The sequence below is a fragment of the Sus scrofa genome, chromosome 6, assembly GCF_054392235.1.
Source record: "Sus scrofa isolate SSC_HxYL_T2T_F1_AM1 chromosome 6, Sscrofa_HxYL_maternal_Yorkshire_Landrace_v2.0, whole genome shotgun sequence".
Classification (NCBI taxonomy): Eukaryota; Metazoa; Chordata; class Mammalia; order Artiodactyla; family Suidae; genus Sus; species Sus scrofa.
The window spans coordinates 59,029,910-59,151,805 of NC_139388.1; the positions used below are offsets into that span (position 1 = coordinate 59,029,910).

At 49.6% G+C, this 121,896-nt stretch overlaps 4 protein-coding genes and 1 non-coding gene across 56 annotated transcripts; 2 read left to right on the forward strand and 3 right to left on the reverse strand.

The window, feature by feature from the left end:
* Nucleotides 1-3,191: 3,191 nt before the first annotated feature.
* On the reverse strand, nucleotides 3,192-83,158 carry VRK3 (VRK serine/threonine kinase 3). Of its 45 annotated transcripts, XM_084961673.1 has the most exons (20): nucleotides 79,704-79,812; nucleotides 77,047-77,147; nucleotides 74,862-74,988; nucleotides 70,974-71,075; nucleotides 64,550-66,186; nucleotides 39,742-40,584; nucleotides 38,378-38,438; nucleotides 35,923-36,059; nucleotides 30,166-30,315; nucleotides 28,186-28,422; nucleotides 22,015-22,079; nucleotides 20,472-20,538; nucleotides 19,251-19,335; nucleotides 18,871-18,976; nucleotides 17,736-17,828; nucleotides 15,254-15,386; nucleotides 14,121-14,241; nucleotides 7,015-7,073; nucleotides 4,694-4,842; nucleotides 3,192-3,551 (listed from the first exon to the last, which is right to left on the reverse strand). In XM_084961673.1, the coding sequence occupies exons 8-20, from the start codon at nucleotides 36,056-36,058 to the stop codon at nucleotides 3,531-3,533; spliced, it is 1,422 nt and encodes a 473-aa protein (XP_084817799.1). In that variant the 5' UTR covers nucleotide 36,059; nucleotides 38,378-38,438; nucleotides 39,742-40,584; nucleotides 64,550-66,186; nucleotides 70,974-71,075; nucleotides 74,862-74,988; nucleotides 77,047-77,147; nucleotides 79,704-79,812; the 3' UTR covers nucleotides 3,192-3,530. The 45 variants fall into 45 exon arrangements, 40 of the variants coding, with proteins under 40 accessions (XP_084817799.1, XP_084817808.1, XP_084817800.1 ...); XM_084961682.1 differs by lacking the exons at nucleotides 64,550-66,186; nucleotides 74,862-74,988 and having other exon boundaries at nucleotides 39,742-40,195; nucleotides 40,473-40,584; XM_084961674.1 differs by lacking the exon at nucleotides 64,550-66,186.
* ZNF473 (zinc finger protein 473) lies at nucleotides 40,061-52,574 on the forward strand. Of its 4 annotated transcripts, none has more exons than XM_021094774.2 (5): nucleotides 40,061-40,134; nucleotides 44,042-44,203; nucleotides 47,380-47,506; nucleotides 47,691-47,780; nucleotides 48,889-52,574. In XM_021094774.2, exons 2-5 carry the CDS (start codon nucleotides 44,162-44,164, stop codon nucleotides 51,348-51,350), a joined length of 2,721 nt encoding a protein of 906 aa, XP_020950433.1. In that variant the 5' UTR covers nucleotides 40,061-40,134; nucleotides 44,042-44,161; the 3' UTR covers nucleotides 51,351-52,574. The 4 variants fall into 4 exon arrangements, with proteins under 4 accessions (XP_020950433.1, XP_084817514.1, XP_013854136.1 ...); XM_084961388.1 differs by having other exon boundaries at nucleotides 49,126-52,574; XM_013998682.3 differs by lacking the exon at nucleotides 44,042-44,203.
* On the reverse strand, nucleotides 64,132-79,812 carry LOC100524378 (uncharacterized). The gene is given in 8 exon segments (XM_084961756.1): nucleotides 64,132-64,600; nucleotides 64,603-64,899; nucleotides 64,902-65,382; nucleotides 65,384-66,186; nucleotides 69,807-69,928; nucleotides 70,974-71,075; nucleotides 77,047-77,147; nucleotides 79,704-79,812. Coding segments are annotated over 4 exon segments (1,296 nt in total). The 5' UTR covers nucleotides 65,663-66,186; nucleotides 69,807-69,928; nucleotides 70,974-71,075; nucleotides 77,047-77,147; nucleotides 79,704-79,812; the 3' UTR covers nucleotides 64,132-64,361.
* Nucleotides 78,479-78,585, forward strand: LOC146402415 (U6 spliceosomal RNA). The gene has a single exon (XR_014808778.1). It is a non-coding gene; the product is annotated as a U6 spliceosomal RNA (small nuclear RNA).
* A 1,887-nt stretch (nucleotides 83,159-85,045) lies between the features above and the next one.
* IZUMO2 (IZUMO family member 2) lies at nucleotides 85,046-98,902 on the reverse strand. Of its 5 annotated transcripts, XM_021094780.2 has the most exons (7): nucleotides 98,668-98,902; nucleotides 98,398-98,472; nucleotides 94,104-94,190; nucleotides 93,569-93,589; nucleotides 91,786-91,866; nucleotides 89,279-89,405; nucleotides 85,046-85,152 (listed from the first exon to the last, which is right to left on the reverse strand). In XM_021094780.2, the coding sequence occupies exons 1-7, from the start codon at nucleotides 98,897-98,899 to the stop codon at nucleotides 85,110-85,112; spliced, it is 666 nt and encodes a 221-aa protein (XP_020950439.2). In that variant the 5' UTR covers nucleotides 98,900-98,902; the 3' UTR covers nucleotides 85,046-85,109. The 5 variants fall into 5 exon arrangements, with proteins under 5 accessions (XP_020950439.2, XP_084814985.1, XP_084814986.1 ...); XM_084958859.1 differs by lacking the exon at nucleotides 93,569-93,589; XM_084958860.1 differs by lacking the exons at nucleotides 85,046-85,152; nucleotides 93,569-93,589 and having other exon boundaries at nucleotides 88,349-92,120.
* Between the last annotated feature and the right edge of the window lie 22,994 nt (nucleotides 98,903-121,896).

Genomic DNA, 121,896 nt, shown 5'->3' on the forward strand with positions numbered 1-121,896 from the left:
AACGCGGGATCTGAGCCGCGTCTGCGACCTACACCACAGCTCATGGCAACACCGGATCCTTAACCCACCGAGTGAGGCCAGGAATCGAACCCACAACCTCATGGTTCCTAGTCGGATTCGTTAACCACTGGGCCACGACGGGAACTCCTATACTCAATATCTTGAAATAACCTATAATGGAAGAAAATCTGAAAAAGAATATATATATCGGAGTCACTTTGCTCTACACCTGAAACTAACACAACATTGTAAATCAACTAAACTAAATTAAAAAAAAAAAAAAAAGTTCTCTTATGGTGCAGAGGGTTAAGAATCTGGTGTTTTCACTTCAGGCTTGGGTCGCCGCTGTGGCTCAGGTCCAATCCCTGGCCTGGGGAACTTTCAAATGCCTCGGGTGAAGCCAGAAAAAAAAGAAAATAATTTCTTTTCCTTTTTTTTTTTTTTTTTTGTCTTTTTGCCCTTTCTAGGGCCACTCCTGCAGCATACGGAGGTTCCCAGGCTAAGGGTCTAATCAAAGCAGTAGCCACCAGCCTACACCACAGCCACAGCAATGCGGGATCCGAGCTGCATCTGCAACTTACACCATAGCTCACGGCAACGCCGGATCCTTAACCCACTGAGCAAGGGCAGGGATCGAATCCGCAACCTCATGGTTCCTAGTCGGATTCGTTTACCACTGAGCCAGGATGGGAACTCCAAGAATTTCTTTTCCTGTTCTAAGTCATATCTCTTTTAAGAATAGGGTTGACACTTCGAGAAAATTTCCATCAATGCTTTAGCACATTCAAGAAGTTCTCATAAACAACAGAGCACTTAACAGTTTTCTGTTCTTTCAACTTGCATAATCATATCCCAAAACAGATGCTGGACATTATAAGCAAGCAATAAAATAGGCTTCACCCTATGGATTATTATAACATTATTTGGGGGAGGAATTCCCGTTGTGGCTCAGCGGTAACGAACCCAAGTAGGAACCATGAGGATGCAGGTTTGATCCCTGGCCTAGCTCAGTGGGTTAGGTATCTGGGGTTGCTGTGGCTGTGGTGTAGGCTGGTGGCTACTGCTTTGACTAGAACCCTAGCCTGGGAACCTCCATATGCCACGGGTGTGGCCCTCAAAAGACAAAAAAAAAAAAAAAAAAAGTCCTTCTGGGAAAAGCTAGACTCACTTCCTTTCAGCCAGGAAATGGTCATTAGTCATCAGCTAATCTCCTTCCCTCTCCTGAGTGGGGAAAGAATCAGGGTGTCTCAGAGCAGTTTCTTCCCCCACTTGGCCTCTGACTCTCCCCATCCCAAAGCAGGGTGGATGATTTAAGACGTACAGAGCCAGATGGTGCAGGGGAAATGAATCCGACAAGAAACATGAGGTTGCAGGTCCGATCCTTGGCCTCTGTGAGCTGTGGTGTAGGTCACAGAGGCGGCTCGGACCCTGCGTTGCTGTGGCTGTGGTGTAGGCTGGCAGCACCAGCCTACACCACAGCTACAGCAACCCCAGATACCTAACCCACTGAGCTAGGCCAGGGATCAAACCTGCATCCTCATGGTTCCTAGTTGGGTTCATTACCGCTGAGTCACAACGGGAATTCCTCCCCCAAATAATGTTATAATAATCCATAGGGTGAAGCCTATTTTATTGCTTGCTTATAATGTCCAGCATCTGTTTCGGGATAGGATCCCTGGCCTGGGAACCTCCACATGCTGCGGGTGTGGCTTTAAAAAGCAAAAAAAAAAAAAGTTTTCCAAGGCCAGGAGTTCCAGCTGTGGTCAATGGGATCAGCGGCATCTCTGCAGCATCAGGACGCAGGTTCGATCCCTGGTCTGGCACAGTGGGTAAGGGCCTGGCCTTGCTGCAACTGTGGCTCAGACCTCACCCCTAGCCAGAGAACATCATATGAGACAAGATGGCCAAAAAAGAAAAATAAAATCAAAAAAAGATATCCAAAGTCACATTCCGAGGTGTGTTTCTCTTCTCCTTAATCCTTCCCCGTGGAATTACTGGCGGTGGCTGCTGGCCGGTCTGCCTTTGCAAGCCTCCCTTGCTCCCCTACCATCCTACGACCTCCTCCCCTCCCCAGGCTCTCCTTCGGCACCCTCCCTCTCCATGACAGCCTGAGCTTCGTCTTCAGAGTACTGGTCACAGCCCGAAGTCGTCTCCTTTAATACCGTCTCCTTCCACTTGACCGTGGGCTCCGTCTGACCAAGGACGTTGGTATGTCTGTCTGGTTCATCAGGATCCTCTGTGCAGCATGATGGGTGTCATAGGGCACACGCTCAAGAAATGCTTGGTGGGTATTTGTGGAATAAAAGGAAGAATGGGTCCTTGGAAGAGAGGAAGCGTAGGTGGATGGGAGAATGGTTAAGTGAATGGGAAGGCTAAAAAGGTGAACGGATGCAGGGATGGATGGACAAGGGATGGGTAGAGGGATGGATGGATGAGTGGAGGGACGGATGAGAGGGCAGAGGGACAAGTATACGGAGGGAGGGATGAAGGGATGCACAGATGGATGGATGGATGGATGGGTGGATGGATGGGTGGATGGATGGATGGATGGATGGATGGAAGAATGGATGGGTAGATGGATGGATGGATGGATGGATGGATGGATGGGTGGATGGATGGATGGATGGATGGATAGAAGAATGGATGGGTGGATGGTTGGATGGATGGATGGAAGAATGGATGGATGGAAGAATGGATGGATGGATGGATGGATGGATGGGTGGATGGATGGATGGATGGATGGAAGAATGGATGGATGGGTGGATGGATGGATGGATGGATGGATGGGTGGATGGATGGATGGATGGACGAATGGATGGATGGATGGATGGAAGAATGGATGGATGGATGGATGGATGGAAGAATGAATGGGTGGATGGGTGGATGGATGGAAGAATGAATGGGTGGATGGGTGGATGGATGGATGGATGGATGGAAGAATGGATGGGTGGGTAGGGGGATGGATGAGAGGGCAGATGGATGGACAAGTACATGGCCAGATGGAGGGAGGGATGGATGGACAAGTGAAAGAATGGATGGGGGTCTGCCTGGAAGTGTGGCCAGATGAATGAAAGAGGGGACAACTGGATGAAAGGTTGGAGGGAGGGAGGGAGGGATGGATGGATGGATGGATGGGGAAAAGACTGAGCTAAATTTTCCCAAAAGGAACTTCATTTGCAGACACCCGACTCTCCAAGCTTCAACAAAACAATTTATGGTCAGAGTGTAGTGGTGTCAGTGGCAGCATCCCCGTGCAGGAGGCCAGCCCACCCCCTGGCTGTGAACGGGGGTCTTCTCCATCCAAACGCCGTGGCTGGCAGGGGCCGACGGCTGTAGGAAGGGAGCGTTGAGAGTTCACATTATGTGGAGCCCAACTACCAGGTTCCCTGAGGATAATTGAGATGGATGAGTCATATCACCTAAAGCAGAGGCAGGAATGCACATTCCAGGGATCTTTCTAGAAGCTCATCTGTGATTCTACAATAGCAGGCCTTGAGAAACGTTTCCTTTTTTTTGTCCTTCCCTCTATTTCAAAGTGCAGACTGCAGCTTCTGGAAGACAACAAAAATGGTTGTTAAGTGTCATTCACTCCAGGGGCACCCTTTAGGTCCCACTGTGGGATGGGGGCTTTCTACTTTCTAGGAACCAGAGACGCCGCCGTGGATGAGAGGGACAGGAAAGCTTTGCTGGGCTCATGACCTGGAGGAGAGGAATGGAGACATGACAGATGCGTCACAAGCTTCTCTCCACAAGGGGTCAAGGCTGTGCTGCAAACAGACGTGCTAAGAGAGGGCTGGGGTGGGGCCTCGCTGGGGCGATGAGGGGAGGCCTTGGGATCTCAGAAGGCGGTGATGAGAAGGAGCTGGTCGTGCAAAAACAAAGGGGAAAATCGTCCCAGGCTGCAGGAATGGCCCTGAGGTAAGATGGAGGTGGGCCCGGCTGAGAACCTGAGGGGGGTCAGGCCATCAGGCTGAGGCAAGGCGCTGCCACAGGCAGAGGCGAGGGGATCCTCCAGGTGCTCCAACATCCCCGGGCTCCTTAAGTAGCACCTCCTTGGTACGTGTCCCCAGCGGGCACAGACTGCAAAGGGCACACACTGCAAACTATTGTTTTCCTGAGAGGGGCTGCGGGGTTTCGAGGTTTTCAGTTTCCATGGCCGTGGGTGGACGGGGAGGTAGGACAGGCCAGCCAGCGGCAGTGGAAAAACTGCGCTCACACACACACACACACACACACACACACACACACACACACACACAGAGCGAGGTGAAGCAGGGCACGGGCCAAGCGGGTTTTTGTGGGGGAGGCATGGCGGGGGGGGGCAGGGTGCCAGCCCAAAGGAAAGCAGAGACTTTCCTGGATGGGTAGAGGGATGGAGGGATGAAGAAAGGGACAGAAAAAAATGGAGAAAGACTGACAACTGCCAGGCCCTGAATCCAATTGAGCCTACAGCTTCCTCCCTTGGAATTTTCTAGCAACCGGAGCCCATCAAGCGCCCTCTGCCTTAAAGCCAATTTGAGTTCCAGCTACTTGCGACGCCTGGGGGCTGGAAGGTTCAAGAACCCTGTGGAAACAGCCAGAGCCTCCCTGAGAAGTTGGCCCATGGGGTATAAGCATCCAAAGGCATCGTGGAAGCTGTGCTGGGAGCCAGGGAGCGGGTGAAGACTTACAAACTCCTCCCATGGGAACCCACCTGGGGGGCCAGCTGGAGGTCCAGGGGGTCGTAGGCTGCCACCCGCAGATCCTGCAGCAGGGCTTCCAGACTGTTCCTCAGTGCTGTGTAGGGCGGCTTCTCCTCATACTTGAGGGTCATCACCGCCTTCAGGTACCCCTGCAGGGTCTCTGTGGTCGAGACACGGGAGATGCCTGAGAGGGGCCCCCAACCCAGAACCCGGGGGGCTGTGTCCAGAAGGCCTTAACCCTGGTGCCTGTTTGCTCAGGGAGTCCTCTGTGCCTGGCACTGCCATAGCCATTTAGATCTTAAAAAGTCTTTTTTGGGAGTTCCCATCGTGGCTCAGTGGTTAACAAATCCCACTAGGAACCATGAGGTTGTGGGTTCGATCCCTGGCCTCGCTCAGTGGGTTAATGCCGTGAGCTGTGGTGTAGGTTGCAGACATGGCTCGGATCCCAAGTTGCTGTGGCTCTGGTGTAGGCTTGGCAGCTACAGCTCCAATTCGACCCCTAGCCTGGGAACCTCCATATGCCGCAGGTGCGGCCCTAAAAAGACAAAAAAATAAAAATAAAAAAAATAAAAGTCTTTTTTCCCCAAAAAAACATCAAACATATGCCACGAGTGAGCGGAGCCAGAGTCTATCCAACCCCCAGTCTCAGAGCTGTCAAGTCATGCCAATCTTGCTTCATCAAAACCCCTTCACTCCCCACTCCTGTATTTTTTTTGTCTTTTTAGGGCCGCACTCATAGCACATGGAGGTTCCCAGGCCAGAGCTGTAGCTGCTGACCTATACCACAGCCACAGCAATGCCAGACCCTTAACCCACTGAGCAAGGCCAGGGATCGAACCTGCGTCCTCATGGATACTAGTCAGATTTGTTGCCACTGAGCCACGGTGGGAACTCCTCCTGTATTTCTTTTTTTTAAACACAAATCCCAGCTGATTATATCCTCTTAACTACAACCATTTGCTGTGCATCTTGAAGATGGGGGCCAGCAGGCTTTTACTGTAAAGTGCCAGAGATCTGGGGCTTTGTCCATGGGGAATCTGTGTGGCTGGTGAGGCCTCAGCTCAGCTGTTTCTCCACCAAAGCCCCGCGGGGGGCGGGCAGGAAGAGAGCGGGGCACGGCTATGGCCAAGGCAGCTTTACGTATGGACTGCCTGGACTGCTGCTTGCTTGAATTTCAGACTAAGCTTCATGTGTCAAATGCTCTTCTGATTTCTACTCGTACCCCTGGCCATTTCAGAATGTAATGCAATTCGTAGTTCATGAGCTTACAAAAACAGGCTAACCTTTTTTTAACAGCCTTAACCCACTGAGCAAGGCCAGGGATCGAACCCAAGTCCTCATGGATACTCGTTGGGTCGAAGTCATTACCACTGAGCCACAGTGGGAACTCCAGATAGTCGCCACTTTAATAAAAGATAAAGCATTTTAGCTTTTTTGGCCTCACCTATGACACGTGTGAGTTCCTGGGCCAGGAATCAAACCCATGCCACAGCAGTGACCCAAGCCATAGAGGTGACAACGCCAGGTCTTTAACCTAAGCCATAAGGGGACGCCTTACATTTTTTAAAGTGCCCATTATGAAACCAATAATCATAATAAGTCCCAATGAGGAATGTTGATCTCAGGCCCGACTTTGAGCTAAAGAGCACATTTAATTAGGGTTGCAGGGGAAGCTGAGGGCATGCCCCTGGGCCCAGCTCTGTGCAGAGGGTTCTACATTGAATTCTCCAGGCAACCTTGAGGGTGGGGGCTGTTACTGGGGAAGCCAAGGACCAGAGTCTCGTAAACCTGAGGCCGAGCTTCCTCTCCACCAGCCCCACCCATGCCACCTCCCGCTGACAGGCTTAGAATCACAGATTTGCAATAAGCTAATGATGGGGCCCATTCTTACAGAGCCAGAGCCCATGGCTGGAAAAGAGAGCGACTTGAGCAGCAGAGACATAATCTGAATCCAGGGGTTTCAGGCAATTAAAAATGGAGCCTTGGGAGTTTCCTGGTGGCCGAGTGGCTAAGGATTTAGTGTTGTCTCTGCTGTGGCTTGGGTGCAGTCCGTGGACCGGGAACTTCCGAAAGCTGATGGTGTGGACAAACCCCCCCGAAGCCAAAAAAATAACCCCAAACCCTCCAAACCAGCCTCCTATGTTGTGTGTCTGTAGTTGCATGTGTGTGTTGTTACTGCCCAGAGACACTCCTGAATTTGGGGGGAAGGTTTCTGTTTTCTCCAAGGGGCTCATATACATGTGAAATTTGGAAAATGCAAAAGAAAACAGAGGGGTGCAAAGAAAGGCATCCTGAAGACGGTCCCTGCCTGCTCCCACCCCCGGCGACATACCTGAGGGGCTGATCCAGCGAGAGCACTGTCCCACGAGGCTCTCCGGGTTGTCAAGAAACCTGGCAGGACAGAGGTACATGCGAAAGGTCTTTGGAAACAGGACGTCGGGTGGAGGTGTCCTAGTTTTCACTACTCATGGTACTTCTCTAGTGTGGCCTCGAGCACGGAATGAGCAAATTCTGAACCATGAGTTTAGCAGAAACACAGCCTTCGGCACCTGCAAGCTTCCAGTGGCAACCTTTCCCCCAGCTGATTGATCGATCGATCACCTGGTTTTATACGTACGTAAGGCAACTTACTTAATATAGTATTGATTCATTCATGTGGATCTCGGGGTCAACAGGGGTGTAACTCACGCCCAAAGGATGCTCATCTCACACACGAATTTTCTCTATAAGACGCATTCCAGCCTTCTTGTGCTCAGGGACGTTAGACAGCTCTACGCCAGGGGCCATTTTTTTGGTCTTTTTAGGGCCGCACTCACAGCATGTGGAGGTTCCCAGGCTAGGGGTCGAATTGGAGCTGCAGCTGCCGGCCTCCGCCACAGCCACGGCCACACGGGATCCTTAACCCACTGAGCGAGGCTGGGGATGGAACCTGCATCCTCACAGACACCATGTCAGGTTTTTAATCCACTGAGCCACAACGGGAACTCTGCTTGGGGGCATTTTAAGCGGCATATACTCAACAAAAAGCACAAAAGTGCGGAAAACGTGGCGCTAAACAGAACGCATAAAGGGCACTTGTTCACAGTGTGAGCTGAAACAAGAAGGCAGAAGGTTGCTTTGTTTGAACTCGGCTGGAATCACATGCATTGGGCGACTCAAAATTTTCTCTAACCGGAGTTCCCGTCGTGGCTCAGTGGTTAACGAATCCGACTAGGAACCATGAGGTTGCGGTTCGATTCCTGGCCTCGCTAGGTGGGTTAAGGATCCACTGTTGCTTTGAGCTGAGGTGTAGGTCACAGACGGGTCTTGGATCTTGCATGGCTGTGACTGTGGTGTAGGCCGGCAGCTGTAGCTCCGATTCGACCCCTAGCGTGGGAACCTCCATATGCCGTGGGTGCAGCCCTAAAAAGACAAAAAAAAAAAAAAAAAAATTTTTTTTTTCTCCACTCTGCATAACTCAAGACTGACCTTGAAAGCACTGCGAGTAATGATCTAGGGTTACATATACATTTTAGTGAAAAGGCCAGTTCACAAAAAAATGATTCTGAATAATGTGGATCAGCTATCTATCTGTGGACCCCATGCCGGCATATCTGGTACATATACATGGATAACCCGCCACCCGTGGACCACGCAGGAAAAATGAAAGTGGGTGGGGGAGGGATCAACTAGGAAGTTGGGCTTAACATACACATACTTGCACATATGAAATAGATAACTGGAGTTCCTGTCTTGATGCAGCGGAAACGAATCTGACTAGTATTCGTGAGGATGTGGGTTTGATCCCTGGCTTCGATCAGTGGGTTGGGGATCCAGCACTGCCATGAGCTGTGGTGTAGGTTGTAGCTATGGCTTAGTGTAGGCCGGCAGCTGTAGCTCTGATTCAGACCCCTAGCCCGGGAACTTCCATATGCCATGGGTATGGCCCTAAAAAAGCAAAATAAATACATAAAATAAAATAGATAATCAACAAGGACCTACTGTACAGCATGGGGAAGTCTACTCAATATCTTGTAATAATCTACAATGGAGAAGAATCTGAAAAGCAATACATATATATATACACACACACACACATAATATGAATCACTGCTGTACACGTGAAACTAACATGATGCTGTTAAGTCAACTATACTTCAATTAAAAAAAAAGGAAAAAAAAAAAGAAAAAAGAAAGTTCATCCACTTCCTTTGCTCCATCCTCAGAGTCCCAGACACCGGTATCTTTCCCTGGACTGGACCACTGGGCTGGCTTCTCACTGTCCACTGGGTCACACGTGCTATGCTCCCCTTCCCCTCCCCCACAGCCCAGAGGTCCCCAAGCTCCACCCTCCTGCTCCCCAATCTTTTCTGCCCCATCTCCCTGCTCTGTCCAGGACTCTGAGCCCAGCTCAGGCCTCACCCTTTCTCTCTGGACCCCAGGCTCCCCTGCCCCCAGCTTCCCGTGCATCCCCCATATGGCCCCAGAGTCTTTCTGAGTCCAGAGTGGGACACATATGGCCCTCCCGAGTGCCCTGGGGGAAACCTCTGGCACCAAAGCCACAGGCCCTTACGGCCTTGTCTCCCTGACTCCCCCCTCTCACCTCCTGGCCTTTGCACCTACTCTTCCTTCTGCCCTTCATGGCATTTTCCCACCCTGACCCCCCAGTAAGTGGCTCCTTTCCCTTCTGGACTTGGCTCAGGATCTGGTCTCCCTGGCGACCCCCTGAGCCCTCCGGGCAGAGGAAATGGATCCGAGTGTCTGAGCACCTGCACCCAGGTCCACGGGTGCCCCACAGCAACCATCGTACCCGTACAGGAAGGGGGCTTGGTCTGACCCTCGTCTCCCCTGGCAGATTCCCAAAGGGCTGGGCTAGTCTCAGGACGCTGTAAACTGCGTGAGCAATTCTGTCACAGGCTGTGGCTGTCAGAGCCCTGCCGCAGCCTCAAGTGTGGGGACCAGCTCCCATTGGAGTTTGTGTTTTCCCAGCTGGGGGCCTGGCGTGCCAGAAAACCTTCGGAAATCAAACTGCCTCACCTCTTTCTCTTATTCACTCATTCCATCGTGTACAAACAATGAACACACTTTTGCTGAATAAATGCAAAGTGTCACACACAAGGGAAGACAGGACAGGGTAGAGCGCCACGAAACGTGCACGTGGCGACACTGCCCCCTTGTGGACCCTTTGGTTACCGCCTCAAATCGACCGACGGAGGCTGGGCTGGGGGATCTCAAAGGAAGGGACCACCACCACCACCTCCCTGGAGAACGTCTTCAGGTGCCCAGCCCTCCCCCTGTGACTGAGGTTGGGACCTGGGGCTCTGGAATGAACTGTTATTCATTCTGAAATTATCGATATGCAAGTGATTACTAGGACTGATTTAATTTACTCCGTACCCGCTTGGCAAGGGCAGAGCCTCTTTGGATGCACGTCAAGGTCAAATTAGATTAACTCCTATGAAGGGGAAGGTGGGAGACAGGTGAAAAGGGAGATAGAACTTTTTTTTTCTTTTTTTGCTTTTTAGGGCTGCACCCACAGCATATGGAGGTTCCCAGGCTAGGGGTCGAATGAGAGCTACAGTTGCTGGCCTACACCACAGCCACAGCGATGCCAGATCCAAGCCATGTCTGCAATTTTCACCACAGCTCGAGGCAATGCCAGATCCTTAACCCACTAAGCAGGGCCAGGGATTGAACCCGCATCATCACGAATACTAGTTGGGTTCATTTCTGCTGTGCCACAACAGGAGTTACAGGAAGTAGGAGGAGGGAGAATTCAACCCAGCAGAGCTTCAGGAAACAGGTCCTAAATGAATGAATGAATAAATGAACAAAAGGGGGGTTCATCTATGTGCTGCTCTATCTGCCTAGAAATCCTGTCTTCCCCTTGCCTGCCTCGGAAACTCCTCCGCTCTCTGTAGAGCGGGTCAGGCATCTCTTAGGTAAGGGCTTCCAGCGGCCGAGGCCAGGTCAGCTGCCTTCCTTCTGCCCCCACAATGCCCCTGGGGGGCTGCCTCCACCTCACAGGCAGAACCTGCTGCCTGCCCGTGGGTGGGTCTCCAGGCTGGGGCTGCATCTGCCGACTTGTGAGCCCACCCAGAAGCCCAGGCCTGTGGATGAAGGTTCACGCCTCTTTCCTTAGTTGCTTGTCCCCCAACTAGCTCAGGAGCACGCACGATGCACCTACCACGTGCCGTACTGCAAACGCAGTGATGAAGAGAGTGGACGTGGTCCCTGCTCACACAGAGACTCGACTAAAGGTGGCACTCTGATGGAGTCTGTTACCTGCCACCGAGTGTCACTTCTCCCTTTTAATGGCAGAGGCCCAACTGTCAGCAGCCACAGCCTGGAGACATTTCCCGGCCCTCACTGCAGCTTGGGGTAGCCATGTGACTGGAGACATGTCACTTCTAGTTTTGTCCCTTAGATCAGGGACAATAGAGCTTGTCAAAGGGCCCCCTTATCCTGGGTCCCCTACCTTGGGATTGTGAATGAGAAGGAAGCAAACATCTACCTCGTTTGAGCCACAGCGTTTTGGGGGTCTCGTCACAAAAGCTCAGCAGAGCGCATCAAGGAGCAGTTCACAAACTTCAGTCACACTCATTGCTTCAGGGATTGGGCTGTATGCTCTGACCACCTGTGTTACTAATTCTGTGACTCATTTTCACCTGGTTTCGTTGCAAAAATGGAAAACCACCAGAAAACTAGAAAATAAGTTCAAAAAGAAATTCCAGGAGTTCCCATTGTGGCTCAGCGGGTTAGGAACCCAACGAGTACCCGTGAGGATGTAGATTCATTCCCTCGCCCTGCTCAGTGGGTTAAGGATCTGGCGTTACTCTGGCTGTGGCATAGACTAGAAGCTGCAGCTCCGATTCAATCCCTAGTCTGGGAAATTCTATACGCCACAGATGTGGCCCTTAAAAAAAAAAAAAAAAAAGGCTCACTTCTGACACAGAGGTTGCCTGTGGAAGCCAGGGAGCCAAGGGCTTGCCTCTCTGTCTCTCTCTCCTACAGAAATATTCAGACATTAGGGCCAAAGTGGGACCTCTTTCTTGCCTCACCACCCTTCTGGGGGCAATTCATCTGCCCCTATTGCCATCAGACCTGCCCTGGCCTTTAAAAGAGTGAGCATGCCCATACCTTGATGGGTACCCGGGGTTCTGACCTGGTGGTGCCGTCTGACCTCTGACATGCTGTGTGTCTGTCTCTTTACTGTCTATCTACCCCGTCAGAGTGTGAGTTCCCTGGGTGGCGTGGATGTTTGTCTTAGTTATTATTCCTGTATCTCCAGGCCTAGGACAGAGCCTGGTGTACGGGAGGTGCTTGACAGGCATCTGTTGAGTGGAGGACGGCTGCATCCCAAAGCCACCAACCCACCTGCGATAAGCCTCCCATACTTGGGAGACAGTAACGTTACGCTGAAAGGGCCTCCCCTGGAGTCGAATGGTCTTGGAGCACCTCTGACCAGCTGTGTGACCTGGGCTGATGACTTAAGCTCTCTGTGCCTCAGCTCAGGAGAGCACTTAGCTCAGAGTTGTTCTGAGGATGAAAAAGGGGAGCACTGGGTGTTCTGCCCGGTGCAGAAAAGCATACGGTAAATATTAGCCTTGAACAGGTCACTACAGGCAGGCCACTGTGACAGGAGTCCCTTCCTCTGAGCGTGAACAAGCAGGAAACCCGATGCAGTGGGGTGAGGGTGGGCTACCTGGGGAGCCTTCAGCTGGAGGAGGATGAGATTTGGGGCATGGCACCATTTATGACAATCACACACGGACATATGGGGTCAAAAATGGCATTGAATGAAAGAAAACGAGATTTAGAACACAACACTATTTATGCCAATCAAATACACCCATCATGTATATTATTTAAGGACAGAGACGGGTCTATACAAATTTATTTAAATGCAAGAATCAGCACCAGTAAACTCAGGAGTTCCCACTGTGGCTCAGTAGTAATGAATCTGACTAGTGTCCACGAGGATGCAGGTTTGATCCCTGGCCTCGCTCAGTGGGTTAAGGATCCGGTGTTGCTGTGAGCTGTGGTGTGGGTTGCAGGTGTGGCTCAGAACCTGCATTGCTGTGGCATAGGCTGGCAGCTATAGCTCTAACTGGACTCCTAGCCTGGGAACTTCCATATGCCATGGGTACGGCCCTAAAAACATAAAAGAAAAAAAAGGCAGCAGTAAACTCAATGCACATATAATCATGGGGTTAAACTTGAAGTGTTGAGTGAAAAAAGCCAGAAACAGGTGAGATTTTAGCAGAATACTATTTATGCAAGTTAGACACAAACAATGCCACCACCATCATGCAAGCAGAAAGATACAAATACATTCAAGCAAGCACAACAGTAGAACATACATTCAGGATGTTAAAGTAGGTATCCACAGTGGAGAGAAGAAAGATCGGGGAGGTAAAAGGGGCAAAATAAGATAAGAAAACCAGGGACACAGCATGTTGAGAATTGAGAAGCACAATGGACTCAATGTTGATCAGCGGAGGGTTTTCCCTTTTCCTGCTGTGCCTACTCTCCCTGGATAACCTCATTCTCTCCCAGGACTTCTGCTGACAACTCCTAAAACACTACTGAGATCTGAGGCTCCGTGAAGACTTCATTCCTGCCCTTCAGTCATGGAGAGCCAACCATCTCCTGGATGACTCCTCTTGGAGCTTCTCTCATGCCCCAAGCCTAGACCAGATCTTGAATCCCAACCTCTTGGACCTGAAGGGCTTCCCTGTGCCCATCCGTCCGCTGTCCTTGGTGCCTCTGCTTACCTCCCTCTGGGCCTAGCTGCCCTTTGTCCTTGGTGTTGAATCCCACGCTGAGCAGCACGCCCTCAGCAGCCCACCCCGGCTCTGTCCTTGGTGCTGAATCTCACCCCCAGGAGCTCCATTTTTGTCCACACTCTGCTGTCCTGTTGCTGAAAGTGCAAACCAGAACCAGCAGGATCTGGTGGTTTAACATGCAGAGGGAGAGGACATGTGGACACTGGAAGCCAGTGTTGCCAGATGCTGAGGCAGGGTCAGGCCCAACTGCTTAGATTGCCTGTGTGTCCACATAGGAATGAATGAATCATGGTGTCTTGCACACAGTGAGCATTTTCTACAGGCCAGGCTCTGTGCTGAGTGCTGTGCATCTGACTTCCTTGAATTCTTTGGGTGCTAACAGGATTCCATCTCATGGAGGACACTGAGGCCTGTGGAGGTTAAGCTGCCCACCCAACACCCTGCCGTGATGGGGCCAGAGTCTGATCCCAGGCAGTGTGGATCCAGGGCCCATACTCTTGCCTGCTGCATTCCAGAATGGACAGTAGAGCACACATCTGAGAACTGCAGAGGCCTTGGCTTTGCCAGATGCTGCCTCCCCATCCTTTCTGTTCCCTGTTGGATTCTGAGCTTCTGTCCCACCCGCAGGGGTGCCAGGCCAGTGCTGGGCTCTGCTGACCCCCAGACTCACTTCTGCTTCAGCTTCATGATATCCTCGGTGTTGGGAAGACAGTGTGTCCATGGCAGGGTCCCATAAAGCCACTTCAGCAAACAGTAGCCCAGGGTCTGGAGGTCACTGCGGCGGGAGGGGCCTGGGGAGGGAAGGAAGGCGGTGGTGGCTCTGTCCAGATGCTCTGCTTGCTGACACACCCACCCCTTCCTTCCCTCCTCTCTCTGCCCCCTCCCTTCCCCCCCACTTTCCTGAGAGAGGAAGGAGAGGGGAGAGAGACGGGAAGGAAGGGGAAGAGGGAGGAAGGGGTGGGGAGCTGGGAAGGACACTGAACTCAGCCTGGTTCAGCAGCAAAGAACAAAGGAGACAGCGCTTCTCTCCTTACACTTTCTAAATCACGTGATTCAGACAACACTTCATACAGGCATTCAACAGAGTTTTCTGTGTCGGACCTTCTGGCCACCAGCTGCTGGAGGCACTATCCCTTTCCTGGGAGAGTGTGGAGTGGGGAGGACACAGGCAGGCACACAGACGGCCATGAAACCAAGGGGGTTGGGGAGTTCTGCTATGGCACAGTGGACTAAGGATCTGGCATTGCTGCAGCTGTGGTGTAGGTTGCAGCTGAAGCTTGGACTCAATCCCTGGCCTGGGAATGTCCATATGCTGTGGGTGTGGCCAAAAAAGAGGGGGTGGTTTGGGAAAGAGAGGTAGAGACCGCCTCAAGGAATCTTTTCCTCTAAGTGCTCTCTCTCCCCACACACGTTCCTTAGATAGTCTCATCACTGTCCCTGGGCTTCAGATGACAACACCTGATATACTGCTGACATCTGAGTCTCTGTCCAAACCTCACTTGTGTGCTGCAGACAGCAACTCCTGGGTGACTCTTGGGCAACTCTCACGCTCCAAGTCTATACGGATGCTGACACAAACCTCTGGACCTGCAGGGGTTCTCTGTAGCCAACTGCTCACTGTCCTTGATGCTAAATAGCCGATGTGTACGGACGATACCCACGGTTCTGAATCCCTACCACAGCTCCCCGCTTAGGGTGACTGCTGGGTCTGGCCCTCTGCGGACTGTGGCTATGAAAACCTAGAGCTGCCCTTGTAGAGAAGAATGCTTCCATGGTACTGAACCCCGTTCTCTGGCCTCTTACCGCATCCCTTGTGCAGGTCCATGCTAATGAACTCAAGGTCCCCCTCATGTGGGCTCCTGCTGCCTTCGGTGTAGGCCACGTGCTTGCCGCCTGGAGAATAGCGGAAGGTGAAGCCGTAGCCTGCCAAGGTCACCTGCGTGGATGTGGGGAGAAGCCACAGAGCTTGAAGGTTAGCAACTCAGATTTTGGAACCAGAGATTTCAATCCTGGTTTGGATGTAGTCTGAAACACCCAAATGCCAAACGGTACAGGGGGGTGTGAAAACAACCCAAACCAACTGTCCCCATCACTGCTCAGACCCGTAAACCTACTGCCCAGAAGTAACCACTATCAGTAGTTTCTATTTTGCTTGTCTTTTTTTTTTTTCCTTCTTTTTAGGGCCGCACCTGCAGCATATGGAGGTTCCCAGGCTAGGGGTTGAATCAGAGCTGTAGCCGCTGGCCTACACCACAGCCACAGCAACGCCATCCGAGCAAGGTCTGCAGCCTACACCACAGCTCATGGCAACACCGGATCCTTAACCCACTGAGCGAGGCCAGGGACTGAACCCACAACCTCATGGTTCCTAGTCAGATTCCTTAACCACTGAGCCAGGACGGGAACTCCGTCACATCATTTTCTTCAAATAATCAGCAAATATTTGTGGACCAGGAGGAGGCTCTAGTTTTCCACAGAGGTATCATACCATACCTCCTGCTGGGCACACAGTTTTCTGCACTTTTACAGTGTTTCAAGGCATTAATTCTGGGTCAGAGAGACCGGGTTCCAATGCCAGTTTGGCCCTTCAGTGGCGGTATAACCTTGGGCAAATTATGAAACTTGTCCGGGCTTTGTTTTCTCCATTTGTAAAACGAAGATAAGGACAGTCCCCACATTTTAGGATTGTTAGAAGGCTTAACTGAGTTTAAAACAAAAAGTAAAGTGCTCATCCGCCAGATACACAAGGTTAGCTCACACAGACTTTTTGTTGGCTTTTTGGGCCGCATCCATGGCATGTAGAAGTTTCCAGGCCAGGGCATGTTGGCTTTTTATTTTATTTTACTTACTTATTTAGGTCTTTTTGCCTTTTCCAGGGCCACTTCCGTGGCATATGGAGGTTCCCAGGCTAGGGGTCTAATCAGAGCTGTAGCCACCGGCCTACACCAAAGCCACAGCAATGCAGGATCCATGTCTGCAACCTACACCACAGCTCATGGCAACACTGGATCCTTAACCCACTGAGCAAGGGCAGGGATCGAACCCGCAACCTCATGGTTCCTAGTCGGATTTGTTAACCACTGTACCACGACAGGAACTCCTATTTTATTTTATTTATTTATTGTTTGCTTTTTAGGGCCACCCTTGCAGCATATGGAGGTTCCCAGGCTAGGGGTCCAATCATCGGAGCTACAGCCGCTGGCCTATGCCACAGCCACAGCAACGCAGGATCTGAGCCACATCTGTGACTTACCCCACAGCTCATGGCAATGCTGGATCCTTAACCCACTGAGCAAGGGCAGGGATTTGAACCTACCCCCTAATGGTTCCTAGTTGGATTCGCTTCCGCTGCGTCACGATGGTGCCTTTTTCTTAAGGCACCTTAAATTGGGTTTCTGTCATTTGCAACTGAAAGAGTAACTAGGTTTACTACAAAACAGTGTTCAATCAGCACTCTCCTGGGAGCATATATTTAATGTATAATACATACTTTATACACATACCTGTGAATACATGCAATGGACACATCCCTAAAAGAGGAACTAGTACATCAAAAACTACACACAGTTAACATTTTGGCTCATACCTTCAAATTACCTTCCAAAGAGGTTGCCAAAAGTATATACAGAGCTCCTATTTCCTTATATCCTTATCAGCAATAGAGATTATTTTTCTAATTTTGTTTACCCAAGGGGTAAAAATGGTGCATTTTGTTGTGAGCCACACAGGAAGTCCTGAATAGCACATTTAAAATTTTTCTATGATCATTAGGGAGGTTGAGCATCTTTTCATACAATTTTTTTTTTTTTTTGCTTTTTAGGGCCGCACCTGCAGCATATGGAGGTTCCCAGGCTAGGGGTCTGATCGGAGCTGTAGCCGCCAGCCTATATCACAGCCACAGCAACTTGGGATCAGAGGCGCATCTGCAACCTACACCACACACAGCTCACGGCAACGCCAGATCCTTAACCTACTGAGCGAGGCCAAGGATTGACCCTGCATCCTCATGGATCCTAGTTGGGTTCGTTACAGCTGAGCCACAGCGGGAACTCCTTCATGTATTTAGCTAACCGGAGGATTTCCCTTTCTAAGCATTGCTTTTTCTATCCTTTGCCCATTTTTCGACTACGTTGCTTATTTCTTCTTATTTCCTCAAAGGAGCTCTTTATGCATGATGGACAGTGATTCTTTGTGGGCAATAAGCACTGTAAAATAAACGGTGGCTTTGAGACAGGGGCGCTCCGAGCTCCCAGAGCCCCTGGGTGGGGGAGGGCCTGGCTGTTACCTGGCGCAGGTCCTCTGGGTTCACAAAGATATTCTCAGCTGTCACATTTCCATGTGTATACTCATTTTCGTGGAGGAACTCCAGGGCATCCAGCTGGGGGAGGCAAGAAAGCATCTCCATGAGCAGCATGTCCAACACAAAGAGGCTCTGATGTAGAGCCCGGCGAAGGAAGCCCAGTGTTGGCCCTGGGATCATGTGGTGCTGCTTGTGATGGAGGCGGGTGAGGGTTCAACCCTAATTCTGAGTGAAGCATTTGGAAGCTCACTGGAAGCATCCCTAAGCATGTCTCCTAATTCGACTTAACTTCAGCATTAAAGCTGGCATTTGGTTTTTCTTTTTTTTTTTTTTTTTTTGCTATTTTAGGGCCACACATGTGGCACATGCCCAGGCTAGGGGTCGAATCAGAGCTATAGCTGCTGGTCTACACCACAGCCACAGCAACACGGGATCTGAGCTGCGACTGTGACCTACATCACAGCTCACGGCAGTGCCAGATCTTTAACCCACTGAGAGAGGCCAGGGATCAAACCCGCATCTGTAGGGATTCTAGTCGGGCTCATTACCACTGAGCCACAACGGGAACTCTGCAACTGTGATTTAATATCATCCTTTTCCCCTAGACAGAGAAACCATGTCTGTGCTGCCCCTCACTGTACTCCCAGGGACAGTGAGACACGCAGCAGGGACCTGGAAAATGTTTAATGAAAGGCTGAAGGAAGGAGGGGAGGAATGTCTCGTGCTCGCTCCCATACAGGCCTTTGCTCAAGCTGCATTCTGGGCCTGGAACGTGCTCCTCATGCACCTCCACTCTCATTCTACCCAATACCTTGCTCCTTCCCACTCAGCATAGAAATGACCCCCCCTCCCCCAGGATGCCACTGAACCCCTCAGGTTAGGCCGGGCCCCTTCCCCCAGCTGCCACAGTGTCCTGAACATGCTCCCTCTTGGCAATCTCATCACTCTGGCTCCAATGGCCCCAAGATGAGCTGCGTCAGTCAGTGTGCCTGGGCCCAGGACCCCGCGGAGGAAGGTGCAGGCGGAACGTGTCCATCAAGAAACAGACTGGGAATCGAGGACCTGGAGCCCCCCACCCCCACCCCCCCGGGATGGGAGCGCGCACGGCTCAGGTACCTACCAGGCGGCAGGCCATCTGGAACACAGCCCTCACGGGCATGACGGGCTTCGGGCAGTCATCCAGAATCGACTGCAGGCTCCTCCCCAGGATGGGGAACACCAGGAACCTGGAAGACAGGAGCGTCCCAGGAGGTGGGAGAGGTGACCGGGGAGGGCACGGAACACAGGCCACCAAGGAGGGACGGCGGCTGGGGGCTACGCGGTCACGGGGCCCGATGAGATGAAGGGTTCTGACGGGCGGAGGATCAGCCTGGCTCAAAGCTGGGGAAGGAAGGATGCCACTCACTGGCCACTGGCTCCAGGGGCCCTGCCACGCCTGGTCCCATGACAGGGAAAGAAAGGAAGGGGCCGGCGAGGTGGGCAGCGAGCGAGGCGACTCACCTGTACCTGTTCTGGTGAACACCAAAACCGACGCAGGAGGGGATGGCCAGCTGGGGGGTCGAGCGTAGCTTCTTCCACTTGTTCACTGTGGGAGGTGGAGGCCTGAGAGGTTAGAGCCCACCTGGCCCCACATCCACAATGGACAGCAGCCCGTTCTCAGACCACAAGCAGAGGGTACCCAAGCCCAGGCCAGACCCTGAGTCTTGTGATCAGAAACATCACCTCTGTGGGCGAAGGTGATGACTGGGGTGTGAACAAGGAAGAAAAACTGGAGTAAACGCAAGGGGTAAGCAAGGGGTAAGAAAGACTCGGGACTTCTGAATTCCCGCACATAGCTAACGAGCTCAGGAAGTGTCTGCACTGGTCGCGGTGTCACCAGCCGTCATCCACCCACCCTCCGGGGTCTCAGCTAGATGGTACCCGCCCAGCAGTGTGCTGATAAAAGCGGAATAACTGGCTGTCTGTGGAAAAATAGCCCTGATCTGTAGTGTTTGCCAGTTTCTGTGGTGTAAATCCTTCCCATGGCCAACTTCAAGCTGCCAGCATGGTGTCGTGTTGGGAAGAGATGCGAGAGCATGCTGGCAGATGGTATTTTCACCACACAAATACAATGAAAATAATCTCAAGAGCACAGAAAATGCAGACAGATAATTAGAAGTGACGAGCTTTGAGTATTTATTACTCTTTCCTTAATATAATTTATTTGATTGCTAAGTTGATGTAATCCCCCCCGCATTTCTTTAGGGCCACGCCTATGGCATATGGAAGTTCCCAGGCTAGGGTGAAATCCAAGCTGCAGCTGCCGGCCACAGCCACAGCCACGGTTGGATCCGACCTACACCGCAGCATTTGGCAACACCAGATCCTTAACCCACTGAGTGGGTCCAGGGATCGAACCTGCATCCTCACAGGTACTATGCTGGGTTCTTAACCCCCTGAGCCACAACGGGAACTGCAATTCATACTTAATAATGGCTATGTTTACCAACTGGCTTGTGGTTATTTCTGAAAACTTAATATAACACTCAGCTCTCAAGAGCTGGTACATGCCAGCCTCAGCCCAACATCACTGTCTGTTCTCTGCGGCCTGAGGGGTGAGGGGAGCAAATCTGAGTCTTTAACTGAATCCCCACTCTTTCTTCCTCTTCAGGGAGAGACCAGTTGTTTCGACTAAGCGGGTGGCCCCAACTCTCCCTCACTCGTGGCTTCCCTGAAGGGTACCTTGCAAAGGCTTGGCAGCCCGCTGGAAGAAGTGCTGCTCGTTGAACAAGCGCCCATCCTTGGCATCCTAAATGGGGGAGAGGGGAGGAAAAGGCTGTCACACGGGAACCTCTTAGGCAAGGCCTCCTAGTCATCACTGGCCATGGATCACCCCAGGGTGATGCCAGCGACAACCCAGGTTCCTCAGCAAGTCCCACATCAGAGCCAAACTCCCTAGTGTTCTGCACATGAACACATATCAATCAGAGCCTTTTGAGTTACTCCCAGGTCCCTTCTCTTCCTCTTAGGGTAGGATCCACAAGTTTTCCCTAGATATGTGGCCTTCGGCTAAAAACTACATTTCCCAGTCTCCTGTGCAGTGAGGAATGACCACATGACCAAGTTCTGGCCAATGGAGATGTGAACAGAAGAGATATGGGCAATCTCCAGCTTATGCTCTTGAAGGGCTGGGGCAGCTCTCCCCTCCCTCTTCTGTTCCAGCTGGATGGAATGCAGATGAGATGGTAGGAGCTGGAGCAGCCATCTCAGCCCATGAAATGGAGGTTATAGGTTGAAGACCTGGGAGCATCAAGAAGAAAGAAAGTGAGCCCCATTTATGGAACCACCACATCCACCCTGGATCACTGCCCCAGGTTTTTAAGTAAAAGAGCAATAAAATACTATTTTGCTTAAAACTTTTTTTTTTTCGGTCTATTAGGGCCGCACCTGTGTGGTATATGGAGATTCCCAGGCTAGGAGTTGAATTGGCCTACACCACAGTCACAGCATCCCCAGACCTGAGCTGCATCTGCGACCTACACCACAGGTCACAGCAATACCAGATCCTTAACCCACTGAGCGAAGCCAGGGAGTGAACCTGCATCCTCATGGATACTAGTCAGATTTGTTTCCGCTGAGCCACGATGGGAACTCCTAAACCACTGTTAATATTGGGCCATTCTTTCCTAGCAGACAGACAAAATATTTTAGTTAAACACAACTAGTACAACTGGATTCTTAAGGGCACAGAGTCAAAGACAGCTGGGTTCAAATCCCAGCTCTGCCATTCATTCACTCGTTCTTTCTAAGAGGCACCGATGATGCGCCTAGTATTGCTCTGGGCATTGGAGACAGAGCAGTGAACAAAGCAGCTTGCACGCCGGGTGCCCCTGGGCAAGTGACTCCTCATATCTTCATCTGTTAAATGCGGAGCACAGTAACCTCCCCGCAGGTCAGAGTTTCTTAGCCCAGGGCTGGGCACGGACCAGGCGCTCAGCAAGCAGGTGCTGTGGCTCATCTGCGAGGCTGGCTCCAGAGCACTGGTTCTGATCCACCTCACAGCCTCCATCTAGGGCCGAGTGGGTGGGTGCTCAACTCAGCTGTCCTGGTGTTCGGACACCTGCCCAGATCACAGGGCTCAGGGGTGGACCTGACTGCAGCTCGACGGGCCCATGCAGAAGAACCCGAGGCCCAGGGGGAGACGTGTCCTGTCCAAGGTCTCACCACTCCTTGCAGGCCATAAGTCCCGGGTCCTCCCCTTAGCGCTGCCCCCGGGGCCACTCACTAGTTTAAGCGAAAATCTTTGTTTCTGGGGACTTGACACGCAGGCAACGGTGGAGTCGGGCTCGGCTGTGGGTGGACAAAATGAGCGAGGTTATAACCTGGGCAAGGGGAGCGTCCTTGTCCTCAGGGTAATGAACCGCACGTGTGGTTTAGCTGATTTCCGCAGGGTCAGGTACATGCTCGGCTTTCAAGACCCGCTCCTTTCTATTTTCCCACAGCTGCTTGTTTCCTCTTTCTCCTGCTCTTACTATCCAGCTATGCAGAGGGTAATTACTAACGTGGCAGGCCTGAGACTGCTCTCCTTGGAAAGGCCTGCTCGCCAGGCTGAACCTTGCCTCGTGCCTGCAGATCAGCTGGGAAAGGTCTAGCATCAAGAAAAGGGGCTCCCCTGTGCCCAAACTATCATGCTGAACACCTGCTTTCCTTCTGAGACTAGATTTTTTTTTTTGGCCGCACCCACAGCATGTGAAAGTTCCCTGGCCAGGGATGGAACTCCGGCCACAGCAGGCGGTGACGAAGCTGGATCCTTAGCCTGCTGGGCCACAAGGGAACTCCCAGGACTCCAGAATTTTGGTGGGTCCCAGGCAGAAAGTGCCCATGTGACCAGCCCCCAGTAAAAACCCTGGGTGCTGAGTCTCTTATGAACGTCCCTGGTAGACATTTCACATGTGCTGTCACACCTCCTTACGTGTGCTATGCGACTCCATGGGGAGAGGACTCTTGGAAGCTGGGGCTGGGCCCCCCACCCCTGGACCAACTGTGCTGAGTCCTTCTGCTGTTAATGAATCACGGCATGAGGAGGACTATATGCTGAGGCCTGGGGGTGTCCTGGGGCCCCTGACACAGCAGCTGTGCGTGTTCGTCTGCATATCTGGGTGGTGGCTGAACCACACTGGCTCCATCTTGGGAGTCCCGTCTCAGAGGCACTGCTCTTCCCTTTCTGAGCTTTAGCCTACTTGTGAGGAATGCGCCCAAGCCAGCTAAGTTCCCTCTCGGCTTTCCCCCCTGCCTCCATCTGGTGTGAAAACTGGAAGACGACCTTTTGCTGATGCCAAGTGGCTAACGGCGCAGGAGGAATAACGGTCACCGGCCTCCCCAGGGGGAGGAAAACGCCCTGGTTCCTGCTGGCGCAGCCATGCTTCTCTCCCAGGGGCGTTTCGCTCTAGCTCTGGCCCATTTTCACTCCGCTGCACCTGCTCTGGCAGCTCAGACCGCGGCTGCAAGTGCTTCCAATCGCTGCCCACCCGTCCTGCCCAAATCCAAGTTACCCACAATAAACGCTGCCATTGGCGGAGCTGCCTGCTTGGTTTTCTGGCCTCAAAGTTCCTTCTTGGTTCCTTTGATATTACTCAGCACCCACGTCTCTGAACAACGAACGTGCATGCCCCATGCGAGGGCTGCAGATCCCCCCCCTCCAGGAGGACCTGTTGCTGCAGCCCCACCCCGCCTGCGGAGGGGCCCCCGCAGCAGCCCTCAGCCCCGCAGGGAGCCGCTCAGCTTTACGTCCCAGAGTGGCCCACATCCAAAGGCTGATGGAAGGGTTTACAGAGGCCGGGCAGGGAGGCCTAACCTAAGCAATACGCGTGGACCACTTCTGCCCCCTGAGCCGCATGGAGCCAGCTGGGGCTCTTCCTGGGCAGCACCCCCACTCTCTTTCTTTCTCTGCCGCAGCCACTTCCTTTCCTTCCGGCCTGTTATTGCTGTGGCTGGTGTTAGCTCCAGGTGACATGGGAGGCTTTGTGCCAGGGAGATCCGGGTTCAAGCCCAGGCCATTCGTCAAGTCTGTGTGACATGGTAGGAGGTGCTAACCCTCTCTGGGCCTCCTCTGCTCCATGTCAGTCGAGTGGGAGCAGAAGCTCCCCCGAGCGCATGCAGGGATTCAAGGGGCCTGGGAGGAATAACAATGGTACCCACCGAGCACAGATTATAACCAGCTTCATCTTCCACAGGAGCACCGCACCGGGCGCTCGGGAGCCCCCAAAGTGTGGCAGCTTGTCAAACACCATGACTAGCTGAAGGCCCACGGCTGGTAGGTGGCAGAGAGGCCCTGGCCAGGTCCATCCCATTCCAGAGCTCGGGAGCTCAAGCACCGTTATCCGTCCCAGCAGGTGCTCTGCAGCCTCCCCCTCCTCTCCTTTCCCACCCTCCTCCCTTATCCTCCAGGTTATGCTGTCCAAGACACGAGGTAAGGGGCAGGGGGGTGACAAAGTTACCTAGAGCCATCTTTTTTTTTTTTTTTTTTTTTTTGTCTTTTTGCCATTTCTTGGGCCGCTCCCTCGGCATGTGGAGGTTCCTAGGCTATGGGTCTAATGGGAGCTGTAGCCGGCAGCCTACACCACAGCCACAGCAACTCGGGATCCGAGCCTCATCTGTGACCTACACCACAGCTCACGGCAACGCCGGATCCTTAACCCACTGAGCAAGGCCAGGGATCGAACCCGCAACCTCATGGATTCGTTAACCATTGGGCCACGATGGGAACTCCCCTAGAGCCACCCTTGCCTTCGAAAACTCCAGCTGGGGCAGGGCGGAACCAAGGCTGACAGATTGAAGCCTGGGAGTGACCTGAGCCCAGCCTGGAGGAGGGAAACTTGAGGCCAGGGTCTCAGGAGAAAGAGGGCTCCTTCCCATCTGTGGGGAGGGGGCCGGGGGGGTGGTGACCCTTGAGGGGTGCCCAGGAAATGGCCGTGGCCCGCTTCAGGCCCAAAAGGACCTGTCTCAGAGTCACCTGGAGGTCTGAGGACAAGCAGCCCCTCAACGGGTCACTCAGTGGTCACATCATCGGAGGGTAACGCCTGCACGTTTGACACTCAGCTGGCAGTTTAAACATGCTTTTCCTGCCCTGCTCGGCAGAGTATGAAGGGCTTTTTCTCCTAGATCCCAGGCCAGGCATTGAACCTGTGCCAGAGCAGCGGCCTGAGCTGCCTCAGTGACAACACCAGATGCTTTTTTTTTTTTTTGGTCTTTTCTCGGGCAGCACCCACAGCACATGGAGATTCCCAGGGGTCTAATCGGATCTGCTGCCACCAGCCTAAGCCACAGCCACAGCCACACCAGATCTGATCCGTGTCCACGAGCCACACCACAGCTCGTAGCAACACGGGATCCTCAACACAGTGAGTGAGACCAGGGATCAAACCTGCAACCTCGTGGTTCCCAGTCGGATTTGTTTCCACTGTGCCACGACGGGAACTGCCCTTTGGTTTTTAGGGCAACACTTGGAACATATGGAGGTTCCCAGGCTAGGGGTCAAATCGAGCTGTAGCTAATGGCCTATAGCACAGCCACAACAATGTCAGATCCGAGCCGCATCTGCGACCTACACCACAGCTCATGGCAACACCGTATCCTTAACCCACTGAACAACGCCATGGATCGAACCCAAGTCCTGGGGGATACTAATGGGGTTTGCTCCCACTGAGCCACAAAGGGAACGCTGACAACACCAGATCCTTCACCGGCTGCGCCATGAGAGAGCTCCTCTCCATGCCTCTAACTGGCCCTCCTGCCACCAGCCAGCCAGGGAGCCGGCTGGGCAGTTCCCATTACAGAGAGGGGCCAACGCGGGCCCACGAAGGCAGTGGGCTTGGCCACTCCCAGAGTCCCTTGCAGAGCTGGGCTGCAATCCTAGGGCTCCAGACCCTGCCACCTGGGAGATCCCTGCTTGTACGTAGGAAGTCCCTACACGCGCCACATGCAGACAAGGGAGTAGTGGGCAGGCGGGTGGCAGCCTCCGATCAGCAAGTCAGGTGACACCGAACAGCGAGAATGCGGCTCGGGGGTCCATCATAACCAGAGTAACAACAGAAGCATCTACACAGCGCCTGCTGGCTTCCTGTGTGCTGTATCATTCACTCTCCCACCATAGCCCTGCGAGGTCGCTATCATTACACTTGCCTTTGCAGGAAACTGCGGCTCAAGGGCATGACCTCTCTTGCCGGCAGAGGCAGGGGACCAGCCCACTCGGTCTAGCTGTGGGTTCCCACCTCCCAAAGCCTGGCTGGGGACTCCAGGCACCCCATGCTCGGTTTACCACCAGCAACGCCTGGATCCTGCCACTTCCTGCGCGGGTTTCCGGCCTCCGGCGTCTCTAGCCCAACCTCTTATTGCGGGCACAGCTGAACGGCACTTAATAAAAGACCACTGATTCCACCTGACAGTTACCAGCCAACAGGGTCAGTCCATCCCTGGGGGGCGTTTTATGGGCGGGCCGAAACCAGTGGCTCAACCCTGGACATCTGGCAATGTCTGGAAACAGTTTTTTTCCTTCCCTTTTTAGGGCTGCATCTGCGACCGATATCATGGCTCACGGCAATGCCGAATCCTTAAAACCCACTGAGCAAGGCCAGGGATCGAACCCGTTTCCTCATGGATACTAGTCGGGTTCTCAACCTACTGAGCCATGACAGGAACTCCTGGAGACACTTCTGATCGGAAGAGGAGAAGGGTGCTCCTGGCATCTAGTGGGTAAATGTCGGGGATGCGGCTAAACAACCCTATGGTGCCCAGGCGGCCGCCGCGATGAAGGCCAGTGGTGCCGAGGCTGAGAAACCCGGGCCTGGTGTGTAAGAGGGTAAATGGCATGCTTAAAAACGAGCTCTAGGAAGTGCCTCTGCGGTGCAGCAGGTTAAGGATCTGGCATTGCCACAGCTGTGGCACAGGTCACAACTGTGGTGCAGGTTCAGTCTCTGGCATGGGAACTTCTTCATGTTGTGTGTGTGGTAAAAACAAAAAAAGAAGAGCTCTAGGGTCCCTTGGGAGGCCCCTCAAAAAGAGAGGTGACCATTCTCCCAGAGGAGCTGAAACGGAGGACCAGGGGGAGGCCCAGGGCTGCCGATGGGAGAGGCACGCCGGGTGATGCTAAGGCTGCAGGTGGAGAGAACCAGTGGCAGGTCTCCCTGAAGGTTCGACTAAATAAAGGGTCCTGAGATGTGGGGACTGTCCTGGATGAGTCAGGGGGCCCTGGTGTAATCGCAAGGGCTTATAAAGAGAGGCAGGGGGACATCTGGCCACAGAAGAGGAGAGGTGATGTGATGACGAAAGCAGCCCGGGGTCATGTGGGTTGAGGATGGAGACGGGGGCCCTGAGCCAAGGAAAGCAGGCGGCCTCCAGGAGCTGAACAGCAAAGAGAAAGATTCTCCTGTGGAGCCGCCGGAAGGACCAGCTCTGCTGGCACCTTAGCGTCAGCCCCATGAGACTAACGTCCGACTTGTGACCTCCACAACTCACAGAGAACGAACGTGTACTGTCTTTCTTTCTTAGGGCCGCACCCACGGCACATGGAAGTTCCCAGGCCTGGAACTGAATCGAAGCTGCAGCTACGACACACACCAGAGCTGTGGCAATGCCAGATGCTTAACCCTCTGTGCCGGGCCGGGGACGGAACCTGCATCCTCAAGCTCCCCTTCTCTCCTTGTTCCTTCTCCCCTTCCTTCTCCTTCCCCGCCTCCCTCCCTCGCTTGTGGAAACAGATTCATGGACACAGAGAACAGACTTGTGGGTGCCAAGGCGGGGAGGGGGTTGGGGGAGAGGTGGAGTGGGGGCAGGTAGCAGATGTGAGCCGTCAGAGAGAGAGAATGGATAAACAGCAAGGTCCCCCCGCAGAGACAGGGCACTAGATTCAATATCCTACGGCAAACCACAACGGACAGGAATTTTCTTTTGTTTTTTGTTTTGTCTTTTTGCCTTTTCTAGGGCCGCTCCCTTGGCATATGGAGGTTCCCAGGCTAGGGGTCGAATCGGAGCTGTAGGCACCGGCCTACACCAGAGCCACAGCAACGCGGGATCCGAGCCACGTCTGCGACCTACACCACAGCTCACAGCAACGCGGGATCCTTAACCCACTGAGCATGGCCAGGGATCGAACCCGCAACCTCATGGTTCCTGGTTGAATTCGTTAACCACTGAGCCACGATGGGAATTCTATTTTTTTTTTTTTCTGTCTTGAACAAGAATATTAAAAGAAGATATGCACGTGCATAACTGAAACACCTTGCTGCATAGCAGAAATTAACCCAACCTTGCAAATCAATGCTACTTCATTCAAAAATTAAAATAAGCGAAAAAACACATGAAAAAACCAAAATCAGAAAGGGGGGGGGTCCCTCCCGCTGCCCTGGTTCTAAGACAGCCTGGCCCAGCCCAGCGCCACCCTGCTATGGACAGAGCGTACCTTCATAGAGGATGCCCTGGCTGCTCCTGGTCTGCAGGCACCGCAGCTGCCAGTTCTGCCCATTCTTGTCTGTCAGCACCGTCCCCACGGGCAACGCCTTGAGCGAGGTGGTCACCTGGCTCCGCTTCAGGGAATGAGGGCTCTGCCTGGTCGCCTGAGGGCTCTGCCTGGTCGCCTGGGGGCCCTCCCTGGTCGTCTGAGGGCTGCCATGGGGGGTTGGGGGTTTGCTCCAGGAACCTGCAGCAGGGTGGTCAGAATAAAGAAAAGGCGGCATCCAGGAGATGGAACTTGGACGGGTACCCGGGGACCGCTCATCATGCTGTTCAACCACTCATCTGTTCATTCAGCAAATGCTCCCCGGGACCGTTCATGGAGGCAGGTCCTGTTGTCACAGCTGGGGACCCAGACACAAGTCGGACCTGGACCCTTCCCTTTCATTTGGTGGGGAAATCTGATGTGGACACAGCCGGTCAGAACGGAGTCTGAGACAGGGAGGCACGGAGGGATATGAGAAATAGACTGACTGTGCCTGCAGAAGACAGGGGAGGCTTTGTGAAGGAGGGGACATTTGAGCTGGGTCTTGGTGGATGTGTAGAAGTTTGCCAGGGAGGAAAAAGAAGACATTCCCGACATTCAATCCAAAACATCCTAAAAGAGGACCTGGCCTTGTGCTGAGTATGAAGAGGGACTGGACAAATGTTAGACTGAGGTCCTGTCCTCGAGGGGCTCCTTAACGAGCAAGAGAATTGGGATGAGGAAATAGGGAAAAAACACCACCGGCTCCATTGCTCGCACCCACTGTCTGCCACCCCAGGCACAGAACGGCAAGAGGTAGTGGGGCTCGGAGGATAACAAGGGACAAAGAGGGGACCTCGAGGGCTGGGACTTCAGATCCAAGACCCCAATGGGAAAGAGACGGGCACATGATCCTCACACCTGCCCTGCTCACTGGCTGGCATGGGGCATACACAGCTAAGTCTATCTCGTCCTAGTCCACGAGGGACTCTCGGTCCAGGAGGTGAGACAGAAAGGGACACGGAGCCTAGAGGAGATAGGTGCTCAAACAAGGGCAGCACTGGCCCTGCAGGCACCCAAAGAGGACAAAGAGAGGCTCTGGAGGGAGAAGAGGTGGCCTTAACTTCAGCCATGGTGCTCAGGAAAGGCTTCCCTGAGACCTGACCCTGCGTGTTGGGAAGACAGGAGGTCAGTCTCTGGGCTGAGGGAACAGACAGCCAAGACCAGAAACTGCACACCCTGAAAAGTATTTCCAAAGTACTTCTGGGAGTCCCTTGTGGTGCAACGAGTTGAGCATCTGGCACTGTCACTGCAGCAGCCTGGATCGCTGCTGTGGCACGGATTCAATCCCTGGCCCAGGAACTTCTGCATGCTGTGGGTGTGGCCAAAAATAAAAAAGTGAATTTTTTTTCTTTTCTTTTTCAGGGCCGCACCTGCCGGATACACAAGTTCCCAGGCTAGGGGTCCAATCGGAGCTGCAGCAGCCAGCCTACACCACAGCCACAGCAATGCCAGATCAGAGCCGCATCTGCGACCTACACCACAGCTCACAGCAACGCTGGATCCTTGACCCGCTGAGCGAGGCCAGAGATCAAACCCGCAACCTCGTGGTGCCTGGTCAGATTCGTTTCTGCTGTCCCACGATGGGAACTCCCAAAAGTGAATTTTCTGTGTGCAGGGCTATGGTGAGAGCCAAAGGAGGAACTGGACCGTGCAGAGTCTCAGAGGTCAGGCTGAAGAGCCTGGACAGTGGGGTGACGGGGCTAGTAGGACAGTAGGGAGCTCTGGTCAGGGAGGGGTGCAGTCAGCTCTGGCCATGTAGAGATGGAGAGGTGGCAGAGGATGCTGGGAGGAGGGACCAGGCAGGGGTAGGTGATGCCTGAGCAGGGGAATGGTGTCTCCACACTGTCAGATGACCCTCCTTCCCCCAGTCTAGAGTCAGGCCAGACTGTGCATAACTCTCACCTCGGGGTTTCCCACAGGTACTCAAGGTATCTTCAGATCCAGAACTGTCACCATCCAAGGGGAGGGAGGATGTGGGAGAGGGACCACAGCTGGACCATTTCACTTTCTTGGAAGAGATTTCAGAACTGCTGCTCCTCTTTCTCCTTGAGCCTAGAGAAAGGAAGAGAAATGGAGTTATGGGAGTTCTCATTTGTGGATCGGAGGGTAACAAACCCGACTAGCATCCATGAGAATGTAGGTTCAATCCCTGGCCTCACTCAGTGGGTTGAGGATCTGGTGCTGCCGTGAGCTGTGGTGCAGGTCGCAGATGCAGTGCAGATCCTGTGTTGCTGTGGCTGTGGTATAGGCTGGAGGCTACAGCTCCAATTTGACCCCTAGCCTGGGAACCTCCATATGCCGTGGGTGTGGCCCTAGAAAGACCAACAAAAAAAAAAGACAAAATGGAGTTATGCAAAAAGAGAATGCAAAAACGTCCTTTCCAGGAAAGGTTCAACCCAAAGCCCTGAGGTCATATTCAACCACTCTCTACCCTTTGAGCCTCACAGCCAAGTTGCGCTTCTTCTATCACCTAAATATCTAGGCAAACTATTTGTTAGTCTTTCCTTCATGTGTCTTAGCCTTTCTTTTATATCCTCTAGCACTTTGTGTGCTCTCCTCCAGGTGATTTCTTCGTATCTATCTTCCAGTTCACTATTCTCCCTTTAGCTATGTCTAGTCTGCAGTTTAAACCATCTGAGTTTCTGATTGTCATGACACGTTTTTTTTTAATCATCGTATATTTATTTGCTTGCTTTTAAAATCTGGCTCATCAATTCTAACTTTTTTCCTTCAATATATTTAAATTCATCTCTATGTACATATTCCCAAGTGTTAATTCCAAAATCTCCTGTCATTATAGGTCTGATCCTACAGTTTGTTGTTTCTCTTGACAGTGGCCTGTTTCTTGGTGTCTTTGTTAATTGGCTGGGAGCTCATGTGCTTGTTGGAATTCTTAGGTCTTTTTAGGGCCGTACCCATGGCACACATGGAAGTTCCTAGGCTAGGGGTCGAATCAGAGCTGCAGCTGCTGGCCTATGCCACAGCGATAGCAACACAGAATCTGAGCTGCACCTGTGACCTACACTGCAGCTCGCTGTAACTCCAGGTCCTTAAAACACTGAATGGGGCCAGGGATTGAACCTGAATCCTCATGGATACTAGTTAATTTGTTACCACTGAGCCACAACGGGAACTCCTTCTTAGATCTGTCTTTAAGGGATGCCCCCCATGAAGAGATCTCTCTCTTGGGCAGGGGCACCAGCACCTCATCACTTTACGCTAACTTTTATGTTTGGGTTTTTTTTTAGGGCCACACAGATCAGTATGAATCCTAGCCCCAAACTGGTGAGGATGTGAATTCATGGTTAGGAATTCTCACATAAGCTATTCTTCCTTTTTTCACCCACAATCGAGGTTGAGACAGACAAATGTCTCTACCCATTTTCTCTGTGCAGCAATTTTTGTTTGTTTTAGTTTATCCACTGAAGAAGTCCAGCTTGTATTTAATTAATTTACTTTTTTTGGCTGTGCCACACAGAAGCTTCTGGGCTAGATATCAAACCTGTGCCACAACAGCAACCCCAGCTGCAGCTGTGACAATGCCAGATTCTTACCTCGCTGAGCCACCAGGGAACTCCAGATTTTATTTTATTTTTTTGTCTTTTGTCTTTCTAGGGCTGCACCTGCGGCACATGGAGGTTCCCAGACTAGGGGTCTAATCGGAGCTGTAGCTGCCGGTCTATGCCACAGCCACGGCAACTCAGCATCTGAGCCGCATTGGTGACCTACACCACAGCTCACAGCAACATTTGGTCCCTAACCCACTGAGTGAGGCCTGGGATGGAACCCGAAACTTCATGGTTCCTAGTCAGATTCATTATCCACTGAGCCACAATGGGAACTCTGGAACTTCAGATTTTAGAGAAGGTTTCCAATCTCACCTCCTGCACTGCTCAGGCCCTAAGCTTTGTCTCCTATACCCCGTTAAAACCGAGGTTCAAGGCCACCAATGACCAGCACACAGTCCAGGACGAACACCACATATAGCGTTTGCTCAGTCTGGTGGGTCTGTGTTTTCTTATTGTTTCTCACATCCATGGAATTGCCTTACCTTCCTACACTCAGCCCTATGATTTTAAAAACGATATTCTTTATGTTTTATCCAGCATTTGTGGTGTGCTGAACCACAGGGGCTTCCCCCCCAACATCTAGTCTTCCACATTACTAAAAACAGACGTCTTCTTTCAGCAAAGTAGCAGGACATGAGATTAACATTCAGAAATCGGCTGCATTTCGGTATACTGACAATGAAATATTAGAAAAGGAAAACAGGAATTCCTGTTGTGGCGCAGAGGAAATGAATCTGACTAGGAACCATGAGGTCGTGGGTTCGATCCCTGGCTTCGCTCAGTGGGTTAAGGATCCAGCATTGCTGTGAGCTGTGGTGTCAGCTGCAGGCGAGGCTTGCGTGGCTGTGGCTGTGGTGTAGGCTGGCAGCTGTAGCTCCAATGTGACCCCTAGCCTGGGAACCTCTACATGCCGTGGGTATGGCCCTAAAAAAAAGCGGGGGGGGGGGGGAACCGAAGTCTTCTTATAGTTGAGAGTACCACAGCCAGCATGTTTGGCCCCTGATTCCTAGAATGGCCTAACTGGTTTCCATGCCTCCATGTTTCCATTACTAAGGTCCTCACCACAGTCTACAAGGCCCCACCTGTCTGGCCCCAGGACAGCTGTCCTTTATTTCTCCAACGTGTATGGCTCCTCCCGCCTCTCGGCCTTCCTCCAAACTACACGCTGATGCCTGGAATTCCCGTTCTGAGCCCCTCACCTTGCTCCCACTTTTATCTAATTCTGAGCATCCTTAGGTCTTGGCTCAAATGTTAGCCTCCTAGGAAGGCCTTCCCTGGTCCTCCCAGAAACACACCTCCCTTATGTGTGTGCTGTGGTCTTGACTAATCATTCCTTATTCAATGTCTGTTTGGCTCACCAGCCTCCAAATCTGAGGGACCAGAAACCAGGCTCATCTCACCTGCTACTACATCCCTGGGGATAAATACAGCACCTAAGTACACAAAAGGCAGTCTCCATTGCCTGATGACTAGGTGAATGAATACTGAAGGCCCTGGACTGGCATCAGGGAAAGCTGGGGTTAAGCACTCAGGCTCTGAGGGGTTCCCATTGTGGCTCAGTGGTTGTGAATCCAACCAGTACCCATGAGGATGCGGGCTGGATCCCTGGCCTTGCTCAGTGGGTTAAGGAGCCGGGGTGGCTGTGAGCTGTCGGTGTAGGCAGCAGCGGCAGCTCTGATTGGACCCCTAGCCTGGGTACTTTCATATGCTGCAGGTGTAGCCCTAGAAAGAAAGAGAGAGAAAAAAGAAAAAACTCAGGTTCTGAAATCACACTAAGGCAAACACTGTAAGCACTACCTGGAATGCAGATGCGATGCTGGCGATGGAGAAGCCATCTTGAGGCAACAAACATGGGAACAAAAACCACATACTAACTGTGGGAATGGCCCAAGAAATGGCAAAAAGACAAAAAAAAAAAACAAAAAAAAACAAAAAACAAACAAACCCTATATATTAAGGATGAGGAGAAAGACAGGAGGAAATTGGGTCCTTTGTGGCATCATGGGGATACCATCCCTACAGTAGACTGTTCCCTCCAGACTTTCTGTTGATAAAAATAAACTCATTCATTTGTTTAAACTCTTGAAGTAGTATTTTCTCTTTCCTGCAGCCAAACACAATCCCAATGATAAAATCAGTATTTCCGGACTTCCTACCATGTAAGCCAATTACCTTCTGTGGCTTTCAGACAAGTAAATCCACTAGGATTCAGCAGTGTAAAACCCATGCTCACGCTTGCCACTGGTGAGGACCTACTGCTGCCATTTCATTCATTCGGTCAACGGATCAGTGAGGTTTCTCAGCACCCAATTCGGTTCTGGGTGCTGTGGCAACAGCAGGTTACAAACCACAATCGACACAGCTTACGATGAATTTATGATAAATCCCTATCCTTAGGGAGCTTAAAGAGAAGCGGCAACATACACGAGTAAAACACCGTGCTTAATACAGTTAATACAAATACCAAAAGGTAGGACAAAGGAGGGACAGGGGACAGGGAGTGTCACACAGAGGACGTAGTTTAATTAGAGGTGGCAGGGAAGCCTCTCTGGGCAGGCAGCAACTGAATAAAGACCCGACGGAAGTGAGCGAGGGGGTCATGCCCCTGACGAGGCAGGAACCACCCAGCCCGAGTGCACCTCTTGGCTCCGGGTTAGGAGATGAGCTCTGACAGGAAACAGGGACCTGATCACATCAGGCCTCACTTGGGGGGGTGGTGAGCAGGTGCATGACAGGGTCTGACTGTTTTTTTTTGGCCATGTCCTTGGCTTGCAGACGTTCCCAGGCCAGGGATCTAACCCGAGCCATAGCAGTGACCCAAGCTGCTGCAGTGACAATGCCAGATCCTTAACGTGCTATGCCACAGGAGAACTCCTAAAGGATCTGACTTTGTTTTATCGGGGTCTGAAGGGCTGCTACTTGAAGAGAACCCTAGGGGAGAGAGAAAACGTGGGGAGACCAGGGCACGATGGCTTCTACCACAATATTGCTGAGAGGTGAAGGTGGGATGGATCAGGGTGGTGGCAGGAAGTGGTTTGATTTGGCACTGATTGTTTTTTTTGGCCACGTCGGTGGTGTGCGAGGTTCCTGGGCGAGAGGTCAAACCCAGGCCACCACGGTGACCCGAGCTATAGCACTGACAACTGCTGCATTCTTATCCACTAGGCCACCAGGAAACACCTTGGCATTGACTTTTTAATTTTTTTGTCTTTTCTGGGGCCCCATCTGCGGCATATGGAGGTTCCCAGGCTAGGGGTCTAATTGGAGCTGTAGACGCTAGCCTACGCCAGAACCAAAGCAACACAGGATCCAAGCTGTGTCTGCAACCTACACCCCAGCTCATGGCAATGCCGGATCCTTAACCCACTGAGCGAGGCCAGGGACCGAACCTGCAACCTCACGGTTCCTATTCGGATTCCTTAACCACTGAGACACGACGGGAACTCCGGCATTGATTTTTAAAGGGAGAGCTGACAAGATCTGCTGGAGGGTGAAGATGCGGGGTGGGAGAGAAGAGGCCTTGAGGATGACTGCACGGTCTGGTCTGAGAAACCAGACAGTGAGCTGCTGTTTAGCACGACAGAGAGGTCCCCGGAAGGGGCAGGTGGTGGGAGGGCCGGGAGTAGTCATCACCAGGAGGTCGGTCCTGGGCACGGGGAGACACACACAAGACATCCATCCAACAGACATCAAGCAGGCGGTCTGACACGTAGGAACGGAGACCTCAGGGGAGGAGTGGTGTAGGTCACAGATGCAGCTTGGATCCCTTGTTGCTGTGGCTGTGGTGTAGACTGGCGGCTATAGCTCCGATTCGACCTCTAGCCTGGGGACCTCCAGATGCCACGGGTGCGGCCCTGGAAAAGACAAAAAGACAAAAGAAAAAAGTAAGAAGAAATGTATGAGATGTCACCGCTGGGGCCATGTGTCCGGGAAGATGCCAAGAAACAGTACAGAGTGAGCCTGAGCGCTGAGCTTCTCAATGTATACACAAGGTCAAGCAGGCCGCCAGGGTGTCTGTCCCCCTGACCCCCACCCCAACACACACACATCACCCCTCCTTTGGGGAGACACTCAAAGCCGCGGGTTTTACCTCGGAAGGATGACAGGAACGGTCTGACAAAGGTCTGGGGGTCCGCATGCTCCAGCGTAGGCAAAGGTTTGCCGCAGTAGGGGCAGAATTTGAATGCCGCCTCAATGCCTTTGCCACAGTCTGGACAGAAGATCATGCTGGAAAAAAGAAGCAGGGGAGGGGGGAGGGAAAGGGAAGCTGAGAGCAAATCTCAACCCGCTGCCGATGAGTCATCATCTGAGCTTCCTGTGGTGACAAGACTGCAAAAGGAAAAACAGTTCTCATTCTGGAATGTGCACACTCGCAGAAAGGGGCCGCTTCCGAGTTGCCACCTGCTGTGGCCAGCCTCGAGCCACCGGTCTCTCCCTAAAGGCCCAGGGCAGGTCGAGGCCGAGCAAACATGGAGGGAAACTGCAGACCTCACACAAGATGCAGGAATGCTGTGAGGCGGACAGAACGTCCGCAGGAGAACTGCTCCCATGACGGAAGCATCGAGGGTCTGAGACTGGAAATGTGATGCTCGCTTCTTCTTTTTTTTTAATCTTTTTAGGGCCACATCCGCAGCATATGGAGTTCCCAGGCTAGGGGTCAAATTGGAGCTGTACCTGCCGGCCTACACCACAGCCATAGCAACACCAGATTGAGCCATGTCTGCCACCTACACCACAGCTCGTGGCAATGCTGGATCCTTAACCCACTGAGCAAGGCCAGGAATCGAACCTGTGTCCTCATGGGTATCGGTCAGGTTCTTTCCATTGAGCCATGATGGGAACTCCGAAATGGAATACATTTCTATCAGCTGCTAAGAACAGGGCCTGGTCCATAGGAAGCCTTTTCTTTTTTTCTTCTTCCCTTTTGGGCTGTGCCCACAGTATATGGAAGTTCCCGGGCCAGGGACTGAACCTGCCCCACAGCAGTGACAACGTTGGGTCCTTAACCGCTCAACCACCAGAGAACTCCAGAAAGTCTTTTCTGTTGGTGGTTGTTATTTCTCTATGATACCCTGTATTCCACCTATCATCTTCCATTTGTTAATATTTCTATTCATCTTCTCTCTCTTTCCAAAATCCTAAATTCTGAGCTTCTTAGGGCTCTCTATTTCCTCTTGGTGCTGACTAGTGGAATTCCACTGCTTGCCCTTGAAACACAAAGGCTGTCCAAATTTCTTTGTGAAAGAAATCTCAACCAGAGGAGAAAAAGCTTCCTCTTCCCCTTGGCCTGCAGAAGAGCAGAAACCACACTGAGGCATAAAACTGCACCTCTGTCATGCTACACAAGTTGGGTAAGACATCTAATTACACAACTATGCCAAGTATCTTTTAGTCTCTAAGAGGTTGAGATTCTGATTGGTCGTGTAACTTAACAATTTTTTCTCCTGCTAATAACACTTAAATGCCCACCTCCAGTTTTTCAAAGGGCCGCACTTGTGGCATATGTGAGTTCCCAGGTTAGGGGTCACGTCAGAGTTAAAGGTGCCAGCCTACACCACAGCCACAGCAACACCAGATCCGAGTTGAGTCTGCAACCTATACCATAGCTCACAGCAATACCGAATCCTTAACCCACTGCTGGAGGCCAGGGATTAAACCTGTGTCCTCATGGATACTAGTCAAATTCATTTCCACTGAGCCATGACGGGAAATCCTGGTGAACATTTTTAAGCTAGAAGAGTCACCACTGCCACAATAATCCTGAAGCCCATGTTGATGCTGGAGCCACGAGATCAAAATTGTCTAGAGGATAGCTACCCTGGAGAGTTGTTCCAAACTTTGTATTAATCCTTGTGTTTGGGTTAAGCTACTGAGATTTGGGGGTCCTTGTTACTGGAGCATGGTCTACATTTAAAAGACTTTGCTAGGTACTTGGGTAAATAAAATCTGAAAATTTGTGGCTTTTTTGTTTGCTTGTTTTGGCCACATCTGCAGTCTATGGAAGCTCCTGGGCTAGGGATCAAATCTGAGCTGCAACCTACGCCCCAGCTGTAGCAATGCCAGATTCTTAACCCATTGTGTCATAGTGGGAACTTCTGTGGTGGTTTTTGGTTTTTTGTTTTAAATCTCTTTAGGGTTCACCCACGGCATATGGAGGGTTCCAGGTTAGGGGCTGAATTGGAGCTGTAGCCCCTGGCCTACACCACAGCTCAGGGCAATGCCAGATCCTTAACCCACTGAGCGAGGCCAGGGATCAAACCTGCATCCTCATGAATGCTAGTCAGATTTGTTTCTGCTGAGCCATGACAGGAACTCCCAGTGGTGGTATTAAGTGTCTTTGCTTTCAGTGGAATTTCCCCAGCTACCGAGTGCCGCTGGATAAAGATGGCCTCCAGGGATGAGCAAGTGCCTGGACCACTGCCATGTCCATGATAACCTTCCTCTTGGGAGTGAAGTCTGAGAGAAGCAACATACAGGAGATGGAGGAGGAGCAGGCTATTGGAGGGGAACTGGCTTTAAGGGGCATGTGCCTGAGGGGATGGTACCTTTATGGGTCACAGATGGCCCTCAGATTCACTGGGCTGAAAACTCCATCTAAACAGTGTCCTGTAAGTGAAAAAAGGTACAGAGGCTGACTCAGGGTCACTGCACATGTAGATAAAAGATACTAGTTAACATTCACTGAGCTTTGGCTATGTAGCCAGTCTGTGCTAAGGTCATTCATTCATTCAATAAGTACTCACTGGACTCCTAAGATGTGCCAACTTGCTGCGGATACAGTAGCAAAGGAAACAAGGCTCCTGACCTGACATAGCTCACATTCCAGTGGGGGAAGACAAGTTTACTAAACAAATAAGTAAGTGTTTAATAAGTCAGATGGAAAAAAAAAAGTAAATCGGATGGAGATAAACTCTCAAAAAATATAGATAGAAGAAAGAAGGGAATCTCAGAGTCTTGAAGTCAGCAGACCAAGGTCATGCTGTTAGTTCAGGACTTAAAACCAAGGCTCCAACATTCAGGTCAACCTTTAGCATTTATTCATCCATTTACTTTATTTATTCTGCAAATATTTACTGAACATCTGCTATGTGTTAAGTACTTTGTCTCTCCTGGAAACTTCTGAGACCAAAAACAGAAGAGGAGCTTAAGGTAAGACTCCACCTTCCGTCAGGAGAGCTAATACGTCTCGACCCCGCCCCCTACAGAACCCAGGGATGACGTAGTACTAAGGCGGGGCGTCTGACAAACTCTCCACTAGCCACGCCCACCACCAAGAACCCAACTAAGCTTGAGACAGCAGAAACCAGCCGGTGATCCCGACGCCCAGAAGTCTCTTTCACCCCGAACCCCGACCCCCAGCTCCTGCGGGCTCGGCCTCCCAGAAAGGGTCGTGCTGACGACCGAATTGTGGCTAGGGTGTCTGGAGACCTGCCCCTGGTTCGCCTCGCTTTCCCCTCACCTCTGGATTTGGTGAGCCTGGGAGCGGGGGCGGGGGGGGGGCAGATATTTGCAGCCTGACCCTCGAATCTTCCAGGGGAACCAGGACCGACCTTCTCAGTTGCCCCGGAGAAACTTCCGCCCAGGCAGAAGGTGCTGCGCGCGCATCCTCTCGCCAGAGGGAGGACTGCGCCCGCGCAGTCCAACCTGGCCTCCGGACTGCCCGCGGGCTATGACTACCTGGTTACTTCATTTCCCAGGCACCTTCGCGGCAGGTCAGCCCTCTGACTCAAAAGTGGGGGAGGGATTATTCCCTCATCGCCCAACCCCGTCTCACCTTCCGTGGAATGCGTCGTGATTCTACAACGCATGTGCCCTGTGGAGCCAATCGTAAGGAGGGATGGAATACGAGGCATATCTCCACCAATCAGAGGTCAAAGTCTCATTTCTTCCGCCTCAACCCCACCCTTACCTTCTCGCGTGTTCCCTCAGGAATTCAGGTTCTTCCTCAACGTGTTTCCACGGCAACCCTCTAGTTGTCGCCTTCAGAAATGGAAAAACCTCCCGGTCTTCTCCAAAAGGCAGGATAACATGATTAGAATGTCCTTCGAAAGCTGGACTACAATGCCCAGATGACACTTGGTGCCAATTCTTTCTATTTATTTCCCAGCGTGCTCAGCGGGCCCTCCAACGACGAAGACGCTAGGGCAGATGAGAAGATAAGAGAAGTTCGCACAGCCCTCTGGGAAACGGAGTCTTGGCGTTGGCTCGCGGAGGCTCCCGGCTGGAGTAGTTCTGATATTCTCTCCGCAACGGAAGTGGCTGCAAGAAGGCGCGTGTGCCAACTCTGCGGACCAGTCTCGAGGTGAGGAGACGCCGGGGCTGGGATCGCTGAGGACTCTGGAGGCTTGTGGGCTCGGTCCTTCCTAAGGGGTAACGGAATGATCTTGGGGCGTGATCGGCACTGGGCGCGTCGCCTTGGGGGGTGGGTATCTAGGTGGAGTCTTGTTCAGAGCTTGTAATGGGCCAGGCTCTTGCTAAAGTAATTTCTGGTCCTCACCCGCAGCCTTGAGAGGAGCGATGCTATTTTATATTTTGGTTGAGGCTGAAGGAGGAACTGAGTTGCCTGAAGTCCTTGGCAGAGCTGGGCAGGATCTTGAGGGATGAATGAATGGGAGTTCTTTAGGGTGTCAGGGTGTTTACCATTTATTTGAGCGCTTTCTGTACGCCAGGCACCACGCCGTTCTCGCATTTTATTCTGTAACCTCCGCAGGGGCTCCCCGGTCTTATTGGATTCTCTTGGCGTTAGGATCATCTGGGGAATCAGAATTTTTTAGACTTTATAAAGTCAATAGGATGCATATTTCATAATTCAGCTACATAATTACACCCGCAGCGAGATCTGGGGCAGTTCTTGAAAATCGTACACTTCTGCCGGAAAAGGCGTGAAGATTCTCAGTGAAGGGGATTAAAGACTACACATAGCCTGTAGCAATTTGAGCTCGGTTTTGCTGTCAATTTATGAATAAAGTTCCGGTTTTCTGAGCCTTTTGTTTTTAGAATTGCAGATAAAGCGAATGTGGATTTGTTGTTATCTGCCTTATTTTGTACCTATAGAAACTGAAGCCCAATGATCTGGCCATAGTCCCACATAAAGAAGAGGCAAGATTCCTTGACTCCAGGGCTTAAGGCTTTCCAGTTCCCCACTTATTTGGCTCAAGTTACTACCACAGGCTGGTTGACCTTGAGCTTCACAACAGCTCCAGTTTCTTCCCTCCCAGGGCTGAGAGTGTGGACAGAACGTGCTTTGGAAACTATGTACAGTGCTCAAACTCAGATGTCTCTGAGGGTCAGGCAGATAAGATAAAGGAGAGAAGAGGACTGGGTGAGGGCAGTGGGGAGCCTTCGGGGCTCACCCCTGACAAGGGGGGTAGCTCTAAATGGCCTCCAACAAACTAGCTTGGTGGGAATGCAGACCCAGTGTGGCCAAGTCTTAGGACTTTTCAGAAGACGGAAATGGAATTTTTAGGTGAAATTTCCCAGCTTTCAAGTTTGGGATGAAAAGGATTTTCTGTCAAAACATTCCCTGCCAGCTCAGGGTCAGAAAAAACATCTGTGGATCAGACATAGAGAACAGGCTTGTGGTTGCCAAGGGGGCCGGAGGTGGGGGGGGAGGGGTAGATTGAGAGTTTAGGGTTAGCCTTTTACTAAATATAAAATGGATAAACAACAAGGTCCAGGAGTTCCCGTCGTGGCGCAGTGGTTAACAAATCCGACTAGGAACCATGAGGTTGCGGGTTCGGTCCCTGCCCTTGCTCAGTGGGTTAACGATCCGGCGTTGCCGTGAGCTGTGGTGTAGGTTGCAGATGCGGCTCGGATCCCACTTTGCTGTGGCTCTGGCGTAGGCTGGCGGCCACAGCTCCGATTAGACCCCTAGCCTGGGAACCTCCATATGCCGCAGGAGCAGCCCAAGAAATAGCAAAAAGACACACACACACAAAAAAAAAAAAAAGGTCCTACTCTATAGCCCAGAGAACTACATTATATTAAGATATTATATTTAATATCTTAAGATAAACCATAATAAGAATATGAAAAAGAATGTATGTATAACTGAATCACTGCTGTACAGGAGAAATTAACACGATATTGTAAATCAACTATACTTTAATAAAATAATTTTTTTCAGAAAAACTTCTTTAAGAATCATTGGAGTTCCCGTCGTGGCTCAGTGGTTAACAAATCCGACTAGGAACCATGAGGTTGCAGGTTCAATCTCTGGCCTTGCTCAGTGGGTTGGGGATCCAGCGTTGCCGTGAGCTGTGGTGTAGGTTGCAGACGTGGCTCGGATCCTGCGTTGCTGTGGCTGTGGTGTAGGCCGGCAGCTACAGCTCCAATTCGACCCCTAGCCTGGGAACCTCCATATGCCTCGGGAGCGGCTCAAGAAAAGGCAAAAAAAAAAAAAAAAAAAAATTATACTCTCAAGTGAAGGCTTAACCTCTGTTGTGAAGAAAATCTTTGTTGTTGTTGTTTTGGCCACCCAGAGGCATGTGGAATTCCCCGGCCAGGGATCAGATCCGAGTTGCAGTTTCAAGCTAAGCTGCAGCTGCGGCAGCAGTGGATCCTTAAGCCACTGTGCTGGGCCCCGGATCAAACCTATGTCCCAATGCTCCAGGTATGCTGTCACAGCAGGAACTCACATTTTTTCCCCATAACTTTGGTGCCCCACCCTGACCAGAAGTGCTATGATTTATTACTTTTAATTATTCTGGGTAGAGTGAATATTTATACCTTCACTCTAGAAATACTGAAGTGTTCAATTTTGAAATGCTTTCCCTGCCCTACTGCACTGGCATTTTAATGGAAATACACCTTATATATAATATAATGGATCACCTTTTAATTAATTAATTTATCTTTTTATAGCCACACCTGCAGTATATGGAAGTTCCCAAGCTAGGGGTTCAAATCGGAGCTGCAGCTGCTGGCCTATGCCACAGCCACAGCAACACCAGATCCTTAACCTACTGAGCGAGGCCAGGGATCCAGCCCGCATCCTCAATGCCACTTAACCCACCGACCTGCGACTGGAACTCTGGATCACCTTTTTAAAATCTGAAGATTTGTGAATTCAAAGCATATCTGACCCCAGAGGCTAAAGAATTACGGACCTGTGTCATTGCTGCTTGGTGATTTAGAATGTTCCCACACTCCGTGGATATATGCCACTTAGGAAATACACAGAAGCCACACCATTGGTATGGTATTTTGTATATTATGGGTCATGAAAATAATTCAGTGGTCAGTGACCATGATTTTTTTTTTAGTGAAGTAAAATAGGAGCTCCTGTTATGGCCCATTAGGTTAAGAACCCAGCTAGTCTCCATTGAGGATGTAGGTTTGATCCCTGGCCTCACTCAGTGGGTTATGGATCTGGAATTAGCTATGGCATAGGCAGCACAGCTCCGATTAGACCCCTAGCCTGGGAACTTCCCTATGCCGCAGGTGCGGCCCTAAAAAGACACACACACACACACAAAAACTCATTAAAATTTTTTTTTAAATTTAAAAAAGGCTGATGAAATCATGCTGTTGCAGAAATAGCAAGAGTTTTGGAGGCTCCCCTGGACTCAGGTCTTAGAGATGATCACCAGAAATCCCAGAAGCAACGTCCCAAGTGTTCAGTTAGAGACACTTGTATTGTCAACACATACTTTAAAAGAACCTACTGTGTGCCAGACACTGTGCTGTGCTGAGACATGGCAGTGAGCAAGACAGAAGGTTCCATCAAGGTGATCGATCCCCCCCCCCCCCTTTTTTGCCTTTTGCCTTTTCTGGGGCTGCTCCCACGGCATATGGAGGTTCCCAGGCTAGGGGTCTAATCAGAGCTGTAGCTGCCGGCCTACACCAGAGCCACGACAACTCGGGATCCGAGCTGCATCTGCGACCTACACCACAGCTCACGGCAATGCTGGATCCTTAACCCACTGAGCAAGGTCAGGGATCGAACCTGCAACCTCATGATTCCCAGTGGGATTCGTTAACCACTGAGCCACGACAGGAACTCCAAGGTGATCGATCTTAATCTCCACATCTCCCAGGCATGTACTTCCTGACTGTGATAAGTGCTAAGATCAGGTGTGAAGTTGCTTTCTAGGCTCTGAAGCACAGTAGCAATGAGCTGGGCTGGCGGAGTTTCAATAAATTTGTTGTTGTGATTTCTACAGGGAGATTCGTGTTCTAACTCATCCTCCCACTTCTGGACATTTTAGGGCTCATCCAGCATGGCCAGAGAGTCAGCCCTAGGAGGAAGGGGCCCTTTCTCCCAGCTCCTGCGTTCTTTCCGCAGCCCTGCCAACCAGGATTGCGATGGGGAAGGAGGAGGAGCTTAAATGAGGACTCTGGCTGCAAGGCCTCAGTCAGCTATGACTGAGGTGAGTTGAGGGTCCTTCCTGTCCTAATGGGTCATCCCCAGAGGCTGCGCAGCTGGCCTGCCTTCATTCCGGTTCACTGTCTTATGATAACTCCCATCCATCTTCCTAAAGCTCTCCTGCTCGGTACCCTTCCAGGAATCCTCACTGCTTACAGGATGCAATCCAGGTTTCTCAGCGCACCCCTGCATGATCTGGGTCCTGCCTCCCTTCACTGTATCCTCCCTACACAACCAACACTCCTTTCTAGGCCTGTGACCTGTGCTTTCCCGCTTCCTGCCTTTGCTCAGGCTCCTCCCTCTGCTAGAAGGCTCTGCCCATCATCTCTGACCCCTCTGTCTTACACAGCCTTCCAGACCCAGCTCACCCCCTGACCTTTCCTGGCAGTATCAGCTCTTCCCCGTTCTGGTCTTGCCCATCACCTCTGCCACCGCCCCTGTAGCACAGACCCACCCTGCCCATATCTGTGCACCCCTCCAGACTAGGTACTCCTTGGGGATGGGTACTGATTGGCATTCATCTCTGGGTCCCCAGGGACCAGCATAGGCCTGGCACACAGGAAGCCTCAAGGTGTTTGTTAAATGAATGAATGAAAACTTTCCTCTGTGTGCCAGATATTTGCTTATTCATACTAACCCAATTTGAATATCCTCCACTCCAGGAAGCTTTCCTGGACTCCACTGCAACATCCTCACTCCCTCCCCTGGCCACACAGCTCTGGATACCTCCCTAGTCACAGCCCTGTCTCCTCATACTCACTGTGGGCCTCCCTGGTGTCTGTCCATCAGACCATAAGCTTCCCCCCAGGTGAAGGACCAGATGCCAAGCCTCCAGCATCCTTAAAGGGGTCTGGCACACAGGAGAAGTGATTGTTGAATAAATGAATGCTCTGACCTTCTTGCTCTCCTTTATAAAATTCTCTGGGGCTCCCCAGTGCCCCACAGATCAAGGCCATACCCTCCACCACTATTTCCAGGGGTCCTGTCCAGCAGAGTTGAGGAGTCAAGGAAAGGAAGCTCTCTGGTGTCCTCTGATCTGGCTCCTGCTAAAAAAGCCTCTTTGGCTCATCCCTTTCAGCAGGATATAGACAGCAACTGTTTCAACCACAAATGACAGAAAACTGGTTTAAGGTCAAGAGACCGTATAGAGCACAGAACCAAAGAGGCCAGAGGTGGGGCTGGCTGGATCTTCTGGGTCAACCCGTATGGTCAGGACCCAGCTTCAGCCCCACTTCATATTGGCTCCCATTCTCTTTTTTTTTTTTTTTTTTTGACACCCTCTGGAGGGCTTTTGCCCCCCTCCAAGTTTGTGCTGAATCTAATAAGACCACTGTTCACTGACCAGTTCCCCAGAAATGCAGGAGGCAGAGGAGCAGCCAAGTGGCATGGGGAGGAAACGGTTTGCCACAAGTGGAACGTGGGCCCTTAAATCTGGAGCGCAGAAGAATAAAGAGGGCAGAGGGGTGCGGCAGCTCTGGATTCAAAACCTTCACAGCCATGGCAGCCCAGTGCAGGGCGTGGGCCTCTTTGGATGAGGATTCACATAGATCAACTGCGAAAATGTATCAGTGAACCTGGAAGAGTCAGAATCATAGGGCCAAGACAAAAAAAAAAAAAAAAAAAAAAAAAAAAGGAGTTCCCGTTGTGGCGCAGTGGTTAACGAATCCGACTAGGAACCATGAGGTTGCAGGTTCGGTCCCTGCCCTTGCTCAGTGGGTTAACGATCCGGCGTTGCCGTGAGCTGTGGTGTAGGTTGCAGACGCGGCTCGGATCCCGTGTTGCTGTGGCTCTGGTGTAGGCCGGTGGCTACAGCTCCGATTCGACCCCTAGCCTGGGAACCTCCATATGCTGCAGGAGTGGCCCAAGAAATAGCAACAACAACAACAACAACAACAAAAAAGACAAAAGACAAAAAAAAAAAAAGAAGAATCATAGGGCCAGAAAGCAGAGGGTGGATGCCAGGGACTGGGGGGGGGGGGGGGAGTACGGAATTAGCCTTTAGTGGGGACAGAGTTTCAGTTGTGCAAGATGACAAGAGTTCTAGAGATGGCCAGTGCTGATGGCTACACCACTGAGCCGTACACTTCAGAACAGTTACCACGGGAAATTTTATGTTATGTATATTTTCCTACAATTAAAAAAAAAAGATGGAGTTCCCTGGTGGCTCAGCAGGTTAAGGATCTGGCATCACTGCTTTGGCCTGGGATTGATCCCTGGCCCAGGGACTAATGCATGCCATGGGCAGGGCCAAAAAAGGGGTGGTGGAGAAAAAAAATCCACCACTGAGGTGTCAGACAAATCTGAATCCAGACTTTGAATATGGTCCATGTAGTCGGTGATAGGAAGGAGTTATACTGGTTCTTTTTTTTGGCTTTTGGCTTTTGTCTTTTTAGGGCCACACCCGTGGCATATGGAGATTCTTAGGCTAGGGGTCTAATCGGAGCTGTAGCTGCCAGCCTGCACCACAGCCACAGTGATGCAGGATCCGAGCCATGTCTGCAACCTACACCACAGCTCATGGCAACACCAGATTCTTAACCCACTGAGTGAGGCCATGGATCTAACCCGCAACCTCATGGCTCCTAGTCAGATTCGTTTCTGCTGTGCTATGACGGGAACTCCTATGCTGGTTTTTGTTTTTTGTTTTTGAGGGTTTTTTTGCCAAGGCATGCAGTGGCTTGAAGTAGGATCTTAGATTCCAGACTAGACACTGAACCCAGGCCACAGTGGTACAAGTGCCGAGTCCCAACTACCAGACCACCGGGGAACTCCTAGAACTTATATTGCGGATGCTAAAATGTTCACAGTAAAATCAGATGCTTGCTGGGAATAACTTTGAAATGTCTCAGCAAAAAAAAAAAAAAAAAAAAGAGGCTTAATGAACAAAGGAGATTCCGTAATACAAACAAAATCATCAACAAACACTGAAAAAGCAAAAGCCAAGGTAAGTGGGTGTTCAGATCGGGCAGACCTGCCTGCGTGACCTTGAAGGGACATCACGTCTCACCTTCAAGACTCCTTGTCCTTGCCTGGAAAATAGGGGAGGCCCAGCTTCTCACATCTGAAGTTTCTCACAAGGCATTTTTTTTTGCCAAAGTCTGGCACGTGGTGGGTAAGGGTGCCGAGCGAGCCCCTCCCTGACCCCAGCCCCACAGTCACTGACAGTATGTTGCATTCTAGGAGTTTGTGACCCTCCAGGACGTAGCCATGGACTTCACCTTGGAGGACTGGGAGCAGCTGAGGCTGGACCAGAGCAACCTGTTCTGGGACACAGCGCTGGACAACTACCAGAGCCTCTTCCTGCTCAGTGAGTGTCCACCCGGGCCCTGCAGGGTCCCTGGAGTCACCAAGCCCAGCAGCCGGCCCTTGGGAGCTGTGTGCTGGATGAAGTGCTGACTAGTCAGGGAAGCCAGAAGTTCCCTGCTAAGCAGCTGGATGCCCTGCCTCACTGATGTTATCTAGTTGGTGACAGTGCTCTTCTTTCCCTGCAGACCCCCCCAGACCCAACGTGACTTCCCGTCCAGATGGTGGGAAAGAGCTGGAGGCCCTGGCAAAAGGGAGCCCAGAGTCAACAGCCCCTGGTGAGTGGGTAGCGAGGACCCACCAGCACCCAGTGGGAGGGTGGAAGGTCATGGGGTGTGGTCCTTTTGTGGGCCCTCCGTCTGGGGGACCTCCATCCAGCCCCGTCATCTCGGCCCCCCTGGGCTTCACTTGCCATGTGCTGGCTTCAAGTCCGGAACCCTCATCCTGCATCTCCCTCTGTGTTAGCAGTCCTGGTGCCCTTTCTCTGTCTCCTCTGTGTTCTTCCAGGCTTAGCAGAGGTTGGCCTTCCATTTCCTGCATTGGTCTTGCCACCTTCCTGTCTTGTGCCCTCAGCACCATGGACCCCTTGGTCTGTTTCACCCCACTTCCTGCAGGCCCAGCCCTGCTTCCTGGTCCACAGGGCCCAGCAGATGCCCCACCCATTAGTAACTCAAGCCCAGGCTTCAAAGCTTCCAAGAGCATCCAGTCTGCTCTCTCCCAGGCCACAGTTTCTTCTAGGACATAAGGTTAGGCAGTGTGGATTCCCAAGGTGTTAATGCTGGTCGAGACAACTGCAGGAGGAGAAAGCAGGGGCAGGGCCCTGGCCCAAGGGATCAGAGAAGGCCTTTTCTTTCCGTGGCATATGGAAGTTCCCAAGTTAGGGGTCAAATCGAGCTACAGCTGCCAGCCTACACCACAGCTCACAGCAATGCCCACTGAGCAGGGTCAGGCATCAAACCCAAATCTTCATGGATACTGGTCAGATTTGTTTCTGCCGTGCCACAGTGGGAACTCCCGAGATAGCCTTTTCTCATTGATAGACCATTAATGTGAAGAAAAGGGCCCCCAAACCAGGGGCCATGGAGTGGTAGCTGCATGGCTCAGTCTCAGCCTGTTACACTCCTGCCACCCCCCACCCCCTGACAGCATGCAGCTCTGTTCTTGGCTCATGTCTCATGAGCTCCTAAACCTGGGCCTTCTGTAGCCTCCCGTTGAGCACATAACCACCCTGGCCCTGTCTCCTCCATCTCCTTGCCAGACAGGCCTGACTCAGGACCCATCATCTGTTCTCCCTCTTTCCTGTTCTCAGCCTGCCTATCCTCTCTCCCTCCTCCCCCCACCAGGGGTGGGGGCACAGGAGACATTTGCACTTGCCCTCTCTTTCAGACACAGCTGAGACCAAGACCTCTCCTCTGCCCCAGGACCTCTTGGCAGAAGGACTCTCCCAGGAGATTTTAGAGACATTTTCCAAGGATGGCCTCTGGAACTCCCATTTGGGAGAAGCCTGCATAGGCCAGAGCTGGTTAGATAGTTTGCTGGGAGATCCAGAAAGTCTTCTGAGTTCTGATATTGTTACCAGCAAGGAAAGCCCCAAACTTGGTCCCAAGTCCCTCCTTTTTCTAGGGGCGGATTCTGTGACTTGTGATCTTCCTGAAAAGAGCCTAACACCAGCAAACTCTCAGGAATGTGGGAATGACTTTGGCTGCTTCTCAGAACAGAGCCAACAGGATACCATCCAGGGAGGGGAGAAACCATATAAATGTAGTGAGTGTGGGAAGAGCTTCAGCCGGAGTTACCATCTGATCCAGCACTGGGTTATTCACACTAGGGAGGAACCCACTGTGCACCAAGAGTATGAGAATGATTTCAGCCAGAGCACTTGTCTTTTTGTGCAACCAGTGACTCACACAGACTACAAATCCTGTGTTGTGTGTAACAAGTGCGGGGAAACTTTCAGTCAGAATACACAACTCCTGTGGCATCAGAAAATTCACACCAAAGAAAAACCATGTAAGAGTCAAGACAGTGACCATCCATCAGGTCACAACTCACAGCCTGTTGAGCATCAGAAAACCCACCCAGGTGGCAAATCCTACAAATGTAAAGAATGTGGCAAGGGTTTCAGTCAAACATTTCACTTCACCCGGCATCAGAAGACCCACACTCGGAAACGCTATGAATGTGCCAAATGCAAGGCGACCTTCAACTTTAATAAATATCTCCTCCAACATCAGAAAATCCATGCTCCAAAAAGGATATTTGAATGTCAGGAGTGCGGGAAGGCCTTCAGGCAAAACTCCTTGCTCCTCAAACACCAGTCTGTTCACACCAGAGAAAAGCCTTATAAGTGTGACGAGTGTGGGAAACCCTTCAGCCATATCCTGACCCTAAAGATCCACCAGAGTGTTCACAGTGGAGAGAAGCCTTATAAATGCAATGACTGTGGGAAAGCCTTTTACCGAAACACTCACCTTAATGAACACCGGAGGATTCACACAGGCTACAAGCCCCACAAATGTCACAAATGTGTCAAGAGTTTCAGCCGGCTCTCCCACCTGATTCGACACCTGTCCATTCATACCACAGAAAAACCCTACACCTGTGCCGACTGCAAGGAGACCTTCAGCCATAATGAATACCTTATCCAGCACCAGAAAATCCACATGGTGGAAGCCCCCTATGAATGTCAGGAGTGTGGTGAGCGCTTCATTTGCCACTCAACCCTAACTTGCCACCAGAGTGTACACATCAGAGAAAAACAAGGACTTGATAAAAGTAGGAAGATCTTGGATGAGAACCCAGAGCAGACAGAGCATCCAAAGGTCAGCAAGAAGTGCTTTAAGTGTGACGAGTGTGAGAAAACCTTCAGCTGCAGCAAATACCTGACTCAGCACAAGAGGATTCACACCAGGGTGAAGCCCTTTGAGTGTGACCAGTGTGGGAAAGCCTTTGGCCAAAGTAACCAGCTCATTCACCACCAGAGGATCCACACTGGGGTGAAGCCATATGAGTGTGGGGACTGCAGGAAGGCCTTCATTCACAGCACCTCCCTCACCAAACATCAGTCCACCCACAAGAGTGAGCAACTCTTTAAATTTAACGAATGTAGTAAGACCTTACACCAAAGTGCATACCTCTTAGAACATCAGTTAACCCACCCTGCAGAGAAGCCCTTTAAACATTACATGTGTGATGAAGTCTCTGCCCACAGTAACTACCTTATTCAGCATCAGGGAACTCAGGCTGGAAAGGAGTCCTTTGAGCATCACGAATGTGGGGAAATGGTCCAGCAGAGCTCGTGCCTTTCCCAGCATCAGAGAGTTCGCACAATTGAGAAACCCTACAAATGTGGTGATTGTGGGAAAACCTTCAGCCTGGGTGCTCAGCTTGTCCAACACCAGAGAGTGCACACAGGAGAAAAGCCTTACATTTGTCAGGAATGCGGGAAAGCCTTCAGCCAGAGCTCATGCCTTTCTAAGCATCAGAGAGTTCACACAGGTGAGAAGCCCTATGAATGTGGCTACTGTGGGAAAACCTTCAGCCGGGGTGCACCACTCGTCCGACACCAAAGAATTCATACCGGAGAAAAGCCTTACGTTTGTCAGGAATGTGGGAAAGCCTTCCGCCAGAGCTCATGCCTCTCTAAACATCAGAGGATCCACACTGGGGAGAAGCCCTATGTGTGTACCGAATGTGGGAAAGCTTTTGCCCAGAAAGCAAATCTGACACAACATGAGAGAACTCACACGGGGGAGAAGCCTTATGTTTGTGATGTGTGTGGGAAAGCCTTTGGCCTTAGCAGTCATCTCAGTCAGCACCAGAGAATTCACATGCAGGAGAAAGCCTAACATTGTCCACACTGTCAGAAAGCCTTTTGCTGCTGCTCATGCCTCAACCAACATCAGTGAGTTCACACACTCAAAAGTAGCAAGTAGCAAGCCTCCCATGGCTTCTGGGTGGCAGCAGCATCCCAGATAACTGAGAATGTTACTCTGAAGCCTTAAGTTGAAACCATCCCAGTGTAAGCATACCCCTCCATAAGTAGTCAAAATCTTTATTAATAAAGATTGGAACATTTGATGACTTTGATTAAAACAAGGAAAACACAAACATTGAGAAGCTGTGGAGCATCAGAATTCAAAGGTAGACTGGAGCCAGTCTGCTGAGTTAAATCCCGGCTCTGTTATTTGCCCCTTCAGTGACCTGGGAGAGTCATGGACCCTGTCAGGGTCTCAGTGTCCTCATCTGTAAGATGGGCACCTTAACAGTTACCTACCTCAAAAGGCTGTTGTGAGGATAAGGAGATGCAAAGCACTTAGAACTATATGCCCAGCACATACTAAGTACTTGCCATGTGTGAGCTACTAATATACATCAGATATAACAAATACACTCTTTTACATTAAAATGAAGAGACAATTAAGCATCCCCCTCTATATAATTGCAGTTAATGTTATTACTAGTATTATGTGTGGCTTTAACTTTTAAAGGTTCCCTTCCAAATAACCTTGGTTCCTTTTGTGTCCTATCCACTATGTGACCCAGTCACATGTTTGTTGAGGTAAAACTGTACAAAGAGATTAGACTCTGACACTTAATATCTTTCATATTTTTGGTGCTAAAGTTTAGGTGTATGTGTTTTGTGCTCTTGGGATCTTCAAACGTTGCACCTGGAGTTGTGCGTTTTGGTTCTGTTGTTGAAGTGGGAACTTAGTGGCTGACCATTCACACCACAGTGAGGAATGTATTGACTTTCAAGTGGCTTCCTGCCCTTAGGATCTCCATCTAGGCAACAGCACTGATATATATTGAGGGGGTGGGAACTCAAATTGATAAGTGTGTCCAAGAGTTTTGACACCATAGAGGTCAGAGGCCCTGTGGAAGGTTGGCAGCCACTGTGTGTGTGTGTGTGTGTGTGTGTGTGTGTGTACGTGTGCACGCACAATCTGTGTAACTAATGACCTTGTCATTTTGTATTTTTTTAAAACTAATGACCTTGTTCTGTGGACCAGTGTAGAAATGCCTTTCATGTCTGTGCATTGGTTCTCTGATTAAAGTGCATTTGAGTCTTTTGTGGGTTGCTTTTCTTAGCTCAGTGCTATGCATCTGGCCAGAGGCTGGGCATGTGCAGTCACTACCTGCCAAGTGCTCAAAGTCTGGGAGGGAGGTGAGGGCTGTTAATGGTGAAAACCATCTCATGTGGACCACCAGTGGTGACTCAGTTTCAGCTAGCTCTCAGTACATTATCAAACAGCACTTTTCCATTCTTGTGCAATCCTACTTAATTAGGGAGGAAGCATGGACAGTGTGTTCATTCCTCTTCAGTTACAAAGCCACAGTAGGCTTCAGGCCCAGGCAAGAGTTGTAGCCAGAATTTAATATTGTTTTGCTCTCCTGGCATTTTACTTCCCCTCTCCCCCTTTTTCCTTTTACTGACAAGAGATAACAGTTTCTTACCCATGATAGTGGTAGCAAGTCCTCTTTAAAAATAAATTTAAGTTTAAAAAAAAAAAAAAAACCGATTGAAAGGAAAATGAGTGGCACACATCTATAGACCAAAAAAAAAAAAAAAAAAAAAAAATTGATGGTGGTATATCAATTTGAGATTGAGGTTGAGGAACACTCAGCTAAGGCCTTACATCCTGCCAGTGGACTCTTCAGGTCTCATGACCTTTCTGGTCAGCCTAATAGAAAGTGGCTTTAACACTTTCCGTCTCCCAAGGACTCCAAACCCTGCACTTTGGATGGGCAATGCTATCTGTTAAAAATGTGCAAAGGGTAGTTTTCAGTGCATCTACTCTTAGAGCAAACTTCCATTTAAGGCAAGTGATTTTGGTAATTCAGTCACAGTCACTGAAAGTTTTAAAGGGTGTGGATGGAAAGAAATAGGTTAGGAGAATGTTGGTACAGGAAGTGGCATCTTAGGAAGATGGAAGGTGGCCCCTCTGCAAAAACCAAGGAAGTGGCATGAGGATACCTAAGAGAGATACAATTCTGATAAAATTGTACCAGAGTGCCTGCAAAAGTGTGGGCTCAATCCCCAGCCCCACAATGGATTAAAGTATCTGGTGTTGCTGCAGCTGTGGAAATAATCAGTTAAGGATTGAGGTGAGGTCATATTGGGAGTAGGGTAGCGCTCTGAATCTAACTACTGATGTTCTTATAAGAAGAGGAAAGGACATAGAGAGACACAGAGAAAAAGGCCATGTGAAGATGGAGGCAGAGATTTGACTAATGCAGCCACAAGCTGACAAAAAACATCAGGAGCCACCAGAAGCTGGAATATGCAAGGACAGATACCCCTAGAGCCTCTGGAGGGAGCATGGCCCTGCTGACACCTTGATTTTGAACTACTGTCTTCCCAGAACTGTGAGAGTCAATTTCTGTTGTTTTAAGCCACCAAGTTTGTGGTACTCTATTACAGCAGCTCTAAGCAGCTAATATAGGGAGTCAGCCTTAGATGAATCAACATTTTAGGAGGCAAAGTGAGCAGATAGGACAAAACTAGGTCACTGGTGACACTGTTGAGCTCCTAGATCAAACCTTAACTGAACACCTTTTTGACTTTGGACTTTGTGGTTTCCCAAGCCAGTAACTCTCTTGTGTTGTTTAAGCCAAGTGGAGGCAGGCTTCCTATTCATCACAGCCAAAGAATTCCTGGCTGATAAACTGCTTTAATTCATTGCTTCATCCCTCAGTTGGAAAAGCATGTTATAAACTAAGTGAGGGAGACATTGAGGTTTTCAGACCAATTCCTTATAAGCTTTGGTGTCATTATCAGAACTACACAATTGAGACCTCATGGCTAGTGGCTGGAAGGCATTACAGTTGAGGTCACTGATCTCACTCTAGACCCAAGTGGTTAACAGAGTGCCCCCCACAGGTGGAGCCCCCTAAGTGAAAACTATCCGAACATTGTGACAGTCACACTCTGAAAGCTCATGGGAGAGATGAAGCACTTTCTTGGAGCATCCTCATGTCCAGAGGAGATACTGTGATCCCAAGTGGAGGGCTGAGGAATTCTAAGGCTCAGAGAGGCACAGGGTCTTAACTTCCAAACACCAAACAAAAGGCTGGGATTCAAAATTCCAGTCCCACACTTCCCACCATGCTACCATTTCTGGCTCTGCCATGGGTGGCTTGGTGAGCAAGGTGATGTCGAAGCTTTGTGGAGGGCAGAAGCCACAAGTTTCACCTCAGTCAGATAAATCATTAAGAAGTCACTTATGATGTCACTGGGGCAACTGGGATGGACAGAAATTCATATTCATATGTAGGTTTTCTGAATTTCTCTCCCTAATGGTTCAATACAGCAATATTATCAGCCCTTCCTAGGGGATCAAGGGTTGGGACCTGAATTGAAGCCTCAGAGCAAGGATCGCGCTCAGCCATCCCTCCATCTACCCTTCCAATCTGCCACTTCCATCTAAAGGTAGAAGAAAAAAATATAAAAGGAATGAAGTACTGAACAGTCTTGCAATTCCACAAAAATTTAAAGAATTACCATCTGAATCAGCAATTCCACTCCTAGGTGTCTACCCAAGAGAAATGACTACACACATGTCCACACAAAAAGGCATATATGGGAGTTCCCGTCTTGGCACAGGGGAAATGAATCCGACTAGGAACCATGAGGTTGCAGGTTTGATCCTTGGCCTTGCTCAGTGGGTTAAGGATCCGGTGTTGCCGTGAGCTGTGGTGTAGGTTGCAGACAAGGCTTGGATCTGGCATTGCTGTGGCTGTGGTGTAGCCCGGCAGCAACAGCTCCAATTAGACCCCTAGCATGGGAACCTCCATATGCCGTGGGTGTGGCCCTAAAAAGACAAAAAAAAAAAAAAAAAAAAAAAAAGCATATACAAATGTTCACTACAGCATGATTATTAATAATCAAAAAGGGGAAATACTCCAAGTGTCCATCAACAGATGAAGAGATGAATAAAATGTAGTCTATCCATCCAATGGAATATTATTCAGCCTTGAAAAGGAAGTTCTGACACATACTACAACATGGATGAACCTTAAAAACATTAATACTAATTGAAATAAGCCAGTTAGTGGAGTTCCTATCATGGCTCAGCAGAAACAATCTAACTAATATCCATGAGAACACAGGTTCAACCCCTGGTCTTGCTCAGTGGGTTAAGGATCTGACATTGCCATGACCTGTGGTGTAGATTGCAGATATGGCTTGGATCTGGCATTGCTGTGGCTGTGGCAGAGGCCAGTGGCTACAGCTCCAATTCAACCCCTAGCCTGGGAACCTCCGTATGCCGTGGGTTGGGCCCTATAAAGACAAAAAAAATTTAAAAAAGAAAGAAGCCAATTAGAAAAGGACAAATGCAGTATGATTTCACTTATATGAAGTCCCTAGAGTAGTCAAATTCATAGAGACAGAAAGCAGAACAGTGGTTGCCAGAAGCTGGGGAAAAGGGGCGTGAGGAATTAGTTTATTAGTATAGAGTTTCAGTTTTACAAAATGAAAAGAGCTACATGTGGATGTTTGGTGGTGATGGCCACACAACACTATGAATTTTTTTTTTTAATTAATAGGGCCACCCCCAAGGTATATGGAAGTTCCTGGGATAGGGATCAAATCAGAGCTGTAGCTGGCCTACACCATAGCCACAGCAATGCCCAATCTGAGCTGCATCTGCGACCTGCATCACAGCTCACTGCAATGCTGGATCCTTAACCCACTGAGCAAAGCCAGGGATCAAACCCTCGTCCTCATAGATAGTAGTTGGGTTTATAATCTGATGGGCCACAATGGGAACTTCTTTTGAATCACTGAACTGTACACTTAAAAAACAGGATGGTAAATTTTATATTCTGTGTATTTTATCATAATAGAAAAGCTGAAAAAATGGATCGAATATATATCTAAATATAAGAGCTAAAACTATAAAACTCTTAGAAGGAAATGTAGATATACCTATTTTGTCCCCCCAGTGGCATACAGAGTTCCTGGGCCAGGAATCAGATATGAGCTGCAGTTGCAACCTAGGCTACAGCTGCAGTATTGCTGGATCCTGATCCCACTGTGTTGGGCCAGGGAATGACCCTGGGTCCCAGTGCTGCAGAGATACAGCTGACCCCGTTGTTCCATAGTGGGAACTCCAGGAAAGACATGTCCCTGGGTGGGCCTGAACCACTAACATTTCAGTTAACAACCAAATGTGCTAACCAGCTGTGCCACAGAGATACCTACATTTTTATAACCTTAAAATTAAGTATTCTTAGATATAATACCAAAGCACTAGAAAAAAATAGTTATTCATTGAAATTAAAAACCTCTGTGCTTCAAAGGACACCATGGAGAAAGTGAAAAGACAACACAAAGAATGAGAAAAAAATGCTGCAAATCATATACCTGATAGAGCCCCTGTAGCTGGCCTATGCCAAAAACGCTTACAGCTCAATAAAAAACAAGGCAGATGACCCACTTAACAACATGCAAAGGATCTGACTACAACTTCTTTGAAAAAGACATACAAATGGCCAACAAGCCCATGAAAAGATGTTCAACATCATGAGTCATGAGGGAAATGTCAATTCTAACCAGTGAGATGGTACCCACTGGGATGGTTATAATCACCAAGACAAATGTTGGTTAAAATGTAGAGAAACTGGAATTCATGCCCTGCTGGTGGATTTGTAACATGGTGCAGCTACTCTGGAAAAGTTTGGCAGTTCCTCAAAAGGTTAAAGCTAGAGTCACCCTATGAGCCAGAGATTACACCCCCAGGTATTTCCCAAGAGAAATGAAGGCCCACGTCCACATCAAAACGTGTCCGTGACTGTTCATATCACTATCATTTATAATAGCCCCCAAGGGGAAACAGCGAATGTCTATCAACAATAAATAAACAAAATATAGAACCCATACAATGGAGTACTACTTTACAATAAAAAAAGAATCCAGTACTGATAGATGCTACAATATGAAAGAACCTTGAAAACATTATGCTAAGCAAAAAGATCAGACATAAAAGGCCACCTATTGCATGGTTCCATTTAAATGTAGGTGGCTTCCTACAACCATCAGGAAGACTGGTGGTTGCCAGGGGATGGGGGAGGGGAGGATTGAAGGGTGCTGGCTAAGGGGTTTCTTTTTAGGGTGATGAAAATGTTCTAATGGGGAGTTCCTGTCATGGCGCAGTGGAAATGAATCCGACTAGGAACCATGAGGTTGTGGGTTCGATCCCTGGCCTCGCTCAGTGGGTTAAGGATCTGGCATTGTTGTGAGCTGTGGTGTAGGTTGCAGGTGCAGCTCGGATCTGGTGTTGCTGTGGCTGTGGTGTAGGCTAGCAGCTGTGGCTCCAATTAGACCCCTAGCCTGGGAACCTTCATATACCACAGGTGTGGCCCTAAAAGGACAAAAGACAAAAAAAAAAAAAAAGGAGAAAATGTTCTAACTACTCGGCCTTGCTTCTACAGTGGCTGTGGCTTGACCCCTGCCTTGGGAACTTCCATAGGCCGTGGGTGTGGCCACTTAAAAAAAAAAAAATTGTGACTGATGTCGCCACACACACAAACCAGAAGGTATGAATCAACTTACTACTCACACAATGAGGCCTTCTTCAGGGAGCAGAGAGGCTTCCCTGGCTGGTTCAAAAATGGCTTGAGGTTGGTATAGTGGTTAAAGGGTGGGGCCACCATGACCTTTCCTGTACTTGGTTTGAACTTCCTACTGGCACCAAAGGATGGTGCAGCCAGGCCTTCCTTGCTTCCCCAGATGTGGGACTTGGGAAAAAGAAGGGAGGATGCAAGGCCTAATGCTGTCAGCAAACTTTGAAAAAAATTGTCACCTGTGTTTTTTGTTTGTTTTGTTTTGTTTTTTGGCCATGTGTAAATTCCTGGGTCAGGAATCAAACCCAAGCCACAGCAGTGACAAGGCCAAATCCTTAACCACTAGATGACCAGGGAACCTCTGGAGTGACTTTTTTTTTGCTTTTTAGGGCCATACCCGTGGCACATGGAAGTTCCCAGTTTAGGGCTGAACTGGAGCTACCACTGCCGGCCTGTGCCACAGCCACAGCAATGCAGGATCCAACAGTGTCTGAGAACTACACCACAGCTCAAGGCAATGCTGGACCCCTGACCCACTGAGCGAGGCTAGGGATGGAATTCTCAACCTCATGGATACTAGTCAGATTTGTTTCCACTGTGCCACAGTGGAACTCCCTGGACTCTCTCTCTCTTTTTTTTGGACTCACTTGCAGCTTATGGAAGTTCCCAGGCCAGGGGTTGAATCCGAGTTGCAGTTACGACCTAATGCCACAGGTGCACCAGATCCTTAACCCACTGCAGTGGCCGGGGGATCAAACACGCGCTGCTGCAGAAACAATGCTGGATTTTTAACCCTGCTGCACCACAGTGGCAACTCCCCGCAGTTCTTTTTTTTTTTTTTTTTTTTTCATCAGGACTTTTTTTTTTTCTTCTTTTTTGTCCGAATAGAATTTAATTGCTTGGCTTTGAAAATTATAAGTAGCTCTACCCTATCGGCTGGTGAAAGAAATCCCAACAAAATAAGAGAAGATCCCTTAGTACCAGAAGCTGCCTAAAAGCAGATGCTACACTAAATCAGAAAACTTCCTTGCTTGGTTTAAAAAAAAAAAGGAGTTCCCATCGTGGCGCAGTGGTTAATGAATCCGACTAGGAACCATGAGGTTGCGGGTTCGGTCCCTGCCCTTGCTCAGTCAGTTAAGGATCCGTCGTCGTGAGCTGTAGTGTAGGTTGCAGACGCGGCTCGGATCCCGCGTTGCTGTGGCTCTGGCGTAGGCCAGCGGCTACAGCTCCGATTCGACCCCTAGCCTGGGAACCTCCATATGCTGCGGGAGCGGCCCAAAGAAATAGCAAAAAAAAAAAAAAAAAAAAAAGGTCAGCTAGTACAGACGGACAGAAAGACCTGAAAAACTCGCCAGGATAATATGGCGTCACAAGGCTTGGACCCGTCCATTCCTGAGAGATTATTTACACCAGTTACTACTACAAGGTGTGAGAGCCAAGAAGTGACGCATGCTTCAGTCCTGTATTACTCATGAAACAGTAACAGCGATAGACTTCTTATAACTAAACATTTACTTTCCTTAGATAGTGGGCTTAAACACTTAAACTGAGAAACTGAGCTGATTCCACACCATATAATTCAACCAATAAGTCCCTTAAACCAAGAACAAAAGGTCAGTGAACAATCCTGGACGAACCTCTACTCCCTCCTCTCTGTGCCTGTTTCCCTACTGGACTCAAGAAGGATGTTGGGTGTAACTCAGCGCATTCAGCTGCTCCGTTTCATTGGTTCAGTACCACCTGAGGTCCCGTCTCTTTCCTCGGTCACCCGCCTTTCGCGCCCATTCCAGCCAATCCCCGCACCAGCCCTGCTCGTAGCCGCGCCGCACAAACCCGCCCCCACCCTAGCCTCAGGCCTCTTGCCACCCACGCTGCAGTCGCCCCCACCTCTCACAAGCCCCACTCCTCCTACAAGGCTTAAGACCCCCGGGCAGCTCCAAGACTCTGTTCTGGCCAAAGACCGAGAGGACACTATGAGCGTCATTAATATTCGGACCCCGAAGTACCTGGCAATTGGGTCTTGGACTTAAAGTCGGCACCTCACGCCCTGTTCCTGGAAGGGCGGCGCGGCTGAGTGCGCAGCCCCTGTACCGGGCTTGCCTCTGCGCCTGCGTAGACTTCTTAACTACATTTCCCAGATCCCCGCGGAATTCCGGCTGTTCGGAGGGACGGTCCGCTGACGGTAAAGGCAGACGGAACCATAGAGTCCTGGGAGGCCTTCGCTGAGGATACACAGATGTCAAAGGCGTCTTCTATCTTCCATAGTGGAGTGGAGAAGGTGGAGTGGAGTGGAGAAGGTGGTTACGCAGTTCTTTCTTCTCCACCCACCAATCACAGGCTACGTTCTGAAAGCTAATCCTCACCACCGTCCGTTTCCAGGGCAATCGTCAACGCCCCGGAAGAGACAGCAAGCCTGTCTCCACCGCAACTAAGTACTGACGCTTGGCGAGGGCCCCTTAAAAGAGGCGTTTTTTTTTTTTGTTTGTTTGTTTTTTTTTTTTTTTTTTTTGTCTTTTTGCTATTTCTTTGGGCCGCTCCCGCGGCATATGGAGGTTCCCAGGCTAGGGGTCGAATCGGAGCTGGAGCCACTGGCCTACGCCAGAGCCACAGCAACGCGGGATCCGAGCCGCGTCTGCAACCTACACCACAGCTCACGGCAACACCGGATCGTTAATCCACTGTGCAAGGGCAGGGACCGAACCCGCAACCTCATGGTTCCTAGTCGGATTCATTAACCACTGCGCCACGACGGGAACTCCAAAAGAGGCGCTTTTAAATAATAGGGATGCTTAATAAAAGAGGGTGCTCTGTTCATAGAACTTAATGGAGGAGTTCCCGTTGTGGCGCAGTGGTTAACGAATCCGACGAGGAACCATGAGGTTGCGGGTTTGATCCCTGGCCTTGCTCAGTGGGTTAAGGATCCCGCGTTGCCCGTGAGCTGTGGTGTAGGTTGCAGACGCCGCTCGGATTCCTCCTTGCTGTGGCTCTGGCGTAGGCCAGTGGCTACTGCTCCGATTAGACCCCTAGCCTGGGAATCTCCATATGCCGTGGGAACGGCCCTAGAAAAGACAAAAAGACAAAAAAAAAAAAAAAAAAAAAAAAAAAAAAACTTAATGGAAAACACATGTTAGAGAACAAAGACAGGAGGAAAACTGAGTAGGGCAGGACTGAAAGTTGATGGAAGGAAGGTTTCTCAGCAGAGGGGTCTTGAATGAGGTTTTGAGGAGAGAGTAAGAGATGGCCAGGAAGAGAAGAAAAGAAGAAAAAAAAGTTCCTGCTGTGGCGCAACGGGATTGGGGGCATCTCTGCAGCGCCAAGATGCAGGCTCCCCAGCTCCGCACAGTGGGTTGAAAGAGGAGGCGTTGCCATAGATGCAGCAATAGGTCGCAACTGGCTAGAACCTGATCCCTACTGGGAACATGTGCCACAGGGCGACAAAAAAAAAAAAAAAAAAAAAAAGGAAGAAGAAAAAAATGCCATCTTTACTTACATAACTGGCTAAAATTCAAAGCTGTATGGCATACAATCTTGAGGGTGTGGGAAACTACCATTTTCTTACCATGCAAGTGGGGATGGGAGTGGCTTGCTTCAGTATTGAAGTAAATCAATCGGTGAGTATTTTCCAAGAACCTGCTATGTTCCAGACAGTTCTTTAGGTGCTGGGATATAGTGGTGAAAGACACAAAAAGACCTACCTTCAGGGAGTCAGAACAAGCAGTAAATAGGAGACCTATTATGATAGGAAATTATGATAAGTACTATGAAGTAAACAGGCAAGGGGCTGAGATAGGAATGAAACAGTGATCAGAAAAAAATTATTTGACAACATAACTGTGAAATAAAAACCTTACAAATCTCAAGTGAATTGCAGAGAAATATGAATGTATAGTAGCTGAAGCTTATCTTATGTACAGATTTCTTCTTCCCATGACAATTTGAGTTGGGGTTTTCTTTTTTTTTTTTAGGGCCACACCTGTGGCATATGGAGGTTCCCAGGTTAGGGGTCGAATCAGAACTGTAGTCAGGGCCCACGCCACAGCCACAGCAAAACTGGATCCGAGCTGCATCGGCGACCGACACCACAGCTCATGGCAATGCCAGATCCTTAACCCACTGAGTGAGGCCAGGGATTGAACCTGAAACCTCATGGTTCCTAGTGGGATTTGTTTCCACTGTGACAGGACAGGAACTCCAGGGTTTTCTTTTACTTGCCACTGAAGGCATCCTGAAGTGTTAGGATAAACAAGATTAACGCTTTGTTTTAGAACTTTAGGCTACTCAACTACTAAACCATCTTTCTTGATTGAGCTCATTTAAGTTGTTTCTTGTAATTTGAAACCCAAACCATTTTTTTGGAGGGGAGGGGCCACACCCATGGCCTTTGGAAGTTCCTGAGCCAAGGGTTATAACTGAAGGCAATACCAGATCCTTTAACCCACTGCGCCTGGCAGGAGATTGAACTTGCACCCCAGCAGCAACCTGAACCTCTGCAGCTGGATTCTTAACCCACTGTGCCACAGTGGGAACTCCCCAAACCATCTTTTGTGTTATAGATTATTCTTGTTTAAAAGATAAACTGGGGAATTCCCTGGTGCTTAGTGGTTAAGCAACACAATGGCAAAGGCAAGCAAGATTAACCTCTCTTAGACTAAAAATCCAATTATCCTACAGCAGTATGTTGGTAAAGAAGGGAGTCTTCAGAAGGGAGGAAACCAAATGTGCTGAGAAAATTACATACATGGTGGACTATATTAGGATGAGGGATTTAAAGATGCTATGCTTATGCTGTTGGCTTTGAAGATATAGGGGCTACAAACCAAGGAATTCAGACAGCCTCTAAAAACTAAAAATTTATACCATAAGCCATAAAAAATTTAGAAGGAATAAAAATTTAATTCTTAAAATCGTAAAGGTGCTAAGAGTTCTTGTTTAAAAGATAAACTGGGGCATTCCCTGGTGTTTAGTGGTTAAGGATCCTGTGTTGTCACTGCTGTGGCTCAGGTCACTGCTGTGAAGATAATTTGCACAACTGTTAAATAATATATGTCCAATGATGGAAAAGAAAATTTAAAAAAAAACAAACCAAATGCAGCTCTAACTTGCATGAAATGATCCCTGGGCTGGGAACTCCCATATGTCATAAGTGTGGCCTTAAAAAGACAAAAAAAAAAAAAAAAAAAAAAAAACCATAAAGGTGCTAGAATAAAATTTATGAGAACTTTTTTCATAATTTTGGGAAAGAGGAAGGCCTTTCTTACTATGGTAGTAGGTCTAAGATCTATAAGGGAAAATACAGATAGAGCTGAATATCTAAAAATTAAAATTTTCTGTATAGCAAAACACACCATAAACAAGATTGAAAGAGAAATAACTAGGAGGAATACTAATAATGTATATACTGAAGAGTTAATGTGTGCTACATAAAGATTTGCTCCTATAAATCAATACAAAAAGGCAGCCTAATTAAAAAGGGCAAAATACACAAACAAGCAATTCAAAGAAAACAAACATCAACAAATGCATAAAAGGATTAATCTCACTATCCACAGGACACTTTTCCTTATTAGATTAGAAATATTAAAAACAAAAAAAAAAGATTGGGAGTTCCCTTCATGGCTCAGTGGTTAACAAACCGACTAGGTTCCATGAGGATACAGGTTTGATCCCTGGCCTCGCACAGTGGGTTAAGGATCTGGTGTTGCTGTGGCTGTGGCTTAGGATGGCAGCTGTAGCTCTGATTCGACTTCTAGCCTAAGAATTTTCATATGCCATGAGTGTAGCCCTAAAAAGCAAAAAGAAATAAAGAAAGAATTTAAGAAAAATAAATTAAAAATTAAAAATGATTAATACTGAGTATTTGCGAACGAAGTGGAGGAAGAGAGAAACAGGCAGCCATATATACTTTTGGGAGTTATGTAAATTGAGTCATCCTTTTCTGGAGGATTATTTAGCAGTAACTAACAAAATTTTAAACATGGACTTTCTATGATCCCACAAGCTAACTTCTAGGAATTCATCTTATGGAGTAATTTGCACAAGTGTTAAATAACATATGCCCAATGATGGGAAAGAAAATTTTAAAAAACTCCCAAATGTCCATTAATAGAGTTTGGTTAAGTAAATTCTAGAAACAATAGCCTGAAATATTATACACCTGTTAAAAATGACAAATGAGGAGTTCCTGTTGCAGCTCAGCAAGCTCGACTGAATCTAACAGCAGGATCACCTCTATTTCATTTTCAGGCTCTCTACTCAGCATGAGTTCTCTGATGATCAGTGAGCTGTGTGCCCTAAGCAAAGGCTTTCTCAAAATTGTGCACAGTATGAAGTCTCTGATGTTCAGCCAGGTGTGAACCCCAGCTGAAATCCTCTCCACATGCTTTATACATATAGGTCTTGTGACCTATGTGACCCATGTGAACTTTCTGGTGTTGAATGAGGTGTGAAATCTGAGTACAGGTTTTCCCACAGGTCTTACATTTGTAGGGCTTCTCTCCAGTATGAATCCTCTGATGCTGAATAAGGTGAATGCTTTGTTGAAGGCTTTCCCGCACTGCTTACAGGCATAGGGTTTCTCACCGGTGTGAATCCTCTGATGTTGAATGAGGGATGAGTTATGACTGAATGTTTTCCCACATTCCTTATATTTATAGGGCTTCTCGCCTGTGTGGATCTTCTGATGCTTGATGAAATAGGTGCTCCGGCTGAAGGCTTTCCCACACCCGCTGCACTCATAAGGTTTCTCTCTGGTGTGAGTTCTCTGGTGTTGGATGAGGTGGGAAATCTGGGTGTAGGCCTTCTTGCAAATTTTGCATTCATAGGGCTTCCCCCGGTGTGAATCCTCTGGTGGCGCGTAAGTGAAGAGTTCTGGCTGAAGGTTTTCCCACATTCGTTACACTTGCAGGGCTTCTCACCAGTGTGGATCATCTGGTGTTGAGTAAAGGAGGAGGTGTGACTAAAGGCCTTTCCACACTCATTACATATATAGGGTTTCTCCCCCATGTGAATGCTCTGGTGCCTCATGAGGTGGGCAATCTGTGTGTAAGCCTTCCCGCACTCAGGACACTCATAGGGCTTCTCCCCAGTATGAATCCTCTGATGCTGGGTCAGGGATGAACTGTGGCTGAAGGCTTTGCCACACTTGGGGCACTCATAGGGTTTCTCTCCAGTGTGAACTCACTGGTGCTGAGTCAGGGACGAGCTGTGGCTGAAGGTTTTCCCGCACTCATTACACTTGTAGGGCTTCTCTCCAGTGTGGATTGTCTGGTGCTGAGTCAGGGAGGAAGTGTGACAGAAAGCCTTGCCACACTCGTTTGCATTGGTACAGCTTCTCCCCCGTGTGGATTTTCTGGTGACGGGTGAGATGGGACATCTGTGAGTAGAACTTCCCACATTGGCTGCATTTATAGGGTTTCTCTCCGGTGTGGCATCATTGGTGTTTGATGAGCGAGGAACTCTGGGTGAAGGCCTTCCCACATTCCTTGCATTTGTAGGGTTTCTCTCCTGTGTGGATCCTCTGGTGCTCAGTGAGTGAGGAGCTCTGGGTAAAGGTTTTGCCGCAGTCGTTGCAGGTGTAGGGCTTCTCTCCCATGTGGGTGATGTGCTGGATGAAATATGAACTGTTGCTGAACGCCTTCCCACAATTGTTACACTTGTAGGGCTTCTCTCCAGTGTGAATTCTCTGGTGTAGAACATAGTTGGAATGCTAGATGAAGGCTTTTCCACATGTTGTGCAGTTAAATGGTTTCTTTTCTACAAAGGTCCTTTGGTGTTTCAGGCTCTTTCTCGGCCCATTCCATTTCTTGGGCCTCTCTCCTCCAGGCAGCCTTTGCTTCCTGATGAAGGCTGAGGTCTGCTTGAAGCTTCTCCCAAGCTCGTTACAGCCCCTCTCCCCACAGGTGTTTTCCTTGGGAGGAGCAAACAACCTCCCCAAATGCCTCTTCTGATTTCCCTGGTCTTCTCGTTGACAGCCTCATGTCCAGGAGCCCCTGAGCTTGGTGTCTCCAAGCACTGCCCTTAAAATACCCTCCATCTTTCCCTTTGGGGAAGCTGCCTCTTCAGAAACATTCTTTATGGGAAGTGTCTCCTGAGTAGTTGCAGAGCTTGTCTCCAAGTCTGAAAGAAGGGAAAATATGAATTTCGTCTATCCCAGAACAAAAGAAGCTGACTATATAGATCATTGTAATTGTAAAAAGAAAGGTTTCAAGGAGTTCTCACTGTGGTGCAGTGGGTTAAAAATCTCCACTTGTGGCTCAGCAGTAATTAACCCAACTAGTATCCAAGAGGACATGGGTTCAATCCCTGGTCTTGCTCAGTGGGTTAAGGATCCAGCACTGCTATGAGCTGTGGTGTAGGTCACAAATATGGCTTGGATCCCGCATTGTTGTGGCTGTGGCATAGGCCAGCAGCTACAGCTCCAATTCGACCCCTAGCCTGGGAACTTTCATATGCTGAGGGTGCAACTCTAAAGAGCAAAACAAAACAAAACAAAACAAAACAAAAACAAAAACAAAAATCCAAGTACAGTGGCTTGGGCCACTGCAGAGGTGTGGGTTCAATCCCTGGCCTGACAGTGGGTTAAAGGGATAATTGCTATGTGCCAAACACAATGCTGGGGGTGGATGACTCTGTGCTGCATAAGACATCTCACCCTTGTCCTCAGAGATGGGGAAGAAAGAGGATTGTACTCAGATATTTTGGACATATCATTACCTCCTCAACATCCCTGCATTTGAAGAACCACAATTTCCATGTAGTCTTGGTGGGGCTCTTAATCCTTGTCTCTACCATCTCCCACCTCAGGAGTGAGTGTAGCCAGTCAGAATATTTTGTCCCCAAACAGAGCCAATAAGAATCTTCCTTTAGATTTAGATATGGTGTTGCTAGGCAGAATATGTTTGAGAAAGCTCCCACCATGGCACAGAGGAAATGAATCTGACTAGTACCCATAAGGATGTAGGTTCAAACCCTGGCCTCACTCAGTGAGTTAAGGATCTGGCATTTCCATGAGCTGCAGTGTACGTCACAGAGGCAGCTTGGATCTGGTGTAGCTGTGGCTGCGGTGTAGTGTCAGGAGACATGTTTCTACAATCTTTTCCCAGCCTCTTGCCTTCTATTTTCTATGCTGAAAACTCCATCTTGTCCTGCTTTACCTTTACCCTATATTGCTGCTTGAAAAACAGTCACGGTGCTGGCAAGTAAGTTAAACTTAAGAACAAAGACCAAGAAGTTCCCGTCGTGGCACAGTGGTTAACGAATCCGACTAGGAACCACGAGGTTGTGGATTCAATCCCTGGCCTTGCTCAGTGGGTTAAGGATCCGGCGTTGCCATGAGCTGGGGTGTAGGTTGCAGACGTGGCTTGGATCCAGCGTTGCTGTGGCTCTGGCGTAGGCCGGCGGCTAGAGCTCCAATTCGACCCCTAGCCTGGGAACCTCCATATGCCATAAGAGCGGCCCAAGAAATGGCAAAAAGACAAAAAAAAAAAGAACAAAGAGCAAAAGGCGTAAGTTATTCATGTGGTCAGCTGAATGAGGACATAACGCGTTGGTCTAGGCGTGCTGGACCTGTGCGGATAGGCATGCCATTTGCACAGCCTGGTACGTCCTGTTAAGAGGAAGATGAGCCTCATGAGCCCAAGGGGTTTATGAGGGGTCATTAACAGGATATGCATCAGCAGAGAGAATGAGGTGCAGACCTAGGCACACCGGGTTGCGGCAGATAGGCACCCCGTCTGCTGACGCACAATGGTGGTTCTCTAGATGCTGTGCATAGAGAGAACACCTGACAACAAATTTGGTTGTTAAATGTCTAAAGGTCAGAGTAAAGGTTTAACCAGCTACGTGACTTCTAAAAAAATTTAAAAAACCATATTCTGCACCTGCAGCCCCCTCCCCACTTGACGTCATTCTCAAGAGCACAATAAAAGCAGTGTGGTTTCTTGAGGTGGCGCTCTTGGTCCGTGAGATCTTGAGTCCCCTGGTTCCCACCTTCGATTAAGATAAAAGTCTCTGTGTCTTGTCTTATGTTAACCTTTTCTTTTTCATTTTTCTTTTTCTTTTTTTTTTTTTTTTTGCTATTTCTTTGGGCCGCTCCCACGGCATATGGAGGTTCCCAGGCTAGGGGTTGAATCGGAGCTATAGCCACCGGCCTATGCCAGAGCCACAGCAACGCCAGATGCGAGCCGCGTCTGCAACCTACACCACAGCTCATGGCATCAACGGATCCTTAACCCACTGAGCGAGGCCAGGGACTGAACCCGGAACCTCATGGTTCCTAGTCGGATTCGTTAACCACTGTGCCATGACGGGAACTCCTTGTTTTTCTTTTTTTTCTTTTTAGGGCCGCACTTGCAGCATATGGTGGTTCCCAGGCTAGGGGTTGAATCAGAGCTACAGCTGCCGGCCGACACCACAGCCATAGCAATGCCAGATCTGAGCCGCGTCTGTAACCTACACCACAGCTCATGGCAACGCCGGATCCTTAACCCATGGAGCAAGGCCAGGGATTGAACCCGCAACCTCATGGTTCCTAGTTGGATTTGTTTCCACTGCGCCACAACGGGAACTCCAATGTTAACCTTTTCTTAAGTTTCACAGTGCCCGTTCTTCAGCCCTCAGCCATGTAGGCCGGCAGCTGCAGCTCCGACTGGACCCCTAGTCTGAGAACCTCCATATGCCACAAGTGCAGCTGTAAAAAGAAAAAAAAAAAGAATATGTTTGAGATTATGGGCAGCCACGTCATTGACTGCCACTTGGAAAGGCCTGAAGATGGACTGAAGCTAGAAATAGACAGAATCAACACTTTGGGGGGAGGAAGAGAAGGGGGGAGAGAAAAAGAGAGAGAGAGAGAGGGCACACCCTGACGATACCATTCAAGACCTTAGATCCATCTATGCCTGAAATCTTGTACAGCAATACTTCCCACTTACATGGGTCAAAAAAAAAATGTCTAATTTTGCTTAAGTCAATTTGATTCTTTTTTTGGTTGCTTGTTTTGTTTTTGTCTTTTTAGGGCTGCACCCTCGGAATATGGAGTTTCTCAGGCTAGGGGTCCAATCAGAGCTGTAACTGCTGGCCTACATCACAGCCACAGCAACCACGGGATCCAAGCTGCATCTGAGACCTAAACCACAGATCATGGCAACGCCAGATCCTTAACCTACTGAGCAAGGCCAGGGATCACACCTGCGTCCTCATGGATGCTAGTTAGATTCGCTTCCACTAAGCCACGATGGGAACTACTGATACTTTTTTTTTTTAACAGCTGCACCTGCAGCATATGGCACTTCCTGGGCTAGGGGTCCAATCTGAGCTGAAGGTGCTGCCTACACCACAGCCATGGCAACACTGGATCCGAGCCGCATCTGCAAACTATGCCTCATCTTGCAGCAACATCAGATCCTTAATCTATTGAGCAAGGCCAAGGATGAAATCCACATCCTTGGAGAGACAACATCAGATCCTTAACCCACTGGGCCACAACGGGAACTTCTCAGGTTGATTCTTTACATGCAAAAACTGTGCTGACTAATATACACCAGGTGATTACAATAACTAGTAGAATAATAATTATTATTATTGCAATAGGTAACAGGTACTAAATGTTTACTATGTGCCAGGCTGTTCCAAGCCTTTTCTAGCTGTGAACTAATTTAGTCTCCAAAAGAAATTCAGTGAAGCAGGTACTACTTGTGTCCTCACTTTACAGATAAGCACCAAGAGCTTAAGTCACTTACCCCTAGTCACACAGCCTGTGTGTGGCAGAGCTGGGATTTGAACTCAGACAGTCTGGCTCCAGAGTCTACACTCTTAAAACTGCCACATGAACAAGGGAAGTCATAGCAGCTGAAGCAAGCAGCTGTGAAAGCACCAAGAAGGGGCAGGTCACTCAGCCTGGAAGTCAAGGAGGACCTCCTGGAGGAGGTGACCTGTAGCCTTCATCTTGAGAAACGTGAAGGTGTTTGCCAGGCAGACACAGCAGGGAAGGGTGTTCTGGGCAGAGGGAACAGCATGTGCAAAAGCCCAAAGATAGGAACACACACTCAAGTTCAGGTAGGGACAGGGGCTTCAGTGAGTAAGGTCAGGTTGTGGGGTACCACTCTCCACCAAGTGGATGGTGATGAGAGATGGGGCCAAATACAGAGCAGGCTGGATCAGGCAGGCCCTTGAATGCCAGGTTTGGGGCTAGGACTTTGTCTCGGGGCACTGGGGAGCCACAGAAGGGCTATGAGCAGGCAAAGGGTGGGATCAGCTCTCAATGTAGGAAGACCCCACGGGGGCTGTGTGTGAGATGAGCTGGGGTGAGGGTCCAGGGCAGGGAAGCTGAGGCCTGAGCCAGGGCTGTGGGGAAGAAAGGAGGGGACTGGGCAGAGATAGCAGGAGGGCCAGGACTGGGGGCTGATGGGGCTGCGGTGAGTAAGAGGGGAGGAGGGAGCAAGTCCTGGCCCCACAGCAGGGTGGACAGTGGTGGAAACGAAGACGCTTCTGTCCCCACCTCTGATGAGGTCACGGGTCGGTGGGGGCAGGAAGCTGGCTTCTTCCTGTCCCCCAACACGTTGGGCCAGGTTACACAAGTGATTCCCAGTAACGACCATGCCTCTTCGGACCAGCGGGTTCCTGGGTGCCAGGCGCTTGGCTGCCCTCAGCATGTGTTAACTAACCTGTTCCTTCCAGGCCCCCGGTGCTGTTATTGACCCCATTTTGCAGATGAGGAAACTGAGGCACAGAGGGGCTTAATGACTTGCTCAAAGGCCACAGAACCAGAAAGCGGTGGAGCTGGGATTGGAACCCAGCGCCCACAGGGAGGCCTTGTACCTTATGCTGCCTCAGTCTCGAATGACCGTCACGGATCACGATGGACAGGACCAGAAGACGGCTCACACCTGCTGGCCATCCTCACCCACCTGGACAGGGAACTCGCTGGGCTCCTCTCTCCTCCATCTTGGGCTCTTCCCCTCGCTTCAGATGGGAGATCACTTCGGGTTTGGACCCAAGGAGTCCTGCCCCTGGAAAAGACACGAGACTTGGCCACAGGCACCACGGTCACAGGGAGGCCATGGGGCTGGGCCCCAGGGCCTGGGTCTGCAGGGGAGATGCATACATTGGACACCTAATGATTACATCACTGTTTAAGGCTCCTACTCCATGTTCAGGTTGAGTGGGAAACACACACGGCATTCTGAAGACTTGATAGAGAGAAAAATGAAAATGATCTCACAAATAATTTATAGATGAATTATGATTGACATCATCAGGTGCCACGATGATCATATTTTGGACAGACCAGGTGCAACAAAATAGATGACTAAAGGAGTTCCCACTGGGGCGCAAAGGGATTGGTAGCATCTCCGGAGCACTGGGACACAGGTTCAATCCCCAGCCTGGCACAGTGGGTTAAGGATCCAGCTGTTGCTGCAGCTGTGGTGCAGGTCACAGCTGTGGCTTGGATCCGATCCCTGGCCTGCAACTTGCTGGAAGGACTCTCCCCTTCAGGAGGAGCACGGCCTGGGGACACCTCGATTTTGCAGTCCTGGCCTCCAGAACTGAGAGAGAATACCTTTCTGCTTTCTCTTTATCTCTTTTTTTTAGAGCTGCACCTGAGGCATATGGAAGTTCCCAGGCTAAGGGTCGAATCAGAGCTGCAGCCACCACAGCCACAGCAATGAAGGATCCGAGCCACATCTGCGACCTACACCACAGCTCACAGCAACCCCAGATCATTAACCCAGTGAGCGAGGCCAGGGATTGAACCTGCATCTTCACAGACACTACGTGGGGTTCTTAACTTACTAAGCCACAATAAGAACGCCTACATTTCTGCTCCTTTAAGGCACCACATTTGTGGCGATTTGGTTCGGCAGCCCTAGGAAACTAACACACTCCCTACTGATCCTTCTTAGGAGAAAACATGCTAAAAAAACAGTGCCCACCTTAAATGACAACCTTCTGGAGTTCCCACTGTAGTGTAATGGGATTGACGCTGTCGCTGCTGTGCTGGGATGCAGGTTTGATCCCCAGCCCAGCACAATGGGTTAAGGATCCAGCATTGCCGCAGCTTTGGTGTAGGCTGCAACTGCAGCTCAGATGTGATCCTGGCCTGGGAACTCCATAGGCTGCAGGGGGGCCAAGAAAGGAGAGGAAAAAAGGGGGGGCAGCAGCAAAAAAACAAACAAACAAAAAAGACAACCTTCCCATGTCAGGAGAGGAGAATGGAGGGTGATGCCACTGAGGCAGTTGGCAGGGGCCAGGTCACCTAAGCTTATGGAGGGTCTTGTCCTGGTGACGGGGTGGGCAGAGAATTGTCCCTGAGATGGAGGAACCATAGGAGTTCCAGGGGGCCACGGTGAGCTCAGTGGGGACAGGGATCAGGGGGACCGGTACCGTCCCAGGGAGGTGTTCTGGAAGCTACCAGCTGCACAAATTGGAGCTCAGGGGACAGACTGAAGGGACCTCATCCATACCTGCAGATTGTACAGAAAAGGGTTAACACAGCAGGCTGATGGCTCTCCCCGGAAAGGCCTTGCTGGTATCTGGGAACCTGGGTTTCCAGAGGGTTCCGGCACTCCCTAACTGATAAGGGACTCCCTGTGCCTAAGCTGTTCAAAACAGCTCCTGGGCATATATCCAGATAAAACTCTAACTGGAAAAGGTACATGCTCTCCAATGTTCACAGAAGCACCACTGACATTAGCCAAGACCTGGAAACAACCTAAATGTCCATTACAGAGGCATTGATAAAGAAGATGTGGTACATATACACAATGGAATACTACTCAGCCATAAAAAAAAGAATGAAACAATGCCATTCGCAGCAACATGGATGCACCTAGAGATGATCAGACTAAGTGAAGGCAGCCAGAGAGAGAAAGACAAATACCACACCATATTGCTTATAGGTGGAATCTGAAATATGACACAAACGAACTTCCTGACAAAACAGAAACAGACTCACAGACAGAGAGAACAGACTCACGGCTGCCAAGGAAGAGGAGGAGGAGGGGGGCTGGGGGAGGGAGGGATTGGGAGTTTGGGCTGAGCAGATGCAAACTGCTATCTATGGAATGGATAAACCACAAGAACCAACTGTCTAGCACAGAAAACTAAATTCAACATCCTGTGTTAAACCATAATGAAGAAGAATATATATATAAGAGTTCCCTTCGTGGCTCAGTAGTTAATGAACCTGACTAGCATCTATGAGGATGAAGGTTCAACCCCTGGCCTTGCTCAGTGGGTTAAGGATCTGGTGGTGTCATGAGCTGTGGTGTAGTTGGAAGACGCAGCTCAGATCCCGTGTTGCTGTGGCTGTGGTGTAGGCCGGTGGCTGCAGCTCCGATTAGACCCCTAGCCTGGGAACCTCCACATACAACAGTCCTAAAAAAGCAAAAAAAAAAAAAGAAAAGAAAAGAAAAAGAAAAAATGAATATATATATCAATATACATAACCGAATCACTGTGCTGTAGAGCAGCAATTAACACAACATTGTAAACTGACTACACTTCAATAAAATCAATTTTTAAAAATCCTGGTTGCTGCTGAACACCTGCGTTCCAGGTAGACAGTGCCCATGTGACCAGACCCCCCTAAAACCCCTGGACACAGAGTCCCTGATGAGTTTTCTCCAATCACTGACCCTGGGAGCAGCCCTGGGGACACCCGCACAGAAGTTTAAGCTAAGCTTTTGCAGAGTTTGTCCAGGAAAAGTTGTGTGAGTGAGGACGGCTAAGGACGGAGCCTGCACATCCCCACAGTTTACAGCGAAGACGAGAGATGGAGGAGCCAGAAAAAGAAATAGGGAAGAGAGGAGTTCCTGTTGTGGCTCAGTGGAAATGAATCTGACTAGTACTCATGAGGAGGCAGGTTCGATCCCTGGCCTCCCTCAGTGGGTTAAGGATCTAGCATTGCCATGAGCTGTGGTGTAGGTCACAGATGCGGCTCAGATCCCATGTTGCTGTGGCTGTGGGGTAGGCCAGGCTGCTATAGCTCCAATTCCATTCGTAGGCTGGGAACCTCCACATGCCGCAGGTGCGGCCCTTAAAAGACAAAAAATAAAAAATGAAATAGAAATTGGGAAGCGAGAGATGGAGGGAGAAGGGAAAACAGGCCAGAGATGGAGCTGGACCACAGTCCAGAGGAGAGGACAACAGAGGGCAGGGCTGTGGGGACAGAGAGGAGGGGCGGGGCGGAGGGCCAGGGGGCAGGGCCTGATGGGCTGTCAGTGAAGAGCGGTGAGAAGGTGAGGGTGATGTCTGGGCATCTGATCTGGAGATCAGATGTGGGGCCAAGCAATGATGAGGCAGGGGAAGAAGCAGGAGAAGCAGGTCGGTATTGAGATGCTGCACTTGCGGTGGCTGCGGCCAGTGGGAGGGGGTGTGCAGGGGGCCTGGGAAGCTGGTGGGTGGACAAATGGACTTGGGAAGATATGTCTGGGGAACGCATTTCATGTGCTTTGGGAAGAAGACTCCAAGATGGAGCCTGTGGACCGGAAGACATCCGGGGAGCACCTGTGAGTCTGGGACTCAGGACCGGGCAGCATCCCAGTGTGGAGCCTGAGGTTCCGGCGCAGGGAGAGGGAAGCAGGAGAAGAGGGCGGGGGCACAGGCGGAAGATTCTGGAGGGCGGGGGCACAGGCGGAAGATTCTGTGGGACAGACAGCGGGGCTGCTGGGGCTCTGAGAGAAGCCAGCAGCGAGAGAAGAGGGGCCGTGAGAGGAGCAGGGAGGGTACCACATGATCCCACGGAATCCCCACAGATCGTGCCTCTTCCTGGGAGGGCAGAGGGCAGGCCTCACCCAGCGAGAGAAGGTTCTGGTAGTTCTCCAGCATCACATCTCAATACGGCTCCCTCTGGCCAGGCCCCAGGCAGCCCCACTCTTCCAGGGTGAAGTCCATGGCCATGTCTTTGAAGGTCACTGATTCCTGCAAGGGCCAATTTTACATCACGGAAGGGCATGTCGTTCCAGCGCTCTGGGGCAGGAGAGGTCATGGGTCTAGAGCCTGCTGCTTGCTCCCTGGGCTGGAACATTCTGATTGGGCAGATCTGGGGCGACAGAATCAAACTGGCCCACAGGTAAAACATCTAGGGCCGCCACTGGCTCACAGGCGCCTAGGCAGAAAGTAGAACAAAGCCCCCCATTTACACAGCTCTTTACTGCCGTCTGTCGGACAATCGATACAATATACCAATTATCTCAGCACATGACAGCCGCTTACCGTCATCTGTGTGAAAATTGTTATAATATACATACCAATGGAAGGGAAGGTGCAAATCAGGCCACTGAGATGCGCACGCTTGTGCAGTGGGTAACCTGCGCACCCATACATGACAGCCCTAAGAAACATTTTTAAAAAGCTACCAAGCTGGAGTTCCCGTCGTGGCTCAGTGGTTAACGAATCCGACTAGAAACCATGAGGTTGCGGGTTCGATCCCTGGCCTCGCTCAGTGGGTTAAGGATCCGGCGTTGCTGTGAGCTGTGGTGTAGGTCGCAGACATGGCTCGGATCCCACGTTGCTGTGTCTCAGGCGTAGGCCGGCAGCTACAGCTCCGATTACACCTCTAGCCAGGGAACCTCCATATGCTGCTGGTGCGGCCCTAAAAGGACAAAAGACAAAAAAATAAAAAATAAAAAGCTACCATGTCGACATCACTCTCCATCCCAGTCCCCAACTCTGATCCCAACCCCCACTCCTGACTCCAAGAATAAGGCTCAGGGATGAAGCAAAATCCTCCACTGGCCACTGAACCAGGCAATCAAAAGGCTGCAGAATGTTAGATAACTGATTTTACTTATTTATTTACTTTATAGCTGCACCCACAGCATATAGAAGTTCCTGGGCCAGGGACTCAATCTGAGCTATCACTGGGACCTATTTTGAAGCTACGGCAATGGTGAATGCGTAACCCACTGTGCTGGGCTGGGGATTGAACCCATGCCTTAGCAGTAACCTGAGCCACCACAGATGGATTCTTAACCTACTGCACCACAGTGGGAACTCCTAGACAACTGATTGCAGACCATCATTTAATTCATTCCTAATGTCCCAGCATAGAGCACCCTGCCCACCCCCCACACCCCTGCACCTCCCAGTTCCCAGTCCTAGAGTAACTCCCACCAAAGCCTTTCTCCCAGTTTTGGGAGGAGCAGAAGGTCTTGACTGAATCAAACTGGCCCACAGGAACGTAAAATTCCTACGTTGTCTAGGCCAATTTTTTTTTTTTTTTTTTTTTTTTTTTTTGTCTTTCTAGGGCCGCACCTGCGGTATATGGAGGTTCCTAGGCTAGGGGTCTAATCGAGGCTGTAGCCACCAGCCTATGTCAGAGCCACAGCAACTCGGGGTCCGAGCCGCATCTGCAACCTACACCACAGCTCACTGCAACACCGGATCCTTAACCCACTGAGCGAGGCCAGGGATCGAACCCGCAGCCTCATGGTTCCTAGTCTGATTTGTTTCCCCTGCACCACGATGGAAATTCCGAAGCCATAGGCAGAAAGCCTTCTGGGGTCCACAAAGTCATCTCGGGGAAGAGGGAGTCCAGACTCATCTGGTCCTTGCCTGCCAGGGTCCTGATGGCCATTGCTGGGTCGCAGGCATTTGCCTCCAGAAGAAAGGACCTGGAGGAGGCTGGAGAGGACAGGGGGTCAGTCTGGCCCAGACAGGCAGACAGTTTGCCAAAGAGGCCTCGTGACCGAGGGAACCCTGGTCTCCTCGGAGCCAAAGCAAAGGCTCGGGGCAGGTGGCCCGAGGCCCCCATTCTGGAGCAGCCCCCACTAGCGAGCAAGAGCTTCGGCACCCACACAACAGCTCTCAAAGAAGCAACTGCGGTTATCCCCAGAGGAAATCAAAGCATAAGAGGTCAAGTCCCTTGCTCAAGGTCACGGAGACAGAAGGTCAGCATGAGATTCAGAAGTCTGGCTGGGAGGCCGACCTCTCCTATTTTTCTTGCAATTTTAAAATTATGGGAAAATATACACATACCATTTTAACCATTTGAATGAGTGCTGTGCTGGGGCCGTTAACACTGCCTATGTTGTACAGCCGTCATTGTTATCCACTCCCAGGCCATTGTCATCATCCCCCTAAAAGGAAACTTTGTAGCATTAATTAGTCACCCCGGAATCGCCCTTCACCCAGGCCCGCCCTCAATAACCACTAATCTTTCTGTCTCAATGGATTTGCCTATTCTGGACATTTCATATAAATGGAACCATACACGAGGTGACCTTTGGTGTCTGGCCATGTGACAGAATTGAAGAGGAGCAGAGTCAGAGAGACAAGACTCTATGCCTCAGGCTTCAAAGCTGGAGGAAGGGGCCACTAGCCAAGGAACGCAGGCAGCTTCTAGGAGGCGGAAAAGCCCAGGACATGGTTGCTCCCTTAGAGACCGCCCCTGCCCCGTGGGAGCCTGGCTCTGCTGACTCCTTGACTGCAGCCCAGTGAAATCCAGTTCAGACGTCTAGCCTCCGGTAAGAGAATTCCACATGTGTGTTACTGGAAGCCACCAAGTTTGTGCCAATGGGTTACAGCAGCCACAACAACCTCATGTGTGTTTCCGGGCAAACAGCCACATGTACACCTAGCAGGAAAGAGCCATCAATTACAGGTAAGCCCCAACTTGAAAAGAGGTACATTGCATCTTCTACAAGAAATCACCTACCATGGCAACAATACTAATAAGAAACCATTGCCACCCCAAACTCTCACTTTTCTCCAATATATTTTGGTTAAAACATCTCCTCCTAATTTCTCCAGTTTTTTTCCTAAGTTTTCTCCCTCTCTTTCTCTCTCCCTCCCTCTCCCTGTCTCTCCCCCTCTCTCTTCCCCCTCTCTCTGCTGCACCTGTGGCATGTAGATGTCTCCGGGGCAGAGCAGCGACCCAAGCCACAGCAGTGACAATGCCAGGTCCTTAACCCACTAGGCCACTGGGGAACTCCTGAGGTGCCTTTCTTGTTTGTGAGACTTGCCTATGGCTTTTGATATAGCCTGCTCATCCCAAATTGCAATTCTCTGCTGCTCCTGAATAGGCCCATTTTGCTAGTAAAAATAACTAGCTGTTTTATTCTTTAGGTTAACAATAGTATATAAAGGGTTCAGTACTATCCGAGATTTCAGCCATCCTGAAATGTATTCTCTGAGGAAAAGGGGGGTCTACTAGGATTACAAAAAGAAGAGGGTAACTTTTAAGAGGAGAAGCTTGGCAGACATCAGCTTAGCCAAATGATCAAGGCCGATGTGACCAGTGATTGGCAAGTGGACATCACAGGCTCCTGATTGTAAGGACATGGTGTCCCTTGTAGGGTGTTCCTGCCAAAAGCGTGTAACCTACATCTCATCACGAGGGACCATCCAACACACCCAAACTGAGGCCATTCTAGAAGTACATGGTCTCTAATCTTAGATTGCCAAGATCGTGCTCGCTTCGGCAGCACATATACTAAAACTGGAACGATACAGAGAAGATTAGCATGGCCCCTGCAAAAGCATGACATGCAAATTCGTGAAGCGTTCCATTAAAAAAAAAAAAAAAAGAATTGCCAATATCATGAAGGTCTAAGAAAGACTGAAGAACTATTCCAGCTTAACAGAGCACAGAGATAGGGCAGTGAATGCAGTGCATGTTGTGGGGGTTTCTTTTGCTGTTAAGGACATTATTGGGATAATTAGCAGCGTTTGAAGAAGGTTTGCAGATTACCTAGACATGGTGTTGCATCTATGTTCATTTTCTATTTTTTCTTTTTTGTCTTCTTTTCTTTTTTAGGGCCACACTTGCAGCATATGGAGGTTCCCAGGCTAGGGGCTGAATCGGAGCTACACCTGCCGGCCTATAGCACAGCCACAGGAACGCGGGATCCCTGCCACCTCTGTGACCTACACAACAGCCAGCTCACCGCAACGCCGGAGCCTTAACCCACTCAGCGAGGCCAGGGATTGAACCTGCGTCCTCCCGGATACTAGTCAGATTCGTTTTCGCTGAGCCACGACGGGAACTCCCCATGTTCATTTTCTGATGTTATCATGGTGCAATGGTTTTGGAAGAAAATGACTTTGTTTATAAAGACTTATGAGGACGAGGAGCAGGCAGAGACCCAGAGAGAAGGGGACAGAAACACAGAGATAGAGAAGCAGAGACCCACGGAGAGAGAGGGAGACAGAATGGGGATTGGGGAGTGCTGGGAGATTAGAGAGGAGATGAGACCCAGAGAGGGGGAAGGACACTCAGGATAAGGACAGAGACCGAGGCCTGACCATGCAGAGCCCGCTGGGCCTTTCGGTCAGACATTCCTGGGTGTGAGCCCAGGGCCACAATTCATCAGCACTGTGATCTGGGAGAAGCCACGGAAGCTCCGAGTCTATTTCTTTCACCTGCCAAGTGAGGAGAAGGTACAGTCTCCCTCCTAGGAAATCACAGCAGATGCGCACCGGGCGAGACTCCTGGAAACCAGCGGGCGACAGATTCCTGCGCACTGAGATGGTCTGAGCTGATTGATGGCAGGGGTCTCTGGGGCCGCCTCCTGAGTGACAGGAGGGGCGGGGTACTGCCCACAGCACTCTTCCCCTCTCACCCCGGTAGACTGGGGCCTGCCTCGCCCCCCGCGCGCTTGCCTGCCAGCCTGCCGCGACCAGTCCACACCCACCTGCTCCCTCTCCGGGTCCGCCAGGTCGGACCTCATTCGCGCGCCCCCGGGGGTAGTGCAGGGCGGCCAGGCCTTCCCACCTTCCTCCTTCAGGCCCCAGAAAGCGCCTGCGCGGTTGCTGCCTCGGAATCACAAGTCCTGGTACTTCAAACGCAGCTTCAGAGCTGGCCTACATTTCCCGGAAACCATTGCGGCACCCGCTCCTCCCGGCCTAAGGTCTCTGAGGGTGGAGGAATGCTGGGAAATAGAGTCTAGGAGTAGAACGTTGGGCGGGAGAAAGAACGATGTCAACAGAGCTTCTTTGCAGCTAGAGGAAACATGGTACTTGGGAAATGTATGGCTGTATTGGCACTGGGAATATTCCCATTTTGGCAACCAGAGGCGACGTCATAGTCCAGTTAACCCATCTAACTCAAGTTTCTCCTTCCATACCAAGTCTTCGAGATGCCATATAAACTGAGGGCGAATGAATTGAGCCCCTGTTATTCAATTATTCAATTTTCCTGGGCATCTGCCTTCCAGTTTGCCTCATTTTCACCCATCACTTATTTATTTATTTATTTATTTATTTGCCATTTCTTGGGCCGCTCCCGCGGCATATGGAGGTTCCCAGGCTAGGGGTCGAATCGGAGCTGTAGCTGCCAGCCTACGCCAGAGCCACAGCAACGCGGGATCCGAGCCGCATCTGCAACCTACACCACAGCTCACGGCAATGCCGGATCGTTAACCCACTGAGCAAGGGCAGGGATCGAACCCTCAACCTCATGGTTCCTAGTCGGATTCGCTAACCACTGCGCCACGACGGGAACTCCTCACCCATCACTTCTTAAAGAGCTGCGTGATAAAGGAAATAGACCCTTAGAGTGGGAGCTGGGAGATGTCCAGGAATGCAGGGATGGTTAGGCATTGGGTTATATAATTCATCTATGAATATACCAAAATAATAGAATAATATCCATGGGATATGAAAAGAGTGTTGAGAGAATTCAGTAATTAGCCCCCCGTTTCTTCTTTTTTGGCTGCGCCTTGTGGCATGCAGGAGTTCCCCAGGGCCAGGGATCAAACTGAGCCATTGCAGTGACAATGCTGGATCCTTTACCCGCTGAGTCACAAGAGAACTCCAGCCATTTCTATATAAACTTAATAAATTAAGAACAGACCCCAGTTGAACATCTTAAGCAGCTACTGGCCTCTCCTTGTTTTAACTCTCTCTCTCTATATATACACACACACACACACATATATATATATATATATATATATAAAATCAAAACCCCAAATCAGGCTTAATAGTAAAATACCGAAAGACTACCCATTAAAGTCAGAAACAAAACAAAATGTTCACCATTACTGTTTTTGGAAAAACCAGCACCGTAGTTAGACAAGAAAAGGCATTATAGGAACAGAGAGGTCTGGGTTTTCATCCTTCTCTGAATATGATTTGGATGGTATCTTGGAATTAGAAACTCAGTTGAAACACTAAAATAAACAATGAAATAATTCTGTAGATTTACTGGGTACAAAAGGAATAATAATAATAATAACCCAAAAGGTTTTCTCTTTTTCAACAACAGTTATGAGGAATCTAACCCCAAAAAGGGTTATTTGGATTTTAGTGCCATGTGTGCTTTTTAGATTTTAATCTCTGTGATCTCAGGCAGTTCTCTTCCACTCCCGGCCCCTAGGTTTTCTTTTCTATGATCCCTCAGTGGCATGATGTGTGGCAGAGGCTGGATAGCTTGTCTCTACATCCTTTTCTCTAGTCCCTGTGCAGACGGTTGGACTACATTTCCCAGCCTCCCTTACAATTGGGCAGTGGCCATGTGACTAAGCTCTGGCCAGTAAAATGTGAGAAAAAGTGGCCCTGTCCAGACCCAGCTCATGAAAAATGTCCCATTTTTCACGTTCCACAGTCTTTCCCCTCCTGCTGCTGCAAATGAAGACTGTGACCTGGAAGTCACATGTTGGTGATGGAAGGAGCCCAGGTCCCTCCACTGTCACTTGGAGGAGGCCATCTCTAATCAGAAACAAAAAACAACAAAAAATTTCAATTATATGAACTCCTGATCAGCTAAATAAACAGCGATACATCCCTCCCATGAAACATTACAGAGCCCTGAAATAATGATGACAACCACACTTGAAATTATTATGGTGAAATGCTTTCGAATGAACGGTGACATTAAAAGAACAAACTTCGGAGTTCCCGTCGTGGCTCAGTGGTTAATGAATCCGACTAGGAACTATGAGGTTGCGGGTTCGATCCCTGGCCTTGCTCAGTGGGTTAAGGATCAGGTGTTGCCGTGAGCTGTGGTGTAGGTTGCAGATGCGGCTTGGATCCCGCGCTGCTGTGGCTCTGGTGTAGGTCGGCAGCTACAGCTCCGATTCAATCCCTAGCCTGGGAACCTCCATATACCGCGGAAGCGGCCCTAGAAAAGGCAAAAAGACCAAAACAAACAAACAAACAAACTTTGCAAAGTTATTTGTCTTTTTTCTTTTTTCTTTTTTTTTTTTTTTGGCTTTTTGGCTTTTGGGGGCTGCACCCACGGCACATGGAGGTTCCCAGGCTAGGGGTCTCATTGGAGCTGGCCTAAGCCACAGCCACAGCAACCAGATCCGAGCCGCGTCTGTGACCTACACCGCAGCTCATGGCAACGCCGGATCCGGATCCTTAACCCACTGAGCAAGGCCAGGGATAGATCCCACAACTTCACGGTTCCTAGTCGAATTCGTTTCCACTGTGCCAGGACGGGAACTCCCCTCTTGACCTTTTTATTTGCTGTTCCCTCTGTCCGAAATGTCCTTTCATTTCTACTTCTTTGTGAAAACATCTACTTTTCTTGCAAGAGCAAACTCATACAGCCATTGCTGCTGGAAACTTTTCTTTATTCCCACTCAGCATAGCTGGAGTTGGGAGCTCCCCTCCCTTGATAGTATAATAATTGCTATATTGTGATTATTTGCTAAATGTCTGTCTCTCCGTGAGCTCTCATTGCACTTTAATTTATGCACAATTTAATTACCCGTTCACTGTGCATTGCTCCCAGGAAATTCCCAGGAAGTTAGGGAGTGACAGGACCTGCAGCGTGAAGACATTTAAAAAAACCCAAACTACTCTACCATCCAAGCAAAAAGCATTTTGAGGCCACCAGCTTGAGCCCCCAAGCTAAAGCCTTTCCCGGAGTGGACTTCGGTCTGCTCACCAGCTCAAGAAGCGAGAATCTCCGACGCTTTTGCAGTAACTCAGGCCCGGGCCAGGGCGCAGGTGACGGTGACGTCAAGCGCACCAGGAGAGAGGTCGCCAAGGCAGCTAGAGTCCGTGGCCTCCAAGGAAGTTTGCCTGCGCGGGGAGCGGCGGGAAACATTTCCAGAATCCTCTCGATTGGAGACAGGTGTACTTCAGAGGTTGGAGCCTCTGTTCCCACTCTTCAAATCCACCCGGGTCAACGCGCTCTACTGCGCAAGTACGAAAATTGGTATCTTGGCAACGAGTGGCAAGCTTTCGTCCAATCAGACTCGATCTTTACGTGCACACCCTCCTTAAGGTACCGGGAACTGCATCTATGACAACGGACACATTTGCCGGGGCGAGGGCAGAGGATTCTGGGAAATGTAGTTACAGAGGTCCTCGGGATCTATCAACACTTCAAAAACTTATCTCTCACAACATAAAATAACATAAGCAATACCCAGCCCCAGATGTTTCCCAGTCACTTCACAATGGTAGCAAAACGTGTGTCGTGTTGGCTTTCAGTGTTTGAAAAAAAACCTTAGTTGCCCACATTACTTATAGAGATATTTCACATTTTTTAAAAATTTGAATTCCTTCAGAAAAGTCTGAAGACCTGAAAACTCTGGGGCTGTTATTTCGCTATGACCCAAGTAGGATGGAACTGGGTATTTTTTATCTTCTATAAGTGGCATCTTCAGTTCACTTCATCTACCTGGACCCATGAGATATTTGAGGTTTCAATGCCAGACACGGGGAAAATCTACCAAGTTCTTTTCCCTGGCATTTTCAGGGTTCGGATCAATACCGTCTTTGTAGGCACCCTCCCCAGCACTACCGTTCTCATATATTCAACAAATATTTACTGAGTGCCTACTCTGGGCCAAGCGTTGTAGGAGGCACTGAATCTTCAGCGAAATCTAGCCTTTCTTATTAACCGCGTTCCTCTCACAGACCTCATTTTCCAAAACTTGAATGAGAGAGCAGCAGTTCTGCTAGCAGGTTCAGAAACAGAAGGGTACCATGTCATTCAAACCTCTTGGCTTCCTACTTTGGGTTAGCAAGTAGCAAGAGTTCAGACACCATGAAAATGCATCTCAGTTTTTTCCGGAACACAGAGGGTGAAAATTTAAGACTGCGGAAAGGGAGGTGATGTAAAAAAAGAATTGAAAACAAGAATGTAGGTATACATATACAAGTGAGTCCCTTTGATGTACATCTGAAAGGAACATGGTACTGTAAATCAACTATACTTCGATAAAAATAAAAACAATAAACTTAAAAAGTTTTATTCAGTTCTCTTGGGGCACAATGGGTTAAGGATCAAGTGTTGTCACTGCAGTGGCTTAGGTCGCTGCTGTAGTGCAGGTTCAATCCCTGGCCCAGGAACTTTTATGCAGTGGGCGTGGCCAATAAATAAAAATATTATTCAAATTCAATAAAATAGTTTATGAATGAGGTTAAAAAAAGCCCAGCTCTTTTCTATTCCTATTATAGATTGTTGATAATTTCCATCAACAGAAGGAAACCTAGGGAGTTCCCGTCCTGGCTCAGTGGTTAACAAATCTGACTAGGAACCATGAGGTTGCGGGTTCGATCCCAGGCCTCGCTCAATGGGTTAAGGATCCAGCGCTGCCATGAGCTGTGGTGTAGGTTGCAGACATGGCTTGGATCCCACGTTGCTGTGGCTGTGGTGTAGGCTGGCATCTACAGCTCCAATTAGACCTTTAGCCTGGGAACCTCCAAATGCTGTGGGAAGTGGCCCTAGAAAAGGCAAAAAAAAAAAAAAAAAAAAAAAAAAAAAAAGGACAAACAAAAACCAAAAACAGAGGAAGACCTATATTCTCCGCATTGACCACTGCTGTTCCTCTGCCTGTCTTTGACCGTCACACTACAGCGTCATTTCCTTGAGGATGCATTTGAACCCTTCAAGTCCTCATGGTAGGGTGTCCTTCCCTCTTGAAGCTCCAAAATGACTTCTATTCTAAATTAGGGGAGTTGGAATCTACAGATGAGTGGGATTTGGTCCCAATCCCTGAGGACGCCCAGTCACGTGTTCTGAGCTGGCCACTAACTGGGACAGGGTCCTCCAGAAACTGACAGAGACCTTGAGGAGTTTGTCACAGACTTTATTAAACTTCGTTTCCTTTCCCCTTACAAACCTCAAAGCCAGTGCTCTATTGCAGCAGGAGTTTTCGGTTTTGCCTGTATGTAATAGCCCTGGTCAGAGAGAAAAAGCCTGGAGGTTAGAAGAACAACTTCAGACGGCAACCCCAAACCTTCCCTCCAATCACTGGCCTCATTTAGCTCAGCCAGTGACATCATGGGTCTCTGGGCAGATTTCCAGGGTTCTCAGCCAATGGATGCAGGAGGAGGGAGGGAAGAAAAATTGGGATTAGGAGTGAGGATAGGAAATTCGGAAACAAAAAATGTGAAAAGACAGGAGAAGACAGTGACACCGACACAAGGAGAGAGACACAAAGAGAAAAGAGAAATGAGGAAAAGAGAAAAGCAGGTGTATGGAGTTGAATGGTTTCTCCCTTCCCAAAAGATCTATCCAAGTCCCGATGCCCAGCACCTGTGAACATGACCTTATTTGCAGATAGGGGCTTGGCAGACATAATTATGTTAGGGTGAAAATGAGATTCTTCCGAGTTTAGGCTGGCCCTTACATTCAAAGACTGGTGTCTTTACAAGAGAAAGAGGGAAATGGGACGCAGATACCCAGGAAAAAGCCATGTGAAGACAGAGGCAGTTTGGAGGGCAGCTACAAGAAATGCCAAGGATGGCGCCACCGCTGAGGGTAGGGGACTGGTATGGAATGGACTCTATCTCAGAACCTCCAGAAAGTTCTCCCACCCTGAGAACCCTTGGATTTTGGACTTTTGGCCTCCGGAACTCTGAGAAAATACATTTCTTGTTGCCTTGAGCTGCCCAGTGTGTGGTCATCTGTTTCAGCGGCAGGAGAGTAATACCCAGGGAGGCAGTGGAGAGAGAGCAGGGACAGAGTTCTGTGTTTTTTGTTTTTGTTTACTGTCTTTTTAGGGCTGTGCCTGCAGCATATGGAAGTTCCCAGGCTAGGGGTCGCGTTGGATCCGCATTGCCAGCCACACAGGATCTGAGCCACATCTGTGACCCATGTGGCAACACCAGATCCATAACCCACCGAGCGAGGCCAGGGATCAAACCCTCATGGATACTAGTCAGGTTCTTAACCTGCTGAGCCAGAACGGGAACTCCGAGAGAGTTCTGTTCTAGAGAAATCAAGAAGGGAGACAGGGGCTGAGGGAGAGAGAAACAGAATTCAAAACGGAAAGGGAAATCCAGAGATGGGAGGGGGAAGACAGAGACAAAAACGGAGACCAGGCAAAAAAGACACAGCAAGAACTGTAGGAAGGCAGGAGGGGAAAGAAGGGAGCCACAGCAGGAGAGATTTAAGGAAGCAGAGAGAAGGGAGTTCCCTGGTGGCTCAATGGGTTAAAGATCTGGCAAAGTCACTGCTGTGGCTCTGGTTACAGCTGTGGCACGGGTTCAATCCCTGGTCTGGGAACCTCCACATGCCTCATACATTCCTCAAATACCATGCTCCGTCCAGCTGCAAAGCAGCTCCCTATTAACAGGGGTGACCAAAAAATAAATAAAATTAAGGAGCAGAGAGGGGCTGACAGATAGGGAGAGAGTCTGCAGGGCAGGAATGATGGGAGTCAGAAGCAGAGACCCAGAGATGGGAAGACACAGAGGGAGGCTGTGAGACACAGCTTCCGCCGGAGGGGGGGGGGTGTCAGGGAAGGGGAAGCGGGGGTCAGAGAAGGGGAAGAGGGAGATGGCAGAACTGGGACCGGGCCAGAGGAAGGGAGAGAAAGCCCAGTGGGGGAGGCTGAGAGGGAGAGAGCTTCAGAAAGAGGAGAGAGAGGGGACATTCCTGTGCTAAGGGCTGACTTACTGCCCCCCACCCCCCACGCCTCCCATGGGAGGTACTGGTTCCATCCCCAAATTGAATATGAAGAAACAGGCTTTCAGGAAAGAGGGGGAAGAGCAGGTGGAGGAGGCAAAGAGAGATGGACAGAAACAGAAAGAAGCCAGGGGCTGAACGGGAGACAAGCAGACGGGGGTGGGGGAGCGCTCAGAGGTGGAGACAGGGGAGTAAGGGTGACTTCTTTCATGGGGGCACAGTGGACTCCACTCTTGGGGCTCATGAAGATGCTTTATTTTATTTATTATTCTTGGCTGCACCTGTGGCAGATGGAAGTTCCCGGGCTAGGGATTGAATCTTCACCACAAGAGTGACCCAAGCTGCTGCAGTGACGCCGGGTCATTAACCCACTGGGCCACTAGGGAACTCCCATACTCAATATTTTGTAATAACCTGTAAGGGAGAAGAATCTGAAAAAGTATGTGTATATATATTATGGAGTTCCCTAGTGGCCCAGCGGAAACAAATCCCACTAGGAACCATGACGTTGTGGGTTCGATCCCTGGCCTCACTCAGTGGGTTAAGAATCTGGTGTTGCCGTGAGCTGTGGTGTAGGTTGCAGATGTGGCTCGGATCCCGCATTGCTGTGGCTGTGACATAGGCCGGCAGCTGCAGCTCCGATTCTCGACCCTTAGCCTGGGAACCTCCATATACCGCAAGTGCGGCCCTAAAGACAAAAAAAAAAAAAAATATATATATATATATATATTACACATACATATACACAAACACATATATAACTGAATTATTGTGCTGTACACCTGAAACTAACACAACATTGTAAATCAACTGGACTTCAATAAAAATTATTTTTAAAAATACTGCTTTGGGAGTTCCCGTCGTGGCGCAGTGGTTAACGAATCCGACTAGGAACCATGAGGTTGCGGGTTCGGTCCCTGCCCTTGCTCAGTGGGTTAATGATCTGGTGTTGCCGTGAGCTGTGGTGTAGGTTGCAGACGCGGCTCGGATCCTGCGTTGCTGTGGCTCTGGCATAGGCCGGTGGCTACAGCTCCAATTAGACCCCTGGCCTGGGAACCTCCATATACCATGGCAGCAGCCCAAGAAATGGCAAAAAGAAAAAAAAAAAAATACTGCTTTGAAAAGTAGAAGAAAATAAATTAACAGGAGTTCCCACTGTGGCTCAGTGGTTAACGAACCTGACCAGTATCCATGAGGATGTGGGTTTGATCCTTGGCCTTGCTCAGTGGGTTAAGGATCCAGCGTTGCTGTGAGCTGTGGTGTAGGTCACAGATGCGGCTGGGATCCCACGTTGCTGTGGCTGTGGCGCAGGTTGGCAGCTTCGACCCCTAGCCTGGGAACCTCCATATGCTGTGGGTGTGTCCCTAAAAAGACCAAAAAAAAAAAAAAAAAAAAGAGGAAAATAAAATAAATTAACATAACAATGATGATGGATATATAATAATGAATCCAGATCAGGTTATATTTGTCATCATACATGAAATTTAATTTTTAGTTTTTTTTTTTTTTTCTTAACTGGGGGAAGAGACTCACAGAGGCAAAAGTGATGAGGACCCAGGGCAGACATGATATGGTCCAGGGGTGGGGGAAAGAGGAGATGAGAGAGAGAAGAAGAAAAGCTGGAGAGAGGGGAGAGAGAAAAAAAAAGAAGAAAGAGGAGTTCCCGTCGTGGCGCAGTGGTTAACGAATCCGACTAGGAACCATGAGGTTGCGGGTTCGATCCCTGCCCTTGCTCAGTGGGTTAACGATCCGGTGTTGCCGTGAGCTGTGGTGTAGGTTGCAGACGCGGCTCGGATCCTGCGTTGCTGTGGCTCTGGCTGTGGCTCTGGCGTAGGCCGGTGGCTACAGCTCCGATTCAACCCCTAGCCTGGGAACCTCCATATGCCGCGGGCGCGGCCCAAGAAATAGCAGCAACAACAACAACGAAAAGACAAAAGACAAAAAAAAAAAAAAGAAGAGAGAGACCAGGAGTTCCTGTTGTGGCTCAGTGGTTAACGAATCCAACTAGGAACCATGAGGTTGTGGGTTCGATCCCTGGCCTCGCTCAGTGGGTTAAGGATCTGGTGTTGCCCTGAGCTGTGTGGTGTGGGTCGCAGACGTGGCTTGGATCCCGCGTTGCTGTGACTGTGGTGTAGGCCGACCGCTACGGCTCCGATTAGACCCCTAGCCTGGGAACCTCCATATGTGGCAAGTGCGGCCCTAGAAAAAGGCAAAAAGACCAAAAAAAAAAAAAAAAAAAAGAGAGAGAGAGAGAGAGACGGAGGGAAAGAGACAGAGGCATAAAGAGACTGGGGAGGAGACTCCCAAAGGACACAGTGACCCATCCAGGGCCACGTCATTTTTGAGGGGCCCAGGGCCATTTGGGGACCTCAGGAGAGGGTAAGGATGACTCACGAAGCCACGATGACTCCAAAGGCCAGGACAGCCAGACACACGGAAATGATGCTGCCGAACATGGCCCGATTCCGCAGGGATCCGCTCTCCTTCTGGTACTGCAGGTCCATGCGGGGCTGCCCGTCGACTGGAGCGGGGCGCGGGGCGAGGCAGCCCCACTTCCAAGTCAGCACCCTTCCTTGCTCCTGAACCCACACCCACCTGCTCCCTCAGCAACCCCGCCGGGGTTGGCTCTCTCTCTCCCTCCTTGGCCCCGGGCCTCTCCTGAGGACTTTTCATTCATCTGATACTCAAATTCTGGGTCCCAGGCACGGTTCTAGGTGCTTGGATAGGGCTGGGAACCCCCTTGGCAAACACCCCCGCCTTCACATAAGTCAATGTGTCACATCACAGTGGCCAAGAGCCCAGCGCTAAACGCATTTGACTGGATGGAGAGAGGGGCGGGGGTGGGGGTGGGGCGGGGGGAGGACTTGGTGGATCAACTACCCGTGAACCTGAGATGCAAAATGCTGACTCTCCCAGGCTGCGTGCTATCTGATGAGCCTGAGGGTGGTCTTGGGAGTCCCATTCAGCAACTTCCTTTCGTTCCCTTCCTCAATTCTTTCATTCTGTCCGCAAAGCCTCTTGGCTCCACCTTCAAAATGTATCCAGAATCTGATCCGCCTCCTGGGCTACCGACCAGGTTAAGGTCTCAGCACCGCCGCTCTGCAGGAGCTCCCTGCTTCTCCTACACTTCCCCAAGTGGCCACCAGAGGGCGCAATTAACACCTAGCTCTGCTCATGTCCCTCTTGGCTCAGAGCCTTCCAGCGGCTCAAGTCCTCAGCATGGTCTACCAGCCCCTGCATGATCTGGTTACCCTGTAACCAACCTATCATCCTCTTCTTCATTCACTCGGCTTTGGCCACACTAGCTTTCCTCTTGTTGCTCAACCTTGGATCTTTGCACCTGTTCCCTTTGCCGTTCACACTGTTCTTCACTGCCTCACTTCCTTTAAGTCTCAACCATCATTTCTTCAGAGAGGTCTCACCACCTACACTCTCTGGAGTAGCACTACCCCTCTCCCTGGGGAATTTCCTAAGTGTTCTGTTTTGTTGTCATTACAGCGCTACTGCTATCTGTAATTAGTCCATTTATTTGTTCATGTAAATATCATCTAACAGTGGTTCTCATCCGGGGACCATTCCCCACCCTCCATTCCCAGGGGACCTTGGAAATGTCTGGAGGCTGGAAATGACTGTCACAGCTTTGGTTGGTGGGTACTAACTGGCACCAAATGGGTAGAGGCTAGGCTGCTCAACATCCTACAACACATAGGACGGCCTCAGAACGAAGAATTATCCAGCCCCAATGGCAATAGTGCCAAGGGTGAGAAACCCTGGTCTCATCGTTCACCCCATTAAAATGCAGGTTCTATGAGATATTTGTCTGCCACTCTGCTGATCCTCAGCTGGGGGCATTATAAGGTGCTCAGAATATTTGTTGTAGTTAAATAACATCCCAAGAGAGCCAATATGTGAATCCTTCCTTTTCAACTAATCAATGACATGGGGGGGAATGATAAGAGAAACTCTGCTAAGATTAAAAAACAGTGAGAAAACCCCTAACAATTGAACGATATGAGAAGTCCTTTCCTTGGATCCTGGTTTGAATGAAATCAGCTGTGAAGATATTCTGGGAAAAATTCGGGAAGTTGGAAAAGGGACCTGGAATTATTTGATATTGAAGAATTGTTGTTGACTACAGATGTGATAAATTCATTTGAGTAATAAAAAAAATGGAAAAAAAAAGAATTGTTGTTGGGTTTGTTGGGAATGGCATTGTGGTTGTGGGAGAAGTGTCCCTTTTGGAGGTCCCCACTATTTATGGGTGAAAACTCATGATGCCTGATTTCTTTTAAAATATTACGACAATAAATAAGTGAAGCGAATGTGCAGGCACGTTCACTGTCAAGGTAATTTGATAGAAAGTGACCCTTTAGAGTGTGTGACCAGCAAATCCTCTCTGAGGAGGGGGAGTTTGAGACTTATTGATGGGGGTGAGAGGAACAGTGTGACAGAGAGCGGGAACAGCATGTGAAAAGATTCAGCATGACTATTCAATCTTGATGGATATATAGGAGTTCATTGAACAACTCTCTGGGCTATAAAGATATACATATTTAGTGTATTATATATTTCGTATATATATATATATACACATTTAAAGTCTCTGGATGAATGAATGAATACATGAGTAAATTCAGTATCCTCAGGCTCCCCAAGTATGGCACTGGCTAAAAATAAAATCGAGCCCTTGTCATTCTGGCTTTAGAGACATTTTAAAGTCATAGAGGATTTTTTTCATCAGTAGGGAGAAAGTGAATTTCAGAAGGTGGAAGCAACTTCCAGGCCACTCTGTAATCACTCGCTAAGGGTAGAGTTCAAGGCCACGTGGGGAAGACCTCAAAAGCCTTATTCACTGGGATGCGCTGTCTTCACCTTCCATCCTTCCCTACCTAGGAGCTTACCGAAACAGTAGTTTTCTTTGATGCATTTGGGACTAATCCTCTGGCAATGTAAACAATCCAAGACCTCGTCTTTCAGCAAGACTGAGCAAGAGGAAAGGGAGAAACGGCATAAGGGCGGACATCAGAAGACTGGCAGGGGCAGGAGGGCAGAAGGGGAAAGAGGAGAGGAGGCTCTTGGCTCTCCTGAATTCGGACAGTAAGCTGAGCAACAGCCCTGAGGAGTCACACTTAATATGTATAGGAGTTCCCGTCGTGGCACAGTGGTTAACGAATCTGACTAGGAACGAGGAGGTTGCAGGTTCGATCCCTGGCCTCGCTATGCCGTGGAAGCGGCCCTAGAAAAGGCAAAAAGTCAAAAATAAATAAATAAATTAAATAAAAAATATGTATAGGGAGTCCTCCTGTGGCACAGCGAATCTGTGCATTAAGGATCTGGCATTGTCACTGCAGTGGCTTGGGTCACTGCTATGGCACAGGTTTGATCCCATGCCCAGGAACTTCACATGCTGTGGGCTGGCCAAAAATAAAATAATTTGAAGAGTTGAATTCGGTTGTCCAGTGGACCCAACATTATTTTGGTAAACATGTAGTTAATTTTATTTATTTTATTATTTATTTTGTTTTTTAGGGGCACACCTGTGGCGTATGGAGGTTCCCAGGCTAGGGGTCAAATAGGAGCTGTAGCTGCTGGTCTAACCACAGCCACAGCAACATGGGATCCGAGCCGCATCTGCAATCTACATCACAGCTCATGGCAACACCGGATCCCTAACCCACCAAGCAAGACCAGGGATTGAACCTGTGTCCTCATGGATGCTAGTCAGATTTGTTTCTGCTGAGCCACGATGGGAACTCATAAGTTAATGTTAAATTAAATGCCTACCAACAAAATGTTTGCACTTCTCTATTCCTATTTTGCAGCCCCCTGAGGCATAGACTGGCTGCCTGCTCGCTCATCTGTCTCTTCCTCCCACACAAGACTACATTTCCCAGGCTCCTTTGCAGTAGGATGCACCCATGTGACCACGTTGTGGCCAATGGAAGGTGGGCAGATATGTGTCAGTCTTAGGCTTGGTCATAAAAAGCCCTGCAGAATTCCCTATTTACTCTCCCTTCTAAAGCTTGTTTAGCAGCTACAATACCAGTGCAACTTGGATCCTTGAGTCACCACTCAGAAGATTTGTTCAACTCTCAGTGGAATTTTGGCAAAAGAGAAATAAATCTTTCTTTTGTTATGCCTCTGAGATGTGGAGGTTTGTTTGTTGCTACAACATAGCCTATCTTATCCCAACTAACATCCCCCCAAAATACTTTTTTTTTTTAAATTAATTTATTTTTTTTTTGTCTTTTTGCTATTTCTTGGGCCGCTCCCGCGGCATATGTAGGTTCCCAGGCTAGGGGTCAAATCGGAGCTGTAGCCACCGGCCTACGTCAGAGCCACAGCAACACAGGATCTGAGCCGCGTCTGCAACCTACACCACAGCTCACGGCAACGCCAGATCATTAACCCACTGAGCAAGGGCAGGGACCGAACCCGCAACCTCATGGTTTCTAGTCAGATTCGTCAACCACTGCGCCACGACGGGAACTCCCCCAAAATACTTTTTTGCAGGTTGCAATGACTTTCATAAGCCCTCAAAAATCAGATATCCCTCAGTGCCTTTGGGGTGAGGGAACCACCAGATGCAGCAGGTGTGGCAGCAGGGCTTGATTTGAGGGAGACAAAGTGCAAGGGGGCAGGAGGGTAGCGAAGGGAGGAACAGACAATAAATCCAGGACTCACGGCAAATTTTGGGATCGCAGGCTGCAAGACAAAAGAGCAGAGGTGAGTTAAGCTGGGATGGCAATTTGAGGATTTAATGGGAAGGGACGAGGAGAGGGAGGAAGGAGTGGGTCTGGGAAAGGAGAGAAGGCAGTTTTGGGGAGTGGTAGAGAAAGCTGAGTCACAGGGGAGGAGAGAGAGGAGTTTGGAAGAAAGAGTGGGAGAAGGGGGTCAAGTGATAATGGGGAAGGGGAGAAGGGGGCTTAGGAGTTCCCATCATGGCTCAGTGGTTCACCAATCTGACTAGGAATCATGAGGTTGTGGGTTCGATCTCTGGCCTTGCTCAGTGGGTTAAGGATCCGGCGTTGCTGTGAGCTGTGGTGTAGGTCACAGACGCAGCTCAGTTCCTGCGTTGCTGTGGCTGTGGTGTAGGCTGGCAGCTACAGCTCCGAATGGACCCCTAGCCTGGAAACCTCCATATGCCTCAGGAGCAGCCCTAGAAAAAGGCAAACAGACAAAGAAAAAAGGGGGGGGCTTGGTGGAGGGGGTAACAGACCTTTTAATTCATACGATCTTAAAGCCTTCTTGAGTTCCTTGATCACCCTCTCCCGAAGAGCCACCAGTTCATCCAGCAGAGGCCTGTCTGTGGAGAGAGAGATCCTTGGGGGGGTGGGAGGCACCCAGCAAGCCCACCCCATTGGCAGCTTCAAAAAGAAGGGAGGAGCAAACTCCTTTTCGTTCACCATCACTAAGCAAGACTGGTTATTCCTGGAGGTTCAATGGGCCAACCTATGGCCTGGGAGGTCCTGCATCTACCTTCTGATCCACTGTGGAGCCCCAGGTTAAAACCTACCATCTTTGTTCTGTTTCTTCATCTGGTTAAGTGGAGAAGGATGGATTCAGGCACCTTTCCTTTAATCTATCTGTTCTCTGGCTACATGTGACTCCTTCACCATTTCACCCAGCCTCGTGGTTTTGTGTCTTACCTAGGCCTGCACTGTCCAATATGGCAGCCACTAGCCACACGTGGCAACTGAGCTCCCCAAACGGGCTAGTCTGAACTGGGACACGCTGTTAGTATATAAAATGTATGCTGGATTTTGAAGACACGGTGTAAAAAATAAATAAATAACTGAAACTATCTCTGTAATCTTTCCGTTAGCTGCATGTTGAAATAATAATATTTTAGGCATTGGGTTAGATAAAACCTATTAAAATTAATTTTATCTGCTTCTGTTCACCTTTTTAAGAGGTGGCTACTAGAAAATTTATAATTATATCAGAGTTTGGAAGTTCCTGTCGTGGCTCAGGAGTAATGAACCCGACTAGTGTCCCTGAGGACTCGGGTTCGATCCCTGCCCCCCTCAGTGGGTTCGGGATCCAGGGTTGCTGTGAGCTGTGGTGTAGGTCACAGACGCAGCTCATATTCCATGTTGCTGTGGCTGTGGTGTAGGCTGGCAGCTGAAGCTCTGATTCAACCCCTAGCCTGGGAACTTTACATGCCACAGGTGGGGCCCTAAAAAGCAGAAAAATAAATAAATAAATAAAAGAAAAAAAGAAAAAGAATACTGGAGTTCCCTGATGGCCTAGCAGTTAAGTATCTGACATTGTTGCTACTGTGACTTGTGTGACTACTGAGCTGAGGGTTGGATCTCTGGCCCAGAAACTTCCAAATGCCATGGGTGTGGCTCCCAAAATGATAGAAGTGCTTATTTGTGCCTCACACACTGGACAACACTCTCCTATATGTACTGAGGCCTCTCATGTTTGTCACCGGCCTAGTCACTTACGGAGCCCAGATGCATATATCCACCGCTCCCTTCGGGCTCTCCGCTTGGATGTCTAAGGGGCGTCTCAAAACTCCACAAATCTGGGAGTTCCTGTCGTGGCTCAGTGGTTAACAAATCTGACTAGTATCCACGAGGACGTGGGTTCGATCCCTGGCCTCGCTCAGTGGGTTAAGGATCCGGCATGGCCGTGAGCTGTGGTGTGGGTCGCAGACGTGGCTCGGATCCCGCGTTGCTGTGGCTGTGGTGCAGGCTGGCGGCTACAGCTCCGATTCGATCCCTAGCCTGGGAACCTCCATATGCTGTGGGCGCGGCCCTAAAGACAAAAGACAAAAAAAAAAAAAAAAAAAAAAAAAAAAAAAACCCACAAAAAACAAAAAAACTCCGCAAATCCAAGATTGAACCTTGACATTCTCCCTCCAAACCCACTTCCCACTCCATCTGTGAAGATGATGCCTTCTCCATGTTTCTAGTTGCTCAGACCAAAGTCCTTGGTGCTTTGGCCCTTTTTTTCCTCACAGCTCACCTGCAATTTGTCATCCTGCATGGGAGCAAACCCTCTCTGTGAATATTCAAGGTAGATCCAAGCACCCATTATTTTCTTCTTTTTTTTTTGGTCTTTTTTTTTTTTTTGGCCATTTCTTGGGCCATCCTGTGGCACATGGAGGTTCCCAGGCTAGGGGTCGAATTGGAGCTGTAGCCACCGGCCTACACCAGAGCCACAGCAACACGGGATCCGAGCCGCCTCTGTGACCTACACCACAGCTCACAGCAACGCCCGATCCTTAACCCACAGAGCAAGGCCAGGGATCGAACCCATGTCTTCGTGGATACTAGTTGGGTTCCTCAACCACTGAGCCACGACGGAAACGCCTCCCCTTTGAGTCTTTTCTCATGTGATCGTTCACTGTCTGCCTTTAAAAGGCAAGCCCCTCCCTGCTCCCAGCGTTCTTTATGCCCTGGTCCCTGCTTTATTTTTTTCTCCATAGTATTTGTCCTTACTTGACAGGTACTGTGCAGGAAAGAGTTAACTCAGCAGGTCTGAGTTGTCCAAATCCTGAACGTTCCAAAACAGTATTTGGCTCTTGCCTGGCCATGGGGAGGTAACCTCTAAGTCCTTGGAATATCCTGCCTGTTAAGCGTGTCTTTCTTGGGAATCTTGATCACCTTTGCTAACAATGTGATTCCTGGTGGCAGCTTTGGGCCACATGGGAGCGACTTGACCTCTGGGGGAGGGGCTGGAGACAGAATAACTACAAGCAGCCACTTGGGGGCCCTCTGCCTATGTAACCAACCCCCAATAACATAAGAATATAATAATAGGTGGTAAAATCATTGGCCTGGGCTTTTCAGAAACGTCATTGTCATAAAAGGCAACCGAATGCAACCACGTGATCCCACAACAGACCCAGGATTGAAAGAAAACCAGTAGTGAAGGGCGTGCTTGCGACAACTGGGGACATTGGAACGCGGACTGAACGTTAGACACAAACCCATGGGATTGATGTGAAATTTCTATTACACCCCTTGCTGAAGGTGAGCCAGGCTTTGAACCCAGAGCAGCCCACCCTTGGGGCCTCCACTGTAATTCCATACCTCTCTCAAAGGTCTGAAATGAGAACCCAACCTCCCCGTTTGTCCTCAAGCTGAGAAGAGAACTTTTGGAGTTTAATTTTAAGTCTCCAGGAAGAGACCTGAGAGTAGTCAAAACATTTAGTTTTGGACAGTTTATTGACATGTAACTCACATACTGTATAATTTACCCATTTAAAATGTACAATTCAGCGGCCGCTGCCAGAAAAAAAAAAAAAAGTGTACAATTCGACGGCTTTTAGACTATTCACAGAGCTGTGTGGTTATCGCCACGATTTTAAAATATTCAGTAGCCCCCTCCTTAGCATGCAGTGTTTTCTTTTTTTTTTTTTTTCCCATTTTTTTGGGGGGGAGGTGTTTCCCCCCCCCCGGCCCTGGGCATATGGAGGTTCCCAGGCTAGGGTATTGAATCCGAGCTGTAGCCGCCGGCCTATGCCAGAGACACAGCAATGCGGCATCCAAACCGCGTCTGTCACCTACATCACAGTTCACAGCAACGCCGGATCCTTAACTCACTGAGCAAGGTCAGGGATCGAACCTGCAACCTCATGGTTCCTAGTCGGATTCGTTAACCGCTGCGCCACGACGGGAACTCCAATAAGAGCAATTCTTAAAAATGGGATAAATTTAATTTTTAATATAATTAAAATGAGTATTTCCCCCAATTATATGACTATTATGTGTATTATGTGTTCGGTATTAAAACGGGGTGGGGGGGAGGGAAGGAAAAGAAATAAAAAACGATCGCCGTTTGCTAAGCACAGGGAAGACAAGCACATAGCACCTTCAGTCCCCTTCTCCTAGGTCAGCAGACGTCAGTATACTGATTTCACCCCCTCCCCACCCCTCTTTTAGGGCTCTTCTTTTTTTTTATGGCCACATTCAAGGCCACATGGGAGCGACTTGACCTCTGGGGGAGGGGCTGGAGACAGAATCCCCTCCGGGTCAGGGATTGAACCCTCACCAGAGTAAGGGCCCTCACCACAGTAGTGACAAGGCCAGGTCCTTAACCCACCGAGCCACCAGGGAGCTCCTAGGGCTCACTTTATACAAACGCACACACATTTCATAAGATACATTTTTTGCTTTTTAGGACCGCTCTGCTCCTCCCTGCTCAATCCCTCAAGGTGGGGTTTACGGAGCTTAGATCCCTCCCCTACCGCGGTCCTCAGGGCCCGCTACTGCCCACTGCTGTCTCAGGTTCGAAATCCTCAGCTCTGTAGTTCCCAGCTGTGCGACTTTGGAGCACGCCGCCTGTCTTAGCCTCAGCCTCCCCCTCTATAAACGGCAGATCACCATAGGGCCTCCCTTGATGAACTGTCCTAGACTCTTCTAGAACCCTGCCAGACACACACTAAAGGCTATACGCGTGTTTGCTTTTATTTTTATATGACGAGAAGGCATGGTGCACAGGTGGAAAAGGAGGCGGCGGAAGGGGGCTGGGAAAAGGCTTTCCCACTTAGCTCCTACCTCTCAGAGAATTAACCTTTAAGCTGTTTGTTTGATTCTTGATAAAGGACGCCACAAGGTCCAGCTGTTCTATCCCTGGGGCGAGAAGGGAGGAAATTCCAGTGGGTCCCTCCATCTCCCTCCGGGACGGGCCCCGCCCTTCCCCTCTTGGGGGCGGAGCCCCCAGAGCCAGCATCTCCCCCGCCCGAGGCTACCCGGCTGGTCTCTTTGCCCCCCACCCCCGCCCCCGCCCCCGCCCCCGGACTGGGCACCACCCCCCTCAGTACGCACCCACTCTCCCCACAAAGGCATTCAGCGCGTAGTCTCGGAAGAAGGGCCCCTCCATGCCCAGCAGCAGGGCCTGAGCGCGGGCCCGCAGCTGCTGTACTTGGAAGCGGCTGGGGATGAGAGCGACACGCAGCTGGCTCAGGGCCTCCAGCACCGAGAGGTCACACTGCAGGCAGCCCCAGCCTCGGCGGGCGCTCAGGCCCAGGAGCAGCAGAAGGGCCAAGGGCGGAGGCATGGCGGAGGCCTTTGTGACGTCACAGAGAGAACCCGGCAGGCTCCTCCCCCAGGCAGGGGCGGAGTCAGGGAGGCCCAAGGAGAAACGCTCGCGTGCGCAGGCGCGTGCTTGCAGAGCACCTACTATGTGCCAGGCACGGGACTGGGAGCGAAGGAGAGAGTCTCGAAAAACAGAGGCCTCTGCCCAGGCTTCTTCGCGTTTACGGTCATTTTTTTCAACATATGCGTATTGAGCACCTACTGTGTGCCAGGTGCTGTTCCAGGAGCTGGGGTTAGAGCTGAGAAAACCACAAAAATCCCTGCTGTTTTCACCACTTACATTCATTAGTTCAACATATATTTACTGAGCACCTCTTACCGGCCAGTCCCTGTTCTAGGCCCGTGATGGATCACTGAGGCAAGTATTTATTATGGCCCCAACCCCTAGGAAGGAATCTGACATACAACAGTCAATAAATATTTGAGGGCGTTCTAGTTTTGGCTCAGAAGGTTACAAACCCAACCAGTATCCATGAGCATGCGGGTTCGATCTCTGGCCCTGCTCAGTGGGTAAGGGGATCCAGCGGTTGCCCTGAGCTGTAGTGTGGCTTAGACCCACACTGCAGCTCCAGTCGGACCCCTAACCTGGGAACTTCATATGCCTCAGGTGCTGTCCTAAAAAGCAAATAAATAAATCAATATTTGGAAAAAAGTCATTTTCCATTTCTGTCTGTTTCCTCCTCCCTAAAATGAGGATAAAAATATACCTACCTTATCCCAAGGGTGCAGTGGTGTTCCCTGGTGTCCCAACAGTTTAGGATTTCTCACTGTCACTGCTGTGAATGGGATTTGATCCCTGGCCTGGGAACTTCTGCATGCCATGAGCACGGCCAACAAACAAACAAATAAACAAAAAACCCACAAACGAAAAACCCCAAAACAAAAACCGAAATCCGAACTGTAAACTGTAAAACAAAAAACCCCAAAACAAAAACCGAAATCTGAACTTTAAATTGTATTGGGCTGTAATGGATTTAAACGTAGATTGCAAAAAATGGATTCTCAATTCAGTTATTGAGACCGCCTTAAACATGTTTGGAAGAACTGAAGTATGTGAATCTACTACTTCAGCTGTAAAAGGTATGAAATCTAAAAAGAGAGAAAGTGTCATTAATGAAAAAATCAGTGTCGGAATTGACCTGTGCTGTCCTAAGATCATTTTAAAGGTTCAGTGTAATAAAAGGTAAAAAACTTTTTTTATATTAGTTGCACTTTGAAGTGATACTATTTTGCTGTATTGAGTTAAATAGAATATAATTAATGTCACTGTCCATTTTTACCTTTTTCATGTGGCCAGCAGAAATCTGATTACTTAGGGGGTTTGAATTATATTTAAATTGAACATCGCTGGCCTCGCACATAATGATGCTTAATAGGTATCACTTGAAGTGAATCAGATGTGATTAAATTAATTGGGGTATAAAGGGGAGAATCACTTAAGGTGTCATGGGGTGCTCCCTGAGTCTTTCTCCCCATTAACCTCATTGAATTTAATCACATCTGATTCACTTCAAATGATCCCCATTAGGCCTCATCCCTGTGCTTGGCAGGAGAGAAACAGGAGAGAATTTCGCTTGGGTGTGATCACCGTCTTGTGGTCTAATCAGCCCATGACACCTTAAGTGATTCTCAACCAAAGCCCCCAGTTAATTTTATCCCAGCGAATTCAATGCACATGACACCTACTAGGCACCAACTGCATGCTAGGCCACAAATAGAGGAGAGAATTTCAATCGGGGGACTTCACAAGCCTCATTTGGGCCATTATCTACCAGCATGAGCTCCTGAACATGGGACCGAACCAAGAGCTTCCCAAACGCTGTGCAAGGAAACATACCACCATCTGAAAAACCTGCATAACTCAGTTAACTATTATTTTGCAAGTGAGCAATACGTGATGTGACAAAATCACTTTAAGTGATTCTCCCCTATAGCCCCCAGTTAAGTGATCCCAGCGAATTCAACGCACATGACACTTATTAGGCACTTGGCCCCCAGTTAATTGGTCCCAGGTAATTCAATGCACATGACACCTATGGGCGAAAGAGCCATTCAAAGTGCAATACAAACTTAATTGTATTTAACTACATGAAAAGTTCATGGGCAAGGTTTCAGGTTCCAAACTGAAAGGGCCTTTAAACTTCGTCAAATTTTGGTGTGATAGTAAAGCACATCCACAATTATCGGAGGAAGACATTGCAATACACCTCTGCTTCCCAATCTCCTCCCAAATCTTATCTGAGTGAGACCAGATTCTCATCAAACAAAACACTGTATGGCAGAATGAATGCAGAAGCCGGTATGAAAATCCAGTTATATTCTATTAAACTAGAAATTAAAGAGATTTGCAAAAATATTTTTTAAGAAGAATTTCGCTGGGTGTGAGCACCCCCTTGTGGTCTAATCTTCCCATTACACCTTAAGTGATTCTCCTCTTTAGCCCCCGGTTAATCTATCACACTTAATTCAATTCGAATGATACCTATTACTCACTATCTGTGCGCTGGGCCAGCAATAGAGGAGATAATTTCACCTGGATGTGAGCAGTTCGTGCATAATAGGTGTCATGTGAATTGAATTAGCTGTGATAAATTAACATAAATTAACTGATTAAAGGGCAGAATCATTTAAGGTGGAACTGGGTGAGTAGACCACCAGGGGGTGCTTACACCCAAGCGAAATTCTCCCCCCTCCCTCTCTCTGGCCAAGCACACAATTGGTGCCTAATAGGTGTCATGTGCCTTGAATTAGCTGCGATCAATTAACTGGGGGCTAAAGGAGAGAATTACTTAAAGTGTATTGGGGTGATTAGACCACCAGGGGGTGCTCACACCCAAGCGAAATTCTCTCTTCCTTCTGGCCGAGCACACAGTTGGTGCCCAATCGGTGTCATGTGCAGTGAATTAGCTGTGATCAATTAACTGGGGGCTAAAGGGGAGAATCACTTAAAGTGATTTTTTTCACATCACGTATTGCTCATTTGCAAAATAATAGTTAACTGAGTTATGCAGATTTTTCAAACGGTGATATGTTTCATTGTATAGCATTTGGGAAGCTCTTGGTTTGGTCCCGTGTTTGGGAGCTCATGGTGGTAGATACTCGCTCAAATGAGGCTTGTGAAGTCCCCCTAGTGAAATTCTCTCCTCTATTTGTGGCCTAGCACGCAATTGGTGCCTAGTAGGTGTCATGTGCATTGAATTCGCTGGGAAAAAATTAACTGGGGGTTACGTGCCTAGTAGGTGTCATGTGCATTGAATTAGCTGCGATCAATTAAGTGGGGCTAAAGGGGAGATTCACTTAAAGTGTATTGGAGTGATTAGACCACAAGGGGATGCTCTCACCCAAGGGAAATTCTCTCCTCTTTCTCTCTGGCCAAGCACACAGTTGGTGCCTAATAGGTGTCACGTGCATCGAATTAGCTATGATAAAATTAACTGGGGGCTATGTGCCTAATAGGTGTCATGTGCACTGAATTAGCTGTGATCAATTAAGTGGGGGCTAACGTGGAGAATCACTTAAAGTGAGTGTATTGGGGGTGATTAGACCACACGGGGGTGCTCACACCCAAGCGAAATTCTCTCCTCTGTCTTTCTGGCCAAGCACACAGTTGGTGCCTAATAGGGATCATCTGAATTGAATTCGGAGTAATTAAATGGCGGTTAATGGGGAGAAAGAATCACTCAAGGTGTAATGGGGATGAATAGACCACAAGGTGATGCTCACACCTGAGTGGAATTCTCTCCCCTTTCCCACCTGATAACATCTCACAATAGGCTTCCTGCTGCCCTCGCCTACTTATCTCAGAATTAACCATTTGTAATAGTAGCTATTGCGATGCAGACATCATTTGAGATATGAACAGAGAGATGAATTTGCCCATCGTTTCCTCTGACCCCATTCCCAAGCCTCAGGCAGGCAGCGCATCCAGGGGCTCTCTGCCCCTGAGAAGGAAAACAAAGGTTGGAAAACAAAGGCTGCAAATTCCTCAGCTTCTAAGTGGCAAAGCCTCAGGTCCAGGTGTGAAGCCGAATCAGGAAGCAGAACCGGTTTTGTTTCTCTGATGCTGTAGCCAAGCTAATGATAAGGTGCCATTTGGTAAATCTTTGTTAACTTAATTACCTGCAGATTTCACAACCCAGAACTTCCACTGTCTTTGGAGAAGAGGCTGAAAAATTTCTCAACGTGGATCCACCAGGGGCAAAGATGTTGTTCCCAGCTCTGTTTATGGTGGTGGTGGTGGGGAGGGTAATTGTGAAAGGCAAGCAGGTGCTATCCCTGGGGATGGAGAAGGTGCCCCCGGGGGGCATTCAGAGCTGAGGCTGCAACAATCTAGGATGCACCCAGCTTGAATACACCTGAGCGAAAGTAATAAGAAACAGAGTGAGACCTACAACCCAATGCCGTGGATGTAAATTTTAAATTTGGACGTCCCAAACAAAAATACACAATGTGTGAGAACACCAACAAACAAAAGAACCACAGTAAACAGGATAGTACCTCTGGCCAGGAAGGAAAAGAGAGCAGATGGTGGGAGTTCTCTGGTGGTCCAGTGGTTAGGATTCCACACTTTCCCTGCTGCGGCCGGGGTTCCATCCCCGGTCTGGGAACTGAGACCACATATCAAGCCATAGCTGAAAAAAAGAGAGAGAGGGCAGATGGTGATGGCAAAATGGAGTACAAGAATAAAAAATAAATAAAAGGCTTTTTTGTGAACCAGGTGGTTAAGGATATCTCTGGGGTCAGATTGCCTGTTTTATTTAATAATTAAGGAGTTCCCTTGTGGCACAGTGGGTTAAGGACCTGGCATTGTCACAGAAGCAGCTTGGGTCATTGCTGTGGCATGGGTTCGAACCCTGACCCAGGAACTTCCACATGCTGCGATGCAGCCAGAAAAAAAATTAGTAATTAAGTTCTGCCACTTAATTATGGGTGTGCCTCAGTGAAATTAGGTAATGTCTCTGTGCCTTAGCTGCCTCATCCATAAAATGGGATAACAAGAGTCCCGACATTGCAGGGTTGTCCCAAGAAAGGAAAACATAAAATGTATAAAGAGTTTACAATAGCACATAGCAAATATTATCTAACTGCTGGCTATTTTTATACATTTTACGAGCTGAAGATTATTTACTTAATCTTCTCTACCTGAGGTCATGAGAATGGAGAAGAAAAGGGAAGCACACTGAGCTGGGAACGAGAGAGACATTCGAGAAAGAGAGAAAATAAAAGACTTGAATGTAAACATGGGGTCTTCTGAGTCTGGCAGGGGTGAGAGGACATGAAAGATGCATGAATGTATGAGGACGGGCTGGGTTATGCTGCTGTAACAAACAGCCCCAATATCTCAGTGGCTTAAAACCGCAAACTTATTTTTTGCTCTTATGCTATGGTTGGCTGCTCGGGACTCTGGTAGAGGGGGAAAAAGGAGGAAACGCCACAGTTGTTCTTAAATGTTTCTACCTCCAAATGACATCTCAATTTGGCCCAATGGAGTCAAATGGCCATACTGTACTCCACAAGAGTGAGAAAGAATGATCAAAAAAAAAAAAAAAAAATCCCAGAAGGATTGAGAGTTGGAATATTTGTGACTTGAATGACAAGCTCAAAACCCTCTTGAAACTTAGGGACCTGAGAACTGAGAAAATTCATCCTAAAATCTGGGGCTGGATCAGAGAGAAGACAAACCTATCAGAAAAATGAAAAGCTGGAGTTCCCGTCGTGGCGCAGTGGTTAACGAATCCGACTAGGAACCATGAGGTTGCGGGTTTGATCCCTGCCCTTGCTCAGTGGGTTAACGATCCGGCATTGCCGTGAGCTGTGGTATAGGTTGCAGACGCAGCTTGGATCTGGCGTGGCTGTGGCTGTGGCATAGGCTGGTGGCTACAGCTCAGATCGAACCCCTAGCCTGGGAACCTCCATATGCTGCGGGTGTGTCCCTCAACAGACCAAAAAAAAAAAAAAAAAAAAAAAAAATAGTGTATATTTTCTTTGAAAACCACCCCTGGCAGCCATAATGGTGGAATGGTGGTGTGTGTGCTTGGCCATTGGGAGGCTCCATAAATGTTCTGCAGGCTCTGGGGTGCAAGGGAACTATGGTAGAGACAGCTAGTTGCCACCAAAATCTGATCCGCCCTCATGCTGCACACCAGAGTCAATCCAAGTCATTCTCATGACAACCACACGGGGCTGGAGAACAACACCTTACATTTCTTGAGCCCTGACTATCCATCGGGCACCACAGGAAGAGCTTTACATAGATCAGCTCATTTAATTTCCTAACAACTTGTTGAGACAGGTCCTGTTTTGACCCGCCTTGAGAAATGGGGGAGATATTGAACCAGAGAGGTTATGTAACTATTCTAAGGTGGCACAGCTAATTAGTGGGAGGGCTGGGATTTGAAACTTGGCAGACCAGTTCCAAGGTCCAGGCTCTTGAATACAACACAATGTTATAAGAGTTTAGGGAGTTTCCGTAGCACAAAGGGAGGGCTGGTGTCTCTGCATCACCAGGACATAGCGTCCAGCACAGAACATTAAAGGATCTGCAGGGTAGGTCGCAACTGTGGCTCAAATCTGACCCCTGGCCGAGGAACTCCATATGCCACAGGATGGCTAGGGGAAAAAAAAAAAAGAACATGTGGAGAAGACTTTAGGAGTTCCCTGGTGGCTCAGTGGGTTAAGGATCTGGCACTGTCAGTGCTATGGCAAGGGTTTGATTCCTGGCCTGGGTGCAGCCAAAAGAAAAAGAAAAAGAGTTCCTCTTGTGACTCAGCAGACGAAGAACCCCACACAGTGTCCCTGAGGACGCGGGTTCAATCTCTGGCCTCGATCAGTGGGTTAAGGATCTGGCATTGCCACAAGCTGTGGCATAGGTCATGGATGCGGCTCGGATCTGGCATTGCTGTGGCTGTGGTGTCGGCTGGCAGCTGCAGCTCCGATTCGACCCCTAGCCTGGGGACTTCCACCTGCTGTAGGAGCGGCTCTAAAAAGAGGTGGGAAAAAAGAAAGAAAAACAAGACTTTATGCTTTATGCACACATTGTGATTGTGAAAAGTTGTATTTCCTGAAGTTGTGTTGTGCTCCAGGGACCTCATAAAGTAATCAGGGTAAAACAGTGTATTGCCTGAATGAAGGTGTGACTTAGCACATGTAATGGGCTTGCCACTTATAAAAAAAAAAATCCGCATTTGACGGATGCGGAAACTGATGCTTAGCACGGTAAAGCCACCAGTGCTGGATCCAGAAGCAGGAGTGGAAGGGTCACTCCGTGAGCAGCCAGCACCAATGGCCAGGCTTGGCATTGCCGTGAGGGAGGCGGAGAGGAATGCCAGGGAAACGGTTGGAGGCTTTTGGCTTCGAGCCCAGGGGAGGAGGCGGTGGAATGAGAGGAGGCGGTTCCGCCGCTGGGGTGGGGGAGGGGGATGCTCGCTGCCAGTCCGCTGCCAGTCCGCTGCCAGCCCAGCCCCCTCCCCCGGCCGCCGCGGCGCCTGGTTGCAGAAACGGTGGCCTGTTCTCCAGCACGACCGTGGGAGGATAAATTGGAACGAGCCCTTTTGGAAAACCGCTTGGCAGGATCTAGGACAGCCGGCCGTCTGCACGTCCCCGACTCGGTGTGTACCCGGGAGAAATGGGGACACCCGGCCGCCAGGGAGCACAGATGCCCAGAGCCAGCCCGCTCTTTGTAAGGATCTCAAGCAGGAAACCACCCAAATGTCCGTCAAAGGGAGAGTCACTAGAAAAACCTGCTATGGGTTTTTCGTCGATTAGTAAACGTGCATTCCTGTTGTCTTTCTTTCTTTCTTTTTTTTTTTTTTTGTCTTTTTGTCTTATCTAGATCTGCATATGGAGTTTCCCAGGCTAGGGGTCGAATCGGAGCTGTAGCCACCGGCCTACGCCACAGCCACAGCAACTCTGGATCTGATCCGCGTCTGCAAACTACACCACAGCTCACGACAACGCTGGATCTTTAACCCACTGAGCGAGGCCAGGGATGGAACCCACAACCTCATGGTTCCTAGTCGGATTCGTTAACCACTGAGCCACGACAGGAACTCCTAGTTTTTTTTTTTTTTTTTTTTCCGAATTTATTTATTTATTTATTTATTTTTTGTCTTTTTGCTATTTCTTTGGGCCACTCCCTCGGCATATGGAGGTTCCCAGGCTAGGGGTTAAATCAGAGCTGTAGCCACTGGCCTACGCCAGAGCCACAGCAACGCAGGATCCGAGCCACGTCTGCAACCTACACCACAGCTCACGGCAACGCCGGATCGTTAACCCACTGAGCAAGGGCAGGGACCGAACCCGCAACCTCATGGTTCCTAGTCGGATTCGTTAACCACTGCGCCACGACGGGAACTCCTGTTTTTTTTTTAATTTAAAACTAATAAGCGCTTGGATGGACCAAGAGATGACTATACAAAATGAAGTCACCAAGAGAGACAAATACCATATGATCATTGATATGTAGAATCTAAAATATGAACTTAGAGGAATTCCCTTCGTGGCTCAGCAGTTAACAAACCCAACTAGTATCCATGAGGTTGCGGGTTTGATCCCTGGCCTCACTCAGTGGGTTAAGGATCCAGTGCTGCATATGAGCTGTGGTGTAGGTCGCAGACACGGCTCAGATCCCGTGTGGCTATGGCTGGGGTGTAGGCCGGCAGCTGTAGCTCCAATTGGACCCCTAGCCTGGGAACCTCCATATGCCATAGGAGCAGCCATAAAAAAATAAAACTAGATAAATAAATAATAAGTACTTTCCTTCATTTTCTAGTAACAAGGTGTAAAAATCATGTGTTGTGGGTTTACAGGTTTTTTGTTTGTTTGTTTGTTTGCCACACTCGAGACATAAGGAGGTTCCCAGGCTAGGGCTCAAATTGGAGTTATAGCTGCCGGCCTACACCACAGCCACAGCAATGCCAGATTTGAGCCTTGTCTGTGACCCACACCACAGCTATGACAATGCGGGATCCTTAACCCACTGAGCGAGGCCAGGGATCGAACCTGAGTCCTCATGGCTGCCTGTTGGGTTCGTTACTGCTGAGCCACGACGGGAACTCCTGAGCAGTTTGTTTTGCTTGTATGACTCAAATAAATCCTTGAATCATAAAAAACCAAAACCCTGCTGTGGCACCTACACGTGATGAAGTCCGCATGGCACTGGGGCGCAGGATCTCCAGACTCGCACACCTGCTCGGAGGCATTTCTCACACATGATGTTACAACAAGAAGCCACATGCCAAAGAAGAGGTGACCTGTGATTCCGCTGACGCAAAGCTCAAAACACGCCAAAGCAAATAACAGGGTCAGCCAAAGTGCTCGGATGATAAACAAATGAGAAAATCAGGTAAGGACCGATGGAGAAGTGGAGAGGGAGGGGCTGCGTTTTTTAGGGCCACTCCCACAGCATATGGAAGTTTCTAGTCTAGGGGTCAAATTGAAGCGACAGCCGCCGGCCTACGCCATAGCCACAGCAACGCAGGATTATCCAAGCCTTTGACCTATACCATGGCTCACGGCCACGCCAGATCCTTAACCCACTGAGCAAGGCCAGGGATCGAACCCACATCCTCATGGACACTAACTGGGTTTGTAACCCGCTGAGCCACCACGGGAAGTCCAGGGCTCTGTTTCTCGACTCTGGGGGTGACTACAAGGGTTTCATTTCATGGTCAACAACTGAGCTGCAAATGATGATATTCAAAATCATTTACATTTTTTATTCTAATACAGTAACAACAAGGACCTGCTTATAGCACCGGGAACTATATTCCAATAATCTTGAAATAAGCTATCATGGAAAAGAATCTGGGCTGGTGTTCCCTGGTGGTTTAGCGGTTAGGACTTGGCACTTTCCCTTGGCACAGGCATGCATGCACACGCACACACACACCCTGGCCTGGGTTTGGGTGTCACCCTGAGGCAGAGGGGGGCCCCATCGCCTGGGGCCCTCCTCCCCTGGTTCAGTGACTTTCACACCCACAGCGTGGGGCGCACGGCACACCCACAAGCACCAGGTTCCAAATATCATCATACCCGCAGCCACCTTCCTCTCACCTCTGTCACCCCCCTTGAGTGTGTGTGGGGAGGGGCTATGCCATCTCTGTTCATACCTCAGCCCCAAGGCTGCCCCTGGGGCCAGGGCACCCCACGCCCTCCCCGGCCCTTCCTGTTCTTCCAACTTGATCCCTGACTCTGTTTGCCTTTTTTGTGTCTTTCTCTCTGTCTGGGTCTCTGTCCTCCATCTCTGGATGGTCATCTTTCTGTGTCTCTCCTTTCTCTTGGTTTCCTTTTCCTTCCTGCTGTCCTTTAACTTCTGTTTGGGGAGCCGCGTACTTGCTCTGTGACCTTGGGCAACAGCTTTCGCCTCTCTGTGCCTCCATGTCTCATCTGGGCCACGGCACATGCAGGACTGATGCGAAGCTGAAGGGAGTTACTATATGTTCCCTGGGCATCTGGTATACAGCTGGTGCTCACTCAAGACCCTAACCATGAGTTCCCGCTATGGCACAGTGGGTTAAGGATCCAGCATTGCTGCAGTTGTGAATCCAAGTCACATCAGTGGTTTGGATTCAATCCCTGGCCAAGGAACTTCCATAGGCCACGAGTGCAGCCACTAAACAAAAAGAAAAGAGGAGCTCCTGTCGTGGCTCAGTGGTTAATGAACACCACTAGCATCCATGAGGATGTGGGTTTGATTCCTGGCCTTGCTCAGTGGGTAAGGATCCAGCATTGCGGTGAGCTGTGGTGTAGCTTGCAAACATGCCTTGGATCCCACTTTGCTGTGGCCGTGGTGTAGGCAGGCAGCCACAGCTCCAATTGGACCCCTAGTCTGGGAACCTCCATATGCTGCAGGTGTAGCCGTAAACACACACACACACACACACACACACACACACACACACAGGAAGAAACCACAAACAACACTGGTGACTCTGTGCCAAGCCCTGGGCTAAGATTTAAGACATAAAGACCCAGCTGCCCCTCACAGAGGTAGGACATTGCCCCCAGTTTACAGATGAGGAGACTGAGGTTTACAGGCCAGTTGACTTGCTCCCAAATCAGAGTAATGGGTGGGGCCAGAATTTGAAGCCAGGGTGCCTAGCCCTGTTCTTAAATCTTGGCTAAGAGGCATCTGTGGTATTAACTCCTATGCTTACGGATAACTATCAGAATTTCTGAGGTACCATTGGCCTTTGGGGCTTCATGATCCTTCTTGGGGTGTATCCCGTGCACTGTGAGCTGTTTAGTTGCATCTCTGGTCTCTACCCACGAGACACAAGTAGCGTACATATGAGCGGGAAGCAGCAGGAGAGGAGCCTCAGGGATTCCTTCAGAAATCCTGATTGGGGAAGGCTCAGCCCTGGTCCTCCCCTCTTGCTCCTGGCCCTAGCCTCCTCCCTGGTGGCCTCCCTGCCTCCAGCCTTCCCATCCAGTCCATTCCCTCCAGGGCCCCAGAGCGGATTCGGCCCCTCCTTTGCTCACAGCCCTCCCCAGTGCCCCCAGCTCAGAGCCCAGCCTGGCATGGGGGACACCTGCCTTCACCGTCCCCTGCATGCCTGTGTCATCTGTGCTGATGCCACACTCAGGAATAGCCTGACTCATGCCTCCAGACCCTTGTCAATCAAGACCATAACCGGGAGTTCCTGCTATGGCATAGGGGGTTAAGGAGGGGGCTGCCTGGAATGCCCTCCCCATTCTTTCCTTCCCCGCCTGCCCAGTGGACTCGACGCCACGCCCCCAGCCACAGTGTGGCGCGTGTCCTTGCATCAGCAGCTCCAATTCTAGGAATTCGGCTTTCAGATAATGCACATGAGCTCCGAGAGCTAAGCACATGGATGGATGTTGACTGCAGCCCGGCTACTCCTAGCAGACTTGAGGGAAAATAGCCTAAATATTCATCAGGCGGGACTGTCAGATAAACCCCAGGAAGAACCTGTAAAATAAACAAATGTGTAGATGTCCTCTTCAAGTGTGTCATTAAGGGAAAAACATAAGGTCCAAAATCAAGTGTCCTCTGTGCTCTGCCCCTTCCTTGCTCGCTGTGTGAGCTTGGGAAAATCTCCTCACCTCTCTGAACTTCCTTTTCCTCATCTATAAAATAGGGTATTCTTAATCTCAAAGGTTGAGCTGAAGAATACAGAGCAAACACGTAGGGCGAAAATCATAGATATGCTTATGAGCATTCAGAAAATGGGAGCTGGAGTTCCCGTCCTGGCTCAGCAGAAATGGATCTGACTAGCATCCGTGAGGACGCAGGTTCGATCCCTGACCTCACTCAGTGGGTTAAGGATCCGGCGTTGCTGTGAGCTGTGGCATAGTTTGCAGGTATGACTTGGATCCTGCGTGGCTCTGGCTCTGGTGTAGGCTGGCAGCTATAGCTCTGATTGGACCCCTAGCCTGGGAACCTCCGTGTGCTACAGGTGGCAGCCCTAAAAAGACAAAAATAAAAAAATTGAAAAAAAAGAAAATGTAGGAGTTCCCGTTGTGGCTCAGTGGTTAACAAATCCGACTAGGAACCATGAGGTTGCAGGTTTGATCCCTGCCCTTGCTCAGTGGGTTAACGATCCGGTGTTGCCGTGAGCTGTGGTGTAGGTTGCAGATGTGGCTCGGATCCTGCATTGCTGTGGCTCTGGCGTAGGCTGGTGGCTACAGCTCCGATTGGACCCCTAGCCTGGGAATCTCCATATGCCACAGGAGCGGCCCAAGAAATGGCAAAAGGACAAAAAAAAAAAAAAAAAAAAAAAAGAAAGAAAGAAAGAAAATGTGAGCTTTTAGGAGTTCCTTCGTGGTGCAGTGGGTTAAGGATCCAGTGTTGCCAATGATGTGGCCCAGGTTGCTGCTGGGGCATGGGTTTGATCCACTGCTTGGGAAATTCCACATGCCATGGGGATTCACCCCCACCTCCGAAAAAGAAAAGGAAAATATGAGCTTTTAATATTAGGGCACAGGTTGGCACATTTTTTCTTTAAAGGGCCAGTTAGTAAATATTTTTGGTTTTGCAAACAATGTGGTCTCTGCTGCAATGGCTCAAGTTCATTGTCAAAGTGCAAAAGCCCAGACAGTGCATCAGAGGATGGATGTGGTGGGGGTCCAACAGAACTTTAACGCAACAGGCGTTCCCATCGTGGTGCAGCGGTTAACGAATCCGACTAGGAACCATGAGGTTGCGGGTTCGATCCCTGGCCTCGCTCAGTGGGTTAAGGATCCAGCGTTGCTGTGGCTGTGGTGTAGGCCGGCAGCTGTAGCTCCGATTCAATCCCTAGTCTGGGAATCTCCATATGTCATGGGTGCAGCCCTACAAAGCAAAAAACAAAAACCAAAAAACAGAGAGCCATGGCTGACCCCCTGTGTTAGCATTGAAAAAGAGGCAACTATTTATTTTTACAGGATTTGTATGCCCATCCAACCTTTGAACTCATCTCCCTCACGGTCTTTATCAGACTGTTGTGATATCGGTTTCTCTTTCTTTTTACAGGTCCAGCCCTCCCCACCCCTAGACATTGACCTCCCAGGGTGGAGCCTTATCTGAGCTCTGTGGGTCTCCAGAACCCAGCCTCCAACCCTGTTCTAGGAACACGGCAGAAATATTTGTTGAATTCATTCATTCATTTATTCATAGAGAGAGAATATGCACCAACTATATGCTAGGCACTGTTCTGGACACTGAGGCTACAACAGTGACCAACACAGACACAAAGCCCTGGAGCTCATGTTCTAAAGGGAGAGACAGATCATAAATGAACACGACATACAACCTATAGGTGGTCTTATGCACCAAAGAGAAGTAAATAAAGCAGGAAGACGAATGAGAGCAAAGGGGGATTGATGGTAGTTTCCATGGTTCTGCCGGTGGAGGTCTCACTGATGAAGGTGAAGTCTGAATGGAGATGCGGGAGTGAGTCATGGGCATATCCCAGGGGGAAGCCTTCCAGACAGAGAAAACAGCAAGTGCAAAGGCCCTGGGGTGCACACATGTCTGGCATTTTCAACGAACAGCAAAGAAACCAATGGGACAGCAACTGAGTGGGCAGGGAAAGAGTTGAAGATCCAAGAAGGGGTCAAGGGGAGACAGGGTGGGTTGTGCCAGCCTTATGGCGAGGCCCTTGTTTCTGTGGAGTGAGGCAGGAGCCAGGCGGGGCACCTTAGTCTGCTTGGGCTGCCATAAAAACATACCATGATTGGGTGGTTCAAACAACAGGAATTTATTTCTCACAGTCTGGAGGCTGCGAAGTCCAAGGTCAAGGTGTCAATAGACCCTTTTCCCAGTAAGAGCTATCTCCCCGGCTTGCAGACGGCAGAGAGAACACCAGCCTCTCTTCCTCTTATTGTAGAGGCACTAACCCCTTCCCGGGGGCGCCAGCCTCATGACAGCCCCTGAACCTAATTATCTCCAAAGCCTACCACCTCTGCATACTGTCACACTGGGGATTAGGGCTTCCACAGACGCATTTGGGAGGAACACAGACGTTCAGACCCTATTAGCAGAATTTGGGGCAGTGGAGGTGTGACATCTGACTGAGGTGTTTTGGTTTTGTTTATATTTTTTTGCCTTTCTGAGGGCTGCACCTGTAGTATATGGAAGTTCCCAGGCTAGGGGTTGAATCGGAGCTGTAGTTGCCGTCCTACACCACAGCCACAGTAACGTCAGATCTGAGCCTCACCTGCACACTACACCACAGCTCACGGCAATGCCGGATCCTTAACCCACTGAGTGAGGCCAGGGATCGAGCCTGCATCCTCATGGACACTGTGTCTGGTTCTTAGCCTACTGAGCCACAATGGGAATGCCCGTAGTTGCCCTTTTGATACAAAATACCAGCCTGCCCTCCCTGCTTCAGGTGTCTGAAGGCTCCCCTTGAGCTCAGGACGAAGTCCAAACTCCTCACCCTCAGCTCTGCCCACCTCTCCAGCCTCACCTCGCACCCGTCCTGCTTGCTTCTCTCCAGCAGCCCTGACCTTCCTGGTCTCTGCATGAATCTCGTATCCTCCTGTTACAAGAACTTTGCATATGCTGTTCCCTCTGCCTGGACCACCTTTCCCTCCCTCTCTACCTAATATCCCCTACTCACTCTTCAAGTCAAAGCTCAGTGAGGACCCCTCTTCAGGGAAACACTCTGGATGGTCCCCACAAGGTCAGATCCCTCCGTTATGTATTCTCAGAGCACCAGGCATTTTCCTGTGGAAGCCCTCGGCTGGGAGGGGCTCTCAATCAGAAGGAAGCTCTATGATGACAAGAATTTCCCAAGTTCCCACTGTGGCTCATTGGGTTAAGAATCTGACTGCATTCCCAAGGCAACAGACATAAAAGCAAAAATAAACCAATGGGACCTAATCAAACTGACGAGCTTCTGCACAGCAAAGGAAACTATTAAAGAAACCCCAAAAGACAACTTACAGAATGGGAGAAAATCATTTCAAATGATGCACTGACAAGGGCTTAATCTCTAAAATATACAAACAACTTATACAACTCAACAGCAAAGATCCAACAGCCCAACTGAAAAATGGGCAAAAGACCTGATTAGACATTTCTCCAAAGGAGATATACAGATGGCCAACAAGCACATGAAAAAATGCTCAACACCACTGATGATTAGAAAAATGCAAATCAAAACTGCTATGAGGTACTACCTCATACCAGTCAGAATGGCCATCATTAATAAGTCCACAAATAACAAATGCTGGAGAGGGTATGGAAAAAAGCGATCCCTCCTGCACTGTTGGTGGGAATGTAAATTGGTACAACCACTATGGAAAACAGTATGGAGATACCTTAGAAAACTAAATATAGAACTACCATATGACGGAGCAATCCCACTATTGGGCATATATCCAGACAAAACTTTCCTTGAAAAAGACACATGCACTCGTATGTTCATTGCAGCACTATTCACAATAGCCAAGACATGGAAACAACTTAAATGTTCATCAACAGATGAATGGATTAGGAAGATGTGGTCCATATACACAATGGAATACTACTCAGCCATAAAAAAGAACAAAATAATGCCATTTGCAGCAACATGGATGGAACTACAGACTCTCATACTAAGCGAAATAAGTCAGAAAGCAAAAGACAAATACCATATGATATCACATATCTGGAGCCTAATATATGGCAGGAATGAAACTTACCACAGAAAAGAAAAGCATGGATGTGGAGAACAGACTTGTGGTTACCATGGGCAGGGGGAGGGAATGAGATGGACTTGGAATTTGGGGGTCATAGATGCAAACTATTGCCTTTGGAATGAATAAGCCATGAGATTCGGCTGTATAGCACTGGGAACTATATCTGGTCACTTATGATGGAGCATGATGATGAGAAAAAAAAAAAAAAAAAAGAATCTGACTTCAGGGAGTTCCCATTGCGGCGCAGTGGAAATGAATCCATCTAGTATCCATGAGTACGTAGGTTTGATCCCTGGTCTTGCTCAGTGGGTTAAGGATCTGGCATTGCCATGAGTTCTGGTGTAGTTCTCAGACAAGGCTGGGGTGTAGGTTGGCAGCTACAGTTCCGATTTAACCCCTAGCCTGGGAGCTTCCATATGCTGTGGGTGCAGCCCTAAAAAGCTAAAAATGAGTACATGGGAGTTCCCTGGTGGCTCAGTGGGTTCAGGATCAGGCACGGTCAGGTCACTGCTGTGGCTCTTGTCACCGCTAGGGCACAGGTTCGATCTCTGGTCCGGGGACTTCCATGTGCCACAGGCATGGCCAAAAAAAAAAAAAAAAAAAGAGTAAACACAGGAATAGAGTAGCTAGGATGTGTGCTTGTCTTTTGAGGACAAGAGTGGAGGGTTGGAATCCTGGCTGTGTGGCCTCAGTCAGGGCATATCAGCCCCGTGGGTCGTGGCAGCCAAGGGGAAGAGAATTTGGGTAGATGGAAAACCTGTTTATAATGATCTTCGCCTGGAATTTAACTCTATTTTACACATAAATGCAAAACTCTTCTTGTTTGGTCTGTGTTTATACCAGCTGTTCTAGGGGTATGGTTGGCTTGGAAACAGAGATTTGGCTCCATGGTACTGGGACCATCGGCGAGAGTTGGCTTTCATTTTGGAAATGGTTTCGGACTTGATACACATCCCCATGTTAGGCTGGGTTTGAGGCTGTTGCTCTCATTCATTCTCTTTTTAAAAATTATGAATAATGTTTATTTCAGTCAAGCATGGCAGAGTCTGGAAGCACGAGCAGTTTAACAGGCATTGGGAGATTACACAGTCTTTGCAAAGCAGACTTTATTTAATACATGTGATCTGTAAAGCTTTAGTTTTTCAATTGCTTTTCTCTGTAGCGCTTGCTTTCATGCCTCCTTCCTTCCTTCTCCCTCCCTCTTCCTTCCCTCTTTCCCTTTTTCATCCTCAGTGCAACACGTGGAAGTTCCTGAGCCAGGGATCCAGTCCAAACCAAGCCAGAGCTGCAACTTACACCACAGCTGCAGCAACCTTCACCCCCTGATCCGGGTGGGGGATCGAACCGGCACCTCCACAGAGACAAGCTGGATCATGAACCCACTGCGTCACAGTGGGAACTCCTGGAGCTGTTGCCTTCATGGCAACTGTTATCCACATGTGTAATCCACGCAAGCCCTGGCTACCTCACTGTGCAGTCTGGGTCTCAAACGAACACAGAACTCCTCTGGGGGGCGCTGCTCAAACGCAGAGTCTGATGTACATGGTCTGGGGTGGGGCCCAGGAGTCTACATGTCTAAGGAGCTTCCCAGATTTGCTGTGATGCTTGTCCATGGGGGTAAGCCTTTGGGGCGGGGTTCCTCCATCTCAGCACGACTGACCTTTGGGGCTGACAATTCCTCGTTGTGGGGCTGTCCTGGACACAGCAGGATGTAGCGACACCCCTGGGCGCCACCCACAGCAGCACTCCTTGCCAGTCCGGCCAACTGTCTCCGTCTGTTTGGGCTCCTATAACAAAATGCCAAAGGTGGTGGCTTATAAACCAGACTTTTATTTCTCACTGTTCTGGAGGCTGAAAGTCAAGAGCCAAAGTGCCAGCATGGGCGGGTGACGGCCCTCGACAGGGGCACAGGCTTCTCGTATTCACACACGGTTGTAGGGGCCAAGGGGGGCTCTGGGGGCCCCCCTTCTTTTTCTTTTCTTTTTTTTTTTCTTCTTTGGCCACCCCACGCGGCATACCAAGCTCCTGGGCCAGTGAGCAAATTCAAGAGGCAGCTGCGACTTAGGCTGCAGCTGCGGCAACACCACCTTCTTAACCCACCGTGCCCCAGCCGGGGATTGAACCTGCGTCCTTGCATTGCAGAGATGCTGCTAATCTCCGTGCACCACAGTGGGAACTCCTCGTGGGGGCCCTTGGATAAGGGAACTTAGCCCAACAGTGAGGGCTCCGTCTTCACCACTTAACCCCCAAAGCTCCCACCCCCTGACCCCCACCATCATCTTGGGGATGTGTATCTCAACACAGGAATTTGGGGGGCGATATACCTTCAGACCTCAGCAGCAAGCCAAGTGGTCTCCAGACAGTGTCAAGTTCCCCCGAGAGACACAATGGGCCCCTGTGGAGAATCACTGGTGTAATTAGAAGATGATTAGAAAAAGTTGACAGGAGAGATGGGATTAAGAGGGCAGAACAGGAGGACTGGAGCTCAACTTCTCTCCTAAAAACAACAAAAGTCACAACTAAAGGCTGAGCACTCTTCACCCAAATGGACCGGAAACCTTCAAAAAGATACCCTACTCCAGAAGACAAAGAGGAGGCCACATCAAGAGGTAGGAGGGGCGATTACGTGATATAAGCAACCCCATCCCTCCCAGGTGGGAAGCCCCACAGAGTGGAAAGTAACTGGTTCACAGAGACTCACCTACAGGCGTGAGAGTTCTGAGCCCCACATCAAACCCTCACGTGCGGGAAGCTGGCACTGAGAGAAAGAGCCCCGGAGCATCTGGCATTGAAAGCCAGTGGGGCTCGTGCACAGGAGCTCCACGGGACTGGAGGAAGCGGAGACCCCATTCTTAAAAGGCACACACAGACTTTCACGTGCACTGGGTCCCAGGGCAAAGCAAAGTCTCCATAGGAATCTGGGTCAAACCTGACTGCAGTTCTTGGAGGACCTCCTGGGAAAACAGGGGTGAATGTGGCTTGTGGTGAGGGCAGGACATTGGAAGCAAAACTCTCGGGAGTATTCAGCAGCAGCCTTTCTCTGGAGGGGGCCATTTGGGGAAAATCTGGCCCCACCCGGCAGTCAGTCAGCAGCTGAGAAGCCCCAGGGCAAACAACCATCCAGTGGAATCACAGCCCCTCCTCTCAGTAAACTGGCTGCCTAAAGACCCCCAGGCACACAGCGGCCTCTAATCCCATCCAGAGACTAAACCCTGCTCACCAGAGGGATTCAAATCGGCTCCACCTACCAGTGGGTAGGCATCAGCCCCTCCCATCAGGAAGCCTACAGCAAGCCAACCTCAGCCACAAGGGGGGCAGCCACCAGAAGTAAGAGAGGCTACAACTCTATTATCTGTAAAAAGGTCACCACACTAAAACCCTATACAAATGAAAAGACAGAGGACTCTAACTCAGATGAGGGAGAAAGAAAAAACCCCAGAAAATCAGCTAAGCGATGAGGAGATTCTCACCTCCAGGAAAAGACTTTAGACTGCTGATGCTGAAGATGATGCAAGACATTAGAAAAAGTGACAGGAGTTCCCGTGGTGGCTCAGCGGGTTAAGAATCCAACTAACAACCATGAGGATGCGGGTTCGCTCTCTGGCCTCACTCAGTGGGTCAGGGATCGGCGTGGCTGTGGCTGTGGTGTAGGCTGGCAGCTGCAGCTCCAATTAGACCCCTAGCCTGGGAACCTCCATAGGCCACGGGTGTAGCCTTAAAAAGACAAAAAAAAAAAAAGTTTGACAACCCTTTTCGAAAATGTTCTCAGCAGCCCTGTTGTAATACCCCCAACTGGAAACTACACAAATACCCATTCACAGTTGGATGAATAAATAGTGACATAGTCATAAAAGGGAATGTCATCCAGCGGGGCTGACACCCTTTGTTGTTGTTGTTGGGGACCAGATAGTGAATATTTTCAGCTTTCTGAAAATATTTCTGAGCCGCACTGTCTCTGTGGCAGATTCTGTGACTTGCAAGCAGCTACTGACAACAGTAGATGACTGGGCGTGGCTGTGATCCAATAAAACTTTAAACAAACAGGCAACAGGCTGGATCGCCCACCCCCCAGGCTGTGGTTTGCCAGCCCCCACCATACAGCATGAGAATAAACAATCCACCCATGGAGTTCCCGTTGTGGCTCAGTGGTTAACGAATCTGACTAGGAACCATGAGGTTGCAGGTTTGATCCCTGCCCTTGGTTGGTGGGTTAAGGATCTGGCGTTGCTGTGAGCTGTGGTGTAGGTTGCAGACGTGGCTCGGATCCTGAGTTGGTGTGGCTGTGGTGTAGGCCGGCGGCTATGGCTCCGATTTGACCCCTAGCCTGGGAATCTCCATATGCCGCAGGAGCGGCCCAAGAAATGGCAAAAACAAAACAAAACACAAAAGAAACAATCCACCTAGAACCTGGATACATTAATACATTGTGTTAAGTGCAAGGAGTACAGACTGTCCAATTCCATTTATATGAAATTCAAAAACAGGAAGAACCGAAAAAAAGGGAGAGAAAGAGAAGTGGGTTAAGAACCAAGCTGTAGCAGCTTGGATCCCTGCGGAGGGGCGGGTTCCATGCCTGGCCCAGCACAGTGGGTTAAAGGATCCAGTGTTGCTGCAGCTGCATAGGTCCCAGTGGCAGTTCAGGATCAATCCCCAGCCTGGGAACTGACTTCTACATGCTGTGGGTGTGGCCCTAAGAGAGAGAGGAGTGAGAGAGAGAGAGAGAGAGAGAGAGAGGGAGAAACATCCAGAAGAAGGAATCAATGGCATTAGAAGGAGAGGACAAGGGTGACCGTTGCAGGGAGAGGCACACGGAAGGCTTTAGCAGGGCTGGGGTGATCTGCTTTTTAAATCTTGCTTCCTGGACGGGCTCCCTTTGTGATAATTCACTGAGCTGTACACCCTTGGCGGCAGGCTCTCTTTTATATGCATGTTATTCTAAACAAAGCTGGCAGGGGTGGGGGCTGTGATACAGCAGCTGAGAATCACCAGGGCCCCCCCTGGCCTCTCTCTGGCATCAGGATCTGACCGCCTCGCAGCCTTGCAGCTGTCGGGGCTTCTCAGAACTGACGAGTGAATTCGACACGGTGGAAAACCTCTCAGATTCTTCTGAGAACCACACCCCCACGATTCTGCTCCCTCTTCATCTCACCGGTTTCACACCAGGAAATGAGCAGGGGGAAAAAAAGCAGATTAAACACCTCCAAGATGCCAAATGTCACAAACACCTGAGCGATGGAATTTATGTTTCTTTCTTTCTTTCTTTTCTTTTCTTTTCTTTCTTTTTTTTTTTTTTTTTTTGCTTAGTAGGGTCACAAGCGTAGCACATGGAGGATCCCAGGCTAGGGGTCGAATCGGAGCTGCAGGTGCTGGCCTACACCACAGCCACAGCAACGCAGGATCGGAGCAGCATCTGCCACCTGCACCACAACTCATGGCAACACCAGATCCTCAAGCACTGAGCGAGGCCAGGGATCGAAACTGCGTCCTCATGGATGCTAGTTGGGTTTGTTAACCGCTGAGCCACAACAGGAACTCCCGAATCAAGATTTGAGTTGAGTCTTGACAAGTTGAATTTTGCCTCCCCTCGACCAAAGATGTTGGGAGTTCTGACCCCAAGGGCCTGTGAATGTGATCTTACTTGGAAATAGAATCTTCGCAAAGGCTCAAGTTGTGATCATTAGTGTGGACCCTAATCTAATATGACTGATGTCCTTATAAAAAGGGGAAACTTGGGAGTTCCCGATGTGGCTCAGCAGGTTAAGAATACAGCTAGTGTCCATGAGGATGCTGACTTGATCCCTGGCCTCACACAGTGGGTTAACGTTCTGCGTTGCCACAAACTGCTGCTTGGGTCACAGATGCGGCTTGGATGGCACTGCCGTGACTGTGGCATAGGCTGGCAGCCGAAGCTCTGATTGGACCCCTAGCCTGGGAACCACCCTATGCCATGGGTGCAGCCCCAAAAAGGAAAATGAGTTCCCGTCATGGCGCAGTGGAAACGAATCCGACTAGGAACCATGAGGTTTTGGGTTCAATCCCTGGCTTCGCTCAGTGGGTTAAGGATCCGGCGTTGCCATGAGCTGTGGTGTAGGTTGCAGACTCGCCTCGGATCCCACTTTGCTGTGGCTCTGGCGTAGGCCTGTGGCTACAGCTCTGATTTGACCCCTAGCCTGGGAACCTCCATATGCTGCGGGTGTAGCCCTGAAAAGCCAAAAAGCCAAAAATAATAAAAATAAATGTGTGAAGTTATTTAAAAAAAAAAAAGAAAAAAGAAAAAGAAAAAGGGGAGACTTGGACAGAGACAGACACACACAGCAGGAAGATGACGTGAAGCCATGGAGGACATCACTTACAAGGCAAGGGGTGTCTGAGGCTACAAGAGGCTAGGAGAGAGGCCCAGGACGGATTCTCACAGCCCTCCCAAGGAATCAACCCCATCTGCGCCTTGATTTTGAACTTCTCGATTCCAGGACTGTGGGACACCTATTGCTTAAGTTTGTAGAACTTGGTTATGGCAGCCTTAGCAAACTACTACAGACTGGTAAAATTCCCATAATGTGGAAGAGAGGTGGGGCATTCAACGTGAGGGAACAGAGTTCCCTTCCTGGCTCAGCGGGTTAATGAACCTGACTAGGATCCATGAGGTTGCGGGTTTGAGCCTTGTCTTCTCTCAGTGCGTTGGGGATTGGGCGTTGCTGTGAGTTGTGGTGTAGGTTGCAGATGTGGCTCGGATCTGGGGATTTGGTGTCACTGTGGCTGTGGCACAGGCCGGCAGCTGTAGCTCCAATTGGACCCCTGGCCTGGGAACCTCCATATGCCACGGGTGCG

Excerpts from the sequence above, each read along its gene's own strand:
- IZUMO2 (XM_021094780.2), bottom strand. The coding sequence starts at position 98,899 with ATGCCTCCGCCCTTGGCCCTTCTGCTGCTCCTGGGCCTGAGCGCCCGC. Across the intron at positions 98,473-98,667 it reads TGCCTTTGTGGGGAGAGTGG|GGATAGAACAGCTGGACCTT; the intron begins GTGCGTACTGAG and ends TTCTCGCCCCAG. Across the intron at positions 93,590-94,103 it reads AAGATCGTATGAATTAAAAG|CCTGCGATCCCAAAATTTGC; the intron begins GTCTGTTACCCC and ends TTTGTCTTGCAG.
- ZNF473 (XM_021094774.2), top strand. The coding sequence starts at position 44,162 with ATGAGGACTCTGGCTGCAAGGCCTCAGTCAGCTATGACTGAG. Across the intron at positions 44,204-47,379 it reads CTCAGTCAGCTATGACTGAG|GAGTTTGTGACCCTCCAGGA; the intron begins GTGAGTTGAGGG and ends GTTGCATTCTAG. Across the intron at positions 47,507-47,690 it reads CCAGAGCCTCTTCCTGCTCA|ACCCCCCCAGACCCAACGTG; the intron begins GTGAGTGTCCAC and ends CTTTCCCTGCAG.
- VRK3 (XM_084961681.1), bottom strand. The coding sequence starts at position 36,058 with ATGATCTTCTGTCCAGACTGTGGCAAAGGCATTGAGGCGGCATTCAAA. Across the intron at positions 20,539-22,014 it reads AAAGATTTTCGCTTAAACTA|GATGCCAAGGATGGGCGCTT; the intron begins GTGAGTGGCCCC and ends TCCCCCATTTAG. Across the intron at positions 15,387-17,735 it reads ACCCAGAGGACCTGCGCCAG|GTGACCTTGGCAGGCTACGG; the intron begins GTAACAGCCAGG and ends ACATCCACGCAG.